Source organism: Pleuronectes platessa, chromosome 14, assembly GCF_947347685.1.
Source record: "Pleuronectes platessa chromosome 14, fPlePla1.1, whole genome shotgun sequence".
Classification (NCBI taxonomy): Eukaryota; Metazoa; Chordata; class Actinopteri; order Pleuronectiformes; family Pleuronectidae; genus Pleuronectes; species Pleuronectes platessa.
In genome coordinates this window covers 13,988,245-14,115,163 of record NC_070639.1, presented here as the reverse complement: position 1 = coordinate 14,115,163, position 126,919 = coordinate 13,988,245, and the positions used below count along the sequence as shown (strand labels likewise).

General features: G+C 41.5%; 6 protein-coding genes across 7 annotated transcripts; 2 read left to right on the top strand and 4 right to left on the bottom strand.

Annotated features, from left to right (window-relative positions):
* Positions 1–14,246: 14,246 nt before the first annotated feature.
* tbr1b (T-box brain transcription factor 1b) lies at positions 14,247–18,303 on the top strand. Its single transcript, XM_053440438.1, has 6 exons — positions 14,247–14,938; positions 15,166–15,320; positions 15,462–15,583; positions 15,824–15,982; positions 16,254–16,315; positions 16,887–18,303. The coding sequence occupies exons 1-6, from the start codon at positions 14,247–14,249 to the stop codon at positions 17,728–17,730; spliced, it is 2,034 nt and encodes a 677-aa protein (XP_053296413.1). The 3' UTR covers positions 17,731–18,303.
* Positions 18,304–20,433: 2,130 nt separating this feature from the next.
* On the top strand, positions 20,434–42,506 carry slc4a10b (solute carrier family 4 member 10b). Its single transcript, XM_053439144.1, has 25 exons — positions 20,434–20,484; positions 21,485–21,526; positions 26,487–26,562; positions 29,213–29,362; positions 29,505–29,643; positions 30,127–30,287; positions 30,904–31,089; positions 32,451–32,539; positions 34,837–34,994; positions 35,508–35,595; positions 36,121–36,267; positions 36,362–36,465; positions 37,369–37,543; positions 37,680–37,813; positions 38,098–38,343; positions 38,460–38,565; positions 38,958–39,119; positions 39,724–39,837; positions 39,922–40,083; positions 40,170–40,421; positions 40,546–40,614; positions 41,585–41,758; positions 42,079–42,198; positions 42,279–42,343; positions 42,431–42,506. The coding sequence occupies exons 1-25, from the start codon at positions 20,434–20,436 to the stop codon at positions 42,504–42,506; spliced, it is 3,246 nt and encodes a 1,081-aa protein (XP_053295119.1).
* A 3,216-nt stretch (positions 42,507–45,722) lies between these two features.
* gcgb (glucagon b) lies at positions 45,723–48,189 on the bottom strand. The gene is made up of 4 exons (XM_053440439.1): positions 48,108–48,189; positions 47,894–47,999; positions 46,905–47,054; positions 45,723–46,255 (listed from the first exon to the last, which is right to left on the bottom strand). The coding sequence occupies exons 2-4, from the start codon at positions 47,986–47,988 to the stop codon at positions 46,135–46,137; spliced, it is 366 nt and encodes a 121-aa protein (XP_053296414.1). The 5' UTR covers positions 47,989–47,999; positions 48,108–48,189; the 3' UTR covers positions 45,723–46,134.
* Positions 48,190–49,087: 898 nt separating this feature from the next.
* Positions 49,088–57,599, bottom strand: fap (fibroblast activation protein, alpha). 2 transcript variants are annotated; one of them, XM_053439769.1, is made up of 26 exons: positions 57,290–57,599; positions 56,936–57,017; positions 56,428–56,517; positions 56,224–56,318; positions 56,053–56,127; positions 55,852–55,904; positions 55,604–55,676; positions 54,855–54,975; positions 54,620–54,774; positions 54,361–54,458; positions 54,100–54,229; positions 53,963–54,001; positions 53,773–53,871; positions 53,617–53,687; positions 53,462–53,515; positions 53,170–53,294; positions 52,944–52,994; positions 52,397–52,495; positions 51,743–51,812; positions 51,447–51,641; positions 51,281–51,335; positions 51,094–51,193; positions 50,240–50,298; positions 50,065–50,137; positions 49,745–49,818; positions 49,088–49,543 (listed from the first exon to the last, which is right to left on the bottom strand). In XM_053439769.1, exons 1-26 carry the CDS (start codon positions 57,290–57,292, stop codon positions 49,442–49,444), a joined length of 2,241 nt encoding a protein of 746 aa, XP_053295744.1. In that variant the 5' UTR covers positions 57,293–57,599; the 3' UTR covers positions 49,088–49,441. The 2 variants fall into 2 exon arrangements, with proteins under 2 accessions (XP_053295744.1, XP_053295745.1); XM_053439770.1 differs by lacking the exons at positions 56,936–57,017; positions 57,290–57,599 and having other exon boundaries at positions 56,094–56,127; positions 56,428–56,471.
* Positions 57,600–58,413: 814 nt separating this feature from the next.
* On the bottom strand, positions 58,414–68,705 carry ifih1 (interferon induced with helicase C domain 1). The gene is made up of 15 exons (XM_053439768.1): positions 68,189–68,705; positions 67,605–67,776; positions 66,649–66,714; positions 64,891–65,117; positions 64,083–64,293; positions 62,847–63,064; positions 62,082–62,183; positions 61,868–61,991; positions 61,522–61,737; positions 60,589–60,845; positions 60,349–60,498; positions 60,075–60,236; positions 59,795–59,988; positions 59,618–59,711; positions 58,414–58,891 (listed from the first exon to the last, which is right to left on the bottom strand). The coding sequence occupies exons 1-15, from the start codon at positions 68,621–68,623 to the stop codon at positions 58,694–58,696; spliced, it is 2,826 nt and encodes a 941-aa protein (XP_053295743.1). The 5' UTR covers positions 68,624–68,705; the 3' UTR covers positions 58,414–58,693.
* Positions 68,706–72,918: 4,213 nt separating this feature from the next.
* LOC128455473 (potassium voltage-gated channel subfamily H member 7) lies at positions 72,919–107,379 on the bottom strand. The gene is made up of 17 exons (XM_053439143.1): positions 107,304–107,379; positions 106,735–106,965; positions 97,499–97,654; positions 93,403–93,840; positions 92,030–92,241; positions 89,696–90,121; positions 86,774–87,173; positions 86,415–86,614; positions 86,225–86,227; positions 84,732–84,984; positions 81,625–81,830; positions 80,754–80,841; positions 80,429–80,590; positions 77,434–77,590; positions 74,481–74,661; positions 73,171–73,275; positions 72,919–73,101 (listed from the first exon to the last, which is right to left on the bottom strand). The coding sequence occupies exons 1-17, from the start codon at positions 107,377–107,379 to the stop codon at positions 72,919–72,921; spliced, it is 3,477 nt and encodes a 1,158-aa protein (XP_053295118.1).
* Between the last annotated feature and the right edge of the window lie 19,540 nt (positions 107,380–126,919).

The window sequence follows — 126,919 nt, the reverse complement described above, 5'->3', positions numbered from 1 at the left end:
CAACCTTTTTTCCCCCCTTTACATGTATTAGGCGTCATAATCTAAAAAAGTCAATCACGGCTTATTAGACTGATGGATGTTGTTATTTCAGCCTTAACTTATTTCCGTGTTGAGCATTTCACTGTTTCATAAATAACTCAGGAGGGTGTAAAAAAAAATGGGATGGATTTTAAATATAAGAGAACTACTCAAACTCACTGTATAATCTACATGGAGTGAAAGAGCGATATATTTATCTGATGTATTGGGCTACACATCATCAGAGTGATGCAAACCACGTACCTTTATATTTCACATCACATCATGGATACTAAGGGGAGGATTTAGTCTTGATTCTTTTGGCAAGTACATATCCCTAATGATGCTTTGTGGTTAATCTGTGAAGAGTTGAACATTGTGCAACCTGCAAGCTTCTCTCTCTGGGATCATGAACAGCTGCTTGCTCATAATTATGTTGTCATTATTTGGAAGAGGAAACTCATAGTGACAGCTAGGATTTTTTATACATATTTTTAACGCACTCTGTATTTTCTTGCTCGTGCTGTTTTAAGAAAACTCCTCTTTACAGCCGGACAATTGGGTTTGCAGTCATTTCCAGTAAAAGAACAGATATGTGAGCCATCTCTCTCTTTGGGACATTTGATGTTAGATTTAAGAGCTGTAAAAAAAAAAAGTAAAAGGAGTCCAAAAAGAGAGATGAGGGATATGGATTGAGATGGTGAAGTAGCAGGCTGATTACAAGGTGTCAAAATTGCCAGGAGCAAGAAGGTGAAAGCAATCAGGGGTGAGAAGAGTGCAGCATTCGTGAGGGGCAACTAATTATCCATCTCATTTGTGGAGAGAAGCATTTGAGGCAGCTCTAGCCCACTGAATGGTGACAGATTGGTGCGGAGGAGAGGGGAGGTGTTAGAACAATGGAGCCCAGCTCACCATCATTACTGCATGCTAATAAGCAGTGTTTCTGCACCACCAGTCGGTGCTGCAGAGAGTTCGGGGAGATGGGAAGTCACTGGCTTCAGGGGAGCACAGTCATTTCCAAGGAGAGACGAGAGGGAGAGAAGGGGGGGGGGGGGGGGGGGGGGGGCACGGTATAGCTGTTGGCACTCCACCACTGCTTCCTTCAGCTTGGAGGTGATCGCATGCACAGACTGATCTCTGTGGCCTGTGCTTTCAGCTCGTGTTTGTGAAATGAGCTGATTATATGATGTACTGCAAAATATACATGTGGTAGTTTCATGAAAAAGTTTCAATCAAAATAGAAGATTTAAAAAAGTTACTGAAAATGCCCACAGCTTTATTACGTTAAAAATCCAACAATGCCCAACTGTGTTGCCCCCAAACCAAAAATCTATGTTATAAGTACTGATTTGATACAATAAGTTACAGTGGACAACAATTACTATTTTTCTTCTCATGCTTTTGATATACATTTTTGTTTATTATTTATAATGACATACTTTATGATGTTTGCAAAGCAGGAAAATTTGTATTTATCAAGTTTTAAGTCAAGCTATATGGTTTTAACAATAAATCTAATTGAATTTAAAGTGGTCAAAAATGATGCAATTGTCCTTTAATATGGCTATCTTTGTAAATAGAATGGCTATCCAGCAGTACCTATATTTTACAACTGACATGTTAATATATATATGTACACACAGTACATTCAGAAAATATTTAGACTTAGTTCGTCATAATCACATTATGAAATGCCTGAAATTTAAAGAAAATGACACTTTGCTATGTTAGCTCAAGCATGTCTCATTTGTCTTGCTTGTCTGAGATGTCCTCGCCCGGAGTTCAACTGCCACAAACACAATTGATTGGACATGAAAGACAAACTCCTCTCTATATCAGGTCTGGCAGCTGATAATGCACATCAGATCTAAATCAATACAGCAGATCTAAAGAGTTGCCGGCAGAGCTCAGGGACAGGACTGTATCTTGGGACAATGGCCTCTATGATTCTTGAATGGAAAATGTTTAAAGCAGCCAGGAATCACATGTTAGCTGGAAGCCCCACCAAAATGAGCCGCCCGGGTAATGGTGACCATTGGAGTGATGGTCAGAGCTCCAGAGATCCTGGTTGGAGATGGGAGAAACTTCCAGAAACAAAACCTTCTAGCACTGACACTAAACACACAGTCTAGGCAGAGCTTAAGGGAACAACCCTATGAGTTCCCTTGGTTGGCACACGCCGAACCCTGGCTTGAATCATATCGAACATCTCTGCGAGAGGCTCTGCTGAGAACAATGGCAGAAATATATTCAAACACATGTGAACAAAGTCTGTCGTATCCTATCCAGGAAAGGTGTTTCAATAAAAAGTCTTAATATTTATGTCAATGTCATATTTAAGTTTCTCCATTTAGTACATTTGCAGAAGTTTCTGAAATGTTGTTCTTGCTTTGTCAGTATCGTCTGTTCAGTGTGGATTGACGGGGGGGAAATAATTGTATTGATTTTAACATCATACATCAGCAAACGTGAAAAGAGAAGGGGTTTGAATATTTTCTGAAACTTCCCATCACATCTCTGCGAGCTTAATTTCATGATATTAACAGATTTCCATCATCACAATATAATAGGCTAGTAATTCAAATATGTAAATTCCATGAAACGAACCTTCATACCAAATAAACATACCCTTTTCCTTATTGGTATAAGTAATTATTTCCCACAATTACTCCTCAAAATATAATATTTTGATTTATTCAAACAATGCTTATCAGGTTATCAGATGCCAAGAACACAAGCAGGGGGAATAAAAGAGTCGTCAAAGGGTTAAGTCAAATGGAAAAACAAAACTGATTAAGGTCACCTGGCTAGAATGCCCTCTTCACAGCAATGTCATCTCGATGATTAACAACTTAGGAGAGAAGCATATTCAACTGTCTGTGGACTGGTCACCGTTGGCATGAGAGACTGCCAACTCTCATGGCGTCGCGAGCCGAGAGTATCACCTCACAGTTGTCTTGCCATGCGTTGGGCTCCGGCGTGCTCTCTGTGCAGAAGTGGTGGCGCTGACTTTGTGTGTTCGATTAAATGTGTTGAAGCCGTCGCTGCCTGTGTGCGCAGAGTCTCCGAGCAGCCCCGGGCAGTCGTGTGTGTGTGTGTGTGTGTGTTTCAGTGCTGGTCTGAGAGCCCCTGGTTTCTGGAGCAGAGATTTGGCAGTCACAGCAAGTGATGACAGAGGCAGCGGTGAGATCGCACCCGGAACCCCAGAGGAGGCTCACATTTCAGGCGGATGAGAGCCTTGGTTCAATACACAGAACACATAGGCACTGATCAGCCGCGCTCGTTGATGCCATTTGTTCCAGAATTCACATTGTTCAGCCACCACGTAAGACTACCCTCACATGGGGAGGGTCGGACACTTGTAAACTAGTAAACTTTTTGAAGTCGTTTGGCTTTGAATTAAAACGAATTTAAGGATTGACAAAGTCTGGCTCTCTAACATGTGCCTTCCTCCTGTTCTTGTATTGTCACGGTTAAACCAGTGTTGTTTTTTTTCTTCTCTTGACACATGGGGGTGGGATTGAGGATGGGGGATGTTTGTGGAGCGGCGAATCGCAATTCAAGGGTTAAGGCAGCATGAAAGAATCCATTCTCGGTTTAATGACCTAGCCTCGCCGGGCGAGGACGACAGGGAACATACTCTTGACTTGTACTGAATTTGCCAATTAACACCTCCAATAACAGGCTGCCTCTGAACATCACCAATGTGGAGAGAGGAGGAGCATCAACTCCCATGCACTTTGTTTTCCAGCCCCTGATCCTGTAATGATAAGGTCTGGGATTTAATCATACGCTGAAAATTATAATATTCTTTTCCTCATGCATGTTCATATGAATTGTTTGGGCTGTGCAGTGGCTGACTATCATCTGGCAGTGATGTTGGGAATACTTCATTTCCCCATGCGCTACATGCTTGAATCCTCATGTAGCGTTGTTGGAGGGTCTATTTTTTGCACACAGCCATATGGCCATGTGCAGCTTCAGTTAGACACATGACTGGTAACTAAGATACACGCTGCTCGATTGGCCTTGTCCCTTCTTATTGTCATAGATGAAAATCCAAAACAATCCTTCAATCCCTGATAGATACATCGGAAAAGATCTGTCCCTTCAAATAAGGCCCCAGTTCTAGTCACCCCTCCGGTTTCACACATGCTTATCAGACTCCCAAACAACACCTAGCACAGGTGTGAATTTCAAAATCCCCAGTGAAAATCACAGTGGGTCGTCTTGTATTGTCTTCAGAGTCCTCTTGCATACAGCAGTGGGGGGGGGGGGCCGGCGATGCTGCTGGCGAAAAGAAACTGCAGAAACACCTTTGGCTAAGTGTAAGGTGGACAGCCTTGCACCAAATGTGCTTAATGACTGAAAAAGGAATCGCCACCCAACCTAATTGAAAAATGTGCCTAAGTGTACAGTAGCCGATTATTGCCCGGTACAATCACACCATAACACGGTAGTTTCACATTTCATTAGCAGGTACTAAAACAATATACAATAATTGAAAGACGGCTACATAATTGATAGCAATTCACACCACAGGGAAAGTGCAGCGATCCATCTAATGATAGTAATAAAGTGCAGCGGGGAAGGACACAGATGATAACACTCGAGGCGCGAGCTGTGTCCGATAGTGACGACAAAGGCCTCGTCTTAACACTTTGTCATCATAACAGATACAAACACTGTGAAGATATTAGTCACATCGGTATCAGCGCGAAGTGAAGAGAGTCACCGGGTAACTCGTCGTCCATCGGGGTCAGCGGACTGCGTCTCTCTCTACCCCCCCGCTGACCACCTCTGCAGGAGAACACAAACCTTTTTTCTTTTCCCTGAGACGCCACATTCAAATCAATTCATTAATGCAGTGTTAAGAAACCATCTGGCTTGGTTGGAGCTGAAAGTCCTCCTGACTGACACCTCATAGAATTAGTGGGAGGACAGCTTCATTTATTAGTGTGTTCTGCTCAGCTCAGACAACCCAGCCGTCTCCTCTCGCGGATATAAATCCGAAGAGTCTTCTGCAACGGTCGTCTACCTCGAGCTCCTTCTACCTCGAGCCTTTGTTGCAGGATTAAAGACTCAATTCAGCATATCTGGGTCGTTGTTTATTCGTCTTAGATAGTGAGATATAACACTTTTTGTGTTCTCTTTGTGGAAGCTGTGAAAATGGCACGCCATATGTAATACACTTGCTTGCAGTCGGTCTTGCCAATTCCCCCAAGATCAGTCATTCCTGTGCCAATGCTCACACTCTCTCTTTGTCCTTGTGGTTTGATTAAGCCCGTTGGATTGGACGTGTTTCTTCTCTGATGCTGTTTGGTTGTTGATTTGATGTCACTCGCAGTCCAGTTTAAATAACCACTTGAACCGGAACATACGCGCTCAGAAAGTACCTCCAAGCTACTGAGGGGGAAAAAACTAAACTCACAGCAAATTCAGAGACAGATATACTGTACATAAAGCAAAGCATATTGCTGCATTGTTTTTCTCGCCCGTCTTCTAATTCAGCACAAAACAAATTGGCTGCACATTTTGTTCACACCTTGTGCAACCTGGGGATAGTGAGCGCTATTCTCCCTCGTCATACCTGTGACAACAACCTGCAAAGTGCTCCCAATGCCCTAATCTGCAGGGTAGAGACCCGCCGCCGCCGCCGCAGCATGTAGATGTTGTTTTCTTCCTGAGCTTCATGTCCCTGTGGTTATTTATTTTTTTTTTGATTTACACACCCACCAGAATCACGCAAGGTAAAAGAGAATATGCGATATGTCTCGCAAGCTACAGTTTTTTTTCCCACCCCTTAAAGAACATGCTCTCGTTCAGCAGGAAGCAATAAAGGCACACTGATGGTGTTTGATTTAGAAATGGCAGTCGGACCATGATTTAAGCATCAACAGATGGCCGATGGATCGGTTTAAATGAGTAACACCACTGCCTGCTTTAGAGTTGGCTCAAGTAGTAGAGTAGTGTACTACTGTCTGATCATGTCTCCCTGTGTGAATGATGATGTCACCGTGATAGATGCTACTCAAGTGGGATCCGACCTGCTCAGTGATGCCTGTAGAGACCGGCCCTGGGAGATCCCCGTCTGGTTGCATTATTCAACAATGCTCCTTTACCTCTCCCAGGGAAAAGGGGACCGTTGAATATTTGAAAGATAGATTTGATTTTTTATTTAAAGTGTATATATGTGGATGGGGGGGGGGGGGGGGGGGGAAGAAAAAGGAAGAAAAAAAAGGAATTAGAGATAGTGCCAGTCGGTGCAGCCTGGATGGTCACCAAGGCAACTTGCCGAGTTTTTCGAACCGATCTACGGGACTTCTTGGCCGTCTCACTGGGGGACGGTTTGGAAAAAATGTGCTTCTTCGAGTACCTTTTGACTGCGACGTTGGGCTGACGGATTATTGATCATTTTAGTCTCATAGTTAATTATCGCTGCTTGAATTTGAACATGCCTTCGTGCACAGAGCTCTTTAGCGCCGCGCTTTGCACCCGATCCAGATGCTGCACCTCCTGTTACACCTTGCAAAACATTTCAAGATCTTTAGATTTGACATGTAACAAAAAAAAACACCAAACAAACTACAATTTAAAAATATAGGTAAAAGGCTCCAGGTCTCCTCTGGAATCCAGAGTTGTTTTGTTAAATCGAATGAATCAATATTTCGCTTCGGAACATAAGAAAAGGAAATCTGCTTATTGACAACATACCAGACATTGTGCGAGACCGTGATAGCCTATTTTCAAAACGGCAGTGTAAAAAAAAAAACATGGCTGCAGAACCACTGCTCCGATCTCGACGAGCCAAGCGGTGTATTGATCCATCTGGCTCTGAAGACACTGTCATGTCACCTTTGCACTTAAGTGTTATCTTGTCTGCTTCAAATGATCTAGCTGTCAGATCTGGAAAAAGCCTCTACGTGTGAGGCTGCTTTGTCTCTAACCGCCAGCTGTAGCAATAACAATCTTCCCCGGCAACATATTTAAGGCCAGCGTATAGATGCTGTTCAATCTGCAGATATCTGATCATCTAGGTTTATAGTCTACTGCTGTTTACTTAAGTGTATTTGCAGAATACCATTAAATTCCACCCTGTGAGTGACAGTTTCAGTCACTTCTCATCTCGTGCTGTCCCCGGTGTCACCCACTCCCTCGGATAATTAAAAGGACAACTTACAATGAGCGTTAGCGGGCACTCCGTACAGCGGCACAAACCAAGTGCTAATGACGTCAAAATTGATCCCTCCTTTACCGCAGAGGACGTAAATTAAGTAATAATTTAAAGGGTGAGAATCCAACCTCGTGGTGAAGGGACACAAACTCTTTCAGCCGAGGCATAGTTTAACAAGGTGAAAATTTAAAAGCAAATTTGCTCCTAATGCAGCCGACATCGCCTCCCCCCCCCCCCCCCCCCCTTTCAATGATATAACACCCACTGGTTTGCATTCACGGCGCTAATTTTCCTGTTTTCACTCACTTCCACTGGAAACGTTTTATTCTTCTTCCTTTTTCTCACACAGGAATCTGGCGTCCAGCATTTAATTTAGTATATTTTTTTTTTTTAAGAGTGGGTCAGTTGTGAGATGCTGAGGGCCGGGGGATCTGCAGGCAGCAGTGGGTTCATACTTGCTGGAGCACACTAGTGAAACTGTGAAGATGGATTCTTCCTTGATAACATGCTACAGTGTGTATTTCTCATCTCTCTAATCAATGTGAGCCCCTTTATAATTCATCAGCGGCTTTAGCATCGGCAAAGTTTCTGAAGAAAACCAACCGGTTTCCACATGTTTGTTTGTGACAGCCCCGATGTGAGCGCCACAGACATAAATCATGTCACTTTTTTTTTTTTTCCCTCTCAACTCGGAACATGGTTCTCTTCCCTGTAGAATTCAGAGCTGATCATTAACCTTTCTTTTTAGTTCCTTCCCTTGCCTGGTCACATTTCCTCTCTATTTGGTTCCTGGCCCCATATGCCACTTTCCTATTTCCTGCCTGCAGACAGCAGGGAGTAGCTCTATTATCACCTTCCTAGAGCTGTCTTTGAATGTGAGAGGCAATTCCATTTCACTCAGCCATGGGGAGGAGGAGGAGTAGCACGGGGGAAAAAAAAACACATACACCACAGAGCAGAGAGAAATTGGTCTAGGGTTACTTCTTATAATCGAATGTAAGGCTATTTTGTTTTTCTGTACGCAGTCTGAAGAGATTTAAGGACCATGTCAATTCAAAGGTGCAGGTTTTGGTAGAATGGCTCCAAATCAAGCAAAAGGTTAAATGCTGGGTATCATGTCTGCGCCTTGTTTGAACATTTTTATCGTCATTTAGAAGTCTTCTTTTGAAATATTAACAACCCTAAAGCAGTTGTATTATAGTCCTGTGAAGCTGTGCTAAACACATCAGAGGACGTCTCTAATGCTTTCGCTCTCATGTGTGCTCAGTCCATTTCGCAGCAGTTTACTCTGTGTTATTTTTGGGTTTCCCTGAGTCCTATTGCAGCTTTTATCTGCGTCTCTCGTTCCTTGGAATGGAAGGACTCTTGACAATATTGCTCCTGGATAAATTAAACATGAGTTATGTAGAGTGATAATCCGTGGGCCTCTCTTTTCACACTGCATTCCCAATGAGCTGCGCGTTGGCCTGGTGTTGTTGCCTGTGATTTTAATGAAGATTATTCTTGTAACACGACAGGCGCCTGTTTGCTCCTGTTCTCCCCCAAAATATTGCTCTCCTCAAACATAATTTTCTTCTATTGTCAAGGGACCCGTGCAGGATTCTCTCTTGATTTTAACAGGGTTTCCTTAACAGGTGATTCACTGATTTATTATGGTTATAAAAAAAAGATATTTATGTAGCAGATCTAGAAAATGATGCGTTTATGAGTTGTTTTGAGATTAAACACTCATCATCGTGTCAACCTAGTTATCGATTAAACAATATGCCGCAGACACAGCTGTGACTTGGTAATTGGTGCTTATTTTCATCCTGTCCAAGCAACATAGACTCGCGTCAAAAGATAGGCAGGCTTAAGTTGCTGGACGGCAGCCATGTGTTTTCTATTGTTCGGGTTGAGGCTGATGGTGCCTGAGAAACCTCCAAGGATCCTCAGAGGAGTAAGTGCACACTTCATGGCACGGCCACTCTTAAAATGGAACTGATGTTTTATAAATAATTTGAAAGTTACAAACATCAGCCTCACAATCACAGCGACTCAATGATATTCATTTGGCATAAGTCAGTTTCATTTCTGCGTGCTTTTCATCAGAAGTGGCTTAAAAAGTGGAGTTAGTCTGAATTTTTCATGCTGCGGGCGTGCTGGGGACAGTGGCCATGTTCTTCACTCGCAGACGTCTGACAGTGCATGGCAGCAGAAATAACAAAATGGTCACAAACCCCACTGCACTCGGTTGGGTCACACAGGCCTCGTTAATATTTAAAGGGAGTAGCAACAAACCAAACAGCTGATAACAGGTCAGTAGCAGGTGATAAAAGAAGTTTTCATAGACATTAGCCTCTCCACTAACTTTGCGATTCCTGACATTACATCCTCACCATTTGCTAAGCCAAATAGTACACATCCGGGGGCACGGAGAGGACTCCCAGGGACTGTGGTACCTCAGGGATCGCTATATTTTACACGTGTTACCTTGCTGTTGAATTGGTAAGAGAGGAAATTCACACATCTATAATTATTCATCACTTTAACATACCATCATGTGTATGCACGTAATTCTAGTGCTTGTAAAGGGAGAGAGAGGGAGCTCAGCTGAGCAGTGTGGATACCTCATGCTCATTTCCCCACAGAGTTGTACTATGATTTCCATTGGAGTGTGTTAATTATCATGCTGTCACTGCCCTGTGATGTAGAAACAACTGACATTGACAGAAAGACTGAAGTTAAAAAATAACTCACAGAAACAGTATATGCTTTTACCTAATTGAAGAGGTACTGTGAATAAATGCATTGAATGTGAAACGGCACATAGAGCTGTGCCTAGGACCTTAGTGCACGAGATGAAAAGTGAGTATAAATGCCCATCTAATAAATGCTCATAACAATAATTTATAACTAACTACTAAAAGGTTTGTTTTCATTTTATTCTCTTATTAAAATTGATATAAAAAGTCAAATTCCATGTGAAAATACCGTAAACCTGTTAATAAGAAAGTAATGGGAATGGGGTTTAAATGAGAAAAATACTGTAGAGATAAAATCAACCTTACTTGAATAAATGGCTTTTTTTATAAGATAGAATTGTATTCCAAATAAAGTGTGCATCAAGCACATGTATAAATATTTGTTTTGGGTGAACAGTCCCTTTGGTGCAGTCTCTAGACAGCAGCCATGGCCCTTGTATTTTCCACCAAACGTCATAATCACCTGTCCTGAGGTTAATTTGCTGTGAGCTTTGTGGTGAAGATTCGCGGGGAAAGGTCTGGTCTGACCCTTAAAGGCCATCAATAATGAGCAGGTGTAGGAGTGCACTTCTGCGTTAGACGCGTGTCTTGGTGTGTCCAGGGAGGACGGCTAATAAGGTTTTAAAAGCCACAACTGTCCACTCCGCCCCTTAGCAGGCCTCCAGCTGTCTTCTCTGTCAGAGAGCGCCCCGATTGCCTCTGACAGAGCAGATCACCGATGGCAGGAAACCACAGGGGGCGATAGTTATGTTAGCATAGCACAAAGCACCACCAAACTTCATCAGATTAGCCTAGCTGGGTAATTAAAGACTTAGGGTAAACACAGGTTTTGTCTTCGTCTTTTTTCGAAATTAAAAGAGGGAGAAGGACGGGGAGGAAATGCTTCACTTTGATTTATTGATGGAAATTGCAATGTGACGTCTGGCAAACAACATATAAATAACTTAAAGGCCATCTTAAATGCATTCCCATGAAATTTTTAGTGCCGCTGTAATATAAGCCACTACCTGTCATGAATCCCAAATAACCTTGGCTCCATCCTCTTAGTTCAGCCCAGTGTGCCTCATTCCTTATTACTGGCCTGACAAGGAAATGTTTACCCATCCGACAAGAGACATGCCATTTCATAGTCGGAAAAAGCAATTTCACCTGACTGGAGTGGCACACTATGTCCCCCATATCCTTGCTGGCAATAATTTTGTTGTCATTTTGTGTGCTGTGATCATATCATTGAAGTGACAGTGCTGGGCATTAGGTAAAGTCCCTGAGCTGGTGCTCACTTTCAGGCTTTTTCTCTCCTTGTCATTCACATTGATTAGATTAGACCCAGGTGGCAAGCAGATTCCTATGGCACAATCAAAAAAAGACGTGATACAATGCTTGAAAAAAAAATGTATTTGCTGAATTGAACATTATTAACCTTAAGGTTTTTTTGATCTATGAATTACATTTTGTTATATTTTTTTTTACAGATTTATGGTGGATATTTCTTATAGTGATCTAATAGAGAAGAAATACTTTGTTATCTGGCTTGAAACCCATTTTTTTTATATTATTACCTTCACTGAAAAATTGACATATATACACCTCTAAAGATTTAAATTAAAAAAGTATAATTATTTGGGAGTAGGCATAGGATTAATAGTGTTCAAATGGAGCAGTGCATTAAGCTCAGCTGGCTGATGGGGTGTTTGTGCACAAGGCAGAGGGCAGGGATCCTACCCTGTATTATACTCTCACCACAGGGGACAGAGCTGGTCATGGGCATAACAAATCAGCCCCCTCCTCGGCCGGTTATGCCCATTATGGCTGACTGAGCCAATGGAAAGTAAGGACACAAGTGTAATACACAGGCCCCGTTGCACCAAGAGGACACACTGAGTTTATGCTCGGGTGATTCAACAATTGGTTTGATCAGGGTGGGGGAGAAGAAAAAAAAAAGCTCATGCCCATTTTGCTTATTAAAGATCAGTGTTGGAAGTGAACCATAATCCTGTAATGAGGAGAGCAGAGAGTGACCTCTTTTCCTTGGGCTCAGACAAGCCTGTGCTTGTATGTTTCACAGGAATAGATTGCCGGGCCCTATAGCCCCACTGTAATGACCCCTCTTGTTAGCTGCAGAGAATCATGGCTGTTCATTAGACACATACAGGCTGCATGGTGCGAATGTAGCCTCCGGTGAAATAGGCCTGGAGTCAGTTTTTGTATTAACCTGGTGTGGTGCAGATTGTTCAATGCAATAGGAAACGTTACTCTAGGAAGCGGCAATGATCCCTTTTCGATACAGTTGTGATGCTGTACCAGACTCCTTTATATCGAGATAATAATAATAATAATACAAACTTTATTTAGGATAAGATAAGATCAACTTTATTGATCACACGCTGGAGAAATTCAATTGTTACAGCAGCGGATAGACAAAAACACGTGGTAGTATAAAATAGAATAAAACAGAGTAATAGAATAGAGAAACAAAACACAGGAAATAGAAATAAAGAATATGTCCATTATATACACCTTTCACTACATTTATTTGAGTAAAGTGATTCACATCTATACACACATATATATATTTAGACATATATTGTTAAAGTATATAGGTAGGTATGGTATAGTAAAGTTATAATTTCAATGTAGTATACAAAATAGCAGTGTGCTATATATAGTATAAATACATAAAGATGTATATATAAAACATAGTCTAAAAAACGGAAAAGCAAATAACTAGAAATATAGAATAACCCTTATTATAGGGATGTTCTGAAGAGGTGTGTTTTAAAGTACTGGATGGAAGGTGGACAATTTGCACTTTCTGATTTGTTAGGGTTTCAGGATGAGGAGACTATGTGGCTCCAGGTCCAGTGCTTGGTCCTGAGTGGTGGTGTAAGGTAGTTTCTACTTTTCTGCCCTCATTTATAGAAATTACAAGAATAGATAAGCAGATTTTAATATGATGAAACTCAATACATTGCCATAAACTGCAGTTTTAAAGAAACACCACACGTCTTTCAGAGTGTTGGATTAGGAAAGGCGTGAGCAAAAATGTACTCTGTGGCTGCAGCCTCTCTGCACTGAGTCACTTTAACATGCAGACACTATGATACTTTTACAACTACTTCCAATTCCATCATCATTAAGTTAGGTTTTTATTTTGAACATGTTTAAAATAAAGATAAACAAATATCAATATGCAAAAATAGACCAATCAAGTAAAAACCAATCAATCAATCATCATCGTCATCATCATCATCGTCATCATCATCATTATTGTTAGGTTAGGTGTATATTTTGAACTTGTAAATATGAAATATTAACATATACAAGTAAGTAAAAGACTCAGACATCATCATCATCATCATCATCATCATCATCATCATCATCATCATCATCATCATCATCATCATCATCATCCTTTCCTTAAATTATGGATTATTTTTTTTATTACGTTGCAAAAAGATATTTCTTGCAAAGTCTCGCTATAACCAGTCAGAACTAATTTGAGTTTTAATATGTTAACTTGACATATTTTTAAAAACAATAAATAGATCTGAATTGTATTAAAATAACTAAAACCCAACCGTCCTAAATGGCATTTCCTTGACTTCCTGTGAGCCGTGTTTGCCGCAGCAGAGCCCAGTTATCAGTGCACCGGTTCATAACTTTAGCTCATGAAATATTTACCAGCACTGGGACTCATAAACACATCTTCAGTGGGACGCCATGATTTCACGCTATATCACAAACATTTTAAGGCATCAGATGCACTGCCTGTCACTGCCTGTCATTTTTGGTGTGTTAATAATATATCTTGGCTTCTTGGGCAGACATACTTTGGCACTCATAGCACATGAATAGGTAAATATGGCAGAAAAATTGGTAAATAACACAACTGACAGTGGAAAATAGTGTTTTTATGCATTCGATTTTTTTTTCTAGTTCGTGTTATTTTATCCTTGCATTTATTTTAACAGGGGGAAAGTCGGAATCCATATGTTGTAATCAAATATAGGCCCTTGTCACACTGTAAACAAATCACTTTGCTCACAGCGCTTCGCATAATGTTCTAATTAAGAGCTGTCTAATTAAATTACAGCCTTGAGTTAACCAATGGCAGAACTTGTTTCATTAGCAAAGCGGGGAGAGTGATGGAGAGAAAATCCTCCCTGATTGCAGGATGGTGTCAATTGGCTAATTTGCTGCCTTCGGTTCCTCAAGCCGTAGCGAGGCGTTTTAAATAGTGTTGGATTAGGAAAGGCGTGCGCAAAACGCTCGTGATATAGGTTGAACTAATAGCGGCTTCCTATCGAGCGATGCAGGTCGAGAATTGCATCTCACCATCGAGTGATCTCTCCAAGAAATTTATGAATGTGGGCAGTGGCTTTTCGAGCGCCGATGGATCAGAGCTCTCGCTGCAGGACCATCCTATTATATCTGCAAGTGACAACCTGGAGAGAAGTTCACCTCTGAAAAAAAACTCTAGGGAGATGACGAATCAGTCAGAGGCAGACAATTTCCCCGACTCCAAGGACGCATCAGGGGACGTCCAGAGGGGCAAACTCTCTCCTGATCTTCACGGAGTCTCTGACATCCGTCATAATTTCGATGGATCTGCAGGAGAAAGGTGCATCTTTTCTCCATCCGCACAACCTCAGCCAGTCTCAGCAGCTCCCAGTGCCATGTTCCCCTACGCGAGCCAGCATGGACCAGCGCACCCGGCTTTTTCTATCGGAAGTCCCAGCCGCTACATGGCCCACCACCCGGTCATAACCAATGGAGCTTACAACAGCCTTCTGACCAACACTTCTCCGCAGGGCTACGCGACGGCGGGCTACCCCTACGCACAGCAGTATGGACACGCGTACCAAGGAGGCGCTTTTTACCAGTTCTCCTCGGCGCAAGCGGGACTGGTGCCGGGGAAAGCGCAGGTGTACTTGTGCAACAGGGCCCTGTGGCTGAAGTTTCACAGGCACCAGACGGAGATGATCATCACGAAACAAGGACGGTGAGTGCGCGCACAGACGCTCATCTGGCACATTCCTGCAGAAATAGTCAATTTGGGGGCTTCATCCCTGCGATGGCTGCGTTTCCACGGTTTAAATGTATCTGTATTTCCACATTTTTTTTCCGGATATAAAAAGAACGGATTTGGCAGGAGACCAATGCTAACGGGTAATTTGTTTTTGGTGCCTTTTTTCTTTCCTAAATGTGTTTCTCCCTTATTTCCCACAGACGAATGTTCCCATTTTTAAGCTTCAACATCTCTGGCCTCGACCCAACTGCTCACTATAATATATTTGTGGATGTAATACTTGCTGATCCAAATCACTGGCGATTCCAAGGAGGCAAGTGGGTGCCATGTGGGAAAGCAGACACAAATGTAATAGGTATTACAATCTTTTAATTATCTCTTTTACTGCACAATCAAAAATAAGTTAGTTAGATTATAAACAGATTTAAGTGGTTACGTCAATATTAATAGAGGATGTATATTCATAACTTTTCTGCTCTTTGTGTTACATCTTCAGGAAATAGAGTCTACATGCACCCGGATTCACCGAATACCGGTGCGCACTGGATGCGTCAGGAAATTTCATTTGGGAAGCTAAAGCTTACAAACAATAAAGGTGCCTCAAATAACACGGGACAGGTAATGCAACACTTTCTAATATTCCAATGATTTTTTTATTTTATTTTTGATAAGCTGAACATTAAAGCTGCCTAGTTATTATTATTTACTTTGTATTTAATTTCCTATGAATTCATTAATGCACCACTTTCAGAGCAACGGTACTTTTAAAGCGTTGTTATAATGGTGATCGAATGGAGCTGGATGTGTTTCACTCGTCCATCCGAAGTCTGACAGAGTTTCTTTCCTCCGAATCTCCAGATGGTGGTTCTCCAGTCCCTCCACAAGTACCAGCCCCGGCTCCATGTGGTGGAAGTGAACGAGGACGGGACAGAGGACACCAGCCAACCGGGACGAGTCCAGACTTTCACCTTCACAGAGACGCAGTTCATCGCCGTCACCGCTTACCAGAATACCGATGTACGGGCACGAAGTATTTCAGCAAAAATATTCCACCCAGACACGACGTCCACATCAATGATCTGTGACAATATCAACCAGAGATAAACTGATTTCTGAATTTGTGGAGTGTCATTCTTTTGCATTTATATTGTAAAACAAGGGACAACAAAATTGACTTGAATGGAATCGAGAAAAAAAATCTCAAATTCGAACAAGGCACACACAAACACCCACACTAAATAAAAAACATTTAACATTATTCTAATTGATGCATTCTTTTTATCCACAGATTACGCAACTGAAAATCGACCACAATCCGTTTGCTAAAGGATTTCGGGACAACTATGACACGTAAGATTGCTTTTTTTCATTTTGTCACACACTGCTGCAATTTCATTGAATACAATTTCTATCTGGCATTGAGGACATTTCCTATTAAATATGTCAATTCGTTGTATTGAAGGCATTTCTTCTAATTCCGCCGAATATTTTGAGACTATTTTTCCAAAATTGCTGGAGGCTCATGAAATTGATTTGGTTTCAGGGGCTTCTAGTTTAATTGAGGGGAATGTCATGTATTTGGTAAAGGAGAAATAATGAAATATTCTTTAAATAATAGTGCTGTCGTGGCTTGCTGCTTTATGTGAGTTCGGCCTTCGCCCCCTGAATTATTTTATTTATGCGCAGTACAAAGTTGAATGTACTGCTTTTTTCTCTTTAAGGAATTTGAGATATAATGAAAAGTCGAAATGATCTCCCATTCCAAACAAGGCCCTTTTCCTCTTATGCCCATTTGGAGAAAATTGAACTGTGGTGACATTATTCTACATCTCGTTGGTCTTTTAGATGCGTAACCGGCCCATTACGCACAGCTTCGTGTCTGAATTGTTTCTCTGTTTTTCTTTCTTCCCCATCTTTTCAGTGTCTACACAGGCTGCGACATTGACCGCCTAACTCCATCACCGGGTGACTCTCCGCGTTCACAGATCGTGCCGGGTGCTAGATATGCCATGTCTAGCTCTTTCCTGCAGGACCAATTTGTCAGCACTTATGCCAAATCTCGCTTTCACCCTGGCGTGGGGACTGGTCCTGGCACGGAGCGCAGCGTCCCACTCGGCAACAGCTTGCTATCCCCGCAGCAAAGCGAGGATCCCACTGTTGCCTCCCACCCGCAGCGATGGTTTGTCACCCCTGCCAACAACCGACTGGACTTTGCCGCCTCGGCATACGACGCCGCCGATTTCGCCGGTAACGCGGCCACCTTGCTGTCCTACGCGGCGGCCGGAGTGAAGGCTCTCCCGCTGCCGACCGCGGGCTGCTCCAACCGGCCCCTTGGCTATTACGCAGACCCGTCGGGCTGGGGAGGACGCACGCCGCCGCAGTACTGTGGCGTGAACAGCAAGCCCGGCTCGGTGTTCTCCTGCTGGCCCGCCAACTCCCTCGGCGGCCGGGCGGGCGCCAACTACCTGGCCGAGGAGGTGGACTCCATCCCGACGGAGAGGTCGCCCATCGGCGGCCCGGAAGAGGCCAAACCCAAAGACATGACGTCCGAGTCGAGCTGGATAGAGACGCCGTCCTCCATTAAGTCCATCGACTCGAGCGACTCTGGGATCTTTGAACAGGCCAAGAGGAGGAGAATCTCCCCGTCTGCCACCCCGGTGTCAGAGACTGTGTCCCCGCTAAAGTCTGAGCTGCTGGCACCGAGGGAGTGTGAGAAGAACTGCACAAAGGACATTGGTTATTACAGTTTCTATCCTCACAGTTAAAACAAAAGAAAAACATCTATCTATCTATCTATCTATCTATCTATCTATCTATCTATCTATCTATCTATCTATCTATCTATCTATCTATCTATCTATCTATCTATCTATCATCCACAGGTTAATTGACAAAATAAATCGTGATAAAATCATGACAAGGACTGCCACCTCCTCAGTAAATGGCCAAAGTGTAAATTATTCTACCGCAGACTGTTCAGTCCTGGCTCTACTTTCTTTCCACTCTGTAATTAAATAAATCAAATGTAAATATTGATACTGGACATTTTGGTGATATAGTGATTGAATGTACACAAAAATAGGTTCATAAAGTAGTGTTTGAAAAAAAACCCTCTTCTGTTAAGTAGCCTCAACTGTCAGAAGAGAAAAAAGTTAATGGTAATGTGTACATGACATGTTTTTGTGTAGCATAAACTGGCATAATAATCCCTGTCAGTAAAAAAAACTATGTATTTTGTACTTTATCTAAACTCGTAGGAAACCAAACGTTTATGATCACTGCTACATCCATGATACACGTTGTTAAAGAAGTTATAAATGTCGGTATAATGTAGACTAACGTAGGGTCTTATTTATTCATTCATTCTTTTCAGAATGGTTATTTTTCATATATGCTGTTGTGAATTTTTTCTGTATCTACTGTAACGTGACTTAAACATAATAAACGTTGTTATCATCAGTATATCATGTTTTATTTGATATCAAACCCAAGGCTTAACATTTCTTCAGACGAAGAGTTTACGTTTGTCTGTTTTTCTTTAAATGCGCCACGTGGAGCCGTTTTTCTTCCAGAAATATCAAGTAGCCATCCAGGTGCCAATCGATGAGAGGATACAAGTGAAGGTGAATAAATGGGAGACACCTTACTCTCATTATTATCACTGAGAAATGATCCCAGTCACATGATGCTGGAGAGAAACACTCTTTTCCTCTATCATTGCAGCAACAATTTGGAATGACTTTGGCATATTCCATAGATTGTCAATATTGCATTTCTATATTCTAAACATTTTTAATTTCGTATTATTATACACACTGACAAAAATGTTTGTTTCTGTTGGCTAAAGTTATGCATTAACAGAAAATAAGTGAACTTGCGTAAAGCTCGAGAACAGACCCACAGCCACAAATTATTTAAAAAAAATATGATTTAAAAGTAAGAATTCTTCTAAATTATAGGCTAATTGGTTGTATGGATCACCTAATTGCCGATTGAATGATATACCTGATATGATAAGCCTTTATAATTGCATGATTTGAAAAATGACTCAAAACCGATATCAAATTAACGAAGATAAAATTTGGCTTCATATAACATGAATACATGATGCGCAATAAGCTCCGTTTTAATTTGAATGTGAGGAGGATGCTCACAGCTGTCAATATAACGATGTGTTCACGCGCGCGCGCGTGTGTGTGTGTGTCTGTGTGTGTCTGTGGCCTTCCCAGGGATAAACAGCAGATGGCGATACATGAATGCAGCTCCTGAAATCAAACTGCTCCTCAGGGCTCCCAGGAAGGTCAGTACAGTCCAGGAGCAGCTAAATGAGAAATTTAGAACACACACATTTATTATCGTTAATATTCTCATCGGGCCACAATTTATTAATAAATTAACTTCTATTTATGACTCGATTATTGCGCCTCCCTGCGGTTTTCCTCTGGATACACATGGATTGTGATCTACACCAGATGGCGGCACTTGACTGTTATTAAAGGAAACCTTTGCTGGTCACATGCAGGACTGAAACCAGCAGAGACCAACGTGTTTCCAGGTGGACAGAGATGTTAACACACGCTCTGAATAAAGTTGATTCTATACAGCAGCTAAGAAGTGGGAGAGCACATTTAGTTCACTTACTTCACATTTGATCATTTTCTTATCATCTTACACACAATTGTTTTCATTGCATTTGTTTTTGAATGGATGTTTTCTTACACCAAGTTGACTTCTTGGAGTTCAGTTCCAATAAGTAAGTGAGATATATTATCAGCAGTAATGAAACAACACTTGATGGTTTGTGTTTTAGGTTTTTATGAGTTTACATTTTTTTGCCTCAATAGCTGGTCTGAGTTGTGTCAGGCTGAGGGAAAGACTTCCATTTTTGCAAGATGCTTAAAATTTGAAAGAGAAAACAACCAATATGTTTTTATTTTACAAGATATGCCATGGAAACCAAATTCTGAAAATCGTATTAAATGTTTCATTGTATTTTAGACTGAAAAAGCAGTTTCGTTCAAAGGACACAAATCGCAAATTTGCGTAATGACCCCCCCCCCACCCGGAGTCTATATGAATATGGTTGGTTAAATAATCTGCAACAAATGAATGGCACATTTTGTTGATCATATTTAGATTCAAAACATTAAACGTCGTCTCTTCTAATTCCACAGATTTCGTCATCATGTCTAACTTTCCATGTGCGTGAAACAAAAAACAACATTTCCAAAGTGACGCGCCCGCGCCCGCCGCAGTGCGTGGGGCGCGCATGTTTCCCTGAAGCGTCTGAGAAGCGCTAATCGTTTCCGAGCCGCTGACCGAGCCGCGGCCATATAAACATGTGACCCGCCGTGTGGTCGCTCAGTCTCCGCTGCACCTGACGGGATTACGCACCCACAGACGCAGATCTCTGCCCAGTCCCCCCACCCCACCCCCCGGTACACGGTGGAGCGCCTCGGGAGAAGACGATGAACCCCACGGACCAGGGCGCACAGATCGAGCCGCTGCTGCTGCCATCGGTAAACGACAATTATATAGTCATGTATAGTATGGAGTCCAATGGTAAAATGTTAAATATGTTGTTTAGAGTTTTTCCAGGAGGCAGATGAGAATTAAAGCCTCAATCCTTCCACAGAGGATGATGGTGACTGTGGAGCGTTTTGCAGTTTGCAGATCACCTGTGGGGCTTCGACCATAGAAAAGGACTTTGTGATTGAACATGCAACTTGCTGATCCTGCTTTGTTACTTCAAGTTTTTTATTCAGTGAGACAAGACGTGACTTCGTCTTCATGATGTGGAAGATTACTGACACTATCTGGAGGCTTCCATTAGCCCTTTTTATTTCAATGTGAAACTGTTTAATAGTTGATAACTTCAAGTCCCATTATTTTGTGCTACACAATTTTTACAGAACAGGACAAATCCCTGCTGTGACAGATGTTCCACATTCAGATAGCAGTGTGATCTCTTCATGGAAGTGAATTGAGAGACAGGTTAAGGTTAATGTAAATTGTGAATAACATAGCACCACGAATACACTTATAAGTGTCAGATACGCTCCCAACATCAAATTGTAGCATCTGTTTTGGGGAAATTCTCGGTTAAAAGAAAACGCAGACACTCAGAGGATGTTCTCAGACAGCTGTGAGCCCTATGCTCATCATTTTGGAGGAGATTTGTTTGTCATTATCCTTTTGCTGTTTACATCACAACAGCTTTTTCTCCCATTTAGCCAAAAGGTTTTAGACTGACAGGCTTTTGGCTGCGAGTTTGCTCTGATGCTACTTTTAGTGGCTTTGGTTTGAAAGCGCTAGGTCACAACCTGACCTTAAAAGTCACCGAACATGAATAAAAAATAAAGAAAAAAACATTTCAGAGTTAATCTTTATCTCATTTGGAGGAAAAAAAATATGTGAGAATGTGAGAATGCTTCCGGTGGCTGATTTCCTGAAATTCGAGAACTATGTAGATTAAACATAATATAATGCAAATACTCCTGATCCCCTTTTATGTTTCAGGTTAACCCTTCGTATGGCTCGTCATTTGGACGTAGAAGTTTGGTGAGTTCCTGGATGTTATGGCTTTCTGAACACAACGATGAAAGTTGACATAACAAAACATACGACACACACAATATCCTCATCTTATATGCATTTGTAACATATATAATGTACATTCTGATGCATTGAGGTAAATTAGTTTCCTTTGAACAAATGAGCACATAGCAGAATTGTTATTGCCCAGATTTGGCCCACTGGTCCTGTGCAGCAAATGGCCCTTGGATGGTCTGCTCCTGTTTAACCTGAACAAGCCACAAGTTATCATCCATAGCAATACTGCATGTCAACCAAAGGTGCCAAAGGTGAACTACACTTGAATTAGTTTTGTGCTATTTCAGCCATATTCACCATTTACCTCTTAGGGCCACTTTAGGTCCCATGCAGATTACACCTTGTGTAGAGCAACACCTGTTTTCCAAAAGACCCACATTTGTTTTGTGATATTTCGACCATGTTTGCTATTTTACAAGTGGGCCACTTTGGGCTCACATTCATTTTTATCAGGGCCACAGGAAGAAATGTTGCATCATTGCCTGAAGTGGCCAAGCTGCTGAAACACTTCCCTGCGTGACCAAGTTGATTTGATGCTATGTGACAAGATTATCTTTACTTTATAATATATATATAGTTTAGATGTATACACATGAGATATGTGATTTAGTATGAATCAAGCTCTGTTGTTGATAAGAGCAGCAATGATGTCACATCTATAATCTCTCTTGTCGAGCTGTTGATAGACGCTCAATCACGAATTACAGTTGTAGGACAGAAGGGCTTCAGCGTTTATCAGCCATGGTGTGAAGCCGGGCAGCAGGAGTTTGCACTGCAGAGCTTTCACTGCGTCGCACGCTGACTTAACTGATTAAAGAGTGGACAGAGACACACAAGGAAAAGCTCATGCATTCAGAAAACTTGCAGGCTCCTTGGCTCTCCAAAAATCAGGTAGGACAAGGGCTTGTTGTTCACAGGATCTTCTGATGTTTTAGCTACTATGAGGTTAACAGACGTGTGTACGTTCAAAGGCCAGAATTCTACAGAGATCGTTCTCTCCACATGTCAAAAATGAGAGTTACTGCCTGATAAAATATAGCAAAAAAAGGGCAAAAGCAGAAAAGAGCTTTTTCTGTTGACTGCGACTGATCCATCTTGCCCTTCAGACATCAGGGAAGCAGATATTAAATTTGACTAAATGAGGGCGCAGAGCTGAAAATTCTTTAAATAGCAGCTCTGAAAAAATAGAAAAAATGTGTTCACTACTAATGTGTCCTCTTAGAGGAGGTTGAAGTTTATATCAGAGACATTTAAGGATTACAGTGCATTTTGCAGCACATGAAAGCCAGTGCGGTTCATGACATTGCTGCCACAGATGTTTCAAAATGTGCCAGGGCTGTCCGCATGGATCAGATCCAAGTATGCTCCGCGCCCTGTCACACCACTTGAGCGGTTTGCGTGGTTTGACATCTTTTATTGAGATTTTTGCGCCTGAGTATTGATCTTTGGTCTAAAAACGCAGCAGTAGTAGTTTGAATTTAATGGTATTAGGCTTCACAACACACTAGACAGCTTTGTTCTTGGCTGTAAAGCAGAGCACATGGTGGGATGGAATCGGTGAGAAAGCAGATGACGAAGGCAGTTCATTCATACGGGCATATGTACATTCATCAACAGATAAATACAGATGAAAACATTAACATTTAGCTGATACAAATTGTTTGTCTGTTAAAATGACAGAAGACGGAATTTCCAATTGCCTAAAAATATTTCCCATAGCTGTGAGTATCCTGTATCGTCTTCCAGAAGAAGACGTCATTGGATTCAATTTTTTCTTCAGAGCTTGCAATCTGCATTGAGAACCTAGTTTTGTCACTTGTGAGTCTGAAAACAATATCAGTCAATCAATAGTATCAGTGGCTCTGTGTCAGGATTCATCTGATCATGTTGTTAGAGGCCACATAGTCAAGCTCTTTCTATAGAGATAGTTTTCATAGTATAAATACTATTTAAATGTATAGTGCTGTTTTTTTCTGTTTAAACTGTCACATTTTATATGCATATTTAATATGGGCTAATGTGGCCCCTGCTTTAGTAACAAATACTGGCAGTTTAATCTGAGCAGGGATGATGATCCTGGCCTGTGTATTTGTAGACAGATTATCAACATCAGCCTGGTGCCCTCGGCCGGCCCATGTGTCGGTGCAGCTGTGAACAGCAGCACCCTTCATTATCATAATGCCCCGATGGTCAACTGGTGGTCAAGATGGCTGCGGGGAAAAGCTGATACCAAGTGAGCTTACATGGGGATATAAATACCTGCTCCGATAAGTGCTTCTGAATTGTTTGGCTCTGTTTGAGGAACACTTAGTAAAAGCCGGGGCCCCGCGTGTGTTTGTTCTGCTTTCTGAACCCCAGCTGTTGCTTGGATTTACAGGAAATGACAGGTGGTTTTAAATCCACAGCAGTGGTGTAGCAATCAACACCAGCACAGTGTCCAGCTCTAAGAAGCAATCATCGTCTGGGCTGTGGTTGTAAGTCACACATCTCACGGATTGATCAGGCAACATTAAATCAATGCATCCCAGTACAACACTTGTCTTAGTGGGAGTTTTCCTTAGTGAAAAGTTTTTTTATTTCACTTTTACCCCCTTTGTTTGTCTGTCTGATATTTATCAGTGTCTTTCCACTTTCTTAAAAGGTTCAGTGTGTAGAAGTTAGTTGTGAAGTTGCACGTTGCAGCTGAATAACCCTTTACCTCCCCCCCTTCCAAACCTGAAAAATAACCTGTCATAAAAACTCAAAAGGTGTTCAGTTTGTCCAGTCTGGGCTCCTGTAAAACACATCCTTCATAGAAAGGACATTTTTTACATTTTCATTGATTTCTCAGAAAACAATCCATTCTGCAAATATTTAGGGGACGGATATTTACGAGATGAAGTTTCATAAGGGGAATGTTGGGATGAAATCTACCGAGTAACATATAGTTTATATCACAAAGTGCTAAAAATGATGTAAGCTGGGTTAATTTGTTATCGTCATGTCATGGCCTTTTGCCTGGTAGCCTCTTAAGCTGACTTCTTGTCCAAAGGATCAGAATCAGAATCAGAAAAAAACGTATTGATCCCTCATGGGGAAATTGGGTTTCATTATAGTTGCTCCAGCCAAGGACAGAAATATATTCAGACCAAGAGAATTTCAATAAATACAATATACACCAAGCAATTTAAATTTTTGGTGTCATGTGATTTGCATACATTTACAGACATTTAGACCTCCCATCAACCACATGTAGGTTTTACAGATTCATTGTATACGGTTGTATTTAAAATGTTGTCTTTTAATCAATTTTTATCATTATTAAACATCATTATTAATGGTACAGTCCATTGTCACTTTGTCTGGTTTTCTCATGGGCACTCACAGTTTGAAGCTGAACATTTTGATTGCTCAAGGATTTTGAAAAGAGGCAAAAGCGGGTGTTGAGGTTGCATCACTTCCATGCACAGTGGAAATAATGATATTTGCTGTGTGTCCCTGATTCCCTCTTGCCACCTCCTCACTCCTCTCTTCTTGCTTATTACATAAGCAGGCCGGCGTTCACACCACAGAATGATGGTTTTTCTCACTGACTCTAATCAGTTCCGAGTCATTTCCTGCTATGACACTGTCTGTGTGTCCTGCTGCATTTGTTTTCCACTCACACACGCGCATACTCTAACTAATTATGGTCACTGCTTATTAACTGCAGCCACATGTTGAAGAGGTATCAGCCTAATGATGCCGCTGGACCGTGTTTTCCACAGGAAATGCTCAAAAAGCCCAAAGACATTTTCAGCGGTCATTGAGTTTTGTCGCCTTTACTCTGGCAAAAGCTCTGCATTCAAAATTATACTCTCTCTCTCTCTCTCTCTCTCTCTCTCTCTCTCTCTCTCTCTCTCTCTCTCTCTCTCTCTCTCTCTCTCTCCTCTATCTCTCTCTTCCGGGTTCGATCTTTATTTCTGCTGCGATCACATACATTATTTTGGAATATAGTTAAATAATGAAGTGTATTTTTGTTAATCCATCACATAGACTGTATGTACATAGACTGCAAAGCCAAAGTGTCATCGCCTGTTGGCTGTCTGCAGTGTCGGTCACTTCCTCCGTGTTGGCGAATGGGACATGGACCAAACTAAAAAGTCAAAGTTGAATACATTAGAAGGGAGTTCTTATCACGCTGATGTTTGTGGAGGTGCAGCTTTTCTTGTAAGTTTGGTTTTGATTAGTTATTTGATGCTGTAAAAACAGGGTGAAACATCATGATTGACGGCTGATACCAACTCGTGATTGGTCGAGTGCACGCTAAGGCGGAATCTCACTACCTCAGCTCCATCCCTCGCTCGCTACCGTGCAGATTCTGGTTCCATATCATAGTTTGATATTTTGGCTTTATTTCTGGATACTTGAAGGAAGTGGAGATGTATTGTCGGACTTCACATACAGTCTATGATCTATCCTGCAGAACAACTGTAATGTGTTGTAAGTAGAGGTGGAGGGTTGAAGAAAAAAATGATGAATGAGTTAAAATAGTTTTTTATAAAGGAAATAATACATCCCATCATCAAAGCAGCACAGATCACAGTGAATAAACAGAACCAAACATTTTAATTATAGATGGGTAAATTATTGTTCTCATTTTGAAAAAGCTTTCTGTTTGGACTAAGATGTTTTCCTCGTCAAGAAGAGATGTGCAATTAGTTTCCATGGCAACAGTGCTATTCGGTTGGATAATGTGTTTGTTCACAAGGAGCTAATCTGTGAGGGGAACGCCAAGTCAACAAACACTTCTAGTTTTAATGTAATGCTCCTGATACATCAGTTAACAGGACAATGTGTTTTATCCTGTTTCTATAAGTTGTATAATGTTCATAACTTCATCATGTTGAATTTGTGTATGTGTGTGTTTGGTTTTCAATGTGTACGACAGAGAAACGACGATGAGGCCGTGGTGGACAGAGGGGGGACGCGCTATCAACAGGGAACCAACTTCGAGCAGGAGGAAGGTATAACTCGACCAACACTTAACGCATCAGGAACACACAGAGCTCGAAGCGCTAAAAGGCTGCGGCAGCTGAGTCCGCCCACTCTGTCCTGGTCCCGTAGCTAAGAGATAAGAGCAGAGTGGGAGGCAGAGACTGTAGGTGAGAGGAATTCACATCAGCAATATCATAATCACTGGCAAAACACAGATAATCAAAACAAAAAAGATACCAAGGAGTAAGTTCCCATCTGTATCTGCATTACATGTCATTTAGCTGACGCTTTTGTCCAAAGCGACTTACATTTTTAGTACACTCAACATTTTATGAGGGGCCATTTAGGGGTTCAGTATCTTGCCGAGGACACTTCGGCATGCAGATGGGGAAGAGTGGGAATTGAACCGGTAACCTTCTTGTTGGAGAACGCCCACTCTACCCCCTAGGCCACACCGCCCCTATCTGCACACACGGATAATGACCCACAGGTTTTTAGGGAAACTTTCTGTCAAAACTAATAATGAAATCGTAGGCTGTACTTTAAAAAATACCTTTTTCTTTTTTTTGTCAGAGACTGCTAGCCAAACAAAGTCTCATATCCTTCTGCCGGATGTGTGTGTGCCACAGACAGTTTATAAAAATAGTCGACGCAACCAAACATGAACAGTTGCAAATCCATCAGTGTTGAAAGAAATAAATAAAATGACAGAAACAATCTTTGAGGAAAAATGTATTTGACATGTACTTTGACTAACATGGAGGAGGTGTGTTTTACAAACTATACTGCATCCAGCCACCAGGTGGCAATTGTGACGTTTTGGCATCACATTTGGGGAGCAGTCATCTTTATATTCAGTTTATGGTGAGGGTCATATTACCACAGGAGATTTGGAAAGAGCTGAACAAAATTTAACTGAACTTCAACTTTACACTTTTACTGGGAACATATTCTTGGAGCAGGAGAAGGTTTTAAGTCTCTATTCTCCGATTATCTGATTCACTGATCGCCTCCTCTTTGCGATTTCTCTTGAGTTGATAAGAGTAGCAAAGTAAAAAAAAAGTTTTTGTAAAATAAAAAATGCTGCTCTAATGCCTTAGAACAAGATCATTCTTTGAGATGTCGTTGCAAAGACAACCCAAATTGAATGCGTCCAAATACGAAATCAAAGTTCAATGGGTCTCACTTTTTATTTGCAATATTCAGAAACAACATCCCTACGCATGATTATACGTTTATGCATGCGTAGTGGCTGGCTCTAAATAGAGAAAGTAAGTTTTGATTGAAAAATACCTTCATTAAAATGCTTGTGTTACAAGCTGTTTGGCACATAATTCCCTCTGCATTCTGTTAATTTGATATATAAACTATATATAGTGTTTGTGGCTGTTTGAATCCTCATGTCCTACTGCAGGGAGCTGAGTGGGCTGACTTACGAGTTCGTAAACAGACATCTCTCGTTCGCTCTCCATCTCGCTCACACAGTCTCACACCAGCACACCCACACACACACACACATGCACACACACACAGACACACACACACACACAGACACACACACACACACACACACACACACACACACACACACACAGCTGTGCAAGGCTTTTAAATAGTACAAGGAGAGGATACATAAATTAACAACCAGGCAACACAAATCCACACAGCTGCAGGCCTTGAGTATATGAACAGCTGTTCAAAAGCAACTAAGATACAAACACTAATCACTTATTATATAATTGCAGCGATACATTTTGCACATAATATACTTGATCTGTCATATTTTCATTATCATGAAAATACAGGTTATACAGCATCTCCTACACTAATTATTTTATCATTTTAAATGCCACCACTGATCGCTATTACTTTTTATTAATACCATCTTTTTCAGCATTCACATTATGTTAGTTTTGGTCACTGTGACCTCACAAAAATATATTTTGTGATTGCGATATCTCAAAAACGCCTGGAGGGAATTTCTTCAAATTTGGTAAAATATTTCTATTGGACTCAAAAATGAACAGATTGGAATTTGATGCTGATTTGAAGAGGTCTAAGATCAAAAGTCAAGGTCTCAGTGACCTCGATGTCTTGTGAACATGATACATCAGGAGCATCCATAGGGAATCTCTTCACATTTTGCACTGTTGTCAACTGGACTCAAAGATTAAATGGTGAGATTTCACTGGCCAAATGTCACAGTGACCTTAGATGAGTCTGGAAAAAAAATCGATGGAGACTCAAACTGCACTGGTTGACAAAGGTTTACAACCATGGGGCAGTCATTCTAGTGGGTTCATTATTATTAAGTCAAATGTTTCATGTTCCATCCATAACAGGTGGTACGCCTATATCGTTTGATGCTTAATGTAGCATGATGAACTAAACATACCAGCATTAAGCATAACATTATTATGTATGTATGATGTTTTGAGCTATGCACTTCATTACATTAAAAACACACACAAACTCATGGCCAGGCTAAAGAAGCAGTGCTGAACTATGATCGGTGAAATTATAATCTGTAAAGCTTCTGGGCACACACACACTCACACACACACACACACAGACACACACACACACACACACACACACACACACACAGACACACACACACATACACACACTCGCACACTCAGTAGACCACACTTTAACCGCTGTCGGACTTGTACCCAGACCACAAGACTCTCTACATCGGGGTCCACGTCCCGTTGGGCAGCACCAGGCACCGCAGCCATCGCAGGCACCGTCATGGGAACAAGCACAGGAGGAGGAGCAGGGACCGGGCTCTCCCATTGGTCGAGGGTAGAGAGTCTCCTCTTTATGGTACTGACCATAAAAGATACTTTTCGTCCATTAATTCAATCTTTATTTATACCTGATTACAATACAACGGTATAAACTATGGGAAACAAAACTTCACATATATACGTTTTTTGATCAATCATGCACTTCCTCACGTTCCCAGACACCCCTTCCCAGAGAGTGCAGTTCCTGCTGGGCGCCGAGGACGACGACGAGGAGCACATTCCTCATGACCTGTTCACAGAGATGGATGAGATCTGTGTGAGGGAGGGCGAGGATCCGGAGTGGAGGGAAAGTGCCAGGTATACTGTCACACCGTCAGGTCATTAACTTGGCGTCCACAGACCTTCATGACCTGCACGTCATTACTCAAAGCTCCGATCGAATGGAGCGGTCCGGCTGGTGATCCCACTCCCACTGATGAGGAGATGTGGCCTTTGCATTAAGTAATTGCAATGCGTTGCTGTAATCGCTCGAGGACTTAAGTTTGTGTTTGGCCCTTTTTTTTCTCTGAGACTTGCGAGTGTTAATCAAGATGTGGAATGTGTTCATCATGGGAGTTATGGTGTTCTCTCAAATCAGACATATTTTATTTACAGTGAAACTCTGATGAGAGGCAATAAGGAAGGAGAGTAAATGAGTAAAACACACACAGGGACCGAGAGACAGAGATGTTTGTATGTATATATATACATGAAAGCGAGTGTTGCTGCAGCGAGAACAGATTGTCCGACAGTTTGCCGTCTGCTGCCTTCTCCTCACTGAAACTCCCGCTGGTGTCTCAGGTGGCTGAAGTTTGAAGAGGATGTTGAGGACGGAGGGGAGCGATGGAGTAAACCCTACGTGGCCACCCTGTCTCTGCACAGTCTGTTCGAGCTGCGCAGCTGCATCATCAACAGCACCGTGCTGCTCGACATGAGGGCCAACTCCATCGAAGAGATCGCAGGTAGCTACAGAGACGACTGACACGTTTATTACCCTGCGTGCTCATATGTGTACAAAACAACTCAACAGTGCATGAGTGCTGTGAATATTACCTGGGAAGGTATCACCCGATTATTAACTTTAAGAGTAGATGGGTCAAAGGTCAAGGTAAACCAAAATATGGTTAGAAAAACAGATATCTCTGCAAATCATAGAAAGACAATCAAAAGCTTTTACTGATCAGAAAACTGACTTCATGAAGAAGTCACAAAGAATTTAGAAAAAAATTACATCATACATTTTTTAAGTTATCTCTGCTTCGTAAAGGACTATAGACATGACCTGGAGCTTATATAGATAATTCATTATCATAGGAATGATGTCATCATGACGTCACTCTGAAGTCAGAAAATAATCATATTGTGTATGCGTCAACTTTTGCAATCAGTAACATTAGAGACACAATCCTCGGTTTATTTAGATTCTTTTTCATCATACCGTATAAAGAGTACTTCCTGCTGAGACTTTGTGAGGCTATTTTGAATCTTGAAAACTTAAGCTTATTGACACTTGGCAATTATTTAGCCTCACAGTCAGATTCTTGCAGAACGAGTCCTCACAACGTGTGTTGTCCTTAGACATGGTCCTGGACCACCAGGAATTGTACTCGCCACTGGGGGATGAGCTCCGGCTGAAAGTGCGTGAAACACTGTTGAAGCAGCACCATCACCAGAACCAGAAGAAGCTGGCTAACCGCCTGCCGATCGTACGCTCCTTTGCTGACATGGGGCGACGGACATCGGACCCCCACCTGGACAAGAATGGTGAGGAAACCCGAGATTCTGTCTCCAGGGGCTTTGAAGCATGAAAGGAGTTATAAAATACATCTTATCGATCATGAGACGACAACAGGACACGAAAGCAGAAAAAAAGCATTTGTATATAAATGTTTTCTTGTTTGTTATTGAACAGTTTAACTTTTTCTGGCTTCTATGATTATTTCAATAAAACACAGTGAAGGAAAAATCTGACTTTTGCCCCCTATTGGCAAAGGGTAAAACTGCAAACCCCACAAAACGTAAACTGGAATTTTTACGTCATTTAATTTTCTGTGTAGGCCATCTGATGCAAAAATATAGAACGTGACATAGACTAGATAACAATATGCACAAACCGTCCACAGCTGTATTACAAACAATATGTCGCTTTAACATACACTTGCTGTTGAAGTTTGCTGTCTGCTGTGATGGAAAATGTTCCAAAAACGGATGTGAATTACTGCTGACCACTCAAATGAAGTATAAAATCATGAATGTTGTGCTGATACAATGCATTTTCATATGACGCATTAAATAGATTGTTGACGGGCACCAGATTCAAACTGTGAGAATCTGTCCTACATGCACGTGGGCCCAACTTGCATATTTGTTCACCCGCTATCAGCCCACCCACAGAGCCACAGCCCCACTGAAATCATCAGGTGCTGATTAATAAAGTGCGCTTTCTCCATTACCATCTCATTCTTTAAAACATATTCAAAGGTGGATTATTCTTATGGTTTGTGTGGATGTTGGCAACTCACAAGACGTTTTTTTTAACAGGTTGAATTAAGTTGATGAAAAAACAAAACAAGTTAATTCTATAAATATGCCCATCCGTCTGGTATTGGTCTTCACAGAACAAGAAGTGAGTCCAGGACAGACACAGAATTGGAAGCATTTCTTAGCTACTTCATTGCCAACTACATTTTACAAGCCAGTGACAGAACCCACCAAAGTGTTTGTTAAATGATTTCACAGTGAACCAGAAATCAAGCTGGTGGATCATGAACAATTTATTTTCACCTGTGAGGCATCGAATGCCAAATACACATCCTTGTCCTCTGATGAAGCTCACTTCATTCTCTGTGAGCTTATTGAATGATAGAATTAGTGTGTGAATGAAGTTAGACCTGTAAAGCAGCTTGGCAGTAATCCTGCTACTATGAGCCTGGATTATTTTGTGATGACAATCTGGATGTTTTTTTCCTCCATGATTTGCACGTGGAAACCTCAACATAGTTTTCCTTTTTAAAGATATTCTCCTCACCTGCTCGGTCTCATGATAAATAGTGAAATCCCCCGCTGCTGAAATCCAGTTTGATTGAGAAGTGTTAGATCATGTTTCTCCCATTTGGATCCTCCAGGTCAGATGTCGTCCTCCCAGTGTCACCTAGCGGGTCCGGATGGGAAAGTGGACGTCAGCAGGGAAAACACTTCTGTCGACTTCAGCAAGGTATGACTGCAAAGACGGCTGCACTGTACACACAGTGTTTCTCAAGCTACACTCACATGATTATATTTCAGTTTAACTGTCGGGACCAAACCAATCACAGACCATTTGACCCTCCAGTACTGCACCACTGAATAAACTTAGGAAATTACTTGAGCCTCAGTTTGATAATATATAATTATTTGGTGTCATGTGGATTGTGTCACTGTCCTGTAGTTGTTTGTCTCTGACATATACTGTGTCGCACATGATGAATTTCTGAAAGGACCAAATAAACATCGATCTTATTCTTCAAACAGGGAAGCTTTGTGACAGCTATGGTTACTATAGGGGATTTGTAAAGTAAGATATAAGGCTGATTTTGGCTGAATCTGAACAATGCGGATCAGCACCGAATTGTACACAATCATAAAGGTCAGCTCACTAAATCTGCGCGATTTGTAAAAAACAAGATCCGGGAAAAATCTATAAATATCGGGCAATGTTAGAAGAGCAGACCAAAAATCACCTGACCCTTAATCTGCATCTAAACCAAAATGTGTTGGGTTTCTTCCCTCTGCCAAGTTTGGTGGAAATCAGTTTAGTATTTTTGTTTGATTCTGCCAATAAACAAACAGACAAACACACACATGTGAATACATCACCTCCGTGGGGGAGGTTATAATAATTAAATTAGTAATTTACAAAAATTTTCTGCACATGGAATACCCATGATATTGTTTTAAGATGAAAAATTAAAGTTACTTTTGACTTTTGTGAACGCTCTCTGCTATTTGTACTGATCCATGCTGCAGCAGTGTCAGACGGGCCTAGTAACACTTTACACACAGTGTGGATTATAGTGTGATGGCATTGTGCATGTATCGTTAACATTTATGTCGTATCTGATGAAAATGAGCAGCCTCTTGTTTAATTGTGTGTTTCCAACAATGAACAGAAGGTTGTTGTTGGTCATTTTTAATGCAAAGGTCATGTAGTCTGGGATTAGGATTATAACCACTATAAATATGATAAAAGGCCTTCGTCTGATTCTGGATGACCACACACAGCAAAGATAAAAGCCTGCCGCTGACCTTTCGGCCTGATGTCTGTGGGTTTAACCTTTTTGTCCAGGTCAGTTATTGAACCGTCTCATGTGCCTGTTAATTCAAACAGTAGAAATGAATCACCATCCAGTAGTGCTATTCTTATACATGTCACTACAATTTATAGATTTCAGCTGCAGGCTTTTATTGACACAAGGAAATAAATGAATATGTTTTAACTTTAAATCCTAAAAACTATATAGCAGTGACTAATTATTTTGGATCTAGTACTCGTTCCCCCCCACAGAGTCACATGAACAAACAACACTCCAGTCAACACTTGTTTCCTGCACATAATTAACGCTGAAAAAATCAACACGTTTAATATTCAGAGACTTTCTGTTCAGTGCAGGTCCAGTGAGGGAAAGAGAGTAAGAGGAGAAGTTTCATGTTTAGGGTCAGTTCTGATGCACTATGGGAAATGAAAAAAACTTCGTCCTTACAAAGCATTCAGCAACATGTCATTTGTAGCACATCTGTGACACGTCTGAATGTTTTGTCCTGTGAAACAAACAGCCTGGGCCGCTGGGCTATATTTGGACTGCAGTCCAGTTAAACCAGTGCATTTAAGGATTAATGTGCAGATAAACGTTACAAATTATAATAATAGTAAGTGATAGTGGTAATAAGTGAATGTGATTTCTGAAGAGAGGGAGGGTTCGCTCGCATCATTATCATTATCTACAACTGGGAATTCCTAGTTTGACTCAATTTTGGGAAGCCTATGCGATTATGAATATATTATTTGATCCCTATACACTTAACATTTGTGGCACGTAAACGCAAATAATATCTGAGTGTCTTGTAGGATCTGATCAGAAGATTTGTTCTAACATCTTAAAATCTCAAAATCTAAAAGTTGTGTGGCTTTAAACCAGTTGGCACCCCCGCAAGTAACATGGACTCCCAGCAGAAGGACAAATCTTACATCTGACAAACAAACATGTGCACGATCCTGTAGAGCTCGCACAACGATTTGGACAAAAACACATGCATTCATCGGTTCTGTGTACAAACACAGCCCGACTGAATAGCAAACTGGAGCGGCCTCATCCTGCAGCCCACACACTGTCAGAAAAAAGAAGAACAACCCACGAACATTTACGTAATTTAAAAACTGAACATAACATAACACAATACCCGAGAGTCTTGCTCCCTGTTTAAAGCTGGACCTCTCTGTGACATTCTCCACACTGTACTCCTCTTCTCTCTCAGATAGACCTTCACTTCATGAAGAAGATCCCAGTCGGCGCTGAAGCTTGTAACGTGTTGGTGGGAGAGTTGGAGTTTCTGAACAAACCCGTGGTGGCGTTCGTGCGTCTCTCCCCGGCGGTTATGCTCAACGGTCTGTCTGAAGTCCCCATCACCACGAGGTCAGGCTGATTCTCCTGTACACATCAACCTCGACAAACACCTCCTATTCACCCTGCTGATTTATCCCCATTATATTATATTATACTGCATTACATTGCATATTGCAATCTGACACTGTCACTGTCTTGCATTTCACTTTAACTTCACTTTTTATATCTTTTATCTATTACATATATTTTATTTAGATATGTTTATGCCTAAATAAATGTTACTTTGTATGAATATTAGAAAAAGGGAGTAAATAAGAAGTAAATAGTGAGTAAATATATATTGTTTCTTTTTATTGCTTTTCTAATGTGTGTTGTTTTTATTGTGTTTGTATGTTTTTATGTTCTATGTTCATTGTATGCACCAATAACCAGATCAAATTCCTCGTAGGTGTAAACCTACTTGGCAATAAATACATTCGGATTCTGATTCTGATTCTGGGGTGAACCTTTCAGTAAATATATACATATGCTTGGGATGCAGATTTGATTTGGCAATGCAAATATCTGTGTTTTGCCTTCTAGGTTTCTGTTTATTCTCCTGGGGCCTTTGGGTAGAGGGATGCAATATCATGAGATTGGAAGATCCATTGCAACACTTATGACGGATGAGGTAAGAATCCCCTGAACCTTCCACTCAGCATCATCGGAATTTATTCCTGCATGTCAGTTTCCGAACAGAAGGGTTTGAATATTAAAGTCAGATTTTATACAGACCAGTTCATGGTCCAGCAGAACGCAACAAACTGCTGAAATAATGGGACATTTCTCAGATTTTGTATAACATGCTATTGGTTAATATACAGTGGTCATGTCCTCATCATGTCTTCCATCACCGTTAAGGAAATTATTGACTTTATCATACACTCTTATGAGTCGTTCCAGTGGTTGATGTTTCATGGTGAGCAGGCTCCAGGTTTCAATATCTGAGTTTTGCGTATGTGAAAAATTTGTTGAGCATGTTCTGCATGATTATATGGGGATAATTGAACGAACAGTCCATCAGTGTGAATGCACTTGTCTGCTCAGTTGTGAGGTAATTTGGCAGACGTCCCCTTACACGTACACTTCATGTGCAGTTCACTCAGGGTTTGTCACTGGAATGCATTCACAGCCATCCATTCTTCTCTGTTCCCAGGTTTTCCATGACGTAGCCTATAAAGCTAAAGACCGTAACGATCTGATCGCTGGGATCGATGAATTCCTCGACCAGGTGACAGTGCTGCCTCCAGGAGAGTGGGACCCGTCCATACGGATAGAGCCACCCAAAAATGTACCATCTCAGGTTGGTAGGACTTTGGTCGGCTGCTTATTCGTCTTGAGTAGATTTCTACAACACGTCAGAGTTATTTAAAGTAACTGTGCTGTTTGTTAAACAGGAGAAAAGGAAGAAATGTAATATTTTACCAAACGGTTTAGTCGAGGGTGAGGAGGAGGAGGAAATTGGAGGTCATGGTGGTCCTGAACTGCAACGCACTGGGAGGTGAGTGATTCACAAAGGGAAGAACAATGTGTGTGTTTTGTTGAATTCTTATCAACAGTAAAATATTCTATATACAGAGATAAGTGAATATCATTATAAATACTTCATACTAACCCTGGGCTGCAGCCTTTTCTCCCTGCTTCGCTGCAGAGACTATTTAGAATTGAACAACTCAGACCTTAGCTTTGTGCATTTTCCATTTAGTTAATTAAAAACAAAATATATCGACATTTCTTCCTTTGGTGTCCATAGAAGTGGTGCCCAATATCTTAAATGAAATATGGTTGTATTAGGATTGGGCTCTAACTATTGCCTGACAATTGATAAAATTATGTTAATAAATACACTGAAAGTTTAGTTTGAAATGAAACATTACTGCAAGTTTAGCTAAAATCAAGCCCTTATACTGAGGAATGAAAACACCACTTTCCACAACTGCAGTGCTCAGTCATCTCTTTCTGTGTACACTTGCTCTCCAGTAGTAGTCATAAAGTGGTTTCCATAGAAACATCCTGCTTTGAGATATCTATTTGCATCCATGCTTCTCTACTACAAGGACTTAGAGCACTGAACTGTGCCCAGAGGTGAACAGTGAGATGAGGGAAGTTGAAGAAAATCTGGCGAAGATGTATTTTTCCTTTTTGCATTTCGAGAAAAAAATTGAAATGTGAAGAAAAAGGTTGAAAAGACAAACAAAATCATCTAATATATGTTGTTAATTATATTGTTTATCAAGACTATTGTCAAAAATCTTCGAAACTTTTCTCAAAAATGCACAAACCATTGCATTGAACCTATTATTTCTGTTTCAACTTTGAAAAAAAGTATTAATTCTTTTTGAAAATGAAAATGTTATGAGTAAATAAACAACAGAAGTAGCAAACGTTTTCTTTCCATCCCCAGGTGGTTCGGTGGTCTCTTTCTAGACATCAAGCGAAAGGCCCCCCACTACCTGTCTGACTACACGGACGCTCTGAGTTTGCAGTGCGTGGCCTCTTTCCTGTTCCTCTACTGTGCCTGCATGTCCCCTGTCATCACCTTCGGAGGACTGCTGGGCGAGGCAACAGAAGGACGCATAGTAAAGCACCTTCTCTTTCCTCTAAGTGTTCACACTGCTCTAGTTGTACGCTGCGGTGCGCTGTACGAGGCCTTCAGTACCATAAACATTTAGTCTTTGCACCGGTAATCTCTCTATCCTTATTTCCATTACCCAGAGTGCAATTGAGTCGCTGTTTGGAGCCTCGCTGACTGGAATAGCCTACTCCCTGTTCGCCGGGCAGCCCCTCACCATCCTGGGCAGCACGGGGCCGGTGCTTGTATTCGAAAAGATATTGTTCAAATTCTGCAAGTATGTTTGGTTTTAATGTTCCCGCACATAAAAAAATCTGTCATGTCAGTGACTCCGGATCATTGCATCACTTTGTAATTACACATCCGACGTTTTATCATCTGGCTGTGAACATGAATGTAACATCTGGCCTCCTATAGAAAATGTAATGACATTGCCTTTACATTTCATTGTGATAATGTCTTTCACCCATCTGCCACATTGCAATAGTATACAATCAAAATATGATGTGACTTGATCTGTTTTCTTCCAAAATCATTTCCCTCCCTCTCATCTCCACACAGGGAGTACGGCTTATCCTATCTGTCCCTGAGAACATGCATCGGCCTGTGGACGGCGTTCCTCTGCATCGTGCTGGTGGCCACAGACGCCAGTTCCCTCGTCTGTTACATCACGCGCTTCACGGAGGAAGCCTTCGCCTCACTCATCTGCATCATCTTCATCTACGAGGCCTTGGAGAAACTCATCCACCTGGGGGAACACTATCCCTTCAACAAGAACAACAACCTGGACAAACTCAGCATGTACTCGTACGTCCGGGGTACTCTTTAAAGTAGAAGTAATTAAGTGGATTCCTTGGAGGCACAGTGAATCCCAGACAGATATGGGATTAATCATTCATCCAGATGTTCATGTGCCTCCGCAGATGTTCGTGCGTCGAACCGTCTGACCCCGCCAACGGCACCCTGAGGTTCTGGGAGACCAACAACATCACTGCCTCAGAAATCTACTGGGAAGCTCTGGAGGTCAAGGTACAACCTGAGCCAGCTCGGCAACGAAAACAAAAACAAACGTTACAAAAATGAGATAATAAACTGTCATGGAGGTTCTAAATATACAGCAGCTGGAATTATGAAGTGACACAAAGACAGACCAAAAATGTTTTTCCACCTTAAAGTGGCATGCTCTCCCAGATGGAGGAAGCTTGACAGAGGAGATTAAGGGCATGTGTGCTGGATTATTTGGGATTACTCGTTGCAAATCACTCTAAAAGCACATTTGTTGTACTTTGTAAAGTTTTTTTTTATTTTTTACAAATGTGGATGGTCATGAACCGTTTGTGGAAGCTTAGAATCAGCTGATGCTGTTTCTATTGCTAATCATGTGCTAACGTTGAATAATAGCTCTCTACCTGTTGTTGCAGGACTGTATCGCGAAACGAGGCGAGTTTGTGGGCAGCGCCTGTGGCCCGCACGGCCCCTATGTTCCTGACGTCCTCTTCTGGTCGGCCATTCTCTTCTTCTCCACTGTCATCATGTCTGCCTTCCTAAAGGAGTTCAAGTTCAGCAATTACTTTCCCACAAAGGTAGTGTACAAAATCCTCTGGTATCCTCACATCCATGTGCCTCATGTTTCTGTCTCTGCAGAACAGAGCTTTGGTTGTGTAGCATGGTGCAGTGGTACCCTCTACTGGTTCAACGTAGGTACTGCGGGATGGAAAGAAAATGTATGACGAGAATCAGTATATTACTCCATCAAGGCCTACCCCTTATAAGGCCACATTTAAAATGACTATATCTGGATTTTTATTTGATCTGCACCTAATTGCACTAATATCAGTCCCTTAAATATGTCAGAATTAAAAAATTCATGAATGATTCTTCATTGTTTTTTGAAAAATGCCCTATCTTGCTACTTTAGAAAGAGCAAAAATAATCTTGATTCCACTCTCTTACCTGGATCTGCCCTGAAATGTATTGGCTTCCTTTTTTACCTATACAGCATCCACAAATGCGTAACCTTGCTCACAAAAAAAAGAAAAAAAGCAGATGAAAACATTTCCTCCTGTATGGAGTTAAGGAAGTCCTGTTTCCTGCAAATGCTTTTGTTTCTGAGTTTGATAAAGAATACTGTGAAATATAAAAACTGTCTGCTTGAAGTTTATTTTAAATAAATCTCATCTCTATCAGGTGAGGGCCCTCATCAGTGACTTTGCCATTTTCTTCACCATCCTAACGATGGTGTTAGTCGACTACGCATTAGGGGTTCCCTCTCCGAAGCTGCAGGTTCCCAGTGAGTTTAAGGTAAAAACTTGATTCAGCAGATCATTTTTCAATGACCATCTACTCGTGTCAAACTAATTACAATCATTTTTTTATCTTTATCAGCCGACCAGGGATGATCGAGGCTGGTTCATTAACCCGCTGGGGCCCAACCCCTGGTGGACGGCAGTCATAACAGTGATCCCAGCTCTGCTCTGCACCATCCTCATTTTCATGGACCAGCAGATCACTGCTGTCATCATCAACAGGAAGGAGCACAAGCTTAAGGTACAGCCTGAGTTCAATGCTGTCCCAGCTACGTCACATTAGTATGACGAGGCTTCATCCGCTTGTCCCCCCCAACCCCCTTTCAGAAAAGCTGTGGCTATCACCTGGACCTATTCGTGGTGGGGGTGATGCTGGGCGTGTGCTCTCTGATGGGTTTGCCATGGTTCGTGGCGGCCACCGTGCTCTCCATCACCCACGTCAACAGCCTGAAGCTGGAGTCCGAGTGCTCGGCCCCCGGCGAGCAGCCCAAGTTCCTCGGCATCAGAGAGCAACGATTTACAGGCCTCATGATCTTCACCCTCATGGGCTGCTCCGTGTTCATGACGTCTGTGCTCAAGGTCGGTCACGTACCCAGCGTACTTGCCCTCTGCGATCATACGACAGTATAAGTTTCATTTCATCATGGACTGTTAGTGAAATGCATGACAGTGTTACTGACTAAATGCTTTCATTGCTCTCCAGTTCATTCCTATGCCTGTGTTGTACGGAGTGTTCCTTTACATGGGGGCATCGTCTCTCCGAGGCATTCAGGTGAGTTATTAGAGTTTGGCTGTATTTAATGCAGATTTTGCTCAGATTGAACTGGATCACTGTGAAGAAATAACTAGCACTCAGGCCGTTTTTTGATTGTTAAAATTGTATCTAGATTTGCACCAAATTGCACACACTCATAAATACCAGTCCCTTAAACATACCTGATATTCTTCCTCAAAATCCACAAATTATAATCTGAGAAATCCATCAAAATGTTGGAAAAAGTTATATCGCACGATGTTAAAGAAAGTGATAAACGTGTCCGTGTTCGCAGGAAAGTTTTAATCATGGTACTTTATCTGGAATCAGTTTTAATATCCAAACCGGGCATGAAAAACAGGTCTGGACACTCAAAATTAAAACTGTGACGAACAACCACTTTAGGACCTGAGCTGAATTTGAGTCGTATGTTTTTGTGATGATCTGTGTGCTGGAGATTAGTTAGAGAGCTGCTCTGTGTTGATAATTCGTCGACTCTGTGTGGACTGTTAACTCCCTGCAACCCACGATAGGGGATCGCCTCCATGTTGTCTGGCTGCCCAGAGAAGAAGTGTTAATTGGCCACTAGTGTGTTCCCAGCATATACAGAACACCTGACTGGGATTTAATTGCCCTGTTTACTTCTCATTTTCCTCAATTCTGAATACTTTCTATTGTTGGTTTGTGAAAATTATATTTAAACGAAGACAGAAATATGCGGATCTGAAGATTCAGTCTGTTGTAGTTCCAGCAACTTTTACTTTTAGCTTGATAGACTTTGGATTTGCTCCACAAGCCTCAGTCGATCAGATTGTTTGGTGTTTCATGATGGAAAGGCAGTGTTTTGTATAAGAGCCATTTGTGTCTCTCTGAAAATATTTATATATATTTTACATATCATATACGTAAGTTGTTGTTAAATACAAGGCATTTTATGTGTTATAAAATAAATCTCACTCACAAATCTCTGATAATTTGTCCTCTCCAGTTGTTTGACCGCCTGACACTGTTCGGTATGCCAGCCAAGCACCAGCCAGACTTCATCTATCTCCGCCACGTACCCCTGAGGAAGGTGCACCTGTTCACCATCATCCAGCTCACCTGCTTAATTCTGCTCTGGGTCATCAAGACCTCCAAGGCTGCCATCGTCTTCCCTATGATGGTGCGTGAACATACATACACCACTTATATACCTACATTTCCCTCAGGATCAATAAAGTATCTCTCTATCTATCTATCTATCTATCTATCTATCTATCTATCTATCTATCTATCTATCTATCTATCTATCTATCTATCTATCTCTCTCTCTCTCTCTATCTATCTATCTATCTATCTATCTATCTATCCATCTATCCATCTATCCATCTATCCATCTATCCATCCATCCATCCATCCATCCATCCATCTCCTCTCCTCCTTCATCAACACATATGGTTTCTGTGGATTCAGCCGTTTTGATCCTGCTTGTGAATCCTGCAGGTGTTGGCGCTCGTGTTTATTAGGAAGCTAATGGACTGCATCTTCACCAAGAGAGAGATGAGCTGGCTGGATGACCTCATGCCAGAGAGCAAGAAGAAGAAGCTCGAGGATGCTGATGAGGTGCTGTTACCACAACACGCCAGTCGATGCTGAATTGATTTATTAATGTACATTCACGTTGTATTTTCTTCAATCCTCAGGAGGAGGAGCAGAGTATACTGGCAGAGGACGAGGGAGTCGTGCAAGTGCCATTAGAAGGGTACAAGTATGTTATTTTACATTTATAAAGTTTTAAAACCACATTTTAATTTGTAAATGTGGAAATTTTTTATCTGGCTTCTTTTTTCCGCAGAGGGATACCCGTCATCGACATCACAGACGAAATGTCAAAAGGCTCTTTTGGAAATACTTGGAATGCAAACGGCTGAGACTTCTGAGGAAGAATAACGACTTCAGAATAATTAAGGTAAGATTCCTCAGTTCAATTCACAGAAAGCTGCTGATGGACAGAGCCAACGGAGACAAGCCAAACTACAGTTGGTTATTATAAACTATAAGCAACGTCAGATTTGACCAAAAACTCCAACAAATAAACAACCGAGAGAGAAAAAACAAACTTGTGTGTGGGCACTAATAAGCTTGGATTCACATTCAAATAAGGAAATATTGCTCGTATTTATCCACAAAGTTGGCTGCCATTTTCTCATTAAATCTTTGGCTTCTCTTATCAGATGGCATGTACTTCATATTCCTCTGCAGCTGAAATCCTTACAGAGATCTTTCTGGGATGTATGAGAGTCTTAATAAATGACCAGTCAAAAACACTCATTACTCACAACATTATTCATTTTTAAAAAAGTCTGTTTTGCACCAAAGTGGTCCATTTGGATTACCGACGGTTTAGGTCTGATCAGCCATTGTGCTGGAATTTAGATATAAAAGAATATGTGTGTGGGAAATGAGCTTTCTTGTTGAATATAAACGAGTCCGTTGATACCACTCTCATGTCTGTACAGTATATGAGGCTGCCACCAGTTAGTTCAGCTTAGCTTAGCACAAACACTGCAAACACTAACTGCCTGGCTCTGTCGGAGGGTATATATGGAGACAGAGCTCACAAATGTACATGTTTTGTAGTGTTTGTTTAATTCTTATGAAAAAAAAGAAAATGTAAAAACAATCTTTTATGCTTTATAGTTTTTTTTAATCGTTTTTCGGTTATGTGTGTGGTCAAGTTTCATTGTTTTATAGTTTTACAGTGCATTGTTATTTTTACTCCTTACAAGATAAAATAGACAGTATATAATAACATGAAATGACATGACATGACATAATATGATACTTCATAATGAATGATTCTATTTCTGTCACTTTAAGTACATTTTACTGTCCTATTATCTTTGTGAAACTTTTACTTTTTTGCGCAGATGTTGTATTAACTTACTGTTTACCTTTCTCTTACAGACAAGGGGCAGTGTCGTGTGTCCCTTCTTTGTGTACATTGTGTTACTACCGATTATAAATCCCTCACATATATACGTTTTGCACATTTGTGTGCGTGTTATCTGATGTGTCACAATTATATTCTGCTATTCATTGAACCTTGTGTAGAATTTTCCTGTGTCGATGATGTCAAACCGTACTTTATAAATCTAGAAACTGTATTAATACCACACGGAACGCAAACTACCAAAAGATTGGTTTTGTTTTGAAGTTTTTGCTTTGGGTTAAATGTATTTTGTTGCATACTTTTTTTTTCGAGATACCATCATGTCAACAAGTCCTTGCATTCTTTATCTATTTATATAACAATTCACTACATTGAATACGATTTGCAATAAAATGTGAAGATCTAGTCAATGTTCATACAATAAATGCAGCTTTACATATATTACAAGCATAAGAGCATTGTTAATAATTACTACATAGAAGCTGTTTGAAAAGCCATATGTAATTGTGTCCCTCATGAAAAAGTCTGTAAACTTGATGTGAGTTGGTGGAACCATTTTAATTCTGCCCAATGATTGTGACCCACCTAAAATGGAAATGATAGTTTTAAACCAACTAAATGACAATATTCTATACAAATACTGAACCATGCACTTTTTTTGGTAAGATATCAATCTACATATTTATATAAGAAAGTATTATCTATATTTATTTTGTGGAATATAATAAATATGTTTGTTAAAGAATAGTTTACAGAGACTTGTGTCTCTATGGTGTCAGTGTATGGCTTATTTTGTAAATGTAAATATGAATAACCTCACTTTGTGTTTTAAAGCTCTTATGAAGTTTATTTGATGTCATAAATTAACAAGATATGAGAACATTTCAAATCAGTTCCTGAGGATAACACTGAGTTTGTAATGTCTGAGTTTTAAAACAAACAAAAAACTGTTTTATTATACCCACATATTTTGTCAATGTTATTTTAATTTAATAAATTTCTATGATCACCCTCGTTCTTCTTGTTCTCTCCTCATACTCAGCTTGTGCATGCACAGCAACAATGGAATCATGGGTAAGACTTTATAATCAGGGAACAAAATACAAAGGTAATTCATAATAACGTGATTCAATCCATGAATTTAAGTAGAATATACCATGAATGATCAAATCAATTTGCTGTATGTGTCATCTTTGAATGATTATTGACCTTTACATCATCAATGAACTTATAACTGATTGGACTTTCAGAAAGAAAAATTAACTCACTCAGGCTCGCTCGCTCACTCATTCACTCACTGACTCTCTCTCCCTTGCTTACTCACTCACTATCTCTCTCTCACTCCCTCACTGGTTCTCTCTCTCTAACTCACTGGTTCTCTCTCTCTCTCTTTCTCTCTCTCTCTCTATCTCTCTCTCTCTCTCTCTCTCTCTCTGTATGTGTTTTGTATGAAGTGTCACCCAAAGGTATTGCTGTTATTTGATCATCTTTTTGACATTAATCGATCAGCTGCTTGCATCATGTCAGATCAGCCAGTTGTACGTGTGATGACACACTGCACCCACACACATTTCCTGCATGCAGAACGACAGGAAGGGAACAACATGGAGGAACCCTCTGAGATTTGGCCTCGACTGGAGAGGGCCGGGCTCCTGAGATCAACAGATGGTTTGATGAGCGGCGGATGACAGCTGAGAGATGTGGCTGATCCCAGAGCGCGTCGAGCTGCTGGCTCGGGTGAGCTGCACTGCTTATCGTGCCAGGAGGAAGTGTCAACCCAGTCATTGTTCACACTCCAATCACATAATTACGTTTCCTTTCATTTAGCATGACCAGTGTCCTTGGTGTGCTGTCAGTGCATCAGTGGGAAATAACCAGTGAACAGTTGACAGGTGACACATCATGTTATTATATGGTAGTAATCCCAGCGCACAGCTCCCCCTGGGGGCTGCACGGCGTGTTGACTGAGTTTGGTTCTGCTTATTTAAACAGGAGGATTAAGTGAGCATGGCAGAAAAAAAACAAATTCTGTTTCTTGGCCAAATATTAACACTATTATCATCATAACTATAACTATTATTGATTAAATTGACCATGTTTTATTTCGTTTTTATGAAATTACTGATGCACATTAACAGGTGGATCCTGTGCTGTAAGATGTAGAGCAATCCTTGTCAAACCAAGAGGGAACTCATTGATTGTACACATTTCTTTATTGAAAACTAAATATGACTTTTCTGAATTATTAGAAAAGGTGTCGAGACTATCTACAGAAGTAATTAGTGAACTTGCAGAATCCAGATCAATAATTGTGTCTTATCCTTTTTAAGTTTATATGAGAAGGAAGAAGAAAATGTGAAAAGAAGAATCATGATGTGAGTGCTTGATGAGAATCACCAGCATTTAGGATTGACACACATTTCAAACGTACTTTTCTGCATCTTAACATTTCCTTCAACCACCGAAGGCCGACAGAGATTTTATGATGGGAATTTAATAGCATGACAAGGCTCGTACAGACAGTGAAACATAGAATGGCACAGAGTCAGTGGGAATCTTTGCATTATTAATGGGGAGCTGGTGGTGGCGCTCTGACGTGGTGGAGTCTACTCTCTCCTGCCCCGGCCGGTCTTCAGCCAGGACACAAACTCCTTGGCTGCCTGGTCCTGCAGGTAGGAGCTCACGTCGCTGGTGTAGGTGCCGTCCGCATGGCGTCTAAATAGACTCCTGCAGAAACAGATACATTCATTACAACTTGGGTACAAACGAGTAAATCATTTTTAGTCGTCCCAGCAGATCAAAAGACAAAACAATTATAGTCAATTCCTCAATATATCAAAACATTCATAATAATTGAAGTTACGCCCCAACATGAAGCGATTCAGCAATAAGAGGTCACAGGGCCGTGCTTGCATATTTGGGGGGATAGGTGCTCAAATGACAAAAAGGGCACCCTTCTCATAATTATTGAAAATTGTTATTTAATTAATTAATTAAGGATGTTTAATAATAAATAATGATGATAATACATATATCTGATGTTCAATTTCACAGCAGTGACAAACAGTATCGAGGCTTTCAAATCCTATCGCTTGACGTTGACGTCAGGCAAACGTAAACTTGATGCCAATTCAGGCGCATAAATCTTTGTGGCTCGGATGAGGGCACGGCCACACGTAGGCGAAGGCAATGCAAATAATGTTGGTCAAAGCCCCACTGTGGATCTGCTGCACCACAATGAAGCAGATTCTTTGCCTCCTTGCTCGCACATTCACGGGTTTCGCAGAATTAGATCTCAAATGTTTTGAATTGAGAACTGTGGCATCATGGTCTAATATAAAAAGATATGTGCACGAGCCTGACAGGACAAACTCACCCGTTCCTTTTTGAGTTCTTTAGCCACTGGACAAAGTCTTGTGCTCGTCTTGTCTCCAGGTATTTACTGTAGTCGTTTGAAAATGTTCCCTCTGAATGTCTCTTCGGGAGCTCAATTGGTTCCGTCATCATGGAGTTTTCGGGCAATAACCTGCAAGAAGAAGACATTGATACAGCCGAGCCGAGCAGGACGCACTCTCACTTCCAGCCCTCCTCTTCCTGTCATGTGGTTCTACCTGCGCTGCATGCAAACCTATTTGTTCTCATTTTTCATACCCTACCCTCCCTGCCCCCTCTCCTCTGTTCTTCCTCTCTCTTGCAGGGTCTCCCGAGGGAGTTCTTATTTGCCAAAATCTCCCCCACGCCACAGCTGTTCTTCCAGCAGCTTCACCATCCTCATCCACTAATCACTATGCTCACATTTCATACTCAGTGATCATAACGGTAAATATGGATCTCATTGATGCTGTGGTCCTAGATTCCTGAAATTGGTTAAAAAAAATGTAATGAGGACAAGCAAAGCTGAGGCAATTTTTTTGTCATGCATCAATAAAGTTGACTCAATAATAACATTCAAACATTAAAGTCACAATTCATGAACATAAACTCAGGCATTAGATATTTGTTGTAACATTTTTGTTAGAAACATGAATAAGTGTAATCTGACATAATTTTAATAATCTGTAAATTAAAATGAACTTTTGCTGCAGGTTTTCTCATTTCAAATTTCTACTGAAATTACAAGACATCACTTTTCATCTGTTTGCGAAATCTGGAGCAGTCACTTTATCTCACTCTTTTTTGACCGAGGGAAACCCATAAAAAAAAAAAATAGATGAATAATTTTGATGAGAGTTTCTATAAATTATGTTCAACTCCGGTTACTTGCTGTGAAAATTCTAAACCTTCGATAAACCTGAACCCCGTGTCAGGCTGGAGAGTCCCCTGCTGAGCCAGGGAGAAAGAGGGAAAGCAGAGAGTTGATCTTACATGGAGTTACGATCTGTGTCCTGGTCAGGCACCTGCCAGCTGCTTTGGATGATGATGAGAAGCAGGAGTCCGGACAAAGTGTTGACGCTTGTCATCGTTTGAGCTTCTGAAACGTGAACAAAGAAAGACAGAGAAAAAAAACATGTTGAGATTATTTCACCTCACCACAGTGGAGTAGAAGTTTTTTCCTGACCAGATACGGTGCATGTCTCACCTGTGCTCCTTCACGTTGAGCGTCTGACAGAGGGAATCGAAGAGTGCGTTGACTGCTGTCCGTCTTCTCTCTTGGCTTCTGCAGCTGTTTCATGGTCCCCTCTTGATCTGCTGGATCTTATATAGTCGAGCTGAGGAGCTCTCTCTCAGGTGACTCCCTCGTCACACAGACCTCAGCACATCCTCACTTATCTCAACCCATTAGTCAGCTTCCGTCTCAGTCCACTGGATGGGTTTGACTTGAAAAACAACGTCTGAGTGATAAAAGCTGCTACTTTAGGTGTCACAATCAAACATGACCTCTGCCCTGACAAATAAATACCGGCACCCAGATGTGTTTGAACTGCTGCCTCTGGGGAAACAGAAAGCTTTCTCCCATTGGCAAATCATATTATAAGAGCAAATGAAGCTGAAATACATAAAAAAACATATTAAAAAAAATATTAAACTTGTAGTGCTCAATTTCTTTTTAAACAATAATTATTTTTGAGACAGAAATGTATTACACAGTTTTAAGTTTATATTAATATACCTTTTCTGAATATCAATTAATTGCAAGTGGACCATTCCTTCATATTTTGCTTGTGCCCATGTATCTAAATATGAAGGGACAATGTGGGATTCCAAAAACAGTTGATGTATAATTGTGTTCTCTGTATCCTGGACTTGCTGCATAAGACGTAAAGAGGATACCTACATTGTTAAGATTTTATTTGTACATTTATTGACTGTAAAATAAGCCGCCACTGCTTTACTGTCATGTCATCATCAGGTATTAATGCTGTAATCCCTGCATAATGAAGTGGACCTGTCTCCCTGTCCCTGCAGTTTGTTGATACGAAGAAAGAATTCATCTTTTATACTCTTTATACAGATTGTGTAACTCTATATTATAACTGGAAACAATACTCTTAACATACGCTTGGGACAATCTATTTTAAGTAATACTCAACTCTAATGAGAAAAACAAGGAAACAAGGAAACAATTCAAACAATGTTTATTTGACTTTCATTACTACATGACAAATGTTCCCACTCTACCCAAACATTTTAATCAGGGCAGAGCAATTTAGATACTGTGCCGTCTTATTCACAAATTGTCTTTGACTATAAATGCATGCAATTGTATTTATTCAAATTTAACTGTCTTGAAAAGGTTCCACATAAAATACAAACTCTCATTTGTACAAGCAGTAAATATTAATTGCACATAAAAAAATGACAACAAGTGGATCGACCTGACGCTTCCGAATATCAGTGAGATACAGCAACACAACAGTGAACGAAAAACACTGTGGTAATCTTCATTTTAAAAAGCCTTCACGCTCTTCACATCTATTTGGGATTGAGGAGACATTTCTGCAGGAAGTGGCTCATGACGTTGTACATGTGATGGTAGGCCGGTCCGCCGAGAGCGTGGTCCTTGTCAGTATACCACTGAAATGATCACCAAAGTCAGATTAGTCCATTTCACTTAAAATAACACACATTTAAACCATAGCCTTCATATTTGAGACCGTGCATGACAAAACACGTAATACATGTGTGTCCCCCCCCCCCCCCCCCCCCCATTTGAAACCTGCATTAAAAAACACCATCAAGGTCAATATTAGTCCCACTTCCCGAGCAAATATTTACCATCGTCTCAAAGTCCACCTGCTCGTTCACCAGGGCTTTGGCAATCTGTGCTGCCTGCTGGAAGTGGACGTTGTCTATAGGACAGACGGTGCCGTCAGTAAGTGACCCAACATCAGAGCTCAAGTTTCCATCAGGGGCAAAAACAGTCTATTTGTTCACATTACATGACATTGCATTTCATTTAGCTGATGCTTTTATCCAAAGCGAATTATAATAAGTGCATTCAACCATGAGGGGACAAACCCAGAACAACAAGCCGGCACCTCTGTGTTACGTACATTGAGGAGAAAAGAGTATTTGAATGACGTGGTTGAACGTACCGTCGGCTGTGCCATGAATCAATAGATAGTTCACATTTTTGAAGTTCTTTGCTCTGGCTGTCACTGTGGAATTCTGTTCAATTAAAAGAGACATTTTCTACAGTTAATAACACGTATCAAGTCAGAAATGGGCTGTAGTAAAAGGTTAATGCACTTGAGGTCGTGTGATATTTACTTTGTAAGCGTCTGCATTGTCTGTAGGTGTGCCCATGTAGCGTTCAGTGTACACTGCATCTGCAGGAGAAAACCGATAACACAAATGAAATGAATAGAAATAATAAAATATTTATTCTAAATAAGAAAAAAGGTTTTCAGAGAAATTGGATAGAGATTTGGCTTCTTAAGTAGGAACTCCACTGACTAAGGATTCTAACCTCAAGCAAATATGTTTGTGGGTAATGTAGTAACCAAACTGTTTTCTATTATTATGACCATGTCGTAAGGTCACTGATATACTTGCTTTTAACTTTGTGTGTATCTGGAGATGTGAGCGCGGCCCAATCCTCCCCGGATGGAAACAAAAAGTGAATTGTGACCGTCCTATTTTGCACAATTTGCAAATAGTTTATGAACTGTATGTGTGTGTGACCACTCAAACACTTCAGACATTCATACAGCTGTCGGGACAATATTAGGACACTTCGGAACGGGGACTACAGGAGCCAAGCATCGATTCACCACCAGTTAGTGGACAATCCTCTCTGCCTCCTGAACCACAGCCGACAAAGTAAATAGCAACCATGGTGAGACTAGAGGAGGTTCCAGCATTGGTGATCATAGCTGAAGCTAAAGAGAGGTGACATAAGAATGTTCAGGTCCCTTTCAAGAGCCGGGGATTAGTATGTCCTGTCTGGGCTACTGTAGAAATGTGGTCATTGTTTCTGGTTAAATGTAAATGAAAACACAATTAGGATTAATACATTCTATTTCCTCATAACTATACACGCTGAGATGTTTACAGACACAATATTAATTTATATAAAGAAGGAATCCATCCATCCATCCATCCAATATAGCATGTAAACTCACCATAATAATCCCACTTGGCTACTGGAGCCACTGCGATTCCACACTTGAAGACTCCAGTTCCAGCTCCCAAGGCCATTGAGGTAACATAACCACCGTATGACTGAAGATCACAATTGAGGATAATCAGTGAATGCATAAAGAAACATGAAATACAAAGATAAGCACATGAGAAATACAGAGAACTTACCCAGCCCCATATGGCGATTCTGTCTTTGTCGATAAAACCCATGTCAATGAATTTCCTATAACATAGAAATCAAGCATTCTTTGGCAAAAGCGATAGAAAAACATATTTGGACTTTTATTTTACTTTTGTATAAATCGTGCATGTGAAGGTCTTTTTGTTTTTTTACCTCACAGCAGTTATCTGATCTTCCACCTCGAACGTCCCGAGGCGCTTGTAGATCGCGTGCATAATTTCGTCGCCCTGGTAACCGCTCCCCCTTCCATCGAAGCTGGCGATTATGATCCCGTGTGAACTGGAGAGGTACGTGCCCCAGTTCAGCTTGAACCGGTAGCTCACCGTCTGACTGCACGGGCCGCCGTACCTGCATGGGGACAGCGGCGGCACATTAGGGGAATGTTCACTGAATTTTTCATAGGATTAGCGCGGGGGGGGGGGGGGGGGGGGGGGGGGTTGTTCCCTTACACATCAATGAGGAGAGGGTATTTCTTCGATTTCTGGAAATTTGGCGGCAACATCATTTGGTACCACAGATCTGTCGGCGAGCAAAAAAAAGAAAAGAGAGACATTTATGTTTAAACTGCAAAGGTGTCATAAGAGAACTTAAGTACGTCTTCCAATTAAATTTAGTTTCTAAAATTATCAATGCTTCTGTTCCCTGAAGTCTTTACTTCAACACTATTCCACCTATTACATCACATGCCTGAAGTCTCCAAAGGAAAGATGTGTCCTTTTAGATGGAAAAAAAGTTAAACCTCACTTGGAACCTTCTACGGGATAAAATGCATGTTAATTATTATCTGATACATTTAAACTTATGTTTGACTTTACGTGGATGTTTGAGCACCATGGTTCAGAATGATGAATGTGAGTTTAATCCTAAAAGCTGTTTTCACAGTGTTTCACAAGTGTGATGTGGACAATTGAAGCCTCCTGTGCACATATGCTGAAAGTAGCCATTTTGATAGAGTGGGAAATGTCTTGTGTCCAACAGTGAAGTTTTGAATTAAAGATATTTGTACATTGGTACCTATAGATAGGCTTTTAAGACATTTTAGCTAAATATATATATGTCTTCAAACATTTCGGGGGGAAACCTTCGAGCTTGTGTTGTCTCACCAAATCCTGCAACCTTCAGTGTGCCGTACTGCATCGTGGGCAAGTGGAATTCGGACAGGACATTTTCCAAGGCCTTGTTGTCTTCTAGGATGGACATCTCTGTAAAAAGAAAAAGAAACAGGGAATAACCACTAATCACTTTAGAAATTATAGAAGTGCACATGTAGCCATCACGTGTGATGTCAGCCTTTGAGACAGAAAAACTATTTAACTGGAACGAGACCTTACTTTTCATTCTTTATTTCATTTCTTTTGATTCTTAATTTGTTTACTGTCTCGTTTTACTTTTATCAAGACTGGATCCATACTCAAGCTACATGCAAATTCTGTAATGGGAAATCTAAATCCATCAAAAAAATACAGTTTATTGTATTGTATGCAGATGTGCATTTTCAAAAATATTTTACACTAGATTATCATTTTTATATAAAAATATAAACACAAAACGATTATAATTACTGTAAAATTATGCAATTCTAGAAAATAAATCACCCACTGCCCTGGGGTGAATTCATGACACTTGGAAAAATGTTGCATGTTTACATACGTGCACCTTGGCCCCTGTTGTCCATGAGTGTGTAGAGGGGCAATCCAGGTCCTGGCAAGAACAAAAATAGAAAACAGTTGATTACACATCAGGTCTTTTGTGTGACTTCAGACATGATTATTTTAGCTCAGATTATGGTTCACCGATGCTGAACACCACAGGTGACTTCCTGCACGTTAACCATAGATGAATCATTGCTTAAGAGAAGGTGGTGGGAGTAACTGACCGTAGCAGTCCATTCGGTAGAAAGAGGCGTCCAGGCTGAAGTAAGCCGAGTTGTACTGACACCTGTCCTGGTGCAGGTCGCAGCTGAGGCACTGACGGGCAGAGGAGCTGCTTCCAATCAGAAGTCTAAAGAACAAACAAGCAGCAGCACATGTCGGTCATTATGTAATATTATATCGCTACTATCGTTAATTCATCCCAAATATGCCACCTGTCTTCCAGGATTCCACGAAGCCATGATTACAATAATGAGGACAAAGGTAGCAGTAGCACAAATAAAAAGATTTGCTTACTTGTAAAGATTTCTCTTTACGGCTATTCCTTGGTACTCATTGCTCACAAAATATCTGTGGAAAAGAGTTTTAATGAGGTTTTGAATGCGTTTTGCTGGCAAATATGCTTTAAGATTTATGCAGTTTTCTCAGAAATGTATGGTGTCATCACTCACATGGCATCACTGGTTAATTTGGAGATGTAGATGACTTCCCACTTCCCGGAGGTGATCGGTGTCGCTTTGCCCTTAAGGACACAAAACCCACAGTGAACGTGACGTAACGCTCGCAACAAAATACAAGTGACTTTTTGCATTGTTGAAAAGACTTACATCTTTTACTAAATGAATGTGCTTGTAGCCCTGAGTGTCGCTCATCAATTTGTAGAAACTGAGTTTATCCTCAGCAAAGAAAAGAGGTAAAGGCATATACTGGGAAAGAAAAAAGAATACATATTTTAGGGTTATCCATCAAATCAAATGCTGAGGATCAATAGATGGTGAAAACCTTGTGGAAACTCACATGGCCGACCCAGCCGGTTTTGCTTGTTTGCTCAAATTTCTATAGAGAGCAGAGATGTTGAGACATTACATTCTGTTAATCTGCATTTACTTGCGTGAGCATTTAATACTTGACATCATCAGAGGAGTGACAGATACCTGCATTTCTCTCCAGATGCTTCCATCGAGGTCATAGATCTGCACGACCACGTAATTCTGCTTCCTCGTGAGCCACTGCACCGCGAAGCGTTCGTCTGTAACCCAGGTCACTGAGCACAAAATGTGATCACTGAGTAAAAGGCAACAGAAAGTGACAGGGCTTTCACATAAAGGCAGACCGTGAAGATGCTGTATTTGACTCATGCTTTGAGAAAACGTGGAGGGATTTAAGTCATGCTGCAAACTGGAGAATCTACAGACCCTGAAGAAACGGACGCAGGAGCCGGCACCTGTGTGCGGAGGGTTGGATTCCTGGTGTCAACCACAAACAGCTTCACCTTGGTCAGGGGCGATCCAGCCTTCAAGAGACACAATATATTACACATTTGTAATGAATAATCACATTGTGTGGAGGATGGATTGTGATAAGGACAACGTGAACAGAGAAGTTAGTCAAATTTGGGCTTTAAACTTTAAATCAGTTGTGATCTTTTAACTGTTATGTTGAATGTTATCCCACCTTGGGGTACGGTACAGCCACGGTTTGAGGATATTGCTCGGATCCATACCAGGAGTACTCCACTTTGTGAACATCTGTATCATTTAACTCCAGGTAAGAAAAGAACTTCCCGGTTGACGACCACCATATTGCCCCGTTTGATGCAAACACTTCCTCTGAGGACAGAACACAACTCAATGATCGTCTGACGCACACATGCCACATGGGCACCTCTGAAACAGTTCCTGTCACTCACCCTCATACACCCAGTCAGGGATGCCATTGAGGATCTCATCCTTTTTGCCATTGTGAGTCACTTGGATGGCTTCAGCAGTGACACCAGATTTGTAAAAAATGTTGAAGTCTGAGACGTAAACCTGCGAAAAACAGGAATTTAGAATAAAAATTTTACAGTTTTTGAGGATTTTATCTAAAAACTTGTTCCAAATCTGACTGAAACCACAATATCCCAAACCTTTAAATACAAACTTAAGACATGGCTTAAAGCAAACCCAACTTTAAATGTAATTATTTCACTTTATCTCACATTTTCAGCTTTGTATTGTATCTGAGTATTGTATAGTTTGGTTCATATAATTCATTTTAAGCATTGGTTATTTTCTTGTTTTTATCGAGTGTGGTTCTTTAATCATGGGTTCTTATACAGTTAATGTGGATGGTATGTAAAATGCACAAGAAAACATAGATAGTTGTAATTATACATACAAATTAAATAAATTATTGTATTTCAGGTTTCCTTGTAAAAACTGCCTTTATAATTAATAAAGGCATAAATATAATACAGTATACTGTCTCTATTGATTAGTGAGCACTGTCAATAAGCAAATGAAAAAACAAATGACATGAAATCCACAAATGTATAAATGTACTTCATCAAATATCCTTTAATAGTTTTGTCTGACGCAATCAGCTCATTTAGCCTCACCCACTGGCAAAGTGTATTTCAAAAGTGACGTAGCTGCAAAGTTGATAATTTAAACTTACATATTGGCTTCCTTTTGGGGCCCAGGAAAAGTACTGCACCACAGTGGGAAGATTCGCAGGCGTAACAAATGTCCTGCAATGACACATGGAAATGATCGCAGGTCATGATCACTCACTTCATTGTGATGTGTCTGTTGATTTATTGTCAGGGAGGAATTAAACATTATCATCTTAGAAACATAAAATCACAGTTACTTGAATTCTTCTTTGTGAGACTGACACTGGCCCATTAAAACATGGCTACTTACGAACGCTCCCTGTCGTAGATGGTGTACGAGGCCGTAAATGAATGTCTCCATTTCTGTAGGATATTAAACACAAGACTTTTTCAGACTTTAATAAAGTTTCCTATGATTAAATTGATATTTACAGTGGACAACTAGAATAGTTAAACTTTTGCAAAACGAAATATAAAGCAAACTGGAGAACGTTCTCCAGAGGTTTCTGACCTCTGTGAAATTGCTTTCAAAAGCGACGTATATATAATCACCAGACAGCATGTAATTTGTGGCATCCACTTGGTCCTACAGTGAAAATCATAGTGAAAATAGTTGTGTTAAACGATAATTCCGCATTGATAAAACAGTGTTTATTATTTAGAAAGAAATTCATGTTATTACAAAGGTTGAATTGCTCAAATATATTGACTCCTCCTTTGTTTCTGCGTTGTGGAGAAAGATATTCCCATCGCTCGCCTTATGCAGATATTCTTTATCTGCACATTTAGAAAGGACAACAAATACGCATGTGAGAGATTTGTGCACAGCATGAGGATTCACAATATGTGTATTACTTGTATATTGAGACATGACTGGCGTTGATACCTGATATCCAATATAAACCGTAGGATCTCCACCTTATGGTGTCATTGAAGTAATCCTCGAAGGAGTACGGCCTTTTGATGCCAGCGGACTCTGAAATTACAGGTAAGCTGCATTAATTTGATGTTGAACCATCGAAATGTGAGAGACTTGACTGGTACATTGTTTTCCAGTGAAATCTGGAATGAAAAAAGAAAAAAAAACTCCGTCACACGGTGGCGCTGTTCGCACTGCAACTCCGAGCAGCCACGATTTGACAATGATAATAAACACCAAGCATATTATGGTTTTCCTGGTCTGTCAATTGAGGAAAGCCCAAATAAAAAAACATACGCAACATAATAAAACAACATCAAATAAAATAGTAGAATTTTATAGATGATAGACACACACACACACACACACACACACACACACACACACACACACACACACACACACACACACACACACACACACATACACACACACACAGATGGAAGAGAAAGGAGAGGCCTGAGTTTTAACTTACTGCTGAAATAGACTGATGGGATTGTGATCAACGTGATGACGACAGCCGCCCCCAACACCGCCAACAGCACCTTGTTGCAGCCCTGTGAGGTGACACACACACACACACGCACACAAAACACACACACACACACACACACACACACACACACACACACACACACACACACACACACACGGACACACACACACGGACACAAACACACACAAGTTGGAAAACCACTTTCTAAATTCACACACGGTTTGACTTTAGTGCAAATCCATTCAACCTTAAAAAAGTGACTTTATCACTGTCTGTTGTTCTCAAACTGGTTTTCCACCAGTGAAGCGCACAGTAGAGTAATAGATTACTGACCATGGTGCAGATGCAGTCGCTGTGAAGATCTCTCTCTGCTCTGCTCAGTAATCCTCAGAGACTGGTGCTGGCGTTTGAGTTGAAAGACACTTTCAACTAAATACATCTACAGACATTATACTCTTAGTGAAAACGGCCGGAGCAGTGAGTTTGGAGCAAATGTGGCCACATGAGAAAAAGTGCTCCTCTTCCTTACTCTCCTTCTTCCTCGCTGCATTCCTGAGCGCAGCCCGACTCAGGCAGGCGGACAGAGACGAGTCCCTGAAGTCTGCGGCGCCGCAAACTTTCCAGGAGCGCACAAACTTGCTGCTGCTTGGGACGTGGCTCGTGGAGCGAGGGCGCAACAAGTCATCCACTCCACAGATGTGAGAGCGCACAGCCACAGTCAGGCTGGAGAGATGTCCTCCTTCTATCCAACTCGTGCGCTTTAACATCATTTGTTCAATTAAGTTGAATAAAAGTTTAGTTGTTTTTAACCTCTGAGCCAATTGAGATGGGAAGGTTTTTTTTATTAAATTATGGATTAATTGATTATGAAATAAAAGCAATAGAAAAAAAGACATCTATATAGTTTAGGGTCGAGTCTTTTTTAATTATTAGCTGGTGGTGCAATATTATCAAATCATTATATCTATAAATTTCACTGATAACAATTAGTCTGACAGATCTTATATATGACACTACTGTTACTGGTCTCTGGCTCTGCTGGTTTATTCCCATTAACTTGTTGTTGTTGTTTTTTTTATCTAGCTCTATGTTTGCTCGTTGTGGGACCTGTCAGGTTTCTCGAAAATATTGTGAGGTGTTGACCTTACTATGTGTAAATAATAATAAAAATAACTCTCTTTGTACAACACTTCATCTAAAGTGTTTCAGAAAATTGAAGTGCCATGTGTTATGATTTGGCTCTACACAAATAAATCTGAGTTGAGTTTGTATATGTTCCACTAATCTATACTAAGTGGGAAAGAAAACTTCTATAAATAGCTGTGACCGGCTCAGTAGCTGTGACTCACAAATGTTGGTTATCATAGAAACTCATCAGCATCTGTTTGTCTGCATGTGTGATGACAGGTGGGCTCCGGGGGGCTTTCATTGGCTCCCATCTCATGAGACTTCAGGGCTTTGAGAGGAAATTTATTTATTTTCCCAGTTCATTTTCTACCAGAGAGGCACATTCAGGATCGTAGCAGCATTTCACCTTTATATCCAGCCTATTAGTAGAACATCTACATTTGACGTGCAAGAGTTTAATACATTTGTGGGAAGACACAGGAAAATGTTTAAATTGTTAAGCTCCAGTTCAGACGTGGCCCACTTTAACAGTCTGACTTGTGATGCACGGTTGAAAATACAAGAATTTCTGAGTTTTCTCATATACCGACATTTCTAAATTGCCTGAATTCAATTAGTGTCGTCCTCGTCAGAGCTGCTGGCCATCTGTCTCGCTTGTTCAGCGTAGTCGAAGGCAGAAAACCTGACGGCCAGCTTGCTCCACTTGGTGCAGTTGGGAATCGCCTTTCCGTTGAGCGTCACCAAGAAGTTCTGCACGTTGAGGCAGGGGCACTCGATGCCATGGTACACCATCATCACACCCCATCCCTGCAGAGGAGGACAGGGGTTCAAATGATAAAGGGATGATGTGGTGGTATATGCATGTGTCTATCTACGGACAACACAAATCAATGCTTATATTTATGCCATTTGGTGGCAACAGCTGGAATATAATCCAGGAGAAAAAAGGCCTCAAGGAAATAATTGCATGAGGCAGTCGTGTTCTGTCACATTCAGCTTATTCTAGTGTAAACGACTGATCACCGCTCATATCCTTGTTTTCTCTTATTCCATTTTAAAAGTCAGGAGTAGAACATTGCAGATGGAACTAGTTCCTCTGTACAATGGTCCTGAAGTGCAACTCACCAAAACAAATCACAAAACAGAGCAGCAAATTACAAAAAAGAACAACAAACTACAAAACACTATGACAAATTAGGGAAAATTTACGGAAAAGGTACAGGTACCAGCTATCAATAGCTTATCCCTGACTGGGTGGATGCACTGTCTGTCCTTTTTAACAGGAAGGAAATGTTGACTACATATATTTTGGAATTTGTTGTTGTGTTTTGTTTTTGTATTTAGTGATTTGTTGTGTTTTACTGCTGTGAAGTGCACTTCAGGGCCACTGTACTGAGCACTGGTTTGCCGTAGTAGTTTACCTCGCTCTCAGCAAGTACGCAGATAAGGGTTATTTCAAAATATTTTGAATCAGTCCTTCAAATACAAAAATTTGAAACAATTCCAACAACTGAAATCCTGGAACACATTTACCTTCCCACATTTCTTGCATGCCATGAGGCCTTTGGTCTCCAAATCCAGAGGTCGCTCTTGGGGAGAGGGGTTTTCTCTCTCAATGTAAAGTTCCCTGTAAAAAAATTATTCAAGATTATTGAATTCACTTAAAGTATCAGTATAATGTAAATGTACATTTTAAATTGTAAATGGTACCTAAACTCTTCAGTAACATTGACTCTGTGCATGCTCTCGATGACCTGGATGTCGTCACCATTGCAGACATGTTGGCTGCAGCCGCGGCAGGTGAATTTCACGTCCGATGGACTCTCACTCGTCATCTTTTTCTGCTTCTTCTTTGCCATTATCACCCTCTTCTCGGTTATAGCTTGAAACTGAAATTCTACAATCTGAGAAAAAGGGGGAGAAAGATTCTCTCAAGAGGTGTTTTTGTAGATATCGTGTTCACCAGAATGGGACGGACCTGCCCACAAACCTGTTTTTCATAGTCCGCTTGATTTAAGGCTCTGATCTTCTCAATGGCTTTGTTCATCATCTTCTTGCGGTGCTCATTGACCCACTCCTTCTCAGCAACCCCCGAGTTCTTGACATCGACCAGAGTGTAGGTGCTGTCCTCAGCTCTTCCTCTACCTTCAGCCTGCAGAGGGTAAAGACTAAGTCAGTACAGACATTACAGTCGAAATTGTACTACCAGAATTACTCAACAGCAATAATCCACAGGCTCTAACTCATTTACTGCCATCACTGACCTGAATCATAGAAATCTCATTGGTCACAAGGCCGTACCGGATGACGAAGTTGCACGCCGCTATGTCCAAACCTTCCTCAGCCACCGTGGTGGCAATCAGCACGTTGACATCTCCATTGTGGAAGTTTTTCAACACGTCCCTTTGTTCTGCCTGATTGACACAAATGTGGTGGGAAGTGTAAATTGGATTTGAGGTGCACATGGTGTTTGGAGTAGAATAGTGTGTGCAGTGTGTACTCACAGAGGTCATTGGTTTGACAACACTCTGGTCTCCTCCTCCAATCACATACGCGGCTTTCACTCCTATGTCAGCAAACTTTGGGTTTCCCTGAATCCAGTTGCTTAGAGCGATGGCACTGAAGCGTGTTTTGGTGAAAATGATCCCCCTGGCCTCCTCCCTGCTGCTGAACTCATGCAGGATTTTACCTCTTAGCTTTGACAGGCTGTCATTTTCATACTTTGGATTCCCTGCAAGAGTCTGCAGCTCTTCCTTGTTCTCTGCAGGACACAGATTTTAAAGAAGAAGTCCAGTCTACATGTCATTTTAGAGGTTAAAGGCATAGCTCCATGTGTTGGCTTTCTGTCTGGGAGTTACATAAGAAGATTCCTAGCATTCTCTTGCCTGTCGGGTACATGTACTGCCGAGGCAAGCAGGTGGGTAGCTTAGCTTAGCAATAAGACTGGCGAGTAGCCTGAATCCACTTGCTCACGGTTAAAATGAACTTCTTGAGTTTTTAACTTTGGTTTGTGATCAGAAAAACGTGTTGCGGACTATAAAATGTCACATTAACATCGTCTCAAGAAGAAACAACTCCAAATTTTGTATACACAAGTTGTTAATGTCATGACAGACGTTTTTATGATTAAAATGCATGTTTTAAATTATTTAAATTCCCCATCGCACCTAACTCTTTTGTTCTGAGTGACTAGTAGAGGTGTGCATCTTCACTAGCCTCATGATTTGTGCTTTAAAAAGTATTTTAGGCTGTTAATGTTATTACAAGTGTGAAAAATAAGGTTTTCAATTCAAAAATCTCACTACAACACTCTATCTGTCCATAACAGAGGTCAGTGCTCTCCATACTGATTTGACATCCGGCTACATCTTCCTTCCTACTTTTCAGTTTTCTTGTCGATACACCCAGTCTGTGTGGCAGAAGTTTCCATACTGTACCTTTAAACAAATTGAAGAGGAATCTCTCAGTGTCTGTGATCTGTATGGCCTGCACGTCATCTGGGTTCATTTTTGTGTGTATCTCCTTCTCGTAGTATTCATTCAGCATTTCGAGGGCGTCGCACATGCGGATGATGTTGCTGAGATTCAGGGCCTCGCTGTACCGTCGCAGGTACTCTGCACAAACCCGTACTTTGTGATCTTCCTTTGCTGCAGCTAAAGAAAAGGAAAGAAACCGGTGTTAGATTCCGAAAAGTCCGGTGGTATGTCGACATGTTACTCCACAGCGACATGGGGTTAGTATTTGAAGATGAGAATCCTAATTCATGCGATAAGCTCCACGCACCTTCTCGCTCCGTTACAACGATCCACTGTTCGTAACGCTGGGAGCCGAGGTCACAGTTGGTGCTCAGATTTGCATGAGCGTGAATGGCATTCATGATTTTCTTAATAACATCACCGAAGGGATCCTGAAAAAGACATCCAAGACCTCAAGACGTGTTCTGACAGTCTGCAGAGAGATTTGTTAAATTGGCAACTCCACTGTGAAGCAAACGTACCTCCATTCTGTCTTCAACACTGAGAGTCATTTTATTGGGAGACTTTTTGCAGTCCCCGAGGCTGCTCGTCATGATTTTGGAAGCGTCCAGGTTTGCACAGATCTGTGACACAAACACAGATTTGTGGTGGTGAATGACTCAAAATACACATGTCTGTTTCAACCAAACGTCCAAATGTGTAACGCTGAGTTAAAAACCGAAAGGCTGTTTTCAATTTTCTCTTTCTAACGTGGCAGGATGAAAGTTTATGGCTGCCCTGTGTGCATATGCAGGGTGGAACTTTTGGAAGCAGCTCAACTGGATAAACAGAATCCTCGATGAACGAGGCGGAGAAAGTTGAGAGGGGCTTTGTTGAAACAGTGAAACCACAAAAAAGAAACTCGTTCGGTTGATAGTGACACATGACTATTCTAGTAGTTGACCAAAGCTGTGAAGAAAATACTCCTTCAGACCATACATTTAACACAATAGGTCCATATAAGGACTGAACATAATTATGTTACGTTTGTACACGTCAAATAAATTTAGACTGACTCCAAAATGTAGAAAGTAGAGACGGGTAATCCATCTTCTTATACAGTCTATGAAATTGCCACATCTCTTTTAAGGCGGATTTATGTTAACATTGTTAATGTGAATATATTCAGATTTTGTAGTGACTTTACCAGAGGGATTTTTTCACATTCAACGAAATTGGCTAATATTTTGTGTTCCTAGGCTGATGTGCTGACACTATTGGCGAAGGGAACTGAGAATTGCATTTACTCGCAGAATGTGCTCCACCGCCTTCTTCATATTGTTGGCTCCCCCGACCCCGGGTGAAGCAGTCAGGCCAAGTATCTGAGGAATGGGCACAGGCTCCTTCTGCTCCTTCTTCATCTTTTCGTTCTTGTGCTTCTGCTTCAGGTAGCGCATCATTATGTGGTTGTAGACTTCTCCTTTCTGGGTGTGGTGGCACTCATCTATGATGATCAGTGACAGATCTGCAGAAGCAGAGGAAAACAAAAATTATACATTAATGTATTGTATGTGTTGCGGTCTTTTGGATAACGTCCTTGTTAGGGACAAGTTTACTGGTTTACTGCAGGATCCTGACAAAAGACTTGTTGAGTAAGATTGCTGCTTTCTTTTAAAACAAGAGCTTATACATTTCTGTTTTTGTCAGAGGAACAATAAAGTCCTGAGATAGAATTACTCGCATCTTTAGAAAAACAATAATTTTCTCACCCAAACACGCCTACTTTATTGTTATTCGTTTAGGTTTCTTAAATAAACAGGGATGATTGTCCCTCACAGATTATAGCATCCCTCTGTAAGAAAGATTCTCCCACACAAGCCAGGATTTTTCCAGGAAACTTTGACGCAAGACTTCAAGCCACACAATAACAATTGCTGGAAAAAACTCCCTGCTCCCCAAAATAACTTGAGCTACTGTGTCTTTCACAAAAAAAAAAAAAGGTGCCCAGCAGCTCGTATACGCGACTCACTATCATTCACATTTACATGTTCACTCAGAGTGATACAAATGTGTCCCCCGAGAGACAGAGCACGGAGAGTGGCAGCTTGATGTGCGTTGGGTGATAGAAGCTCTCAAGTGAATTTGATCAGCCACACACTGATGGCTTGAACAGACGTGTGGCCTGGAAACCAGGAGCTAGGATGGAGAAGAAAAAAAAAAGGACACGCTTTCAGGCGTTTCAGCAAACAGCATATGTTCCACTGAGATGGCTATTCCACCTTGGAGTGGAGAGTGCCAACAGGAGTGAAGAGCAGAGCTGGAATACTTTGACAAGAGGCTGTCAGGTATCATCAGGGGAGATGCAGCGGAGATGAGGTGTTTTGCTCCAAAGCCCGTCAGTGTCTGTGGTTTGAGCCTGGACAGACTTTAGCTAAAGGTTTTAAGAATCCTTGCTCATTAATGGGTTTCGTGAGATCGATTTGACTGAATCTTGAGAAAACAACACAGCGGAAGGAAAACCCCTTTCTTTTAAAAGAGCATACCGCTTAACTTCACGCCCTCGTCCTCTCCTGTGTTAGACCTCTCCAAGTGGTTTTCCAGGATCTGGGCCGTGCAAATGACGACGTCATTTTTCTTCAGGATCTCCGTGAAAGAGATTTTGAGCTGGCAGTCTCCGCTGACTCGCTCCACTTTGTATGTGGGCTTCAGGAAAGGCTGGAACTCTGCGGAAAAATGCTGCTCGACGAGAGGAATCTGCAGGAAAAGAGAGCAGATCCATGTTTTTATACAATAAGGGTGCAGCTCAATTAAAAGACAAAGAAGAAACACAGTTAACTAAACGTGAAGAATGTTTCTCGACCACAATAAGTGCAGTGTTAATGGATTTGTTGACAGCAGTGTTGTGCATATGTGCTTAACTTTTTTTTTTACTTTGACAGGGGCTGGGTTTCAATTTAATTGTGCAATGATTCATAAGTTACCATTGTTCATTGTTTCTCAACAATAGCCTAAGGTATTACTCTATTATTTCGTGTACTGAAGCAAGAATCACTGGGGTGGGTTTCAGTCACATACCATCCCTATTTTTTTAAATAAATAGTTTCATAGCAAGACAATCTTCTGGCAAAAATGTGAGAAGTGATTATTTTCCCACTGCAGAGGCGATCAAATATGCCAAATAGTAACAAAGTAGAGGGGAAATCTAAACCTTGTGGGTTGTAACTTGTGGCGAGCTGATGAGCAAACTGAGTGAAAGATAAAATGTTGTCTTTGGATGTGAAGGGGACAGGAGTAGGCTACCATAACAGCACAAAGCAATAAGTCAGGAACACCAGACTTAGGCCGCGGTACCTTGTTCACTAGGACGACCACTTTCCCCGACTGCCCCTCGGCCCTCCTGCCGTCCAGATGTTCTTTGGTAATATAAACTGCCACTCGGGTTTTACCGCTTCCTGTCGGGAGGCATATAATGATGTTTTTCCCCTCCAGGGCAGGTCTTGCAACATCCATCTGATAATCTCGCAGATGAATATCATTGCTCTCTGGGCCTCTGGCCGCGGCTTCTGGGACAGTCCCATCTGTGAAGCAGAGCAGAGGTTTAGACGAGACACAACTTCTGTCCGTGTCAGCAACCCACAATTACAGGCACCGGCGGCAAGAAAAATGCTGTGCCTGTCACTGCTGGTGGTTTTGGTTTTGTACTGGAATGCTTTCTCACTGCTGCTATTAAAAAGACTAAATTAACTTGAGCGGAACAGCTATAAAACAATGTGTTAGGGAGTTCGGACGTGAACACCGAGAAGAGAGGCCAACATGTGCAGCAGATGCTACCGTCCATGTACAAATATGTCTTGTGTCCTTACTGAAAACTATAGTTCACATACCTACTGTGATGTGAGAGAATTTAACAGCCTCCGATTTTTACAGCTGGGACTAATTTCCTTGCACAAGCTCACATCTGTAATTATTTATTTATCATTCACATTTGGGGGAATTGCCAACGGTGTATGACTTCATCATGTGATTTTTCTGTAACGTTTTTTTATTGACAGCAGACTTTCTCCACTTCAGTCGGCCTTTCAGTCGCTGCCGAGCTGTGACTCACTTGCTGTCCAGGACGTGGAGACACCATGACTAAGGAACCCTTTCCCCTGAGCTCCTCTTTCTACATCTCCGCCCATCGTTATGAGTTCAAACCCCCACATCAGCACTCCCCCCCCCCCTCGCAGCTCAGACAGCTTTTAATTTCCCCTCCCAGAGATTAAAGTTGCTGTTATAAGCAACTACATAAAGTAAGCAGATGTCTGCTCGACGGAAAGATAAAGCTTTAACAACAATAGGAAGTAAACAGTGGCCGGTGCAGCCGCCCCCTCGGCTTTTACCAGCAGTTCCCAGACGCTCCACTTATTAGAGAAGGGAAGTCAACAATCAGCTGTGTTTGATGGAAGAAGAGAAAAAGCCACGGGCCTGTTTGACAGTGGGATTTGGTTCGGTGAAACTCATTTCAGAGGGGCACACATATAATTCTGCCCTCTTGCAGCGCTCCTCACAGACGGGTGGAACAATCTCACATGTAATCTGTTTATGGTACAACTCAAATGCATGGGTTGAACTGGACTGTAACCACACACGTTTCCCGCTCATTGCTACTCTCTTGTTAGTCCACATAATAATGACCGTGCAATAAAAAAGGTGACGCCGATGCAGAAACTATTGAAATGATCAAAGAGCGTTCGCGCAGTATAACTCAGGAGGTGGAGAGCAGGGCCCCCGACTTCACAGCAACTTGAATAAAATGTCTTCCTTTACACTTTTCCACAATATATGGAGTCGGCATGTGGTTTGCATTTGAAGCGCTGTCCTCTCTGACCTCTATGCGGTTGATCATGGTACACACATGGAATGTATTCTTTGGTGTCAGGACGGCAACGCTCCACTTTTACACACAAAGCCTGTATGATACTATAGATCCATTTTTCTAGAGACGTGTTGGGTTTTTGTGTGGGGATCGACCGGGAGCAGAACAGCAGCAACCTGTTCAGGTTATTGACATAATTCAATACAATATACATATACAATATAATATGTGGTGAGCGAAGGTTGAATCACCTGATTGTGAAGGCTCCGGGCTTTCTGGCAGTTGTTCGTTTTCCGGGCTCGCTCCTGCGAAAAGTCCTACAGAGAGATAACAGCCCAAATGTAAAAAATGACAGGCGAGGAAGGCAGGAGATACATCTAAACCCATGCACTGATCAAGGGTCAGCTCACCCAAATTATCTTAAAAATAGCAGATTTCACCCTGAATCAGTCTTTCTGATTTACTTGCTCAGGATTTGAGGAACAGTATCTGTCTCTGAGGTTTCTGTTGCATCACCAACACAAGAGAGGTGAACAATACAAGGGGATTTCCTGAAAGCATTATCCTTTTTATCATCTGCAGTATTTTTACTGTAATATTATCTTCATTTTCATGTGCAATAATTAATTCGCATGTGTAATTTCTAATAGTGCTCTATTCCTATTTTAGACTAGTTTTTAGTTCATGGCTTTATATTTTTGTAACTGATCTTAATTGTATCTTTACACAGTGTATTGTTACAAAGAATGGGTCTTTACTTACTCTGCATTGCAAGTGATGTTTTTAATGCTTCACTGTGTCATTCAAATAAAGATATTTTCCTCATCTTATCCTTGTCCAGCGTTTGTCCGCAAAATAAAAGCATCTGATGCGAGGACATATTTTAATATTATTACAACTTTTACACTATGCATTCATTGTTCTAATAGACCCTCACATCTACTTAAAAATACATTATATTGAATTAATAATAATTTATTAAATGTTGATACATAGGATATGAATGATAAGCTGCAACATGCAACTTCACCACTAGATGTCGCTAGATTCCACACACTGAACCTTTAAAGTTTGTTAGCTCGAGTTACAGTTGGAATAAGAAAGGTGGCTGCACTCGTCAAGAACCTGTTTAACAGCTGACTCCTTAATATTCAAGCACAAGTAACATTCCTTAACATGGGTGTGTGCTCCACTGAGGTTTCACCACCTTCCTTGTCGCAGTCAGGTGACCCTCCCGTCAGCTCATACAGGGACTGATGCTCAGTCTCACGCAAGACGTGGAGAAATTTGGGGAACCACCCCGGTCGACCTCTCACGATGCCTCTCAGAAGTTCACGGGCTCCGCTCCTGGGTCCTCTGCTTGTTGTTTCAGCTTTAATCTGCAGCATGATGGACACAATCAAATGGATTAGACCTGTTATTATGCAATCATCGAGGAACTGTACCAGTTTTAATCTGCAGCATGATGAACACAATCAAATGGATTTTGACTGGTTGTTATCCGATCGTCAGGGAAGTGTGGTGTCCTGCAAAACTGAGCAGGGCATTAGTCTGCCATCTTGTGGCCAGAGTCGAGTCAGAGAAAGTGCAGAAACAGAAGTTGTGTATAGGGTGCAGTCCTGCATGTGTTGACATGTTATAACTTATTGTGAATGCCTGCTGTGGCCCCTTGAGACTGATGCACTCATAGAATGAAAAGTACTTATTTAATGACTATTAGGTGAATAGAATAAATCATAAAGTTGTTAGTGGTTTTACATCTGACTCTCACTGTCAATCTCACCCACTCACAATCTCGGAGTCCTCTTTGGTGATCAGGCCTTCAGCGAGACAGTGCACAGACACCTCATCGGTCTTCATCTGCACGAGACTGGGGGACAGTATCTGGATGAGCCGGACACACTGCTCATTCTCTGCCTCCACCTCAGGTTCGGGGAGTTCGGCCTGAATGATGTCCGCAGCATAATCGAAGCCCGAGCTCACCAGCGCATCCACAAACGCTCGGAACCAGCCGACGGGATGCGGCCTCCTGATGACCGCGTCGATGAGCAGGTCGGCGGCCGGTCTGTTCCCCTCTGCCTTGGCCTTCTGTCGGATGAGCTCCCTCTCCTCTTGGCCGATGAAGTGCACATGATCCAGCAGCGGCTCCACGTCCACCAGCTCCTTCAGCCTCGGCCGGATGTCTCCAATGAAACTCTCCCAGGCTTCGTCTGCGGCAGAGGCCATAGTTACCGCACCTGCAGCGCTGATGACCACTGATCAAATATTTATATGTTCCTGTTGATATCAGAGGAAACAAAAAACTCTTTCAGTTTCGTTTCTCCAAAACAGACCTGAAATTAATGTGGCCACTAGATGGAGATATTGTACCATCTGCACACACACTAAGTTCATATGAAACATTTATAACTGTTTTCCATTGTGCAATAACTATACTATATAAAGGTATGTATTAATATACAGTTGCATGTACAAATATTATATATATAGTTGTTAGATATATAATAATTATAGATACGTTTCTAGACTACATGTCTAATTATATTTATCATATTTTGTTTTACTTAACTCTCATAAATATCAACAAATATTTTATGTAAATTATTTTCTGTGACATTCTTATTACTGAGCTGACCTACTCTTCGTGTCCTACACTTTTCATTGCTACTTTGATCCTTTGTTAAAGATCCAGTGTGTATGATTAAGGTGAAAGTGATCTATTGGCATAAAGTCTATATAAAATATTGTTAGGACCCAGCTTTGCGTTGCATTCCTGTACAAATTTTACTTTTCCTGTTATAACCGGTCCATTCATTTAGGACACCTCTGGCAATGCAGAGTAAAGCTGTGCTCAACCTGCGATGAGGTCTAATTAGAGTAATTTGAGGCACCAGTTTTACAGCACACAGTATCACACTCAGAGGGATATTACACCTCCTACTTCGCTGTATATAATTACAGCTGTAGTTATTACTTTTGGTGAAAACATATTTATACGACAAATTAAAAAGTAATGAAAATCAAGTATTTCCATGGCCACTCAGCAACATAAAGCTCAAATATGGCTCCAATACAACATTGCAATGCTGATTACAGATTAACATATTAATAATTTAGGAATACGAAGGAGGGACTTTCCTTGAACCACAATCATGAATCCCTGGTGAATACATTTTGTACCTCTTATACTTTACTTAGGAGAAAACGGGGGTAATGTGGGACATCGGCTGATGTGAAACACCCCCTGTATCTAGGCAACGGAACACATTTGTGGTCATGTGACTATTATGTTTAAAAGCCCCTCCCATTCCCCCCTTTGAATGAAGGAGAAGTTGGTGCAGGTGCTGTGGTAAGTAAAAATTTGTTTTTTGCATGTAAAAGTATGTTTTCTTGCTTGAACTTAATCAACTGTTGTGTCAAAACAAATTGAATCAGGTAGAAAAAATTATATCATACATGTTGATGAACTTCCAACATATAAAACCATGTGATTGATGCTAGCTGAAGATTAGCCTGAATTGCTAAGAGATGATGTTTTTCTAAAATTGTGGCTTCGGGGTAAAGTGGGAAAAATGCTGTGGGGTAAAGTGGGACAGTGTCTCACTTTACCCCACCATGAAGCACAAGTTAAGTTTAGTCTTAAACATATTCTAATGTTATATTACATTATATGTGTTTTATTTTTAATGTCATAAACATTGTAGAAAAGCCATCATGCCAAGAAACTACACCAGGAAGACAACCTGGGGCCAAACATCCCTCGCAGAGATGGAGAGTGCAGCCGCTGAGGTCATGCAAGGAAAGAAGTCCTTAAGAAAAGCTGGAAGAGATAGAAATATTGATAAGACAACCCTCAAAAGATTCATAAAGAAAAAAGATTAAGTGAAAGTAAAATCAGTAGCCTGGGGTGCAGTAGCTGAGGTAAAGAGAATATTCACAGATGAGATGGAGGAGGAGCTTGTCAAACACTTGAAACAACTAGCTGACCAGTTCCATGGCCTTGCTCCAGTTAAGTGCCGTGAACTGGCATTTGAATACGCAGAGAAAAACAATATCCCTGTCCCTGTGCAGGTAAGCTAGGGTGTGCAAGAGATCACATGAATCATAATAATCATAAATGTGCTTAATTGACCAATCCCCATGATTCTGTTACTAGTCCGATAACAGTGGTTGTCAATCTAGCTGTCGGGATTTTAACTATTACAACATGTAATGTTATGGTAGTTTGGTGTTTTGTCCCACTTTACCCCGTAGCCGGGGTAAAGTGGGACACAAGACCAATTTTTTTAAAACAATCATATTTTCACTGCCCTTTGTCCTGAAGACATTCTGATCATTTCCATTGCTAGAAAACATCCTGAATTAATGGGAAATGTGTACATTTTACTGATATATCAGTTTAGCTCGCCTAGAGGGGAGCAAATGTAAAAAATGTCCCACATTACCCCGCTCTCACCTATGATGTATTTCTAGGTGGACTGAAAAAATCAATGACACAACTGTGAGCGTGTTTTAATTTATTGCTCCCACAGCTTCAAAACAAACATAAGTACAACTGCTTTGCTAAAGAGTTTCTCATATATTTTACTCCGTTAAAAAAAATACATATTTTTTATACATCTGGCAATATGATGTATTATTTCCTAACGACTTGTCTAACAACATGTTATCTGTTATGTACATTGCCAACAAAAACAGTTAAGGGAAATAATATGACTTGTTGTTGTATCGTTAGTTACTGTATACTTGAAAATGCTAACTTAGCATTTGAATCGGTTGTTCAGGCACGAAACCCGCCTCTGGGGCCTGTTTATGCGCAAGAACTAACTTCCCGTGTGTTCCCCCCGCCCATCCCGACACGCCCTCTAAGTGCATCCTAAAAGAGTGCGCTGACATCATTTTATATTTTAATGTGCTACTTTGGGCTCATAAGCAGTGCAAAAAACAGTAAATATATAGATAGAAAACACATGCACTGCCTTGTAGAAACGCTTGCATCATACGTGTTTGTCAGAGGCCTATAGCTCTGGGGCAACGGCAGAAGATAAGATCAAATCTGCATGTTGTTACGTCTGCCCGGACAAGCATGTATGGTGCGTTCCGTTGGCTTAATGTAATACAGTGGGTGCACATCAGTGACCGCCGAAATAATGCACATTGTCAAGAAGAAAACTACAGTATACTTGATACTGAACTGTATATTTCAGTGCAATTGACCATAACCCCTGAGTCACACTTCAGAGAAGCCAGGCTTACAGCTAAGGATACGAAAAACGTGTTCTTGCACCTTTGTTATAATGCTGTATTACACTAATAGCTGCAGTAGTTTGTATGGTATGTTAATATGGAAGCTCAGGCCCGCTAAGAGATGGAGCCTGTATATGTGTCGCTCGCAGGCTTTAGACTCGAATCTGCTCTGACAGTACTGGATCTTGCCATAATTCCACATTTCTGGTCTCTTCCTGGACCCTCGTCAAGCATGCCCAGCCGCCGCAGGTACATTTCCTGGCTCTGCAGCGGACACCAGGAGGACATCCACACTCCTGTGATGGACTCATGCCTGTATCCTGGAGTGTGCTGGATTGCGGGACCAGCCTAGTGTGAGGTAGGTCAGTCAGTGCCTCTTACTTAGCAAGAAAAAATAGAGCGGGGTAAACATCTCTCTGATGGTCAAGGGCATTGATGGACTTATGCATTGGAGCCTGTGTCTGACAGTGCATTGCAACTGAGACCAGATTCCGTGATGACCCGGTGATAAGACCTTCATCTTGGTAACACAACCCAGCAGTGGTGGAAGAAGCACTTAGACATTTTACTCAATAGAAGTATAAATAAATAGACAAGATATACACAAGTGAAAGTAAAAGTGCCACATTTGCTTTTAAATATACTTGAAATATTAAATGTGTCTTGGATTTAACGTGAAAAGTACCAGACAATAAATCTCCTTAAGTAAAAGTGCACGTACATGAACAATGTAGTCAAGTACTGTAACTGAGTAAATGTACTATGATACATCCCCACTACTGCGTCCGGGTGTGACCAGTTGGATTCTGGGATTTGTTGCAGCAGGGACACAGGAATGTGTTGTAGCGCTCTATCACAACCAGGTGGAGCCCTTCAACCAAGCACCACTATAGATTTCATCCAGAAGCCTTAAAGGTATTACTAAGGAATTTCTATCCTTATATGGGGGTCGGGTTGAAGAGGTCCGTCCTGATTGGTTGGGCATCTACATTTGGGGAAACATGAGTGCGTAATGACACCTACAGATTCAATCAAAAGACTCCTGTGTAGATAGAACTACTTTTACAATATGTAACCATTGTCATCACACTGTTAACATCAGAAAACAGTGTTTTAACCACATGCATCTTGAAAAAAACCACAACTTCTTATTTCTATTAGGCATTGCAAATAAACAATACAGATGTCAGTGCCAGCATGCTGATAAAAAGTTATGCTACTTAGTAATTACAGCATTACAACCCAGATATTAGAACACTGTGCTGCTGAGAGGTTCATTGTCCTGGTAGCTCCGGGTCTGAGACATGTCTATGGAGTCCAGCCGTGTTGAGGTTGGAGTCGGGAAGAGGTGGGGAGGAAGAGGAGGAGGACGTTTCAGTTTGAAGAAGGATCAGTGCAGACTGTTGATGGCCTGTGGTCTGCTGCTGTTGTTGTTGTTGTTGTTGTTCTTGTTCTTGCTGTTGTTGTTCTTGTTGTTGTTGTTGTTGTTGTTGTTGTTGTTGTAGTGGCTCTGTCTGTGTTTGTACAAGCAGTGCTGTGAGACTGTCCTCCATGGGTGCATTCGTGGTGGCCAAGCTCGACAGAGAGTCTTTGGATTCCTGAATGACGTTCTCCAGTTGGTGGTTGGGGCCCTAAACAGAAGAGTGGCAGAGTACACGAAGCTTAGTAAATGGACTTGTTGTTTATTCAATATGTGTATGAATTTATAATTTTCTTTATTGGTAAAATAATTGAATGGAAAGTAATAAAAACACCTCTACTACAATTAGTATTATAAATTAAGCTTACAAGACTTTATATTTTAACAGTACAAAAAAAAACTAAACCAAAATGTCTCCGTCTTGCAGCCGTATGCCTCCATCAACTAGTGCAGTTTTAGTCTAAATACATTATTTTCAAGACTCATATAATGTAACCGTGACCTTTGACCTTTAACTCGTGAAATCGAATCAGCTAATTAGAGAGTCCAAGTGAACATTAGTGCCAAATATAAAAAAGGATTCATTTGAGGTGTTCTGAAGATAATGCACCGAGAAGACAAAAAAGGTTTGTCAAAGTGACTATAAGGTCATCGTTAAATCCAAACGAATCTTTGGGCCAGATGTAATGACATTTCCTAGGGATGTTCCTGACATGTAATGTTCACCTTTGACCTTCCACATCCAAATTCTTATCAGGAGTCGAAGTGAATGTTTGCACCTAATTTGAAAGGATTCTCTGGAGGTGTTCCTGAGATATTACATTCCCAAAAAAACAGTGCTCGGTACGGTCACAGTGACCTTTGACCTTTGCCATTTTACCTTAGAACTTCTAATTTTAATCCGTTAATTCCTAACTCAAATTTGAAGAAACCCGCACAATGTGTTCTTGAGCTATTGTGTTCACAAGAATGGGACAGACCCTATAACATAACGCCTCCAGTCACTATGTATACAAAACTATTACCAGTTTAGAAATGTTAGATGGTGTCGGATAAATTGAAAATCATAAAACTTGTGCGACGCTGGCTCAGATCCTTTGCTGTGATTATAACAACTTTTTTTGCAAAAAGCTGTGCCTGACAAACCATCAAGATGTTCCTCAGTCACAGTGTAAAGTAGGTACAAGCAGAGCTTCACCAAACAGCAGGAGCTCATAAGGTTATAGAGACCGCCTGATTTCCTCCTCGAACATCACTAATGACTTGGTGCGAATGTGATTGATGATTGTAGCACCAGCTGATGCTCGAGTTCAGTGTCGATGGAAAAAACCCCCACAATGCCTCATGTGATGTGCAGAAATAACCTGACTGAAAAAAGAAGATATATATATATAAATAAAGGGAGAACATCCTTACTTGAGTTGCTGTATGACTGAAGAAATGGTTTGCGGGCAGAGCAACTGGCTGAACCTTCACAGCAGGTCTGTGATAGTCTGGACTGGCAGTCACAGTGCTATAGGCTGGAGGTCCCAGAGTCGGCTGTCTCTGCAGCAGCTGCAGGATGGTCTGGATGTCCGACATCATCTGGGACTCCATCCTCGAAAAAAGAAGAGAGCGAGACACAGAGAGACTATTAATCCCAGAGATGAGGAGGTGAGTTTACCAGACTGCTCATTTAAGGGCTCGGCTGTAAATGCGCTGAGCACTAGATGGCGCTTCTGCCCCTCACCAGTGGACAGACGAGCAGAGGGTTAAAGGCGTGGAGACACTTTTTGCCAGAGCAGTAGACAAAAGACACTGCTCCTGCGAGGAGTGATAATGAGCTTTTGTGTGGGAGGTGTGATTTCAGCATTTACTGTGGAAATGACTGTATCACACACGTTTGGTAAATCTAATTATGACTGGGTTGCATCCAAGCTCTATATTTAAGACATGAGGCAACACCGGATAGTGCTGAACAACCTTCTATTAACCAGCATCCCTTCTAACATATATGGATAATGTCAAATTGGCTATGTTCACAGAGCTCCCACGTGAAGAGGCATGGTTGTTTTCTAGGTAATGCCTGATTCACAAAGTAGATCTTCACTCGCAGGTGTAACAGGCAGATTGTTGTTTTCTTGGTTATTTATATGGATTCGTTGAGGAAACTCCTACACCAACATTTTTTTTCTCCTGTCATTTCCTTTCTGACTTGTCAAAGCCAGAAAAACACAAAATGACAGGGTGGTGTTGCTCATCCTGCAGCCGGCTAGCATTAGAGAAAAAAAGGAAAACAAGGTCGGGTAGGGTGCAGTGGATAAAATGTCTTATTTGTGCTAAATAAAAATGAGCCATCCCTGTTTCAGGCACCGTGATGCTGTCTGTCTCTGTCTGTGATAATTCCAGCTAAAAATAACAACTGCTGGTCATTTGTGTGTCTATTTCAGGTTCCATGCTGACTGCAGGTGTGTCACTGGAACCAGATAGATAGATAGATAGACGGATAGACAGAAAGATAGATAGATAGAAAGATAGAAAGATAGAAAGATAGAAAGATAGATAGATGGATAGAAAGATAGAAAGATAGAAAGATAGATAGATATATAGATAGATAGATAGATAGATAGATAGATAGATAGATAGATAGATAGATAGATAGCTAGATAGAAAGATAGATAGATACATAGACAGTCTCATGATTGATATGTTCTGGTTTCACACTGGTACATCCTGCTTCCAGCAGATCCAGCCTCTAACAACAGCTCCTGCCAGCTCCCTCCTCCACCTACTCCTGCACATTATAGCAATAGAAGTACACACGCTGCCAGTGATGGCAGCGGACATGTAACTTACTTTTTTTAGCAGTGTGGGAGGTGACAACTTACAAAAGAAGAAGAATTTGTACTGGTAGGATGATTAATAAGAATAAATATAAATGTAATTGCATTACTTCAACATGCTCTGTCCTACCAGTTAAAAGGTACTTTTACAGAAGTCTGCACAGGCTTGTTTTCAGTCCTGCACATGTCCGACCAAAGCTGTTTGATTAAAAAAGGCTCTTTGTGCATGGCCGTTATGTGTCCTGCTTTCACTATATGACAGTGTAAATAATGGAAAACAGGGAAAAGCAAGGTGAGTTGTGTCAAAGCAAATCAGGCTGCCTTAGAGGTGCGTGACTCTTCTGGACTCAACTCTGCTGTCGTCCCTTTTACCCTTTGTAGTTGACAAAGCACCAGAGACATTAACTTGTACATCCCCTCGTCTTTTAAAACAACAAATGTTCCGAACCACAATTGAAGAATGACTTTGAGGAGGACACTTCCAACCACCAAGTTTTCTATTTTTTAATAACGGAAGTTATACAGTTGAAGAATAATAAATAAAGCTAGGCATCATGACTGATCCCCTAAAGTTCAATTCAAAAAATGTATCACCGCTGGTGTCTGGGCGCAGTATTGGTCATAAATCTAGCTGTCTCCATGTCAGCAGATGGGACATGGGCCAAACTAAAAGGCAAAGTACACATTTTTTTTTAAATGGTTTCTGTCACTCAGTAATTTATGCTGTTCTAATAACGCTGATGTATGTTCAAGTTGGGTTTTATTTAATTATAGAGCTGTTTGCACTACTAGGTGACCTCCCCACTGCAAGCAGGCCGCGCATCAATCATTAATCTTTGTACAGTGGGAGGAAGTGGAGGCGTGTCGTCCAACTCACATAAAGCCAATTGAAGAATAAGCTGCAGTGAAGGAAGAATAAACTCTGTTGATGTCAGTTTCCTACAAGTGACAAAATGTCTGATTAACAGTTACGAAAGAAGTATTGACATAATCCTAATCATCCAAATAAATGACAAGTATGCATAAAGTTAAAATATCAGCATAAAAACTGTGTATAATTTTACGGTGCTATTCAATCATTATTCCTGATGTATTCATGTGTGAGAAGTTTGCTCTGTTATCTTCTGTTTATCTTGCAAGTGGCCTGATGATATCTACCATTATTTGATCAGGTGTCCTGGTTGGTCTGGTGAACTGTTACACTGGGTTCTAACAGCCACTGTATTGAGTGGGAATCAGAGAACGCAACCCGAGACTTAGCAGTTTCAGACTGTGATATGGGTCGTCTGACTTAAATGATCAAACTGAAATATCCTCTGGTTTGGTGAATTCCTTAAAAACACTGGTTTATAAAGTGACTTTAGAGACATATTGTGTTTTTTCATTTTTTCTCTTTCTTCTAGTGTGCAAACCATTTCAAGTAATAACCCAAATAAAAAAAAGGAACCTGAATATGAGCAAAATATGTCTCCTTTAAAGTTCAAACTCTGGATTAAAACAAATAAATGAGGATCATCCACCTGCATACTGCCTCTAAAAATAGGTACCTGTTTAAGTGCTCCTGCAGCTGACTTAAGCGCTGGTCCACCTCTCCGTACGTGATTTCGCTGGCAGAATGATCCTCCTCTCTCAGGTCCTGGAACTGTGCTGACTCATCCAGGTAGTCTGCAGGCTTCTTACAGGCCCATTTATCACAGCGGAGATCTGGAAACAGCCAAACCAACACACATAAGCATTAGATCCTCACATGTGGGTCGGAAACAACGTCATCGTTGAATAAAAAAACACACACACGAGAATAGGATGTAATTAATCTATACAGGGGAGCTGCATGTGGCGCCTTTGTTGTAATTCATCAAGCTCTGGCACTGGGGGAGAATTGTTCATGCAGTGTTTTCCAGTGGCAAACTAACCCTGTTGTTATCTCTGCCGGGCACCTGGTGGTATTCAGCTGGTTGTCCAGTGATATGGGTTGAGCCTCTTTTGTGATTTTAAACAGACAGATGGTTAGGTCTGTGATTACACTATCTTCTGCGGCAGTCTGCGGTGGAGGCTCTGTACGACCACGATGAGCTGTACAGATATGAGCTTCCTTGGCGGCTGCTCTCTGGGCCTACACCGTGGTCAGCACTTACCTTTCCCATCACATGGAAACAGAGAACTGAAAAACAGCCTCAGTCTGTCACTCACAGATTCAGATTCCCTAACTGTCTGTTTTCACACTAGTTGTCTACTGAGTCTAGTCAAAGGAAACGCTACGTCCCTACAACAACCCTGCGGTTTACTAATCAGATATGCACTTATGGAAAGAGGACAAAGTTTTGTTGTTATTGTGGTGTATTTTTTTTACGGTGGCCCAGAAAAACTACAATGAATCACAGAGCACAACAGCAATTAAGAAAATACAATCGCCAATCAAAAAGTACAGCATCAAATGAGGAAACACAGTTAATCAAAAAAACACAACAACAATTTGCCAAACACGTTGACAGTGCGTTCGTCCAATCAATGAAGACCCTTCACTATAAAATAATTATGCCTAAGACGTTGACATAATGTTTTTCAATAAGATATCAAATTTCCATGTAACTTTATTACAAAGGTTCAATGTAAAAGGTCAAATTTAATTAAGTGTTTTCTACCAAGTTGAGCTAATGTGAACAAATCCCAAACACTTAATTTAATGTGACCCTCAACATTGAACTTCTGTCATAAAGTTTCATGGGAAATTTAATATGTAATTGAAATACATAAAGTCAACGTTTTAGGCATAATTATTTTGTGAGTGTTGTTGATAGTACCTTTTTGTTCTGTTCGAAGTTAATGATGTTGTGTTCCCTTATTTGCTGTTGTGTTTTGTGATTTGTTGTGTTTTTTGATTTGCACTTCAGGGCCACCGTATATTTAAGATCCATGGAGATTAAAAAAGCAGAGCACTCTGTCATTTGTTTTACTGAAGAAACTAAAGCTGCTCATCACTACGAAGCAGGCTGCACAATATCACGTGTCTTTAAAGCTCGGCCTAACGTACAGGGACGAATGCTACACATCTGAAAGTGATATATTAACACATAGGGGACTTGTATCTCTTGTTAATGTTTGCCTGTGTCGTAGTCATGTCTGTATTGGAGAAAAAATAGGTCAGTGGATTGGCTCTTGTTGATCTGCATGGGTGTGGACACAAAGACATCAGAGAAATAAAAAAAATAGCTATCCATGGCAGTAACAATGCAATGAAACAAAAAAACAGATTTTGTGAAGTTTGTTTTGTTCAGCTTTTCTTGGCTTTGCACAAAAGTTGGATAATGATTATATTAAGCAATTGTTTTGATTCCGCTCTGGGGAACAGGCTGATGCCTCAGCACTGTGGAGCCCGGAGCTGCTGCAAGTTCTGTGTCCGGACCAACAGAAGCACTTTATGAAAAAGCAGCCTTCTCATTAATTTCAATGTTATAACTATATTGACGGATGAAATATATGCAAGCAAACATTTCTTTGTAATGTGAGTGCTATAGCGCTGCTATAACCTTGCAGTTGTTAAAGCTGGAGTGGAGGACTTTCATATATAAACAAAGGTCTGTCACCAAAGGAGTTCACACTAAGCTTATTTAAGTGTGTTAGTGCCAAATAAATCTCTGTGTGTTTCACAGTAAACCAGTTTGAGAGCTTGTAGCAATGCCCTTTATGTCCACCAGCAATGATTTGATGGCCAGAGCTGCAGAGGAGAGCCACTCGTGTGATGCTGATGGGTTATGCTACAGGACATGGGTGTATGTTGAACGCAGAAAACCCCAGTTAGCGTCCAAGCACATTTTCTGAAGCTCCAGATAAAACTCCGTGTTCACAGGAAGGAAAACAGTCTAAAAAAAGAAAACTATCGCTGACGAGTACAAACCTCATAGGAGTTTGTTGTTTGTACAATTAATAAAGTACTGCAATGCAGGTTTAAGAAGAAGTACAGAATACTTCTCGTACTAATATGAACCACTGTGATGTGTTTTTTGCAGACACTCTATTTGGGGGCTTCCAGGGTAGAATATCTGGGCCAGGACTCCGTCTTCTGTTCGCTGTACACAGTCCGACTAGTTTCTTTAATCCCACAAGTGGATCCTTTCTTCACAAAAAGCTCAAACAGCTAAACACAGCTTAAGTGTTTTGGTCCAAACGACATTTCGGTTAGTCTCAAAGAAAAGCTATATCTGCATTTGAGTGCTGTCAAATTAAAAAGCAGATAGTCAATGCATTTTGTTCAAGTTGGTCTTCCTCTCCTGCTCACCATGGCCGTGGGCAACCAAAGCCTGCTCTCACTTGATTGGTCAAACTAGAAACAAAAACCATTGGGCTTCTGACCACAAAATCGTGGCCCTCACCTCTGCACGTGAATATACAGAATCTGTTTTATAGAGATTTCTTTTGCAGCAATAAAGACATTCTTCCCTTCCTTGAATTAATTTGTTTTATACCATGTACATCCCAGGAAAGTGTAACAACACTCATTAACTATAAATAGTTATAGCTCATTAGTAAAAAGAAGATCTTTACCTTCAAAGGATGCATTTCTCCCCCGGCTGTCTCTGACAATCAGCTCTGTGTCCAGGACTGGGGGATTGGGTGAGGAGGGACGCAGGACTCCTGAGCAACTCTTTAGGCACAAGTTCGACTCCCTCTCTCCTCCCACATCCTTAACCACTTCCTTGTTGTCCCCTGTAGAATGGCAATTAACAGGAGTTAGAGGGAATAACACTGTGCGCTATTCCACAGAGAGCAGATGTTCTCTGCGTGCGGCAGTCAGAGAAAAATAATAAAGAACAAATCTACAACCACCGAGCTGAACAAGCCGGAGCTGTGCAGGTGAGCTTCTTCTTACCTGTGGAGAGATCTGGTGTGAAGGAGATTCTCCTCTTAATGCTCTTAGTGGCCTCGCCATCTGACTCACAGTCTTGGGAACCTGAAGCCTACAAAATCAGGGAAGAATGATTGAAATAATAAAATGAATGTTCGTGGTCCTAACAATGTCAATGTTAAAATGTTCAAAACACCAACTGAAGAAATAGTTCTCTTAACATTTCAATACTTTAAACATTGATAAAGCTCTCCATTCATGTTGGACACTGTCTTTTCTCATTAATGTTGTAAATATTGTTATTTTGTTGACGGGCGCTGTTAAACGCCACATCTATCATACTTCTCTCCACCCTGGGAGATGGATCCCTCACTTGAGACTCTCTCGAAGGTTTCTGTGTTTGTTTAGCCTGTTAAAAGGTTTTCCTCCCTCCAGTCGAGGCTTAAGGAGAGAGGATGTCACATCCTTGTGAAGATTTTTTATTGCCCTATGAGGCAAATTGTGCTCAAATGCTTTGTATTGAGCTGAATTACAGAGCTTTTATTTTGAAGATTTGTGAACTTGGGTCAGAAGATTGGGTCGACCTCAGTGCTTAACAGATGGAAATAGCCAATATGCAATGTATGAAAGATGGAAAGCATTAAATAAATGATTCAAATTTGCACACAAGCCACACACAGCTAGATTAAAAAATCTAAATCAATTTAAATTTTATGCAAAACATTGACTCTAAAATCTTTTTATTTTTATTCAATTTCTGAAATAGCTCTGGAGCATTAATACCACAGGCCGAGCAAACAGCCCATCACAAATGGGAATGTTTAGCGATGGCACTGCACTGGTACAAATGCAATTGGATTCGATGATTTGATAACGTCGGCGTAGCGTGATCTACCTGGACAGCCTCGTCTCTGAGGTTAAAGGTCAGCTCCAGGTTGTTGAGGAAGCAGTCGGCGAACTCCGGGTACATGTCCAGCACCTCCAGCAGATCCTCTCTCTGAATGGTGCTCAGGTCACAGTAGCTTAGAGCTCGCACGTCGGAGCTGGACTTCCCAGGTTTGGCCAACAGATGGATCATTTCTCCAAAGATGTCATTTTTCCCTGGAGGTGACACACACACAGAGATAATAAATCTTCTCAGAGGTTCACTGAGAATTGGGAAGGACGTCAGTTCTACCTGCAACGACTTTTACAATAAGTCGGGCGTATCAGGGAGAAGGAGGACTCTGTGTTGTGTTTTCTACAGGGAAGCATCAATTCCTCAGGCTCTCACTAAAGGGCAGCAGACGTGTTTGTTTTTGTGGCTAATGAAAATCAAACAGACTCTCCCCTCTGTGTAGATATTCTCCAAAGGCCCCGTGCATCAGTTGTCTATCCATCTTTGATCCATCATTAATGCCGAGGAATAGCCACTAACAACTTTGATGTGGGAGGGAAAGGAGGGTTTGATTGTGACTGACACACTTTACTGGTGCACTTCAAAGGGAGCGACTCGTGTTGATAATAATGGCTGTCACATAATGAAGCCAGTTCTCCGGAAATATCCCTCGAAATCATTAAATCTGGTTCTCAAACTATAAACGGCTGAAACGGGCATCCTCTTTGCAGAGGTCCTCTTTATTAGACCTCCCTGGGTTCACTGAAATGCCAACACTGTCAGCGGGGGTTCAGGTGAAAGAGATATGATATGTTGGCGGCCAGTGTGCCTTTCACAGCACGCACCGGACACCTTTTCTACCACAGAGGACAACCTCACACAGAGGTGGTGTATCTCTTTCCACAAGCAGCTCTCACCACGAGGATTAAGATTGTCATTAGCTCGGATGTCGGTGTAAGAGAGCAATTCCTCGTCGGAGGATGAGGATATCGGGGGACCACCGCCATGTTAAGTTAAAAAACCGGGGATGTTTGGTAGATGATAAAAGACCTTTCTGGGTCAGAGGCTTTAACAACACGAATAATCCTGTTCAGGGAAGGGGTGGTGCCTTGGTGGAGCATGCAGGAGGCCGGACATGAAATCCGTCAGTCCTTTTAGCCAAAACCTCTTGAATCTTGTTGTCTTTCCAAGTTGACATCTTCTTCGGCATCACGTGTATGGCTCAGTTATTTGTTGTCTTTTAGTATTCATTCGTTTTTTATTCGCTGTGCATTTTGCAGACATCATCCTGCGGTTTTCTCCAATGGCTTACTGTTTTCTCTACATTTTACTCGGGGGGGCTTGCAGAAATATACTCTGGAGATTATCCAGAGCAACTGACTCGGACATTTGCTTCCTCACATTCAGCCCTTCTGGATAACTCCAGGAGAATATCCAGACTTCGGTGCATGTCTGAGAGCAGCTTTAGCGACGTACAGGTCCTGACATACAAATGGTGCTGATGGGACATTCTATTAGTATCAAGTACAAATGGGCTTCTCTGTATGAGATCGGTGACTTCTCCAGTGTGTTTGTTAATAATGGGTTTTGTGTGATTCAGCAGCTTTTGCTAAGCTTAAACCCCATTCTGTCAGGTGCTGCTTCGGAGAACATTCATCTCATGAATAATGGCAGGTTTAATCCGGGCTTGGCCTGTAGCACCTGGTTGTGGTTCACCCATCAAGAAAAAGATAAATACTTATTATTCTAATAAGAGTAATGAGTCTTCAGTATTCATTATTACTACCTTACAAATATTAATTTAGAGCTGGCAGTTGTTTTACTCGTCTTTTACTGCCATTTTCCCAATAATTTCCCTTTTGAAGCTTTAACTCATTTCCACGTGCTGTCAAAAAAGCAGCAGTTATTTTACGGTGGTCTTTGAAATTGCCAAACAACCTTTCAAGGAGCCACTTAATAGAAATGTCAGAGTCTCAAACTTGTCACACGAGCAGCCCTGTCGCCCGAGGACAGAAACGAGGGGGGAACAGCAGGTGCACCTTGCTATTCTTGTCAAAGTGTGTGAGCATTGTGCGGCTAAGCTGCTGGAAGAAAGGACTCACAAAAAAAGAGTTCACTCTGTGGTGTGATCTGATCAATGTTGGAATACCACATGTGTATTAAAGGTGTAATTTTGTGTTTTCTTACAATGATCAGACACCGTATGAAGCATGATTTCACATGGAGATTGTGAAGATGAAGTCCTATGTGTCCAAAACCATGTTCCCTGAATTCACAATAGGGCAGGGACGCGCGAAATCCATCAGAATCTGGAGTGCTGAGAGGATGTCTACATAATTACTTCATGTTAAATACACGGCTGCTGCAAGATTATTTCTAAACCAGTTTGACAACATTTTACTTTGCAACAGGCAGCAAACTTGGCTTTAGTGCAATTAAAAGAAGCAGATATGTATTTGATAAATATATAACCCTGTATGACCAACATTGAAATCCTTTCAGTTCATGTCTATAACATTATCTACGTCATGTTCCACATTTGTGAATAAGAAAAAGTTCAAAGAAAATACCAGTGAAATTAAATCAAATATATATATATATACATATAATTTTAAATGGTCTCACAAAATAGGCCTTCTGCTTTGCTACCCTCAAAATGTTACTGTAATAGATTTAAATGAAAGGGTATTCCAAATTTGTTTGTCTTGCAGTTACAGCCTCTTACCAGTAGGGATGCTGAAACCCCCTCAGCATCTCTACCTCCAGCCTCCTAAACTAAAACCTATAAGAAATATGACTTTAATATCCCTTAGACAAGAGTGTAACAAGGGTTCTTCCTTTGTCTCCACAGGTTTGACATTCAACGCACAGTCAGCCTCGAGAACTGCGACATTTACGGCGACATTTACAGTTGTTCACAGCTCTAATAGGATAGTGGTGATTTAGAGTGCAAGCGAGGCTGCCACTGCATCCATGATACTGATGATACTGATGACACTGAAAAAAGGTAAATCAAGAAGCATTTATCGTGCTTAATCTATATTTGACAATTTCACAGTGTCTCCTCATCACGACGGAGGTGTCAACATGGCATTTACACGCAACTAGCAAGGGATGGTATTTACCCAGGATGGCAACCACGATGTCGTCTTTCAGGATCTCGATGGAGCCGCGGGACATGAAGTAGAGCGCGGTGAGCACATCGCCACTGTGAACCAGCGTGTCCCCAGGAGGGGCGTGAGTGGTTTTGAAGCGCATGGCGAGGGCCCTCAAGCAGCCTTTGGTGGCTCCCTCGAACGCTTTGCAGTCCTGAAGAAGACTGTTGTTGAGGTGAAGGCAGATGTCTGCCTGCAGGCACTCAGGAAAACCTTTTAACACCTGTGGCGCAGAGAGAATACCTGAGTGAAATGCACAAAAGACGTTTTTTCCCCCCAAAGAGATGGATTTAGATCGTTTTGCAACCCAATCGACAACGTGGGCAGCAAATGAGTTGGGTCGATGTGCTTTGACTAAGAGAGCAGCACAGTGAAGAGGATATCTTATGAAAACAAACATCCCACAGAGTCATTGAGCCATTAAACACTGTCATGTACATTTACTGTTTAATACAACTAAACTCAACCATAAGGAAATGATTAAATGTAAAACATTTTGACATCATTATGTTTCTTGTTTAAGACATTTAAACAAATAATCAAATTGAAGAAAACTGCTAATATCAAATTGGTTTCCTATAAAATGTTAGTATGTGGCATAACTGCCACTTGGATTTATATAACCACCTCTGAGCTAAACACACAACACAATGCGTGCTCAGTTCGGGCTTAGTCTCTTTCTTCACAACTGTCAACACATTGTATCAGAGTGAGGAGGAAGAGTATCGTGTGATGGAAGCAACAACGAAGCCCCCGTTCTCATACTCTGAATCCATTCAACTGTAGGAGTCAAGGATTAAATTCAGACCTTTGATGTATGCATCCACCTTAAAGGAAATAATATCACTGACATTATTATGAGGTAACCTGCTCATGTAGAAAAGCTGTTTTTGATAAGCAACCCCAGTTATTAAGCTAAGACTTTCATGCTTTATCCAACAAGATAGATCATATTCTATGGTATTACATGGTTATATGGTTATGTGGTATACATTAAAGGATCGGAAACAAAAACTAAAATCACAGTGATTGAAGAGAAGCGTATTCTTGGGAAATAATGATTAATTTGAGTATTGCTTCAATTTGAATTACCTGGGGAAATCTTGAGCTATTGTCTGAAAACCCTAAACCTGTGATTTCTTGAACTGATTTGTGATTGAGAAAGAGTTTTATCAAAATGTGCACTTACTAATATGGCAACTGCAATTTATTTACATGATGTTTATGTTTATTTATTAGGGAATCTTATTTGGAAAACTAAATTAAATATACAGCAAATTTGTTACTGATAAAATATTACAAATACAATTTTAAGTCAGTATCCAAATATCAGTAAATGCAAAAGGTCTAATATATTATATCGTGCACATGTTTTGACTTCTTTGCTATTGGATGAAACTATACTAGACTAGAGCAACAGCGAATCATTAATGAATGAAAATGACAAGAAATTCAAAAGTTACCTCCTGCTCTTACCAATGAAGAGAAGTTAATCCAGATGAAAAGCAGACAAGGGAAAGAAAATAGTTTTTAGAATATTGCAATATGACCATTAAGAATTATAGAAAAAAGTATAATTTATTCCTGCATGGTGGTACATGCTCCCCAGTCACAATGACATATACTGCAGATGCGTGGATAATTTGTATTTACCGTGTTCATATCAATGCCGTTGGTGTAGGTCCATGAGTGTTGGAAGTACTCCTCCAGCCTTTGTCTCAGCGGGTTGGGAATCTGGTGAAAGCGGATGAACTCCTTGACCCTCAACATCTGAGCATGATAACGAGCCGTACCTGAGTACAGCCTCTGGATGATGGCGGAGACGTTTCCGAAGATGCTGGCGTACATTAGGGCTGGAACACAGACGAGGATCAATACATGATTTTGCATTTTTACTGCCTCTACTCACAGAGAAACAATGTTAACTTGAATGAACGTTATTGGGCAGGATTTATTTCAAGTGCTGCAGGAAATAAAAGCAGAATTAAGCTTTGCACAGAGAACATACTCACAGCCAATCAGCATAACGCAGATGGAAAAGATCTTCTCCGAGTTGGTGTTCGGGGAAACATTTCCAAAGCCCACGCTGGTCAGACTGCTGAAGGTGAAGTAAAGTGCTGTGACATACTTGTCCTTGATAGACGGACCAGAGCTGGGGTCGCTGTAGTTGTATCTCTTTCCTATGGACACGCCCAGATTGTCCAGCCAGCCAATCTTGTGCTCCAAATAGGGCTTCTCCACGTTGCCAATGGCGTACCATATACAGGCCAGCCAGTGGGCGATGAGCGCAAAGATGCACATGAGCAACATGAGGACTGCGGCTCCATACTCAGAGTAGCGGTCCAGCTTCCTGGCTACACGCACCAATCGCAGGAGCCTGGCTGTCTTCAGCAGGCCAATCAGAGTGGTGGTCTAAATAAAAAGTACAGTGGGGAATTTAATTAGTAAAAGTAGTACAAGTAATACAATGTTGGTTTCATGTTAATAGGTTATATCAAACTTATAGTATATTTACAGTATTATATTACATAGATATGATCACACTATTTCAGTAGTAGAGGAATTATTGAAACATTTCTCAAAGATAGGGTTGTTAAGTGGTTCCTGAAACACTTTTTATCTTATTTGTTGAAGTCAAATAGCCATGAATAAATAAAATTGTCTGAAAAAGAAAAACAAAGCAGGACTGTAATAAACCCGACCAGTCATTTCAGTCTGTTACTGCACATGACCAGAGTCTTTAGCCGGGGAGACATAAGCTGCTGAAGCAGAGACAATAGCCAGGAGTCAAGGAGGAGTGGCCTGGGAGGGGTTGGGACGTGTATCAATTGCATGTTTTCATCGTATAGCTTACTCTTCCTAGCTTATCCAGGATTACCAACCCTCGCTTTGAGCAAAAGTAAAAAATAAATAGACACTAAAGTACTACATTAACCTCTCCACTGTAGTAAAAGAAAGTACTTTCGTTTGAATATAATATATAATAATCCCATGGTCAACTACATCATTAACTGTACCTTCTGTCTATTTTGTTTAGTACAAGAATAATACAGACTCAGTCGTGTAAACAAAGCGTGCTGCAGATGCTGCTACTGAAAACAAATGAAGACTCAGTCCCTTCCTCTTATAAATACAATTCAGGTGTTTCTTCAGCAGTGAGTGCAGCTGATGCAAGAGGCGGGGTCTAATGTTACCTGCCCGCTCTGATTGGATCAATGGATCTACTCTCATTACTGACAAGCTTGTCTGTTGCCTCGGACCTGTTCTCTTTCTCAACAGCAAACCAAAGCTTTGAAAGATCAAGACAAACCCAAGTAATTACTTTTCCTAACGGTTGAGGAAAAGGCAAATCATTCATCCCCAGAGTGCTTTGCTTAACGGCAAATTAACCCAGAAGTGATGAAACCAGCAGCCCTCAGGTAAATCCTCACTGAACATGCACTGACACTCGCACACTGGGTCCCTGGGATTGTGTTGCTTCTTTTGCGTCACCAAGAAACACTAACCACCGTCCCCATCAGCATGGTCATTTATCGACTTGAAAATTACTGAGTGACCTTTAAAGGGAAGTTAATGTAGCAGGCAAGTCTGCTGGCATAAAATCTATATGTCAGATTCTGCATTCTGTTGGATGGTATATATTTCTGAATATTAGTTAAAGCGACAAGCACATTACACTCAGTTAAATTCTGTCTTAAGTGTACCTGCATGACCATGCAATTACATAATACTGCTGCGCTTCCCTCATCTCTCTTCCTCTCTAATGGGAACAACGTTTCGGAGTTCATGTGAGGACAAAGCACTTAACTTCCTTTTCACAGCGACACAGCTTGAAATGCATCTTTTGTTGGAATATAATCTATAATTGTCATTCATATCATGAACAAAACCCTGCTTGGTTCCAATTTCACATAATGCCTCTCACAGATGTTCAATTTTCTGGGCAAGTTGTTTTAAAAGCAGCCAGACATTGATTGAAAATGATTTCAAATCTACTCTATGCTCTCGAAGAAAAGGTTTATACCTAAGTGCTTGTAGGTTAAAACCGTCTTATCAGGCTGCCAAATTAAATTAACCTCGAGGAAAAAAACATCTGCTGGCGTCTCGGTTGCTTTTCATTTCTGAATGAGGCTGCACTTGAGTGGGACCTTGTGAGCTCACTGTGAAAACTATGAACAACACGCTTTAACGCTATTAATAGAAGTGATGTATCCCCACGTTATCGCAGTATATGACGGTCTATTTATAGACCCGACTGCTCTTTAACGTAGAGCAGTAACAGAGAGACTAACATCCAAATAACCACTTGTAGAAATGTTTTTTTATCATCCTGTGAGAGAAACAAATGTCCATTGCTTTTTTGATTTGCTGTCACTCACTGAACTGACTCAGCAGTTGCAGCAGCAGCAGTGGTGGAAAAGATGATTATGGTTTATAATCAGGGGCTTTTCTGGTGTAATGGAGTGCCTACAAAGCACGATAAAGCACTGAAGTGGGTCCAGATCCTGAGGGGACATATCCTACCAACGAACAAGCCAGGACGCCTGGCAGCCGGCCTACCAATGGCCATCTCACATCTGCATGTAAGCTGTGCACACAGCCCTGCTGGCCTGCTCCTCACACAAATGCATCATTGATTGCCCTTTGGTAAGCCATTAATCCGTGTAAATGTATTCTAGAATGAGGGCCATTCAAAAAAAAAAGAAAAAAGGAAAGAGGAAAAACAACAACAAAAAAAAACAAAAAAAAAACTACAACATGCAATTTAAAGTAATCCTTTCAGAGCAGAGACTGGACGATTCAGGCTGTAAGTAGTGGCCCAGGGGCACAAGTCTGGACTTAGCCAATGGATAACAGTGCAAGCATGCCTGGGTGATGACCAGTAAATCTCCCTGGGAAAAAAAATAAATATATATGCATTAGAGATAACATACCTCATCCGATCCTGAGCCAAAGATAAGAAGGTCAAAGGGGATTGCAGCCACCATGTCTATAAGGAACCAGCCTTTAAAGTAATGGATCGCTATCTTAGCTGGATGGCTGACCACCTCCTCGTTCACGTTTACGTAAGTGGTCCTGAAGTTGATGAGGATGTCGATGATGAACATTATGTCCACCATTAAGTCCACCACGTTGAGGGGGCTGCAGGAGTAACCGCAATGACGCCTCTTCTGCTCCTCCTGGTCGTTGAGGAGGAAAGCTGCAGAGTAGGGAGTGAGGATTGCTGTGTAAATGACCAGCAGCAGGATGAGCCAGTCCCACACGGCTTTGAAGGGGCTGTAGTGGAGGATGGTGAACTTGTCAATGCGGGATGTCTGGAGTTTGTACTCGGGCAGGACGTCGGCTCCGAGCGACAGGACCTGGAGGAGAAGCAGGAGAGGGTCAGAGCTGTGAGGGAAACACTCAGTTTGACCAACAATATAAAAGCTGTATTTTCCTTGATGTGTCTTCATTGATTCTGATTGTCTTTTTCTTCATGATATATAAAAAAAAAACAGTTTGTAAAATGTTATGGTAATAACTTGTAGAGCACAACAGGTAATTTACTCAGCTCGTAGACTTCAAGGTCTGATTTGACACTAATTGTGACGCCCTCACTTCAGCAGCTAATAGCTTATTCTCCTCTGGTCAAAAAAACCACTTACACCCGCTAACGTTTGGCTTTTGTCTGCAATGGAAATAGATTTAATCGGCACTCACTCTCGGGTCGAATTACTTTTCTGTAGACACAAGTTTTAATCGGCTCTGATCCGCACTGAAAGAAACGTGACACCTGGGGGAACGCACAAACTTGACCTATGGGCAGACAGAGAGGTGAGAGAGCGCCTCATTGACCGGGAGAAAAAACAGAAAGGTGAACTCTGCGCATACTTTCTATTTTTGGTGGTAACGAGGTATATGAAGAACGGATGTGTCCCGTCACCATGAACATGATGACTTGTTCTACATTTCTAAAAAGAAAAACACTTTGTGAAGTGAAGAAAAGCTTTATATTTTTGCACTGAAGGATATCTCATTCATATTTTTTAGTGAGCCAACATTTGTTTTAATTTCCCCACATGAGCCCTGGGCGGAACAGTAAATTATTCAGTGTGCCAGGGGAGGCCGAGCTGTACCATGATTTGGGCTTAACAAGCAGTGGCAGACAAAGGCAGAGAGGCTCTCTTATGGCAGGAAACAGTGCAGGAGTGAGGGTGAGGGTGCTGGGTCTTTCTATTCTGCACATCCCCTATCTTCAGCGCATGAATTATAGATATCCCCATGCTACCAGTCAGGAAGTGAATGCAGTGTTCACATCTCAGCGGTGGTTGCAAACTCCTAAACCAAAGTGAGCGGGGAAGAAGAGCATTTAATCACCACGATGGTTCGTCTTCATTTATGAATGAGAAAGCTGTGTTGACGTTTCATTAAAAGGTTTCTGTGCCTCTCTTGTGCCGTGTTGCTCATAAGCAGTGCTGTTGTTGTATCACGGTGTCACCTACACACGGCATATTTGTGCACATTTAGTTTTTTCGCTTAACAATAAAAAAATGGAGAAAGGAACGCAAGCCCTTTCTACTTCATTTAACTTGATGAATCGTGGGTATTTTTTGTAGCTTAAATGTGAGACTGTGATGAATTCTGCATCTGCACTCCTTCCTGTCCTTGCTAAGTTGGCAGCAGCTGTGTTGCTCCTCCAGTCAACCAGGGAATTCTGCTCCAAGATATCCCTTCAGCCATATTATACGACGTTGGGCCTGCTGAACTGTCCTTGAGCAAGAAAACGGAGTCCTCTCCACTGAGGTGTTATGGACATGCACTTTCATTATCAAGCGTTCTTTCCTTTAATCCCTATCTGATGTTGATGGGTGAGAATTTGACCTTTTTTCCTCTCTCGATATTATCCCAGCTTTATCTGCAATTACCCTCTCCTCTTGTTTTTTAAAGTCACCACTCCACTGCTGATGAGGGCAGGACGCAGACGGCCAGTAAGACATTTCACTGGCACACATGTGCTGTGAATCAGTGCCACGCTGCCTACCAGCCTTCCTTGGAGGCACTGCAGCCAGTGACAACATAAGGGGACATTAACGCAGTCATGAGGACATTGTCCTTTTGCCAGCTTACCATCAAACACTGCAAACGGTGCTAAGTAAAATACACAACATAGGACTACTGGATAATGAAGCCCAGTTTGTCTTAATGGGAGCTGATTAGCCTCAGTGCCCCCCCCTGCAGATGTCACAGGACACAAGACATGACAAAACGTGTAAAACCTCCCGACTCACCTGTGTGACTTTTTCCGTGACGTTGTGAGTTCTGTCTTTGACCTTTGGTGCGATGATGGTTTTCTCCGATGTTGGCGGAGAGTGAGTCTTTTTGTCGGCCCCCTCAGAGAAGTTGAGTGCAATCAGGGGGATCTTGTGGATGGTGCTGTACTTGTTGATGTTCGAATCAGAAGTAGAGCCAAGCCGGCTGGACTTCACGTGATTAAAAGGGCCTGGTGGTTTCACAACAGAGAGCGGTCACAAAAGTACCCAAGTGATCATATCTTGGTTAAATTAACTACTTGCTGTCAGATTTGCTATTTATGTATCAACCTAATCCATTGATGCAAAGTAGAATTATACAGTGAAACCCAGGTTGTTAAAATGGTTGCTCTAAAAACAGAAAAGGTAAATAATATAAAAACATGTCATCATTTAGCAGTTATAAACTAAAACAACTAATGAATAAACAGATTTTAAAACCTTATCTTCATGTTTTTATTGAGGGGACAAAAGTTAGACAGATAGATCCACTGTACCTGTGTATATATGCTTTTTAATAGTGGAGGAACTACACAGATTTTCAGCTTAGTTTTTTCTGAAATTGAATGGACTACAGCTCAGCTGGCTCATGTTAAATATGAGATGAGGGTAAGTTTGATGGTATTTTATTATTTTATACCTGCACCCTGACCTGGACTATGGCATTGACACAAACATATGCTGGGAAATTTAATATGGAAGTGAAAAATAAAGACGAATCTGAATCGTTAAAATAACCTGGTTTAGTGAAATTCACAATTTCACATTATCCTAAAAGCAGCCTTTTGACCTACTCTGTAACCTTGAAGTATCTTCCAACAAATGCTCTATGCTTAATGGCAAGTGTAGCTCGGAACTATGATATCACATAATAAAGGCATGTGTTCATGCAGGTTAAGTTAAATGTTATTCAGATGTGAGGCTTTCCTCTATGATAACAAAACCACTACAATGGTCTGAGTATACAATCATTTCACATAGTTAAGTGCGCTGAGCCCATTAAAAATGTCAGAAACAGGAGTGGAGTCTTTGAGGAGCATTTGTGCTGATTGTCTGTGTTTGAATGTCATGGTCCAAAACAACACAGAGCAATTAAATCTTGGGCAGAAATGCATGGTCTCCTCTCACAGTGTCTGTGAGGACAGAGAAAGTAAAAGATGAACATTTTAATAAGCTTATCCACATAGAGAAATAAATCTTAGGAGAAAAGTTATCTGTAATCGGATTGTAGTCCCCAGTGTCATATCATGGTTGTGATAGCAATGATCTGCCGTATGCTGGAAAATTGGATACAATGTGATGTGTTGCTCCACTAACCACAGACTGTGAACTGTTTTTGTTTGTTTAAATACCTTCATTGGAATGTCGATCCCTGAAAACGCCTTTGGAATTGGAGCTATAGGCCTCGATTTCATGGACAGACGAGGCTCGCCTCATGCTGCTGATGCTGCCTCTGGGGAAGGTGTTGGACAGGGAGGTGGTGGACTGGTGCGCCTCCATCTGGTACAGCTTCTCCCAGAGGAGTTTAGGGGATGAATGGTCAAGTGGCTCCGGACCGACGCTCGCCTGGGAAGAATGGCGGCTGGAGCTTATGAGGGCGTGCGTGTCGTTCGCCTCGATGGGACTGCAAACGCTCTTGGCGGGTGAGGGGAGGTTCTGCAGGGCCACCGAGTTCTGGTTCTCTTTGGGTGAGTCCACCATCACGGCGTCTGGGTCCTCTTGCGGAAGAGACTGCTTAGTGTTCATTAGGCTCAAAGCGGCCTGACGGAAGCGGAAGAATCTGCTCGTCCCTAAAAGTTGAAGAAGAAATTATGTGAAGAGTTGTTGAGTGAACAACACTAAAAAATGTATGCATCCCAAAAGTATGTAATTAGGGAAGGACTTTTTCAGCTAAAAACACACGAGGGCAATAAAGGGAAAATGACATCAGAATTTGTCGGAACTGATAAAATAAAAATCCATTTAGCAAAGATTCATAATGGCAGTGCATCCAAATGAAAAAGGGCTGACTATTCTGATTCATCCCTTCAGGAGAATCTCTTATTGGACTGACAATGTATAATTCTTGCTTTACCTGACTCACCGATAACAGTCACACGATAAACACACTCAGAGGTCCTACGTTGTCATAAAAGTGTGTTAATTTCCGCTCGATTTTCTTATTCTTCACATATTTTAATCGTCAAAATATTAGTTGACTGCACCATCTACTGTGTTCTCTCTTCTAAATGTTACATTTTAAACAGAACTTTCAAATGCAGACAAAGGGAAAAACCATTGATTTGGCCGAATCGAAGCATATATATCCCTTCAGTGCCCATGAGGTTGAGGAGGAGCCGATTGTGCAGTTGGCTTTTCTCTGCCTCATCGATTTGAGACAGAAACCCGGACTTTCTTTGGGCACAGCCGCATCTTCAGAATGGAGACAGCGGCAAATGTTACCGACCTCTCGGGACAGAGCGGAAGTTTTGGCTCATTAACGATAGAAAGAGAGTGAAAGTGAACCCGGCCTCACTCGCGTGGCACCCATCTCTCAGCACCCTCCTTACATAACGCCATCTGTTTCCATTCCCTGGCCAAATGTGCTGATGTGACAACTATAGAGCCGTGACACTCAAAGAGATTCCTGGAGAGGAACCCTAATGACATCCTGCGCTGGCAGGCGATATGGACAAACCCCCCCCCCCCCCCCCCCCCCCCCGGTTCTTCTCTGCAGGTAGACCATGTGTCTTCTGCACTGAGAATCGGGCTCATGTCAAATTAACAAGATGGACTTAGTTGTTAGAGTAGCTTACAGAAAACAAGATATAAGCCCTTAGCAGAAAGCATACAGCATGTCCATATACAACATATACTATAGTACCATAACAGTACATTTACATTTTACTACACAAACTTAAAGTACCCACATTTTGATTTGCCATTTTTCTTTTAAATGGATTGCAATTTTATAAATGTTTATCACGATAAGGACAATCATAAGATACATTTATAGTTAGCCGCATAAGTGCCACAAATCCAGGGATTGAACTTGTAAATGTTGGAACTCTGTTCTCTGATCTCTGTTTTAGCAATCTACACACATCATCTGAAGCCCAGGTGCATTTTAGAGCATGTCCAAATTCATCTTTGCTGGTTTAAGGGCACTGACAAGGTTGCGACGGCAGGCGCATGGTTCAGAAGGCTTGTACTTAATAAGTGATGGGTGTATTCTGGGCACAACATGCAATAAATCAATCAGAGTGCCATCTCCCATTACCGTTAAAAGTGATGTGCCCTTGCAAATGGAAACTGGAAACGCTGTGTAACCAGCAGATTGAACACACATTGCCCTTCTGCCTAAACTGTGTATGTACACATTATTATCTTGATACAATACCAGTGAAATACTGCACCATGTGACTTCAAACCAGTTTTTTTTTGTTGGTCAAATGTGCAGTTGCTTTTCCCCTGTGTCAAGATAGGAATGTGTTAACACACCTGCCTATGGGTGTTCAGGTGGGTGCAATCCCTATTTAAATAATGTGGGAAACTGTGCTCGTCAGAGTTGGGGCTGAGTTGTTCACATGTGGTGTTGTTGTCGACCTTGGATTCCACATATTGTTGATCTAGCTTTTCTGTTCTCATGGTTGTTTATAAACTCCGTTGGTACAAAGCTGCAGTTAAAGTTACCTCTCTCACATTTGGCCTTTCAGCGTGAATGCATATTGTTGTGCATGTATTTAGATATATTAAACAGGAATGTAAGGAAAGGGGGAGGAGTTTCAATGTTGAGGAACGAGTTGTAAAAAAAACATTGATCAGTGTCAAATTTCTTACTTACTCTTTCGGAATCCAGCTTTCTTGCTATAGATGAACGTACCATTAACACTTTAAGGGGTTGTCACTGCATAAAAATATATTTGCTGAGTGGAGTGTTCTTGACGGCAGCTTGGGGAAAGTGGGATTAATCTCTAGCCGGTTCAGTGTTGAGATGGTTAATGCCTTCCGGCTTGCAGCCTGCTGTCATCCCCGGATCACAATTAGTCCTCCGATGTCCAAAAATCACTTTTCAGACACAGCTACACTAAAATATGGGACCAGATCATGTGGAAATATGCTCCCTCATCATTTCAGGTGACATACTAAGAATCAAAGGGGTTCCTGTGCTAATGGTCTGTTCTGTCGTTCTACTTTTTACAGCGTGATAACCTGGGAGGAATTGCACAGGGTGCTAATTGCATTGGGTGCTAGTGCCAAAAATGTGAATCTCGTTATGGTTTAAATGCTGTTAATGTGTTGTCCATACACATACTATACCATTCACTGATATAGTGAATATATGGCATTGAAAATGGTCAATATGATTGACAATATCTATGGATAGACTACTTTGATAGCATGCAGGTTAAATGTAAGATTTTTAGCATCAGTCTCTGATCCTGAGTAAAACCAAGAACAGCAGGGAATTCCTGCCCTGCTGTTATCTAAGGGCTGCTCAGAGACAAAGACAACGGTAAGGTCATGCTTAAAGTGTGATGTGTGCATGTAGTCAAGACATTCTCTTATCAGAAGTCACATCATATGTTTATCTACCCATCTTACCGCACGACCCCTCACTGAAGCCCGGTCACAAGCAATCAACTCTGATTAGCAATGTTAGCAACGGACACGGGCACTCGGATCCACACTTACACGCACACATACGCGCGCACATAGAAGTATACACACGTCAATGCATTTTGATGCACACACGCGCTTAAATACACACAGCACTGCACAAGCCGAATGTCAGTGCCTCGGAGGAATTCATGCTGAGTGAAGTGGATAGCTGAGCTCCAGTCAGGGACGAGATGCTGAGTGCCTCCAATCAGGGAGGAGCAGGAAAGTCTCGCTGACATTTACACCTCCTGACACACATCCAAATACAAACGAGGAGCACAGTATATGCTGCTCTACTAAAAGACATTAAAGAGATAAGGAGTTCTACATTTTCAGCAAGATAAGGTTATGTAATTCCCCCCCCCCCCCGCAGGCACACAACTATTTTACTGCTGTATGTGTAAAACTCCATTGTTGTGCCCTGCTGTTGAGAATAATGAAAACGGGCAACTTGTTAGGAAGTTTCACCGAGCATGACAGGGCACCGAATCAAACGCTCTACTGCTCTAATTAGTGTTTAACAGATGTAGAGGGCTATTTTAATGAATTATCTCAGTTACAGTCCCTATTTACATAACTGCCCTATAACGGAGTGAGCCGTTTCAGGAGTGTTGACATCTCACAAAGCACGCACACATTTAATTTGGAAAAAAACGACCAGAAGAAGACACCACAGACACGATGGCAGGCGTGATGTTTGGCACAGCAACATGTTGTGAATTTGCTTTGAGTAAAAGCCGCTTTTCCCACAGCCAAAAGCAAATCCAGTTATTATTAGTAAGAGACAATGGTTCATTGAATACTCACTTTGGTCTGACTTCGTTGGGGAGGCGGGGCTTATCTTCTCCGTGGAGCTGTCACTTCCTTCATCCAGCACGTAGTCAAAGTTTAGGATGAACATCATCACCAGGCCCTCCTCGTTCTTCACTGGGATTATGTGAGTGTTACACTGGAAGTCAGTACCTGAAACAGAGACAGAGTGTCCGTGTCAAAGAGCTGAATCACACATCCTTCCTGGGCATCTCTAAAAGGGCTGGCATGCCACTGGATGTCTTAACTGTTTTCAAAATAAAATGATAGAAGAAACATTATGGAAATGTATCAAGAAGTATTTTCTTAATCACAATTATTGTAGTTTAGAATGGATCTAAAAATGGCCGACACCTCAGGGTTTCACATGAACGTCGGGGAAAAAATGGAGAAGTTGATCTGATTTAAAGGTCAATGCCTGCGTGTCAGAAAAAATGAAGTAGTTGAGAAAATATAACTAAGCCCTGGGGTTAAACTAAGTTTACCCGTGTGCGTATGTGGTTGTGTGTGTTACATGCATATTTATACGCATACGCAAGCAATGTTTATGTGTATTTTAAAGCGCCGTGTGTGGCATGAAAAGGACTAAGCTTCTTCAAGTCGGATGAATAGGATGCAAGGGCCACAGTGGGTAGTGTGGACGGCGAGGTTTAATAGAAAAGATCAAAGAGCGCAGGACAAAATTCTGCCAATTTAGCAGACTGTGATGTGCTCACAGGAAAAATCACCTGATCGGCGTGTGAAGCAGCGGAGCAGAAACGAACACATAAACTAAAGTTACTCTCGAGCCCCGGATCTCACCATTTATAAGCTGTGCTGGTAATAGCTGTGTTTGCAAAATATCTTGATGCCTGCGGGTAAGCTGCCAAATAATAATGATTTTAAAAACAACTCCTCTCACTGGACTCAATACTGCACAGCTGACTGACCGTTTCCAGCACATAATCCAAAAACCACATCGCTGTATGTATTTAAAAAGTGTAACTGATTCCCGAGAGGATGGTATTTGTCACCTGGCGCTGGCCTTTAAAATCCGAGTGTCTCACACCGAAGCGGTGTCTCTGTCACCCTGTGTAGGTCCGCCCGTCTCACTGTCGGGCTTGTTGTGTTGCTCGTACTCACAGAGGACACATATTACCAGTGTTCACTGTAATCTCCTCAGGGCTCACAGACACCCTGCCAGCAGCATTCATTAGCCGTAGACTTGCTGTCTGACTAAATATAACAAGCTTGCTCTGCCTCAACATGCCAGAGTTCTGGTGGAAGGATTTCGGCATCAGATCTACCAGAAGTTGTTCCCGCATTGTCACCGCCAACAATATCCTAATGGGATTTTAATACAATGGAGAAAGTGGAAAAAGTGTAAGTCGCTATTTGAGAATATAGGGGAAAAAATCAGTAATTTAACAGTATCATTGGATTAGATGCTATATGTGGAGGATAGTACCACACTACCATCTTGTCTGGTGTCATGGGAGCCTGGTGATGTTATGTTGTAAAGCAGGAGATTGGTGCTTAGAGAGCAGGGGAACTGCGAGTTCTTGCCCAGAAAAATCCCCTTTTTCCTAAAAAGCACTTTCCCGTTTTATTTAACAGTGTGCTCATTTTTCAGAGTGAAGAGAAAACTCAGCGAGGGAAATGTTAAGTGTCGACTTTTAGTTGTCTGGTAAATCCTTTAGAAATTAAAGTGCTTTGTGATGAAGATTCAATCTTCGTCCTTCCAAGATAACGGTCATGATTATTGGTTATGGGGAATATTCTAAGAGGAAGAAGACACAAATAATGCAAAACAAATGTTTGAATCCAACTGGGTGTACAGGACCAACATGGACAAATAGTGTTTGTAATATATTTTTAAAACGTGGCTTATTTACTTATTAATACAGACAATGGTGGATGATAAGAACCGAAGCAGAGACCGAGTTCCCCGGTCGAAGTTGAAGCTGCGAACCCTCGTGGTCAGTATAATCCATAGCCCCAGGTCCCCTAAGTGAGTGTATTGGAAACCTATAAGCAACACACCATGACACTTCCCTGTCATGTGGCTTTAGCCCTCACACGGAGCAGAGTAGAGTAGTGTAAGTTATATGTAGTTATTGACGTGGCTCCTTCCTTATGTGCACAATGGCTGCAGACGTCCTCTTTACTCCATTGCTCAACCATGTCAGGTGTTTTCTAAAGTTTTAGGAATAAAGCAATAATCCAAGCATTAAATATTAATTGCTCTAGTGGTCTGAACGCAGCAGTGAGCACTTGATTAAAATTTGTTAAGATGCTTTCCTCACTTTAGTTTGCAGTCTTTCATGTACAGTATATTGCTCTTCACAGAACACTGAAGACAACATCCTGTGGTTTACAGCCACCTAACACAAATGTGATGGAACCTGGCGGCTGACACTTCTGTTTGTGAATTTACAAAGAATATGCAAAATGCTTCGGTGAAATATCTAAATCAGGAGCGACATGGTGAACATTGTATTTGTTAATAGTAACAGACATCGTGTGCACAGAGCCGTGCCCTGTGTGCAGCCAAGAAGGTAAATTCAGCAGAAATATTTCTGGGCTGGAGTTACCTTACCAGATGGGAAGACAATGGTCATGCTTGAGGGCTAAGTCATGGAGGTCTCTTCTCAGCTGGTCTCCTGCTCAAAGTCACCTCTACCAACATGGATGAAAGAAACGCTTCACGGCAAAAAATGCTACAAATCAGCAGAGAGTGTTCCGTTCTGAACTTGACGCCGTTCTAATCACGTTATGATTTCGGAATCTCACGTCCTTGCCCACAGTGCTCTTACCCTGCTAAACAAGGGGAACGTGTTATGAATAAAACAGTGAGAGCTTCTTTGTTCTCTACCTAAAGGCAGTGGCGGTGAACCATGGGATCAGCAGAGCTACTGGAGAAGAACTGGCTATTGATTTGGAACAACTGTGTTATTCTTCTCTTTTTCTGTCCAAATAGTTTGCTGACGTCATTTCGGTTGGGCAAATTATGTGAACTTAAATACCATTACCTAACATAGCTACTACAAAAAGAAAAACAAACCCTGTTGTGACCAAACACTGCACTCACGAGCAGATCCCATTTTCGAAAAAATATGTGACGCTTGGATAACTTCCCAGCTAAAGTGTCACAATAAGAACATTGTCAGTGCCTTTTATAAGAAGCTATGTTCTGTTTCATTTGAACCGAAGCATATTCTTGGAATTTGATCTATTTACAAGCACTTGTACTATGTACTACATTTGGTGCACATAAATATTATTTGATAGTATATTATATGTAACAGTAAAAAAAACATACATTCAGATATTTCAGTGGTATAAGTTTGATACTAAATGAAAACAGTATAGTTATATTATACAGTAATAGTATAGATAATCTAAAACATCATCAGGGAATACACTTACACTTTTATCAACACTGCCTGTTTCATTTCTCATCTGTTTTATCTGACAGTGTATTTTAAGCCAATTCCTTTTATTTTGTGGTATTCCGTCAAAAAGGAAGTGTTTGCATTCCTGCTACTCTTTTCATTTGGCTTCCTATCTTCACTTCGTCCTTACTCCTTCTTCCTTACTCTGTTCTTTTCCTTACTCCTGTAGTTATTGTTAATTTGCTCCTCACCTTAATTAAAGACTTCAGTATACTTCAATGTGTTTGTTATATCACAGAAAAATCACCACTACCTCATTATTCATTTTCCAAAAGTTTGTGCTAATATCCTTATATGTATGTATGATTATTTGAGTCTTGCATGTAAAACATATTCAGCATAAAGAAACACTTTACAAATCAACTATAAAAGAAACACGGGCAAAGAAGTAACAAAAATGCAATTACGGTAATTACGGTATCGTGCAATGTATGGACATGACCACCATCATTTTTTGGTGACCTCGATAATGCCCGTTTGTTCACTGTAGCGACCAGTGTTGGATCAAATCACCTATTAGAGAGTTCATTCATTCATGTTTTCCAAAGCCACACCCACAATCAGTCAATAATCTAATAACAACCCCCGACCACAGCCCCACGTGTTCTTAACCAGTCTACGGAAGAGACTAGTAGGCAGCAGTACTTCTACTACTACTACTACTACTACTACCACTACAGTACTACTGAGAAGCAGTCAGAGAGGAGAGTCAGAGCTTCTCTTTCTCTTTATGTTCCTTAGTTGTTGGTATAACCCGGAGCGGACTACTTTTGTTTTCTTTGTTTTAACCTCGATCTAACTGGATTGAACTGAATTGTGTTTTGCTTGTGTGGAAGACTGAAACAGACTTTCTACATACATGGATTGAACTCTGGATGCTGAGACTGTGGGGCACAAAAAGGTCTTAAAATGACAATATTATCATTTATCATCAATATTAATTATATTATATTCTAGGAATAAAATATCGTCCATTAAAAACCTGTACCAGGACAGGCCTCATTGAGCTTTTGTAAAAAAATATATCATATATAAAACTATCAGCTCATTATCCAACACCTAACGTCCAGATGTGCTTTGTGTATGTAGCATTATGCAATTTCAAATAGGTGAATGTGTCTTTTTCTCTTCAAAGTAACAAGTGTATTGTTCTATCCGCGGCTCTTTTAACCCTCTCCTCACGGCTGAAGCACGTAACAAGCTCCCAGCCTTCCCAGTCTCCTCCGACACTCAACTCTGCACAACATAATAACACCGCGTCCGTAGCTGCCGGACACGGTTAACATCGCTGACAGTCAAGTGGTGTGTTGAAAGAGCGGCTGTTCATTCCCTCCCTGACCTTTACGCAGAGTGTTTCCCTGTGAGCTAAGAAATGTTATTTACACCTGCTTGAATGAATGGACGGTGTATTAAGACTGGCTCCCTTTTCATGTTGGAAATATCATTACTGTAGATTCCATTTTGTTCATCCATTATTAAAACATTTGTGCTTAATCAAGCGACCCTTTGGACGCTGTTACAATGACGGCAGGTGAGCCGGACAGAGCTGTGGTGAAACGTGAGACTTCTTTAAGATACACAAATACATAGTTGTGTTTATATTTTTGATACCACTATACGTCTTTTAATCTCATTTCAAAGAGAGTGGCTTTTTTCTTACTTGAACCTCACTCTTTGATTTGAATGTATCGAGGCTTCTTATTAATCTGCATAAGCTGCTTCAGGAGGAAACATGAGAATTATTTTTTAAGCGGTGATTTTTTTGTTTTTTTATTTTCCAACAAATGTACTATCCACAACTGCAGCTTTTAAACAGCACAGCCGCAGACCACTGCCTGGTAGTAGGTCTTGTATAATGTAATCTGACATGTTTCTCTTTTAAGGCTATTCTGCTTAAGCCAATACACAACGTAACTGGGGCATAGCCAATCAGGACCGGGGCATGTAGGGAGAGGCCATGCAAGCTAGCCCTTTGTTTTGAGTCCTTGGGCCTCGTGGCGGTATCTCGCCTCAGTAAAGACGGCTCGGAGCCACGCAGCCTGGCCTAATTTCATTTTCAATCAATGTCTCCGGAGCCATCAGGGAGCGCTAGCAGCTCTGGCTCAAACTACATTTTCATTTGTGTTTACATTTATCAATTAATAATGTTCATCATATTTTGCTGCGTGGTCTTTTTAATTCCCTTTTAATTAGGCAGAAATGTTGGCAACGTGATCCAATGGTTGATAAAAGTTTAAGATTGCATAGAGTTATGAATCCAGGGAGAAAAACACAGATGGTACGGGGAGGAATATAAGATTAACACCTCCGGTAGAAACATCCCATCAGATGAAAATAGCCCATGGAAAAACATTACTATCCAATGTAAAGTGAGACCTGTATTGTTTCCTGTGTTTGAAGCTCCATCTGCTCCTCAACAGTATCAGTAAAACAGTTCCATATTCTTTTTATTGGAAGCGATTGTCAAAATGTACCCATATATATAAATACATATGAAAATGTTGCAATAATAAAGAGTAAAATATTAATTTCTTCTCCTTGGAATGAGCTCCAGGTACAGTATGTTAACCATGCTTTCCATAGTCCATGAAACCTGATCAGCAAAGCTCTCAATGTGCTTCACTTCATACAACGAGACACCGAAGGGGGCTGACGCTGATGAAAAATGGATGTGCTCATGGATGCAAGTCATCCAAACGACCTGCAGCACCTGTGCACTTAAGGTACTCTGTCCCCCCCCGCCACCAAAGCCTCAGCAGGGGTACTCGCCCCTGCAGTCCCCTCGGTGGGGAGTCACCTATGAAACCCTGCACCCCCGCGTACCACATGGCCCAGATCATTCCGTTCGGTTAGCTAAGCTGCCGCTGTTATGTAGCCATTATCCATTTAACTTCTCCCCGCTGCACGGTGTCAGCTTCCTATTGTTAACACTCATTCAGGTACAAAGTATTATTACACCCCGGGGAATAGGATCGCTTTTACAAAGCCATCAAGGGAAAGCATTTATCTCATTGATTATGCATCATCGTCGGAGAATGCGGACGTGAAAACCCATCCCCGTCGATCACCTACGAGGGAAGCACAGAAACTAAAAGAGCATGCCCTTGAGCCGCTGCAGCGCTCCCGCAGTCCCCATTGTTCCACTCCTTTTAATATCCAGGCATACACATAAGCAGCTTAACTTTTTGCCTTTTCAGTGAAAAGAGTGAAAGCTTTGTTTCTCCTGATGTCACCCAGCCTCCTCAAACCCTAACCTTACTTTTGAGGATTTCCCACTGTTGGTATTCCGGGGACGGGATAAACAAAAATGACCCAACATCATTCCTTCACACAATGTACACATAATTCGACAAACATATAGAGCGGCTGCATCTGGTGTGTAACCAACAGAGAAGCTGCGGCTGCTTCACTTTGTTTCCTTTTCCAACATGCTTGTGTGGTTTCTGACATACAGTAGGTCCATGTTAAATGGAGGGCTTAAATACAAAGGATTAAGCAATATACATGAGGAGGGATAACTTGAAATACAGTTAGGAGAGGAGGACATGGAAATCCATCCACTTTCCGCCCATCAACTTCAATTTGTCAAGTGACTTGAATCGATGGGGCCATCACTCTCAAGGATGCCATGAATCTTTCATTCCTCCATAGCAGTGGGAGCAATGTGGATTCTGTGCTGCCTCCCAGTTTAATGCATTTACCCTGTAAGCCGCTCATTCCCAGTCTCTGCACTGTCAACGCTGACATCTTTATTCATGAGCACACGCGCTCACTATAAATTCCTCTGAGGAGAATCAAGAGTTGCGTCTTGAAGCCATGATGCAGACCGCGGAGGATTGTGAACGAGACGGGGAGCAAAGATTATGTTGGAAGGTTTCTGTACTTTTCATCCGACGCGCTTTTGGACATTACAGGCACATGACGTTCAGAGGGAGCGCGGCAGCTGTGTGCAAGAAGGGAGGAGGATGGGGAAATAAATTAAGTTGCTGTAAAAAAAACTAAGCTATTCGTGCTCTCACAAACAGACCCTAGAGTGTTTTGTGTAATTGTCTTGCAAGTTTCTGACAAAATCTATTTTAGCAGTGTAGCAGCTGGCTCTTGGTTTCTTCATGACGAGCAAATAAGAAAAAAAGGGAAAAAAGGGCAAGCTGATGGCTGCTGATAGTAGATTAAACATGTATCCATGGCCTAGAAACTAATCAAACTCACAATTAAAAATTAAAACCCTGGCTCCTTATGATTAAATAAAATATTATGCCTACTATTTCACAGGCTTGGACTCTTTACATACAGTCCTGCTGTCTGCACATGCTTCAGTAGTCATCAGAATATGAGTGTGAAGCAATAATACACACATATATATGCTGGGTTCACTTGGTGCAAAACTGGTACAAACTAAAAGGGTTAAAGCATGTACTTGATGTCCTGCTCTACAGGAAGAGTTCGCCTTCGGATTGACTCTGTAGAGCTATGTCATGCTGACCATAAAAGCTCATGTGAGAGCATGGCAGGAGGTGGTCAAATCCAGGGATTTAAACCACTGAGCGGTAACATCGTATTAATTCTCTCTGACTCAGGATTTCTGTCTGCGCAGAACACCATTCATACCAGGACGAGGATTGGCCAAAAAAAATGCATGACAAACACCAGTCCAGCATTAAAAGGAAGAGCGTTTTCTTTTTTTTTATTTTTTTTTTTTTTATTCAAAGCTGGCAAAGCCTGACCCTATCACATGAACTGCAATTTTCCAGATTAGTGCATTGATCCACTGCCTAATCTAAAGCTTCTGGACACCTATGCCACATGGCTAAATGCACCATGGATCTTCAAATACACAGTTTTCTCTGAAATGTGTGACGCAGTTGTATTGACAGTAAAGTCAGGAAGCATTAACTGTACAAAGGCAGCAGGTGAGCTCCACTGTCTCTCACACTGTCCATCATCCTGTTATCGCCTGACCTAGCAGCTTCTGCTTCATCCTATTTCTGTTGCCAGCTCTCTGTTGAATCCAAAACTATGAGGAATTGCACACCATCATATTTGGCAGCCCAATTTTTTTTTTCTTCCTATTGTCATCCAGGCACATGATGCTGCTCAAGGCAGGCACCAGAAAGATGTGTCCTTCACGTCTACCTCAGTGACTCACAGTGTTCTCATACGGAGCAATTTATTCTTGTATTTGACACACAGTGAGATCTCATCTGTACTGCACACATTAGCATTTTCCCAAAGTTGCCTATCACTGAATATGAAGCAGGAATAAGAAACATTCAAGCAGGTGCGGATCCAGAGGCGGGGCTAGGGGGGGCACTGGCCCCAGTTGAAATTTGATTGGCCAGAGTTCTATCAAAAATAGTCACTTGCTAACAATACTAACTATGAAAATTACACTTTTTTGACGTTCATGATTTATTCAATGATGCAATGAAATAATTATATTTAGACATTTAATTGGCCTCTGTGTAAACTGTGGCTCCCTTTATGGCCCCGCATTTAGAACATCGTAGATCGTCCAGTTTGTAATGAATTATTGTTTGAATGTGGAGATTTACTATAAAATAAGCTATTTCAAAGCTGGCTGCCCTGTCTGGATTACTCTCGGAGTAATGTGTGCTGTGCATCTTATACAGTAATTGACTCTGGCTGGTTAGTATCAGACTGACAGGCCACATTGTGAGCTGAACACAGTGAGGAGAGCAGTGTGCGCTCTCTTTGGAAACAAAATGTAACAAAAGAACCCTGTTGGCTCCTGGTGCACGCTGTGACAGCCACACTGCTGAGCCAGGTTGGCTGACTTACCATCCTTGCGGTAGTAGGTGATCTCCACCTTGCGCTCCTCGGACCCCAGCACAGCCTGGGACACCAGGCTGATGGCCTCTTTGTCCGTCAGGTCACCGTGCAGGAAGTCACAGGTGCACGGCTTCTGCATGATGTCCGATCTGGAGAAGCCCGTCATCTCGCAGAAGCCATCGTTGCAGTATATGATTGCACAGTTCTCCACCCTGGCATTGGCTATCAGAAATTTCCGATCTGCACGTAAAGGAAGACAGTATATGCAGTGTGTGTGTGTACAGCCATCTGACCTATCTGACCCTAGGGTTAGGGTTAGCCAATGAATAAATCAAATCAGTTCAAGAAGATGAATGAGTTCATTGTCACCTCTAAGATAATCAGCCTATTCACATAACTTCATATTAAAACCTCAACAACTGAGCTTCTGTTTTGTTTGAATTCTTATGAAAGGAACTGTTTCATTTCAGCATGCTCTTGAATTAATTCACATTTTTTTGGCTCAGTGATAAAAACTGTACTCAGTAGTAGTATTCTCTTATCCAGCAACAACAATTATACACAAACAACATACTTACTCTGCCCCTCGAATTTCCGGATAATTAATCCAAGGAATGTGTTTTGTGGCGCAACGTGACCTCTTCTCACAGGCATGTTTAAGCAGAGAAAATCCCGCGATCTCCAGATGAAAGCGCCTTTACGAGTAAAACCCCCAAGTTACAGATAGAGCGGGCTCTGGGTGATGCTTCCTTCGCCACGGACCATGCTCGAGCTCGACGCGAGAGCCCCTTCTCTCCACTTTAAATGACCTTCTTACTTCACCGGGGAGTTCCTTTAGCCCGCCTGTGTGCCTGCTGCGCGTGTGGATACCTCCTCGCCGAGACGCACGGATTCGGGGAGGACCGCTCGGCTCCCGTTCAGTTCGCAGAGCATTGCGCGTTCCGTTGAGTTGTAGATAGGATGCGATCCTGACGTCCTCTGCTGTGGTGCTGCTGTGCCGGGCGCGCACAGCGGACACTGGGTGAAATGCCAAGGGGAGGGACGTCGCTCCCGAGGGGCTTAGTTCCCTCCACCCCTGGTACAAAGATAAGTCCCATGCAGCCATTGTATGCGCCGGAGCTGTTGTCGGAATATGCGCTCATCTGGAATTTTATATTTCATAAACAAGCTGAGAACAAAACACAGCCTATGTGTTTTTCCACCACAATGTGATGTCTCTTTCATTTGGGAGTGAAATGATATATAGCCTATACATTAGTATCATTAAATGAAAGCATTGTTCCAGTTTTGTTATCTATCAGTGCATTCGTGAAAAAAAGACATATATGCATTTTAATGGGGTAAAACTCTTGGGTGTAATCAAGCAAAAACATGTTTCAAGCAAAGAATAAACACTTTTTAAACCTCACATGGTAGAAAACTAAATTATTTACAAATTTCTTGACTGTGACTTGTATTAAAGCTCTATTGAGTCACTGCTGTGAGGATGTATAATTTGACTGTTAAAATCATCTGAAATAATGAACAGCCTATTAATGAACCCATCTTATCAACAATCAGAGCTGTTAAAGGAGGGATAAGGGATTTTAATCCAATACACTTTTATATCAAATTCAATATTTCCTCAAGGTCCTCGAGCTGTACAATCTGTGTGTTCACCGGGAAGAAATCTGGTTTAAAACTCCCTTTATGGTTGAGGGGGTTTTACAGTATTTTGGCTTGGTCACTGAATTAGAGTTTGAGGTGGGTGGATCTTGTGACCTCAGGAGAAACCCAGACATCGTTATTTTCCCACATTTCCAGGCTTCGTGCTGAGATAAAATATGATGGATTGATCTTGTCATGTACCTTAAGATAGCAAAAAAGATTAGTTTTGATCTTGAGCTCCTGTGGAATCCATATTTCTGATTTATTTTAATTAAAGATCTACTCAATGATAGATAGGCATAATACATTTAAGCATTATTGTGTTTTATCTTGAATGCAAGCTTGGATCCGCTCAGATGATGAAACGTCATCTGTGCAAATTATGAATGAGTCATCTGTGTTTAACAAGGCGTTCCTCAAGTTTTAATGAGTGGATTCTACATCATCTGCTCTCGTAGATATAAAAAATAGATGAAGCCTTTTTTGATGTTTTTCAGCTACAGATCTAAGTTGTATAAAACAAAATTCAACACTTCTATCTGATCTAGTGAGATAAGCCTGTTGTCAAATAGCACACACACACACACACACACACACACACACACACATTTTACCAGAACCAGCCTTTTCCCGGGACTTGGTGCGTGTGTACCGACTGTACATAATGGTTTTAGTTTTGGTGCACAGACAATTCAAAATCACACGCTATTATTTACTACACAATAGCCCTTGATGACGTATTATTGGAAGAGTGATGAAGGAAATCCAGATTAGATACATGCATCGTTCAGCACCAATCACCTTTTTCTAAAACTTTGCAGAGAATTAAATAGTGGCACTGATTGTTCAGTTCAGTATGCATCTGTTCTGCTATGTGTAGCAGTAGCTAACATGAATACTGCAGAGGCCCTTGGACATTCACACTAAAACTATTGCTCAGTGTAAGCTTAGTGTCACTGTTGCCCTGCTGCTGCACCAACCCTTGCGAATTAAATACATATGAAAGGTCCTACCTAGTGTTTGAGCTCTGGTTTGGTCTTATTCACGGGTTTGTACTGGATTTCTTCACTAACTCTGGAGAAAATAGCATTGAATGGCTTGTTTTTGGTCCATGGTGACAGGAGCACCCATCCAGCTTTCTGAGTGTGTGCTGGGAACTAACAGATTTAGCATCAGGGCTCAATTAGAGTGTCAGGGACTCAACCCTCAGGTTTAGTGATCCAAATCAATCAGCTGAAAGCTGCCCAGGGGTTAACACTGTTGGACTGTTGATTCTCAGGGATGTAAGTGTAATGTGGAGCAGCACCTGAAAAGTACTGGTATTAATATCATTAAGTTTTATAAATATATTTATAAAATGCCAAATTGGAGATCTTGGTACATTGTTTCATATAAGATACACAACAAATATTTGGATGAATTGTGTTGCTATCCACTCACACAATAGATGCTTTTCCCTAGCATTGGCTCCAGGAGTGTGGCCCAGTTTCCCTAATCCGGGCAAGGTGAGGTAGTTTTAAAAATTGCTTTTCATCTAGTTGTTGTGAGGCCCTTTCATGAAGTCTTTAAACCCCACACCCAGATGGATTTTTCCACTGGGGGAGGTAGGGATGTGCAATCAGAGTGGGCCATGTGCACCATTGTGAATGGGAAGGTACCGTTCATTGTGGTAACTTGAGATCCTGCTGGTGGTCAACAGTGTTGAAGGAAGCAATCAAGCTAAAGAAGGAGAACGTTCAGGCCTGGTTGGCTCACACATTTCCTTGAGCATCAAATGGGCATGAACTCACGGCCTATAAGACGGAGGCAGTGTCAGAAGAATCAGGGGAGGCTTCATCCATATCCATGGCAGAGGTCACTAGGGGATAGGGGAGGTAAAACACTCCTCAGTGGTAGGTCGGTTCCAGGAGTCACTGAGATTCGCCCTGAGGTGGACAGGGTTGGGCTGCTTTGGCTGACAACCCTTCAATGCTACGTCGAGGTTGATGACAGTGTAAGTAGAGTGGCGGAATGGTAAATCCCTTTTCAACAAAGGTCTCAGCCATGTTGTTCGGCTCAGAAGGTAATATTCCCTGCTATTTGTGGATAATGTGGTTCTGATGGCTTTATCAGACCATGACCTTCAATATGCACAGGGGCAGTTTGGAGCTCAGCTTGAAGGGCTGGGATGAGGGTCAGCACCTCAAAGTCTGACGCCATTGTTTCCTCCAGGATTCTGCCCTCGGTGAAGGAGTTTAAGTATCTCAGAGTCTTGTTCATGGCATCACTAGAAAATCAAGTGATTTACCAGACACTAGGGATGAGTCAGTGACCCACTGGCAGAAAGCCCCAGTAAAGACCCGTAGCACACTGGAGAGATCACATATGTCTCAACTGGTCTGGAAACACCTCTGGACAACCCAGGAGGAGCTGAAAACTGTTGCTAGGGAGAAGGACACCTGGACTACCTTGCTTTGCCTGCTGCTACTGTGACCCGACACTTCATTATCAGCAAAACATGTATGAATGGATGGATGGATGGCTATTTTTGATAGAGGATCCTCAAAACGTTTCAGAGTCAAACTCACAGTAAAATGAGGTGAGTTTTTACTGCGGCGCTGTCCATGGTCCTGCAGCTTCAGTCACATGTTCTGTAAACTCCAGGCGCGCTGGGGTAAAGTTGTTTTTGTTTCCTGATGTGTAGTCACTATTCTCTTTTTCCTCCCTCTCTCTCTCTCTGGTTCTCTCATTCTCACAGACACACTCACACTCACACATACACATTTTCCTCCCGGGGATTATCATGAATGGCTGCACGAGAAGCAGAAAAAAACTGAGCTGATCTGTGAATGCTGCGGGGGCAAAACATTCAAACGTATACACGATGCAAAGCCACAGTGGGATTATAAGCATCTGACCCCTGAATCCACGCACAGATACAAACGTGATCTTGCCAAGCAAAGATCATACACATTTCCAAACTATCAAAAGTCTTGTGTATTCCTTTGTACTTGCTTTTAACCAATTACCACCAAATATGTGATGCATCTTGGTGTTATTGAAACTGGCAGGGTGCATCATTATATGCTGGGATAAAAGGCACCATTGTTATCTGACACTGAACTGTACTTCCTGGGAGCCTGTGTGGAGCTGCAGCTCTGCCCTTCAGGGTGATTTGATTTTTTTCTCTTCGGTTTCATTGGCCTACATTTAGATCATTGGGGCATAAACATTTGGTAGTATACGTTGTCTTGTTTCGTAGTGCTCTTTAAAAACATAAGACTTAAAAAAAAAAGCTTGGATTGCTAATTTTTTGACGTAACATGCTAGATGATCTTTTGTTTTTCCTCATGTACCAATTGAGGCAGACCTCCCCAGGCCATAGTGCTTTGTCAGCTTTACTATTAAATCACGGTTGCATTAGGCCAATCTGAAGCTTGTGTCCATTACTCACAACACAGCTACAGTGGGACCTTTCAGAGGAGAGCCATTACTCACTAATAATTAAGTTAGGAGATACTGTTTTTTCCTCAAGCTCTCTTTTGTAACTGAATAGCTGTAGGGCATGTATGAGGTAAAATATGAAAAGTCAAACCTTCTAGTTTCAGGTCATGTGTGGCCCAAAAGAGTTTTTTCCCGTTCACATGAGGATAAACTTGTCCCCAGCTTCCAGGTGAAGAATTAAAACCCACTATTAACAATACTATTACTATAACAATAACAGTGTTGTGTGTAATGGGAGAAATATAGTTCTTCTTTGCATCTTACTTCTGAAAACATACTTGATTAATACTGGCATATATGCTGACTGGTAAAAGCAAAGGGTGGGTGAGGGGTCACACTTACTGAGAGCTGCGCACAAGAACTGTTTCCCACAGGGAGCTGTGTGCCCTTGGGAAAAACATACTTAAAGGTACAACCACAATTGTATCCACCATCTCATGTAGCGGAGACAAAAGAGCAGCGGTGTAAGCTTTAATCCTTCATTAATTATTGCTTCAATCAATAATTGTGTTTGTGAACGTGAGAAGAGTCATGCATGATGCAGTGTTCACATCTGATATGACTGTTGTTCAATTTAAAGTGAAGAGGGCATAAGTCGAGGTCAGGAATCTGATGAGCACACTGCACTCCACTTAGCAACGTGGAATTAAATCAAGTGAGTGAAACCTCACACCTGCAGCGCGGCGTACATCCTATTATGCTGTTGTCAAGAGAGCATTTACTCTGATGACATGGTACCTGATCTTCTATCTTCAAAAGACGCGACTCAAACAAGATGTAAAGGCACATTAATCTCTCGCCAGAGACAGGTTTATGTGCCCACGAGTGAATGAGAGGACGACATTCATCCCTCAGCGGCCGCAGGACTGGTAATTGGCCTGTCGGGTTACAATAGTTACAGCTTTGAGTGATTTCACACGGGAGGACAGTGCCTTGGTGACGGAGGAACACCGAGATCCAGAGCTCTGTGCCAGCACACATCCATCTTCTTAGCAACAAAGGTGAATCCCAACCTGCCCTGTTCTACTGTTTCACTGTCGAGTTCAGCTGAGTGGAGGGGGAAAGTAAAAAGCAAACTTTTGCAAAAGGGCTGTTGCTGTCAGGTCGCATTCAAGTAAATGCAATTCTTCATAATTCATGGGGCATCTGTTTATTTACAGTACAGGAATTGACACTTTCTTGATACTGGGTGGCTGCTCTGCATGTGGGTGACCCAAAGAAGAACCTGTCGAATTCCAGTGCAGATGTGGATCAGGATTTGGATCTGTGAATTATCTTTTTCCTCATTCTTTATCAATTTGTTTTTCAAAATTGTTCTTGATTTCTCAAAGAATAATACATGAATCTTAATACAAAATGTCCAGGTGTGTTTACAGGAATGATATTTGTGTGCAGTTTGGTGGAGATTCAAATGAAGATCTGAATCTAATTGAAATGTGGTTTAACAAAGGGAGTTGGGCCTTGGCAGACGTGTGCTCATTCATGCATTCATTCATGCATTCATTCATGCATTCATTCATCGAGTTGGTCGGTAAATCATTCATTAAGTCTGTCAGTCAATCAGTCAGCCGGTCATTCATTCCACGTAATCTCTTTGAATTCAGAGCAATTTGAAAAACAGTGGCAGCCGCAGCAGCATTCACTGTCCAGAGCCTAATCCAGGTCTCACGGCAGTACAGCCCTCTTTGTCTCCCTCCCTCTCTCTCACCCCTTCTACCGTCTCTGCTACTGTGGCACATACACATATGCGCACAGAGTACAATCTCAGGGGCTTACTCATTGTCCATATAAACCATTACTACCCCGTCCCTTAGAGTAATCCACTAGTGCAAAACACTAGTTCTATTGCCGCTTTGCCTTACCCCATATGCCACTGCACACACCCTCCACCATCTGCCCTCAGTGAGCAAAAAAAAAAAAAAAAAAAGCCACCGTGCACTTTTGGCTTAATATGAGACTTCACAAAATAATTTAATCTGCCAGAGGTCAGTTCTTTGCCCCTTAGTCTCGATTAGAAATAAACCTATCACGTGTAGGGAGAAAAAAAGGGGTGTGAAAACACGTTTCTCCACATCACTTTTTGTAAAATGCTAAATCTTTGCGATTTAGAATTTTAGATGGTTGATTGATCCATCAACAAATAATTTGTGTTGTTATTAAACAATACATTTTAGATTGCTTTTGTTGAAACAAAACACGCAAATAAATACAATATTTAACTTTTTATTTTTTTATGGAAGACCGGATTTTTTTTTGCAAAAACAGCATCTGAATGAATCAATGCAAATATACAATAAGACCATCAGAGACTGTAGTGATAAACACAATAATTATCCAATTCTCTGCCATAGCAAACAGTCTGTTTCTATTTGGCTCGTCTCTAGTCCACTCTTGTAGCTTCACAGTACAGTTTGCATTTCACCTATTCACACACTCTATGTGCAGCACTTTCTCTTTCATAAATCACACACAGCCTGGGGACTATCCTGCCCAAGGACAGGACAGCCTGCTGAGTGGGGGAGACTGGGATGGAGGACCCACTCTTCCCCCTGGGTCACAGCTGTCTCATGGAAAGTGCATTTTTTTCTCCAAAATCAACACAGTTGGCTAAATAATTTTTTTAGGCTGGAGATATCAGGCAGTTTTGTTGTATGCTGTTTTCCATTGTTAATGAAGTAATGAAGCCTTGTTTTAAACTGAAGACCCAGTCAGATTTGGCCCTAATGCAGCGGCAGGGTTATTTTGGGGTCAGGGTCAGGGATACTGCAGCATGTGTTCCCTGTGTCACCACTGCCAGGGAACTAGTGCAGGGTCTCGGATGGATGCAGCTGCAGTCTCTCGGCACAAACACCGTGTGCTGCCACCTACAAATAGGTTACAGAGTCATCTGACAGGGAGCCGCTGCATGTGTGGCTTGCTTCGCCATTTGCCTTTGCCCAGGTCTTGAGTGCTGATTCATCACAAAGCCACGGAGGGATCTTCTGTAGGTCAGCTTTACATCGTTATTTTACTATATGAGTCCTTATACACAGAGATCATATTTGTGGATCAAACTGTACGTACCTGCAGGCATAATGTTAAGTAAAAATGTTGGATATATTACTTCAAATTAAGGATATTAACTCGGTTAAAGGTATTTAGGATCACAACTGACATTACCCCCAGTAGCCATCAAACTCAAACTCATACTTAATTAGGAAGAATGTAAATCTTTCTGAAGTGATTTTAGAACCTATTGCTAACGGCAGGAGTTTCCCCACCGAGGTCATTCGAAATATACCTTTTTCTTTTCCTCCAGTGCAAATGGTTCTCGGAGGCGTCGCAAAACATTGTTATAGATCATTTATTCAGGGCCGGTCTAATGCCAGATGACATTGCAATGGCTCCGTCACTGAACTTTTGCCCAGCAAGTAGCAGTTTACCTTCATGAATAATTAAAATGCCTCCAATTAAAATGTGAGGCTGACTAAAAAGGAACAGCATCTCAGATGGCTTTGACCTTCTGCTCCGACTGGAGATGAATCATTTAGGATGAAATAAACAGGGACTGTTGTATCTTGTTGCTGCAGCAGACATCACTGAATCTCATGGAGTGAAGGAAACACACTTGTCTCAGAGATGCTCAATCATTAGTCGCATTTAAACATTGATATCAAAGTATTTGTGTCGGTGAAGTACTGAGGCGTCAACTCTGGACTTTTCATCTTATCTTATCTCCTGCTCTGTGTAGCTCGGGAGATGATGAGTAAATGTGTAAATGTGTAAATATGCTTGTGATTGTGTTTTTGCAATGTCTCTGAAAACCTTTAGATAAAAACATGTGTAAAATAATAATAAGAACAATGTGGGTCACTTAACTGTCACTGCTCTGGCCCTAATAATATAACAACACAATTTCATAATTCTTAGTAGTATATCCTTAAAGGAGACATATTATGCTCAGTTCAGAATTCTTATTCGGGTTTTACTTCCCTTTTACTTTACATCACTTTTCTCGTACGGACTAAACTTTGACGACCTTTTACAAACACTAAAAACCGGTATAATACACTAGAGGAACAAACTATGTCTCCTTCTCAACACCCAGCGGGACAGGATCTTATCTGTATTTCCGGGAGAGACTAAACGTCAAGATGTGGAAAGATAAAAGAATCTTTAGCTCTTGCCATCATCCCTGACAAGTTTTCGGAGGTGCAGTTTATTTGACTGGTGTCTTTTGCTGGCCGCGCTCGATGGAAGTAATTACCTCCATTCAGCCATCCCTTCTGTGATTTCTATGTAACCATGGAAACTGGTGTGCCCCAGGAGGCGTGCGGCTGCCCCTCTTCCCCACATCCCTGTACCTATCAGGAAATCGCTCTCTGGTTCTCCCCTCAAATGCTGTTAAGACAACTTACCTATGAAATTAAATCGAATGCTTCAGTGGCCAAAAAGGATAAATAAAAGGCTCAGACCTTTCTGTAAGCATCAGGCCGGTGATACAGGAACATTTAGTGTTTAATCACACATGACACTAGAAGTCATTGTGTTCTTGGTAGCAGCAGCTTTGAGGGTTTGTATTATGCCTCAGAGAAGACCCTTGTCTTTGTGCTGTGTCTGGCTGGCACCGTTCACGTGAGGGTTTGTGGCTGTAAACAGTCTCCACAGCTCCACTATCTGTCTGGAGGGCGGCTAGTGAAGAGAAATTCCACCTCCAGGCTAATGAACACACATGTTGTCATGTGTCACTCACTCCCACACACACACACACACACACACACACACACACAAACACACACACACACACAAACACACACTGGACAGATTACTTGGTAATAAGAAACACTGAAACGATGAAATATGTATATAATAATATATAACGCAGCACATTGAAGATGTAGTGTGTATAATCATGAAGACAGATCCATGCATATATTTCCCCTGGGGAGATACTGTATGCAGCCACTACAATATAAAAAACTCCTTTGACATGGAACTGTCATGAATCATACACGACTGGAAACAGGGAGCACGAGGCATTTGCATCTTTCCTCTTTGCTTCTCTCCTCCGAGGGGAAAGGTTTATTTTGGTACAGCAATATCAGACACCAAAGCATTTTTTAATGAATATTCCCGCGTGCTGCACTGTACTTCTCTTTAATCTTCACGATCATCCACTGGGGTTCAATGATGCAGATGCAATTATCCGTGATGATTAAAAATGAAACCAAGGTGTAAGATTTCTGATGTCCGAGGAAAAAAACTGAGAGGATGACCTGATTGGAAGACCCACAGGAACAGGAAGACATGGAGCGAATCTCTCTCAGCCTTCAATTCAATCAATTTAGTAAATTATCTCTAATTTTAATGCAATTAAAGAGCTCCGGTTCAATTAGATGAAACGGGGGTGCAATAATATTGTCTAATTATTGTAATTCCTGAGATGAGTGGTGCTGTATGTATTATTTCTGTTGTTTCACCACAGTTGAGTGAACTAAGCTCCATGAAGGTGTTGTGTTTACTGCATGAGAATAGTATTGAATTGTGCAGTGTTTACGCGCCCTGTGTTGCAGAGGTACAGTCGGCTTGTTACTGGGGAGCTGGTGAGGATCTATCCCCGTTGTGTCTCTCTTACTGGGTGCTGCCTGTGTGAGGTACCTTTTTTAAGTGGGCAGGAAATCCCAAAAGACACAGCAACACAAACAGATTTACAGAGTGAATTATGGGCCAATTTGTGGGATAACATGACAAGAAAATGTATTTTGTGGCAAAAAGTGAAACTGAAGGGTACATTTTTTTGTATTCGTTTGTTGTCTTTTGTCCTTTTTGCTCAGAAACGGATATTTCTGTGTATTCTCACCAACTCCCTCTGGTCTCTGCTCCAGTTACATTTCACAGCAGCACGATCAGAGGGAGTCATGTCAATTTCACACCTCACTTCACAAACCTTATAGTATTTTATTTCATGACCTTTGTTTTCGGTGTTTGTACAAATGATGACAGCTAAACCTGAAGATTGTGCAGGTTTTCGTTTTCTATGCAGATATAAATAGCTCTGTGCTGACACCATGTGGTTATCAGTTCAAATTACATTTTCCAAAATGTCACTGCTCGCTGTGTCCTGGATCCTTTTGGAGCGTCACAGTCCCTGACACAAGCACGTGATCTGCACAGCTGACAAACTCATGTAGCTCTTGGGTTTTCCTGTTCTATCACACGGACACAAGGACAGTGTTGGACAGTGATGCTTAGATGGTGGAGTAGTGATTCTCACTCTAAATAATAACATGACACTTTACTGTATGCACTTTATCTGAAAATGAGAAAGAAAAGATAAACTATTTAAACAGCTGACCTATAATTAAATGTTTTTTAACCATTACATGTTAGGATGACCACTGAATTAAACAGCATTACAGTCTGTAAGTGACCAGTTTAAAAGCACTTGATCTGTCAAAGTTTTTTACTTTGACCACATATTGACAGTAGCAGTGAATACACAGGAAGTTACTGACGTAAGAGAAACAATGTGCAGTGCCATCACATCTCTGCTTTCAATCTTTTGAATGCTATAATTAGATATTCATGACCAGATCATGGGAATAGGACTGCTAATTGCAGGTGAGGTTGAGAAAAGATGCTGAATTATATCCCTCGCGATTGTTATTTTCCAAATGACTGTTTCAGTTAAACGTTAATATGAATAAATCCTGATTTCGTACATATTGTTGGTTCTACTTCATCTTCTTTGGACATTGAGGGGTAACGTCAGTCAAACCCTGGACCCTGAATGATCATATTTCTTACAATATCTGTAAAAGAAGCAGGTAAGTCAAGTGCATGTGAGGCTGAAGGATTCTCTCTATATAGAAATGGGTTCAGAGTGTGTAGATTTGAATATTTTTCATACACACTGAAGCTACTGAGCTGACTGAGTAGTAAACAAGTCTGACTTCAGTTTCACTTGACACATCCCAGAGTTCACCAACAGGAATGCAATAGTCAAAATTTGTTTTTACATCAAAGTAAAAACTTCCCTGAGATTTTGCAGCGATTTTTTCTGTGTCATTTGACCTGACTTGAAATGTCACTTTCCACAGACTCACGCCACACCAGCAGGTTCAAAGACTCAACAACAAATCTAATAACGACGTGTTTTTTTCATCAGTGGGGCGACAGAGGTAAAGTTGCCATGTTATGGTTTGTGCAGAAGTGTTTTTGTATGTGTTGGAATTAGCTACCTCATTTCCTTCCAAGTGAAGGAGTGGAAACATTGCTCAGACATATAACCAGCAGATTTATGCAGCTGACAAGCAGTTTAAACGCTCCTTTAACAATTAGAGTCGTGCTTTATGGATGGTGCGCACATAAAGTGTCATTAGCAGTTTATCCGTCACAGAAAATGAATGGGTTTAAAAAACGATTTGATGACGTTCATTAAAAGTAAGTGAATAAACTCTCTCTTTAACGTATCCATGGTCTTGAGACATTTATTATCAGGCGTCTAGACTGTGCTGAATAAATTTGCTTTAAAGCTCCGTCCACTGTGGGATCTCTGCTCCATTAAGTGATGCTCTACTTGAACTTTATTACTCCAGTAAATGGGGCGGTGGAAAAGAAAAATCAGTGGGAACGGATATTAGGATTTTCCAAAAAGAATTTTGCAGCCAACAAATATTGCAAAGATGTGTGAACAGAAGAGGGCAGTGTTGACCAGGGATATAACTGGTTATCCAGTTTCACTTGTCTGACTGGTTTACTGGCATTGATTCTATCACATCCTCCATGAATCGTTGGCCTTCATGAATTTTTAAAGTAAGTAAGTAAGTGATTAATTAAGAAAGTAAGTAAGTAAGTAAGTGAGTAGTCTTATAGTACACATTTCCATTTCATAACATACAAACTACATTATGAGCAACCCTTTCATTTGTTCAAGGTTTCAGTAGGTACACATGAAAGAGGCCATAGATTATTGCAAACAATCATCTCTTCTTTAACTTGACACTTATTTCAAGCTTTAGGTTGTTCGGCCGGATATAGATTCAGACGGATGCTCTCAGAATGACCTGACAGCAAACACCAAACCCATGGCACAGTGTGTGTTGGATTACCACACTGGGAATTAACAGAGGAGGGTTTTAAGCCTGTCTCAGCTTGCCGGAGGCAGGGTGAGAAGTACAGAAACAACCAGAGACGTAACCTGACAAAAGACGTGCAGACTGAGACAGACAAGGATAGATAGAAAGATAGATAGATAGATAGATAGATAGATAGATAGATAGATAGATAGATAGATAAATACATAAATACATAGATACATAGATAAATAGATAGTTACATAAATACATAGATACATAGACAGATAGATAGATATATAGTTAAGAAACATCGATAAGAAACATCGATACAAAGAGGGGATATAGTTACATAGATAGGTTGTATGACATTTACATAGATACATAGATAGATAGATCCATGGAGATGATATAGTTACATAGATAAAGTTGTGCACTATATATATGTACTTCACATGATAAAATACTTACATTCAAATATTTCTTTTTCTTTTTCCAGAATAAAAAATGTGTTAAAACGGAATTTAAATTCTTCCTGGTGGAGTTGGTTCTTAGACTTTGAAGTTGCGTCTCCAGTGAAAAGAGGTGGACGGTGTTAAAAGTCATTCTTAAGTGTGGCACTGATGATAGAAAGTTGTTCTTTTGGGGGGGTGGGACTGGTGGCATACCTATGTAACATTCATATCATTTGAATTATGAATCAGAGTAAGGAGAACGCTATGTTCTAACCTGATGAATATTTAAAGGCCTGAGTATACAGATCATCATATTGACAAAGGGAGAATACTAATGTCCTCTTCTCTGAATTTGATGAGAGGTTAAGCAGAATGCAAACTGCATAATTTATTTTTTTATTCTTGCGTTTTCGTACCTTTTGATTTGGCTCTACTTCAAAAATTATTTTTTTAGCATTGATAACTCCTCCATGCAAAAGTCCACCCCTGAACTGGAATCGGGTTGAGGAGCAGCAGCAAAGAAACAGGAGAATACGTGTCGTTTGTTTTAGCATGTCAAAAAAAAGTTCAACAATAACTTAGTTCAACTATTACTGTGCAAAAGTATTGTGAGTGCAGCAAACCTACTCCAAGTACAATATGAGTCTTCCATTTCCAAGGCCCACGCTCCAGTAGTTGACACACACAGAGCACCCAGTGTCCCATACTGACAGAGACATTGTGCACACTCTATTAAATTGAATGTTGTATTTAACAGGTTTGGAGCCGGGGCAAAGTTACATGCTTTTGTATCATTCCGACTCCTCTCTCTGGTGGAATGTGCTTATTTCAGGGAGAGAGAGAGAGAGAGAGAGAGGAAGAGGAAGAAAGCGGGAGTGAGAGCCCATGCAGGTGAGAGTGTCTAACAGTGAGGAAATCAATATGATGTAAATTATTAAGAGCTCAGGAATGTGTCTGACCCCTACTGTCTTGCAGCAGGCTGGGCTCTGAAGGCTGGCAGGTGGACGCGAGCTTGGACTCTCCCTCTAACACTCATTAGTGGCTGGGATCCGGGGCTCCTTGCGAGTGGGAAGGCAGGGATCACAGCGGGGAAGTGATGGCCCAGGCCTCTCACATCCCGGCTCAGCCTTCGCTCCGGCTCTGCCAGCCTCTCCCTGGAAGCTCATTAGTAAGTGCACTGATGCATAAGAGCTAGTCATTAGCTGGGCTTTTTTTCCGTCTTCATCTCTCTTTCCCCCGACACCATGTCTGATCCTGAAGACCGGTGGCAGTGCTGGTTTAAAAGATGAGAGAAGTCCACATTACCGCAGGTACTCCAGACATATGGATATGAGACAGTAGTAGCCATCAGATTTTCTTCCCCCCTTTTCTTTTTATAGGGGGCGTCGGGTGGGGGTGGGAGTGGGGTGTCAGTTCGGAGTTCTTCAAATGGAGCCCATCCACAGCCCTTCAAACCAAAGTGTAAACATTAGCGCTTGACCAGGACTTTGGCTGAGCGCCCCTCTCTTCCTCCACGGTTGTTTTTGATCTGGGGTATTTGCTTTTGCTGCCGGCCAGATCCCCTCAGCACCTGATGGTTGCCCAGGCTCTGAGTAAATAAGATCTGGGGCCCAGGCCTCTTTGGGGCTGCTGGGTAAATAAGGTCTCTGGTGTGTGCAGTGTGCCTGGAAGCAGGGTGAGCTCCTGGTGTGGAGGCCTCCGGAGACATGCCATCCCAATTTTTTTCTATATCTGGCTGTTTAATTCTGTTATCCTCTCTCTCTTTAACTTACTCCACTCTCCCTCTTTCCACACACGCACACACACACACACACACATATACACTCTAAGCAGGTGCACTGGTTCATGTTATCCTCTTGTACTTGAAAATATGAAAGAATTAATTTGATCACTTGTTTTGGCAAATTGGTCAAATAAAAATATACCATTTCAGATTTGAGAGCATATGAACTCTTCGGTCGTGACAACACCCGGGGTTATAAAAATGTTTTTTCATAAGCTTCTCATATGCTTGAAGTTTACAGATGGACACTATTAGAATTTCAAGATCCCGTTATTGTGCGCTGTAAAGTGCTTGAGCGACACGGAGGATCAGGCGCTAATCTCCGAGGAACAGTTTGGCATTTAGTGAGTCTTGAAATGTCAGAAAGATAAATGATGATGATAGCACCTGCGATAATGTAATTACCTTCTCAATGGTAATCTTCCAAACCCACAAACAAATGGATTTCATATAGTGCGGAAAGATTAAACAATTTAACACCTGAGGTTTCCATGACTTATTAAAACAAAAAGTGGCCATCGGGGACCTGCGAAAAAATATTGCTGTCGTTACATTGCTCAACCTACATATTGTGTACCTTGTTGCTTTCAGCATCAGCAGCCTTTAGTAAAAAGATACAAGCTGCTATTTCCTATAGTTTCTCCAGTAAATGTAGCAGTGTATAATCAGCAGTGGATTTTATATATTGTTGTCTTGTCAGTGCAGGACCAGCAGATAAGCATAGTTGAGGTTCCATGCTATAGTGTCATTCAGTCACTGTAACGAGGGATTTGCCTTTGTGAAAGTTTACTGAGTCAAATCTCATCAGCTTAATGTGATCTGGCGCTGGCCATGCTGGATCCCCTTATGCCAATTAATCCAGGTTGTAACTCAAAGACTCCTGCTGACCAATTCACATCCATTGTTGATGGTTTTTGGCTGCAGGAGCCTCAAACCTCCTTGTTAGAGCCAAAAAACCACAAGAAACCCACCACCTCTCTCAGCCCCATAAAATTGTCTGTTGATTGCCAACAATTAGCAGAGCCATGCGGGCTGAGAAACGACTAGATGGGGCCACGGCCATTGCAGTGCCTGGGTGGTGCTGGCTCACACGCCAGCTGAAAAGCCTCGACCACGTTTGTTAACCCCGGGGGTCGCGACTGATTCACTCGCGCAGACAGAAAACAAGATTTATGTAGCACAAATCAATACGCAGTCCGACTTTTACCATTGTGCAGTGCCGATCCGGGCACTTCTCTCTATCAGTCGAACATGACACTAATGTGTTTTTATTCCTGTTTAACCCAGCCTGTGATGAATCTGTTGGCAGGCCAAGACGGAGGCGATGGGAGGCAGGATGCCCTTGATTAGTCGGGGAACACGTGGCGACATGCAGCGGCTGATGCAGTGGCATGTCACGGCTGCACCGGTCCGTCAGCCTCCGAGCTCCCCACTGGGGGTTGTTTATCCGCTGTTTATCCATCTTGAGAGAAAATCAGCTATTTGCATCCCGGTGCCTCGCAGTGTATCAAACGGGACTAATGACATTGTTCTCGGCTGCTGATCCCTCTCACTGCTGTCTTGAGTAAATTAGAATGAATGCGGCCTCTCCGGCTCGCCTCCCTGCGAGTGTTCACTAACCAACCTAACTGCTCCTCTTTATTCTCCCTGCCACCGCCTCTGATTCCATTAACACTGCTTGTCAACAGAACACAGGGACGCACACCTGGCAGAACACACATCCAGAGCAAACGGTCGTACAGTAGGAATCCTCGTCGCGCGAGCTGGCAGGCCAATAATGTAAAATTCGTTTAATGTCCCCCCCCCCCCCCCCCCCCCCGCGCTCACCCTGTTTAAGGAAAAGGGGAAACTGGAAAGTGACATGAGTGACGGGCGGGTATTCTCTGGGCATTGACCAGCCGGCACAATGGAGGGAGTTGAGTTCTGTGCCAAGTTCTATTTCTGGGGGCCGCATTCCAATTGATTAGGAGGCTTGTGAAACAAACGCTGGTGACAGAAACAAGAGTACGGCCCTGGCAACTGTTGGGCACGGTGCCGGGTGTACAGTCTTTCACTTGCAGCATCTCTCTCTCTCTCTCTCTCTCTCTCTCTCTGCCTCTCTCTCTCTCGCTCTCTCTGCCTCTCTCTTTCGCACATTAGTGACACATTAACGACACGCACAATGTGACCACTGGGATAACTTAGCAGCTTTGTCTCTCCGCATGTGATTATGTATCTGCTTGTTCCCCGGAATTCCACTCACAGAGAGCGCGTGAGCCGCCGCTCTTTAAAGGTATAATCTCTATTCTAAAGGAAAATTAATGTAATGGAGAATTATTCCTTGATTTGCATTCAACTTGGTGCTTGACAACGACTCCTGAATTCTGCTTCAGTCAAGTATAGTTTTGAAGCACTTGGAGTACTTCTGGCCCACAGCTTCAAACTATGTCCGTGCACGTATGGATGCGTGGTGCGTGGGGAAAAAGCGTATTGAAGTTTGTGCGTGCAAGGCCAAGTGGGTGCATGTGTCGGCGCGTATGTCCGGTGTATAGGCGCAGCACAACTGTGAACCCCAGCTTGTCTTTAAAGAGGAGTTGATGATTGGATAAACAGTCTGAGTCTGGGTTATTGTACAGGAAAATGAAAGCATATGCACAATTTGCATTTTAATGAGCAAGTGAGCAGTATGAAATAAAGCTGTGCGCTGGCGAGAGGAACTCTCACTGTGAAGCAGCGACTTAATACAGCGATCAAATGTTTTATGAACACATTTTGTGGATCGGCTATCATCATAATTTAATTTTAAAACACACTATTTAAAAAATGCACTTGAGCACGTGACTTGGCTTTCATTTGATTTCTTTGTTTTGGTGTGTTCAGAATGCATCGAGGCATTTGTTGCACGTGGCTCTTTGCAAAATCTGCTCTGATTGAGACAACGCACGGGGGAGCCACGCGTGAAATTTATGCACGGCTGATGAAAAGTTCAGTCGGCCCGCGCCAAACAAAACACTGTTCAATTAAAAAGGGAAGTAATGGCGTCCTATATAATAAAGGATATGTGCGCATACATAAACTGACAGAGAAGCATGATGGCTCATTGGCGTCAAGCTATGTAATTTAGTTAATGCCTTTCTCCTTGCTCTTTAAAACACTTGCACATTCAAATTTGCCATCATAATCTCTATGACAGAGGACATTAATTAGGTTTGTCGGCTGATCGCTGTTTCTTCACAACATCTCTGATTAAAATTTCACACGTTGTAATGATGTGCCTCAGCGCTAGAAGCTGTGAAATTTACTAAGCAGTCAGTGCAGCTTGAATTCTTATTGTGGGGAGGTTCGTCAGCCACACGCGCACGCACACACACACACAAACACACACACAGAAATGCATACACATACATAGACACACAAAACACACAAGACAAGGGAAGAATAATTCAAATCAAAGCTGCTCTGTGCTTTAAAGAAGATCTTTATTTACATGTAAATGGCAATATATCTTAGCAACTTGTTCATTAAAATATTGTGCAAATTAGGGAAACAACAAAACCGTAACTCCCCTCCAGATATGCGGGTTCAAATTTCATATTTGGGAAGTTTAATGAAGCAATAGATTATATTTTGAAAGGAGTGCTCACTTTAATGAATCCCCAGAGACCCCAGATAAACACTGCAATGGTATCAAAGCATCCATCTCTTTAATGGATGTGAAAATTAGGGATGTAAATGGCTTTGAGCCTTTATTTTCATTGCTTGTGGGAATATTTACCGGTTTGAGGCGACACTTACGTAACCTATATTATACATACGCTCTCATTTTTTGGAAAGCACATGAGTAGATCTCAGCCATTTTCAAGGATAAACGCTAAACACATATTTAAAGCATGCTTTTAACAACAGCCCCTGTCAAAACAATCAAGCAAATGGGCTTTTATGCTTCTTTTTTTAAACCCAGTTACATTTATATTCAAATATAAACACTATCTTTAGCATCGTTGCACAGCACGTACTTTGTATATCCTGTTGTGGCGAGCACTTGTTCGACTGAAGAAACACATCTTGCCAGAACTACTGGTCATTTTAACTTTTTTTCGATAAGATGTTTGCCTGAGTGTGGCTCTATATTCTGCAATCCCTGGAACAGTGCAGAGTCAGTGAACCCTGGTACACTGTGTGATGGAGTGCTACGTGACCAACATTCACCTCTGCGCGGCCGGCTGTTGTTTATCCCTGTAATGTCCATTTTATTGGGAATCTCGGCGAGTCTTCACACTACCTGCTGTGCTCAGCAGTGTGGAGAAGCCGGGGCCAGCAGAGTGGTGGTCAGCGCCTGTCAATCACAATCACAAGGATCAGTTAGCAGCCATCAGTCTGAGGAGTCACACCCAGATGTTGCCTGTCTTCTATCTCCTCATGTTCCGAGGCTGTCCGTTTTCCATTACTAGTAATTTTGAGATTTCTACCCCCTGACATCATGAGCTAATGTTGTCGGAAACTCCTGATTATTTTCTGTGCTTGTTTTGTGTAATTTGTTGTTTAAAAATATAAAAAAGAAACTTATTCCTTCAAATAAAAAGGGCACCGGGATAAAAAACCAAATGTTATTTCCAACCTCAAGGGAGGCTGTTCGCTTCTGTGATTGTGTTAGAGTCTATAAAAGGGAGGGCTGGTGTTGGGGAAGAGAGCAGTCAGAGGTGATAAGAAGGGAACACCACAATATACTCTACCTGCCGGAAAAACAAACACAAAACATTGATTATATCATTTTTACAGGCACCCGAAGCTCA

Excerpts from the sequence above, each read along its gene's own strand:
- ifih1 (XM_053439768.1), bottom strand. The coding sequence starts at position 68,623 with ATGGCCTCTGCCGCAGACGAAGCCTGGGAGAGTTTCATTGGAGACATC. Across the intron at positions 65,118-66,648 it reads CCCGGAGCCTTCACAATCAG|ATGGGACTGTCCCAGAAGCC; the intron begins GTGATTCAACCT and ends TCTGCTTCACAG. Across the intron at positions 59,989-60,074 it reads AAGCGGACTATGAAAAACAG|ATTGTAGAATTTCAGTTTCA; the intron begins GTTTGTGGGCAG and ends CCTTTTTCTCAG.
- tbr1b (XM_053440438.1), top strand. The coding sequence starts at position 14,247 with ATGCAGGTCGAGAATTGCATCTCACCATCGAGTGATCTCTCCAAGAAA. Across the intron at positions 14,939-15,165 it reads ATCATCACGAAACAAGGACG|ACGAATGTTCCCATTTTTAA; the intron begins GTGAGTGCGCGC and ends TATTTCCCACAG. Across the intron at positions 15,321-15,461 it reads AGCAGACACAAATGTAATAG|GAAATAGAGTCTACATGCAC; the intron begins GTATTACAATCT and ends TTACATCTTCAG.
- gcgb (XM_053440439.1), bottom strand. The coding sequence starts at position 47,988 with ATGACAAGCGTCAACACTTTGTCCGGACTCCTGCTTCTCATCATCATC. Across the intron at positions 47,055-47,893 it reads GACACAGATCGTAACTCCAT|GTTATTGCCCGAAAACTCCA; the intron begins GTAAGATCAACT and ends TTCTTCTTGCAG. Across the intron at positions 46,256-46,904 it reads AAGAACTCAAAAAGGAACGG|GAGTCTATTTAGACGCCATG; the intron begins GTGAGTTTGTCC and ends CTGTTTCTGCAG.
- LOC128455473 (XM_053439143.1), bottom strand. The coding sequence starts at position 107,379 with ATGCCTGTGAGAAGAGGTCACGTTGCGCCACAAAACACATTCCTTGGA. Across the intron at positions 106,966-107,303 it reads CCGGAAATTCGAGGGGCAGA|ATCGGAAATTTCTGATAGCC; the intron begins GTAAGTATGTTG and ends CTTTACGTGCAG. Across the intron at positions 81,831-84,731 it reads CATCGTGGTTGCCATCCTGG|GGAAAAATGACATCTTTGGA; the intron begins GTAAATACCATC and ends TGTCACCTCCAG.
- slc4a10b (XM_053439144.1), top strand. The coding sequence starts at position 20,434 with ATGAACCCCACGGACCAGGGCGCACAGATCGAGCCGCTGCTGCTGCCA. Across the intron at positions 38,344-38,459 it reads GACAAACTCAGCATGTACTC|ATGTTCGTGCGTCGAACCGT; the intron begins GTACGTCCGGGG and ends GTGCCTCCGCAG. Across the intron at positions 42,344-42,430 it reads GTGCCATTAGAAGGGTACAA|AGGGATACCCGTCATCGACA; the intron begins GTATGTTATTTT and ends TTTTTTCCGCAG.
- fap (XM_053439769.1), bottom strand. Across the intron at positions 54,230-54,360 it reads CCTGCGTCCGTTTCTTCAGG|TGATCACATTTTGTGCTCAG; the intron begins GTCTGTAGATTC and ends CCTTTTACTCAG. Across the intron at positions 50,138-50,239 it reads ACAATGCAGACGCTTACAAA|AATTCCACAGTGACAGCCAG; the intron begins GTAAATATCACA and ends TTAATTGAACAG.